Genomic DNA, 111,678 nt, shown 5'->3' on the forward strand with positions numbered 1-111,678 from the left:
CTGGAAGCAAGTGAGTTCTACCACAGGGAGTGAGACAGAACTTCCCGGCCATGGGCCCTGAAATGGTACTCATTTAAACGTCTGGTATGTTAGCCTAGCATTGGATTCACCAAGAAACTGTGAGACCACCGTATGTGAAACTCACAGGGAATATCTATAAGAAAGGTACTTAACATCCTTGGGACATATGGAAGCACCCCCTTTTATCAAAGATAGCACTTCTGACAATCTATCTAACAGACCACCTGGACAAATTGATTTTGGAAAGAAACAGCATTTGTCTCGAAAAGGTGTTTGGCTGCTTTTTGAGGTCAGGAGAAAAATACTTCAGAGAGCCAGAAGCCTTGCTGCTAGTAGTTCCCAGAGACTCTGCTCAGCTGGTAAGGACAGCTGTATGTGCGCTGGCTGTTTCTGACACACCCGATACAGACAGCACGATGTGTTCCCTGCCTGCAGAATCTTCTGGATTGGAGGATTAAAAGTTAAATAATCAAGAGAATCAGAGAATTAATCAAGACTGATGAATGACGTTTAAGGTGAAGTTTTAAATAAGGACAAAACTGGAAGACAGAGGTTAGCATACGAATCTATATCCTTTTAGGATTTGATTTTTCTTCTTTGGAGGTTTTAGAAGATTTTCCTTATACTTTTATTGGTTTCTAGAAGATGGAAAATTGGATCCAAACTTTCGGGGTTAAAATCGATAAACTATTGTGTGATTGTCTCAGTTTTAAAAAAATATGAAAAGAGTTATTTGGGGCAGTATTTCAGTAGAGAAATGGGCTTTATAACGGACTATAAGAAAGGGATGGGACAGGCCATTTTTATGTACTTTTGAATTATTTAATTCTTTAATAGATAATATTTTAATCAATTAAGAATAAGTATAAAAAGGTCTATGGTGAAAAAATCTTCCTCCCACCCTTGTCCTACTCCTCACAAGTAATAATTTCATGCATAAGAAAAATGTACACATAAAATCCCTTTACCCCTCTTTTTTCATGCAAATCACAACATCCTATACATCTTGTTATGTGATACTTTGCTTTTTTACTGATAAACTTTATTTTTTGGAGCACTTTTAGGTTCACAGCAAAGCTAAATGCAAAGTATTATACTTTATAATACTTTATAGTTCCCATTATACCTTGTGTTCCCACTTAAACATAGCCTCCCCCACTATCAGCTTCCCTCACCAGACTGGTACATTTGTTTTAGTTGACGAACCTACACTGATTGGCACATCGTTATCACCCAAAGTCCATAGATCACGTCAGGTTTCACTCTTGATGTTGTACATTCTGTGAGTTTTGACATGTATCATGACATATATTCACCATTATAATATCATGCAGAATAGTTTTATCATCCTAAAAATCTTTGTGTTCTGCCTATTCATTCCTCTTTCCCCCTAACCCTAGCAATTACTGATCTTTTTGCTGTCTCCATAGTTTGCCCTTTCCAGAATGTCATATAGTTGAAATCATCCAGTATGTACCCTTTTCAGATTGGCTTCTTTCATGTAGTAATATGAATTTAAGTTTCCTCCATGTCTTCTCGTGACTTGATAGCTCATTTCTTTTTAGTGCCGAATAATATTCTGTAGTCCAGATGTACCACAGTTGATATATCCATTCACCCATTCAGTTGGAAGGACATCTCAGTTACTTCCAAGTTTTGGCAATTATGAAAAAAGGCTGGTGATACGGTTTGGCTGTGTCCCCACCCAAATCTCATCTTGTATTCTCATGTGTTGTGGGAGGGACCTGGTGGGAGGTAATTGAGTCATGGGGACAGGTTTTTCCCATGCTGTTCTCATGATTGTGAATAAGTCTTACAAGATCTGATGGTTTTAAAAACTGGAGCTTCCCTACACAAACTCTCTTCTCGACTGCCACCATGTGAGATGTGCCTTTCACCTTTTGCCATCATTGTGAGGCCTGCCCAGCCATGTGGAAGTGTAAGTCCAATAAACCTCTTTCTTTTGTAAATTTCCCAGTCTCGGGTATGTCTTTATCAGCAGTGTGAAAATGGACTAATACAGCTGGTATAAACACTTATATGCAGGTTTTTGTACGGACATAAATTTTCAACTTCTTTGAGTAAATACCAAAGAGCATGACTGCTAGATCATATGTTAAGAGTAAGAAACTACCAAATTGTCTTCCAATGTGGCTATATCATTTTACATTTCCACCAGCAATAAAGGAGAGTCCCTATTTTTCCACATCCTCATCAGCATTTGGTGTTGTCAGTGCTCCAGATTTTAGCCATTCTAATAGGTATATAGTGGTATCTTGTTGTTGTTTTAATTTGCATTTGTCTGATGACATATGATGTAGAGCAACTTTTCATATGTTTATTTGCTATCTGTGTATCTTCTTTGGTGAGGCATCTGTTAAGATGTTTGGCCTATTTCTTCAATTAGGTTGCTTGTTTTCTCATTGTTGGGCTGTAAGAGTTCTTTGTACATTTTTCATACAGTCGTTTATTAGTTATGTCTCTCACAAATATTTCCCAGTCTGTGGTTTGTCTTTTCATTTTCCTGACAGCGTTCTCTGAAGACCAGAAAGTTTTTATTTTAATGGGGTCTAGCTTATCAATTCTTCCTTTCATGGATTGCGCCTTTGGTGTTGTATCCAAAAAGTTATCATCAAACCCAAGGTCATCTAGATTTTCTCCCATGTTATTTTTCTAGGAGTTCTATAGTTTTGCATTTTACATTTTTCATTTGTCTGTGATCCATTTTGAATTAATTTTTGGGAAGGGTGTAAGGTCTATGTCTGGATTCTTTTTCTTTTCATGTATGAATCTCCAGTTGTTCCAGCAGCATTTCCTGAAAACAGTATCTTTTCTCTATTGCCTTTGCCCCTTTGTCAAAGATCAGTTGACTATATTTACGTGGGTATATTTTTGAGCGCTCTATTCTGTTTCATTGATCTATGTGTCTGTTTTTGTTTGTTTGTTTTTTGCCAATACCACACTGTCTTGATTTAATAGTAAGTCTTGAAGTCAGTCCTCCAACTTTATTCTCCTTCATATTGAGTTGGCTATTTTGGGTCGTTTGCCTGTCTCTATAAACTTTAGAATCAGTTTGTTGATAGAAAATAACTTAGTGAGATTTTTATTGGGGTTCCATTGAATTTATACATCAAGTTGAGAAAAACTGACATCTTGATAATATTGAGTCTTCTTATCCTCTATAGTTGAATGTTTGTGTTGCCACAGAATTCAAGAGTTCAAATCTTAACCCCCAAAGTGATTGTATTAGGAGATGGGACCTTTTGGGAGGATATTAGGCCATGAGGGATTAGTGCCCTTTATTATAAGATAGTTCCTAGAGAGCTCATTCATCCCTTCCACCATGGAAGAAGACAGCAAGAAGGCAACATCTATGGACCAGGAGACAAGCCGTCACCAAACACTATCTCTGCTGATTCTTTAATCTTCAACTTCCCAGCCTCCAGAACTGTGAGAAATAAATTTCTGTTGTTTTTAAGCTACTCAGCTTATCATATTTTGTTATAGCAGCACAGACTGAGATACTATTCATGAACATGGACTATCTCTCCATTTATTTAATTATTCTTTGATATCTTTCATCAAGTTTTCCTCATATAGATCTTGTACATACTTTGTTAGATTTCAACCCAAGTATTTTATTTTTGAAGGTGTTAATGTAAATGGCATTATGTTTTTAATTTCAAATTCTACTTGTTCATTGCTGATATATAGGAAAGTGATTGATTTTTATATATTAGCCTTGTATCCTACAACCTTGCTATAATTGCTTATTAGTTCTAGGAGTCATTTTGTCTACTCTTTTGAATTTTCTGTATAATCATGTCATTTTTTAACAAAACCAGTTTAACTTATTCCTTCCCAATCTGCATACTTTTGATTTTATTTTCTCCTCTTGTTGCTAGGACTTTCAGCACAATGTTGAAAGGCAGCATTGAGAGAGAACAGCCTTGCCTTTTTCCTAATCATAGGAGCAAAGCTTCCAATTTGTCACCATTAAGTATGATGTTAGCTGTAGGTTTTTTGTAGATGTTTTTTATTGAGTTGAGGAAGTTCCCCTCTATTCCTAGTCTGTCGCAGGTACCTTATTTTTTTCTTTTACAATATAGTTTGGAGAACATTCTATCATAGACATTAAGAGCAGTCATTATTATTATTGCTTTCTACAGATGCGTAGCATAGTATTTTATTGCATGGATATATTATAGTTTATTTAACCTGACCCCTATTAACGGTTATTTAGGTTGTTTGCATATCTTATATTGGCACAAACAGTGCTGCAAATGTCCATCTTCTGGCAAGTGAATAAATACACTGTGATATATGCACACAAAATAATTCTGCTCAGCAATACAAAGGAATGAACCAATGATATGTTCAACAACATGAATAAATCTCAAAAGCATTACACTGAGAAAAAAAAACAGACACAAAAGACTACATACTCTTTTATTACATTTGTATTAAATTCTTGAAAAGGCAAATCTATATGGACAGAAATCAGAGCTACATTTGCCAGGGGACAGGGAATGGGATTAACCATAAAGGCAGAGAGGGAAGTTTTGTGAATGATTGTGGAGATGGTTATACCTGTGGTGATAGTTTATATCTATCACAGCTCATTGAATTTTTTACTTTTAAAAAGTGACTTTTATTGTATATAGATTTTATTTCAATAAAGTTGATTTTAAAGAAAAAGTAACTGCCAAATGATTTAACCCATGAACTAAAAGATCACAAATATGGTAACCAAAGTTTGAAAGGTGAAATATATTTGAAGGACTGAGAGTTAAAGATCCTGGACAATCTTATCCTTCTTTTTGACCACTATCATGTTGTTATTACATTACCGGCAGAACACGTAATAAAAGTAAGATGAAAAGATCAAGCATTCACTGTATTTTTCTTTTTATTTTTTTAGAGACAAGGTTTTTGCTCTGTTGCCCAAGCTGGAGGACAATGGCACTATCATCGCTCACTATAATCTCAAGCTCCTGGGCTCAAAAAAAATCTTCCCACCTAAACCTCTCCCTAGGAATTATAGGCACCCACCATCACACCCTATCACACCCAGCTAATTTTTTATTTTTTGTAGAGACTGGGTCTCGCAGTGTCACCCAGGCTGGTTTCAAGCAATCCTCCTGCCTCAGTCTCCCAAAGTGCTGGGATCACAGGCGTGGGCCCCTGGGCCTAGCCTAGGATTTTAACTAATTACAGAAAATTATTCCCGTGTCTGGATCAATAACTATGCCTCTTTAATTTATGAAATATTCATTTTACTAACAAATCACTAGAAAAACCTCCAAAGTCACCGAAATTGAGCTGAATTTCATCTTTCCGTTCTACTCCCACTAGAAACCCTCTTATCATTTAATTATTTACTAATTAACTCCCCATTCCCTCCTACTTCCAAAGGATCTCAAACAACTTCATAAATAAGTGAGGCAAGTATAATAATGGGAAAAAAGTTAAAGCATAGATAAATAAATGCAGGGTAGAGAGCCTAAATAATGACTAGAAGTGGCTACAAATTTTGCTCCAAGTTTCTAATTGGCCCCCCAAAAGAGGAAAACATGTATTCTATGTGTTTGATATATTTATAAACATCAAAGTTTCTATGAAATAAAGAAAAATCTAAGTGTTAAGGAAATGCAACATTTATTTTTGATATGATGACCAGTGTGACAATTTTCCCATGGATCTTTCAATAGAGGAAATTGCATAACATAGTGAATGTCTTCAATGGCACATTGGAAAAGCCATGATAGTGAGATTTCTGAGGCACCCTTAGAGCCACAGAGAAAGCCAAGAACAGAATGCCACTCTAGGAAAGAGAACCTGGTGGCTGGAGGACAAAGGTGGCAGATAAGAGTTACTTCATTGTACACATACCCTTTTGCAGCTTTTGAGCAGTGGACACCCCATACATATTACCAAACAGTGCTTAATTGTACAGACTGGGGAAGCAGGCTCCCTGGTTCAAATCACATCTGTACAAACTACCAGTTACAGTATAGTGGGCAAGCTCTGTGCCTTATCTCTGAAGTGGGGATTGCAGAATATCTGCCTCATTCGATCACTGGAAAGGTTAAATGTGTTAATATGTAAAAGAACCTTAGTATCGGGTTAAGTGGTAGTTATTACTAATGATAATGCCAAAGTACAGTTTTGTAAAAGTTGTCTTATGAAGGACCAAAGCAATGTTACTCCATGTATAAAGCTCCATGATAATCAGATTTTAGATACCAGCATAAATTTAGAATATCTGACATACATGAAAATCAGTTGTCATGCCGGTGGGGTTTATATAGCGAACAGACCCAATTTTGGGTTTTGTTACCTGTTTTAAAAGGCAATGCACAGGCTGGGCACAGTGGCTCACGCCTGTAATCCCAGCACTTTGGGAAGCCGGGGCGAGTGGATCACAAGGTCAGGAGATCGAGACCATCCTGGCTAACAGAGAAACCCCGTCTCTACTAAAAATATAAAAAATTAGCCGGGTGTGGTGGCACACGCCTGTGGTCTCAGCTACTCGGGAGTCTGTGGCAGGAAAATCACTTGAACCCAGGAGGCGGAGGTTGCAGTGAGCTGAGATCATGCCACTGCACTCCAGCCTGGCGACAGAGTGAGACTCCGTCTCAAAAAAAAAAGGCAATGCACTACAAAGCATTATTGGAAGAAACTGAAGACTATCTCGGTAAATAAAAAGACATCCCATGTTCATGGATTAGAAGGCATAAGCTGTAAGGCTGGGCACGGTGGCTCATGCCTGTAATCCCAGCACTTTGAGAGTTCAAGGCAGGTGGATCACCTGAGGTCAGGAGTTCAAGACCAGCCTGGCCAGCATGGTGAAACCCTGTCTCTACTAAAAATACAAAAATTAGCCGGGCATGGTGCCAGGTGCCTGTAATCCCAGCTACTTGGGAAGCTGAGGCAGGGAGAATTACCTGAACCTGGGAGGCAGAGGTTGCAGTGGGCCAAGATCGCGCCACTGCACTCTAGCCTGGGTGACAGAACAAGACTCTGTCTCAAAAAAAAAAAAAAAAAAAAAAGCAGGTTTAAGCTGTTAAGTTGGCAATACTCCCCAAACTGATCTACAAATTCAATGAAATCCTTATCAAAAGCCCAGCTTTCTTTGTTTCAGAAACCTATAAACTGACCCTAAAATTCATATGGAAATGCAAATTACCCAGAATAGCCAAAACAATCTTGAAAAAGAAGAAAAAATTTTTTAAGATTTTATTTTTATTTATTTAAAAAAATTTTTTTTGAAATGGGGTCTTGCTCTGTCACCCAGGCTGGAGTGCAGTGGCACGATCTCGGCTCACTGCAACCTCTGCCTCCTGGGTTCAGTGATTCTCTTCTTGCCTCAGCCTCCAGAGTAGCCACCACACCCGGCTAATTTTTATATTTTTAGTAGAGACAGTGTTTCGCCATTTTGGCAGGCTGGTCTCAAACTCCTGACCTCAGGTTATCCACCCATCTCAGCCTCCCAAAATGCTAGGATTACAGGTGTGAACCACGGTGCCCAGCCCTCAGAAGAACAAATTCGTTCACATTTCCAAATTTCAAAGTTACTAGAAAGCTACAGAAATCAAGATGGTGTAGAACTAACATTAGGATTGACATATAAATCAATGAAATAGAATTGATTCCAGAAATTGAATTTAGTCACATTTATGATCAATTGATTTTTCATAATCATGCCAAGACAATTCAGTGGGAAAAGAATAGTCTTTTCAACAGATGGTATTGGAACAACTCAATGTTCACACGCAAAAGAAAAAACCTGAACTCCTACTTCACAACATAAAAAACTTAACAAAAATTAACTCAAAATGGACTATGGACATAATTTTAAAAGCTAAAACTACAAAACTCCTGAAGAAAACATAGGAGTAAATCTTCATGACTTTTGGTTAGGCAATAGTTTCCTAGGTATGACACCAAAAACAGAAGCAACAGAAGAAAAATAAATTGGACTATATCAAAATTTAAAACTTCTATGCTACAAACAATACTACCAAGAATATGAAAAGTTAACTCGCAGAATGAGAGAATATATTTGCAAATCATATAGCTGATAAAAGATTTGCGTCTAGACAAAGAAATTTTACAACTCAATAACAAAGTAAACCCAATTAAAAAGTGAGCAAAGGGTTTGAATAGACATTTCTCCAAAGAAGTTGTACACATGGTTAGTAAGCACATGAAAAGATAATCAATATCAAAAGTCACTAGAGAAATGCAAATAAGAATCACAATGAGATATCACTTCAGACAACAACAAATGTTGGCTAAGAAACGAAGAAATTTGAACCATCATACATTGCTGGTGGAAATGAAAAATGATACAGATGTTCTGGAAAACAGTCTGGCAGTTCCTAAAATGTTAAACATAGAATTACCACATGATCTAGCAATTCTACTCTTTGTATATATTTAGGAAAAAAATATGTCAATGCAAAAATTTGAACACAAATGTTCACAGCAGCATTATTCATACCAGCCAGAGTGGAAACTACCCAAATGTCCACCAACATGTTCATCCATAATGAATGGATAAACAAAATGTGGTATACCCATAATGAAATATTATTTGGCAATAAAAAAGAAATGAATTTTTTTCTTTTTTTCTTTTTCTTTCACAACAAAGACCACGCCATTTATTTACAAAGGCCAGTGTGGGAGCTGGGGGAGGCAGGGAGGGAAAGCCACACAGACATCTTCTCTGGACTGCTTGGGACCCTTTCCCACTTGGAGCAAACTCTGTTCCTCTTGCCGTCATATTCTCAGCCATGGGGTCGGTCCTCCAAGCAGCTGGGCCAAGTAGGAGAGGGAAGAGGTGATATGAGCCTCCTCTGTGCTCTGACAGAGCAATGTCCAATTCCAGATCAAAGGCATCATTGCCACCCTCTCCTCTCCTTCCTCAAAGAAAACTTTCTGGCCTGGAGGGAAATAGTTAAGAACTGAAAGGCCAGGGGCTCTGGAGGAAAAAAACCCTCTACTATTCCCACAAGGCAGTGAGGGGTGATAAGGGTGCTAGTCACAGCCCTGACAGCTTCAGAAAGGGTACCCACATTACTTCTGGGTTACCCAGCATCCAGAGTTCCAAGGGACCTAGCTCTCCCAGATATATATTCCTGCAATGGACTGACCTTTTTACCCACTTGTCTCTGGTGGTGGGAGAGCACTCTGAACCAGAAACCAACAAGGAATCCACTTCCCACCCAACTTAAGAGTGTATGCACACATGTGGATACACATGCACCTCCCCACTACTCACACAGACCCCAACCCCCTTCATGTCTTTTGAGGGGGGCTCAAATTACTGGTGCCTGGGGACACAAGCAAGACCCGGGTCCATGGAAATGTGTGTGTGTGTGCATATAAGCACATGTGCTTGAGGAACTAAAGCCAATATGACCCCTTGTGGGGCATGGCGCTTAGCTTCATTGAGCTCCTTTCTCCAGTTTAAATTCCATTAGCATCTCTAAGTCTCTTCTGCCAGCTTGGGCCTGAATTCTTCTGCCTAAAAGAGCTATGAGTGCTTCTGCTCCCCACTGTTAATTCCAACTTCCAAGCCTTTTACTCAGGCTGTCTCCCCCATTCCCTTCCTCTGAATAATCTCATTCCCTCCTCTTTCACATCAATATCCTCTGGGCTGCTCCAGGGTTTGTTAATTCCTGTCCAGAGAGCTCTCTCATCTCCCTCTTCAGACAGGGAGAACAGGCGTCTTTCTCCTTACCCTGGAATTTCCAACAGTTCCCACCAAAAAGTGCTGAATGAACCAGAATAGGGGCCGAGGAGGAAAATTACCACCTGTTTCACCTGCTCCTCCTTCAGAGCGAGAAATTCTAGCACTGGTTGGGCTAGGGGTTGGGGGGTAGGGAGAAAAAGAAGGAAGAGAGTTACCAAAAGTAAACATAAGACAAAACCCTAGTGGTATAGATGGAAGACTATGTTCCAGTAAACCAGAGAGCTGGTTCCTCCCTCGACTCTGCACAGCCACTGAAAGTTTAAAGATTGCAAAGGTGGTGTGGGGCAAGGAGGTAGAGTCAATCAATGAAACTGTGAAAACTGTTTAAGTAGCACTGCTCAAGGAGACCAGGAGAGAAGATTCTGTTAGAGACGTAGCAGTAAAACCATAATTCTCAGACAGAGCTAAGGGGTTGGAGCCCATGCCCCTAAAGTCACCCTGCTGTTTGGAAAGGATGAGGGAGAAGACGGAAGGGATGACAAGCTGCAGAGGGTAAGGATTGACAGAAGAACCGAATGCTGACATCGAGGGAGGGGAGAGGCAGGAGGCATGGGACGAGGGATTAGGAGAGATAGGAGCCCAGCAGTCTCTCGATAGCTGCGTTGATGTCCCCTCCTGTGGCAATCAGGGCCTGCAGGTTGGCCTCACGATTGATGAAGCCCATGGAGTTGAGCTGCTCCAGCTGCTGCTGAAATCTCACTTCTGGCGTCTGCACCTGTGAGTTTCCACTTCCAGCCAAAAGCTGGATCATCTGCTGCATGAGTTGCTGCTGGGTGCTGGAAGCCCCTGTTGGAGAAGATGTGGCTGGCGTGGCTGGTGAGGAAGTGGGGGCCTCGGGCGTAGACCCTGCGTTGCTGCCTGCTGAGGGTGCTGGGGTCCAGGACATCCCAAAGGAGACAAGGCTGGGTACCAGCCCAGGGGCCTCGGTCTGCAAGGTCTGTAGTCCCTGCTGGATCTGCAGCAATGCCTGAATGGCTCGGGGATTGGTGAGGATGGAGAGTGACTCTGGGTTCTGCATCTGCTGCAGGAAGACTGGGAGCTGCAGGCGGAGCTGCTCCTGCAGTTGGGGGTTCCCCGCGAAGAGCGGCACATTCACCATCATCTGAGCAGCGAAGTCGGGGTTCTGGGCAAGCGTCTGCATCATGCTGCGCATGTAGGGTGCTGAGATCACATTCTGCATCAGCTGGGGGTTCTCAGAGATCTGCTGGAGGAGGCTTGCATTTCTGGGCTATTGAACATCCCTGACCTCAGGCTAGCCGCATTGATCCCAAAGGGGTTCGAGACTGTCGGGTGCACCTGGCTGGTCCCCGATCCTCCGGTGCCCTCCCCACCGGACCCGGGGGCCTGGGAGGTGGGGGGCGAGGGGCTCCAGGGGTTAGGGAGGGGCTCTCGATTCTCAGTCCGCAGAGGCTGGGAGGATGAGCTGTCGGAGTTCCCTGCCAGGGAAGAGAAGGGACTGTTGCCAAACTGTTCCCGGGCAGCACTGAACATGGGCTCCTGGATGTCCGTGTACATGTGGCGGAGGGCATTATACCCTCCAGGGATACTCTCAAGGTTGCTCAGGGCCCGGTCCTGGTTCTGCATCATCTCTTGCATCATGGCTGGATTCCGAGCAAGCTCCATTGTCTGCCTCATGAGTTCAGGGTTATTGAGCATGTGGCTGATCTCAGGGTTCCGCTCCATCAACTGCTGCATCTGGGGGTTGGCAATAATCATGTGACGCACCAGGTCAGGGTTAGACATCATATCCTGGACCAGGGGGTTCTCCATGATCTGCGACAGCATCTCAGGATTGGACATCAGCTGCCTCTGCATCTGCTGCTGCAGCTCCATGAAGTTGGCAGAGCCCAGGCCCAGGCTGCCCAGCCCCAGGATGCCCCCAAAGCCAGAGAGTATGGACGCAGTAGCACTGGGGGATCCCTCCCCAGCCCCTGGAGAGGGCCCCCCACCACTGCTCCTCCGGCTTCCACTGCCAGCATCCGAAGAGGCACTGTCAGAGGTGGAGGGCTGGGTAGGGGTGGCGGGTGAAGCAGGCGTGGTGGAGGGTGCTGAGGCAGGGTCAGGTGTGGAGGGGGAAGAAGCAGTGGCAGCAGCTGGATCTTGAGCCTTCCGAGGGGTCTTGATGACCAGATGGACAGTGAGCCCGTCCTTGATTCCGTGCTGGTTCAGTGTGTCCCCATCCTTGAGGATCTTGCCTGCGAAGATCAGGACCAGCTGATCCTGCTGAGCCTTAAACCTCCGGGAGATTTCCTCTTTGAACTCCTTGACCGAGGCTCGATCGCAGATCACAATTTCCTCCTTGTCCTTGGGGGTCTTGACGGTGACCCGAATGGGGGGCCTCGTCTCGGCCCCGCTCGGCTCCGCCATGCCGCCGCCGCCACCCGGCCGCCCGCCAGCCCGCCCGGCTCCTCCTCCTCCCCGCCCGCCCGGCCGGCCCGGCTCGGCTTCTGCCATTTTTTTTCTTTTTTTTGAGACAAAGTCTCACCCTGTCACCCAGGATGGAGTGCAGTGGCGCAATCTTGCCTCACTGCAACCCCTCCCGGGTTCAAGCGATTCTCCTGCTTCAGCCTCCTGAGTAACTGGGATTATAGGTGTGTGCCACTATGCCCGGCTAATTTTTGTATTTTTAGTAGAGATGGTGTTTCGCCATGTTAGCCAGGCTGGTCTTGAACTCCTGACCTCAGGTGATCTGCCTGCCTCAGCCTCCCAAAGTGCTGCAATAGAGACGTGAGCCACTGCACCTGGCCAAGAAATGAAATATTGATACGTTTCACAACATGGAAGAACTTTGGAAACATTATGCTAAATGAAAGAAACCAGTTACACAAGACAACATATAGGTAAATCTCAATAGACAAATGTTTAGACAGAAAGTAGATTAGTAGTTGCCCAGGACTGAGGGAAAGAAGAAGAGAGTAAGGAGTGACTGCTAATGGGTACAGATTTCTTTTGGGTTGATGAAATTGTTCTAAACTTAGATTGTAATAGTTGTACAACTCTGTGAATACACTAAAAACCATTTAGGTATACATTTTAATTCAGCACAAGTGGCTGAATTTTATAAAATGTGAGTTATGTAACAATAAGGATTAAAAAAAAAAAAAAGCTATGTAACCAGCCATCAGGCCACTGCAACTTTTGGAGTTTGGGACTCTAGCTTTCAAGTGAAGAACGGACTACTTTGGGCCTCCAAGGATATTATTTCTTGAAACCAAACTTTTGCTTGATATTGTGATTACCGACAACAATCCCAGGTACAGATTGTGTATGCTATCAATTAAGGGCAAAATTTTAAGTTAGTTGACTAGTTAGTTCCTGTGTCTGGCCAGATGTGGTATATGTATTTCACGAACTTTCCGTGGGAACCATTTGATTCTCAGGCGAGTAGGTTGCCCTCTGCTCCGGAATATATTTCCAGGTCAGTTGCCCCCACCATCAATTAGTGTGTGTGCTCAAAAGAATGCACTGATTTCAGCATTATCTTAAACAAAACTTAATTAGGAAGGTAAGTATCCTGCCAAAAAAATTACATAATGCATTACAAAGCCAATTTAAAATGAATTTTGGACCATTCCGAATATATGAATTCAGCATAGGTTTAAATGGTTAATAGTCATGCCTACTGATGTAGGGTATAACTTATCTTTTTTAACTTAAATCTTTCTTTTAGGATTCTGTAATTTTACCAGTTCAAGTTTCACAAGAAAAAAAATAACAAGCTAAAATCTGAAACATTTGCCTCACTATACCATGTTTATCCACTACCTCTAAGGCCTTACAATCCAAAATGTTTGAACACCTCACTATTCAAAGTGTGGGTCCATAGCCTGGGGATCACCTGGGAGACCCACCCCCAAACTACTGAGTCAGAATCCGCATTTTAATAAGATCCTTGGGCAATCTGTGTGCACATTAAAGTTTGAGAGGTCTTGCTCTCACACCAGACTGAAGCTCACTGCAGGGCAGCCTCAGGAAAAGTAGGCAGTGGGGTCATTATGATCTATACTAAGACAATGCAGAAGAACAGATTGTAGCAACCTCAAAATGTCCCTATTTGATTCAAAGTGGTAAAAGCTGTAAACTTTCTATTTGTGTAAATATACATGAAGCTCAGGAAGGGAAGCTGTGGTAACCGTTCCTTTTACTTAAACGTCCTGGGAGTTGCAGCAGAGAGGAGCTTGTTCTAAGGGAAGCTTTTCTGTTTTTCCCAGTTGTCCCCAGTTCTACCTCCTGGCTTTGCCCTTTCAGCCCCATCACCACATCCCTGGCTAAGTCCAGCCTGAGATAGTAGGCTGCAAGAAGTAGATGGTTAAGGGTCAGCTGATGGCAGGAGGGTTCTGGGTGAAAGATGGAAATCTCACTCTTCCAAGTTCACCTCTCAGTCTGCAAAAGAGCAATCAGACTGAGAAGTACCTCTTTTTGTTTTCCCTCTCCCCAATTAAGATACAAAAGTGTAGCCTTTGTGTTCCTTAAAGAGCTCCAACTCTTCTATGCCTATATCTTTTGAATAAGTGGAAACCCATCTATTGCCCTTTCCACTTTTCTGTTTCCTACAACGGAAGCACATAATGCCAAGTAACTGGGAGGGCCTCCCATGTGATCAGCGGTCTCTAGACCATGGTCAAGACTAGGAAGGACTCAAGAGAGGCTCCTGGAAGGTGATATTTAAAATACTGATTTTAAGGTTCTACCCTTAAGATTCTTTTTGTTTTGTAACCTGTTTTTCTTCAAATAATATATTTTGAACAGCTTTTTATATTAAAAATATATAATGATTATGCCTACAGAGTATTTCATTACCTCAAGAGTATATGACGCGACTTCAAAAAGTCCATAGAATATACATATTATAAAAAAAAAAGCATGGATTTCAAAATTATTTTGCACCAAAATAAACCTACCCTTAAGATTCTGATTCAGGAGGTCTGGGCTTAGGCCCAAAAATCTACGCTTTAACCAGTGCCCCCAAGTGATTCTGATGTAGGAGATCCACACCCACACACGAGGAAACAGTGATATAACTGGTTTGAGGACAGCAGTACCACCTTTGCAAATAAATCACTTATTCTTAAGCATCTGTTTTGCTTTTTGAACTGATGTCAACTTCCTGATTGGTTTCCAAATGGCTTTGCAGTACTCATTCAACATTTACCGAGCAATTTCAGTTTTCAGTTTGCAGAGAACTGAACTACCCGAGGCTTGTGCTGTGTTTGGACTGGGGATGGGGAGCAGAGAAGGATGTGATCACATTAAAGCTATTTCTCAACTTCCTAGAAAAATGACAAATTGACCATTTCAAGATTTGTGAAACAGGTTAGCCAAAACATTAGCTAACCACAGTTACAATAATTTACTAACCTTTTTGGAGCCCCTGTGTACAAGAGGCACCAAGACTTTCTGGGTGGGAAGGTTGATTCTGTAACCAAACTGCCAGGGTTTAAATCCTACTTTCTCCATTTATATTATATGACTATAGAAAAGTTAGCACTTTGGGAGGCTAAGGCTGGCAGATCACTTGAGGCCAGGAGTTCCAGACCAGGCTGGCCAACATGGTGAAACTCTGTCTCTACTAAAAATACAAGAAAAAAAAAAAAAAAAGAAAAGTAATTTAACTTTTCTGAGCTCAGTTTCCTCCTCGTCTGTAAAATGAATACGTAACACCTCACTGAGTTGGTACAAGGATTAAATGAAGCACTTAAATGCCTAATTGATGCAGATGGCTCCAAGAATTTAACATTTACCAAATATTCACTATATTTTTTAGGTTAAGGGTACAAAACCATTGTGAGTACACTAAGGAATGATTATAGAGGCTGATCGAAATTCTGCAAAAAAAGCGTAAATTTTACGTTTCATTCAAGCAGTTCAGACTCACGATTTTAACTAGAGTAATCTGGGGTTTGTTTGCTTGTTTTTTAAGGTTCCCTAACCCTTGGCTTCTTGGGGAGTTTGATGCCGCACTCAGCCCCAAAGTCCCCCTTAACTCCCAGGTTTAGCGGCGACAGGGGGCGCGCGGTTGACAAGGGCAGGCGCCCCGGGGAAGTAGGAGCAGGGGCGCCGGTGAGCCCAGCCGCAGCCGCAGCCTAGCCCCGAGGGAGGGAGGAGGAGCCGAGGGAGACGCGGGACCCGGAGCCCCGCGGGCCACCGCCCCTGCCGGCCGCGCAGCTGGGAGGATGCGGACGGCAGCGAGAGCGTGCGCGGCCACGTGACGGCCGCTATAAGAGCGCACGGGGCAGACGCTCGGCTCCCCGCCGTGCCTCCTCGCTGGCCGCGCTCCCTCCCGGTGCCGGCTTCTCTGAGCCACCAACCTGCGGCTGCCCCGGCCGCCTGCGCACCCGGCAGCACCATGACAGGTACCGCCGCGCAGCCCGCCGCCGCCAGCCCCGGGACCCCGGCTTCCTGCCCAGCCGCCGCCTCCCTTCTCCGCCCTCAGCCCCGGAGTGTTCCCGGCAGGATGAAACCGCCGCAAAGTTGCTGGCTGGCCGCAGCCGGGCGTGTTTCTGCCTGCGTCAGCTGCCGCCCCGCCGCCCCCCAGAGTGCAGGGATGGGGCAGCCGGGCAGAGCCCGGGCCCTCGGCCGGAGCCCTCGTTCCTGCTTCCGTCTCCTCGTCCTTCCTCTTGCTCTCACGGCGAAGGGCCGCGGGCGGAGCAGCTGCGGCGGGGCCGTGTGGGGGTGGGGAGCCGGTTCCCCTGGGGGTTCCAGGCGGGAGTCCGGGGCGCAGCGGCATCGTGGGGAGCTGCCCCGGCCTCTGGCGGCCCGGAACCCCAGGAAGCAGGGGCTCCGAGGCGGGGATACTGCGGCCTCCGCCCGGCTCCTCCGCCGCCCGCCCCGGCCCCGGCCGCCACGCTGAGCCTATTTTTAGGCCTTTGGGGCCGGGTTGCGGGAAGCCGGGAGTCGGACTAGCGTCCCCGGGCGCGAGCCCCGTCTGGTGGGAGGGCGCCGGCTTTGGCTTCACTTGTTGCGAGGCGTCCGGGCCACTCCACGAGTTAGCCCCAGCACTGGGAAGCTCCGAGTTAGCTTCCGTGTCATTGAGGCTAATAGCCAGGGTTATTACAGCAGTTGAACTGCCACAAAGATTGCAGGTGGAACCCAGAGTTCAGCCGTCTTTAGGAAGATTAAACTCCTACCCAGCTGTCATTGGTCTTTCTTGGTCATTTGTAATGTTGGCTAGTCTGGTGTTCTAACCTGTGTTCTATCCCTTATTTAATCTTGGAAATCATCCATCTCCTTGCTTCCAGAAATCCTTGAATCCTGCTCACCTTATTACATTTTTCTCCATGATCGCCTGGAACCTGGACTTCATTTGAGTTAGATGATCATTCATTTTGCCTAGCTTAAGTATTTTTGGTACAGATTGACAGCGATGTTACCCATGTTATAATGGGCTGAAGATAATAGAAGCAAGTACAGGCCGATGTTGATGGGCCTGTCAAGGGACAGGTGCCACTGTTCAGAGCTTTCCTAGAGTGTGAGTGACTGGGAAGCTGGTGGCCCTTCGGGGGTGGGGAACTGGTCTTCCTACAACTTAGTAGTTGGCCTGCCGTGGGAGAGGGCCTAATAAAATGTGTGAAGATGGCTCTCAGGTCAGCAGCCGAGGGATGCGCTGGCCCACTAGGCAACCCACAACTTCCTCTCATGTCTCGGTGGAATTTCTACTGCTTCCAGCCTCCACCTTGGAAAACGGGCAAGGGAGAATGAGGGAAAGCCAGGTCAGAAAGAGAAGGACTTCATGACAAAATGTCCCAACTCGCTGGTTAAGCAACTGACTCCTACCAGAACTTGATCCGAAGTGTCCTATGCATTTGGATGCCCACCAACTTGCTAATGTTTCTTGGAGATGGAACATGGCCCAGAATTGTCCCAGGGAATGACTGGAGAAATCTTGAAGCCTGTGCTAGGGGTCTTGGGAGGGTGGGGACTGTTCAGTAGGAGGAAAAATCCATGTATTTACCTTCTCTTCTGGCAACTAAGTGATTATTGGAGATTGGGGTGCGTGTCTGTTGGTTTGGGCGGGGGGAGGGGGAGGGTGCAGGATGGACCTGCACCTTCTTCTCCAAAGAAAAGCAGGCAGTTGTTTAGGGCTTCTTGGGTGATCTCCAAATCTATTTATCAGTGATTGATCACTATTTAGATAGAAGCATCAAGGAGGGAAAGCCTCTTTGAGGAGCTGATACTTGAGGAGAGACGCAATGTTATTTTTCAGGGATATTGGGGCAGGGGAGCTTTTGCTCCACGTTGAGGAAACAGTTATGTATAAGATGCCTGGAGTTCGAGGCTGCAGTGAGCTATGATCACACCACTCCACTCCAGCCTGGGTGGCCGAGTGAGACCCTGTCTTAAAAAATACATACATACATACATTCCTGAGGCATGGCATAAACGTAAGCACCAGAATGAAGAATATGGACTCTGCTTTCAGACTGACTGAATTGAGTTTGACGGTTGGTTTTGTGCTTGTCTGAAAACACTGTCTACAGTACCTTGTAGAAGAAACAGCAAATGTACTACTTCATCTCTTCATTACCATCTGTTAGTTGCCTGGAGTTCAAACTCTTGGTATTAAGCTATTGTTTTGTCTGAGAATTTAGCGTGTCGGATTTAATTTCTATAGCTTAATCAACCTGTTGAAGGTTGCCATATGTGCCTGCTATGATCTTGAACCATTCTTGAAGTGGGCACTTGGGGTTTTCTCCCCAAAGGGCTACAGCTTGATTCATAGAGAAAGTTGATGTTAGAGGAACTGGTTTTGCTGAATTACTGTTTGAATGGGTTCCTGGGGAAAAGGCTTTCTCCAGATAAGATACTGTAATGAGTGTTTTTTTTTTTTTCTTTGTATTAAGATCAGGCCTTTGTGACACTAACCACAAACGATGCCTATGCCAAAGGTGCCCTGGTCCTGGGATCATCTCTGAAACAGCACAGGACCACCAGGAGGCTGGTCGTGCTCGCCACCCCTCAGGTCTCAGACTCCATGAGGTGAGGACCTCGCTGCCACCCCAGCATCCAAGGGGCTCTGACATCCTTCTCCCTGTTTCTGACATCATTGGACATTGAGGCCATGCTCTTTTCAGGAATTGAGCACCGGGTAGAGAAAAATGAGAGATGCTGAGTGCAGGATTGCTGTATTTGAAACCTCCTCCTAGCTTTTGGGAGATATTCCAACTCAATTCTTTTCTGGAAGGTGTTATGCTGGCCCACACTTTCTGGTTCCAACTAGGAGGGGAAGAAGGAGTCGTCTTCCTTCACTCCATCCTCTCTGGGTGATCTGAAGGAGTGTGTCAGGCATTCCCTGCTTACATACACCTTTACACAGTCACAATTCATGGACATTCCTTTCCCAGGATGCAGCAGGGGCTACATTGTTTCATGTTGCAAACTAGGGAAACTCTCAAGTGACTTAGAAAAGTAGTTATTTTATCCATTGCCAGTTGATATTTGTAAGCTAAATATCTTCATTTACAATATAATACACTAGAATCTTTACCAAAGGGCTTTCCAAACTAGGTTTTACTAGGGGAAACACACTAAAGGGTATAAACTGCTTCGTGATTGGTTAGTTCACTTTGATCTGATGGAATTAAGTTTTGAAGTATTTGGGCCAGGTGTGATGGCTCATGCCTGTAATCTCAGCACTATGGGAGGCCAAGGCAGTTGGATCACCTGAGGTCAAGAGTTCCAGACCAGCCTGGCCAACATGGCGAAACCCCGTCTCTACTAAAAATACAAAACCTCATCTCTACTAAAAATACAAAAATTAGCTAGGCATGGTGGCGCGTGCCTGTGATCCCAGCTACTTGGGGTTGGGGGCTGAGGCAGGAGAATCGCTTGATCCCGGGAGGCAGAAGTTGCAGTAAGCCGAGATTGTGCCACTGCACTCCAGCCTGGGCAACAGAGTGAGACTCTGTCTTAAAAAACAACAACAACAGAAAATCGAAGTATCTGAATGAGCTACCTAGTCTCTAGTAGTAACTTAAAAAATATCCGGGCACACTAGTAACTTTGTGATGTGTTTATTTTTCTGGTCTCCTGGCCCTCTAAGAAATTGAAAATGCCCTTTTTGTGACTTTTTATTTTTTTCCCAAAAAGTATAAGCACAGGCCAAGGGTCTCTAAAAAGTAGGCGTTCTGTATACATACGTATATCTTTCACACTAATACCTTTGTTCCTAAATGGTAATTTAGGAAGATGCCAAAAAGGCTGTCTCCTAATGTGTGTGCCCTAATTTGTAGTCTATTAGGATATGTCTAAGAAACCAGATCTAGTCTTGCATTTCCTGTAACCACCATCAGTTGACTTTGGTCAGTGATTCTCCTAACCATTTCTCTTCAAAAACATCAAGTTTACTGTGTGAACTGTACCATATTTTTGTACAGCTTTGGAGACAGAATACAATACCAGTTTTGTTCTGCATCTCTGATGTTACAAACTTTCAGTATGATACGTTTTTACCTGTGCTCAATTTAGTGTCTTACCCAAGTCTACCCTACCGATCCACCATAAAGAGCTTTCTAAAATAAAGCCTTAGTTAATCTGGGGCATAGAGAAGTGTTGTACCTCACAAACCAAAGTGAATCTCATTATACTTAAACAGCGTGCTCAGCATGTAATAAATGCTGGTTATATTGGATTCTACAAAATGGCAACCTGATAAACGGAGCCCTTACACATTTTTGCAAGCTATTTCCACAACCTGCCTGCTATTCAGTGATACAATAAAATACAAAAACCCAGAAAATTTCTTCTATAATAATGTTTTAAGATGAGCATTTCATCCTCACCATAAGCAGTTCTTACTACTTTCGTGACGTTAGCTGGACATGCAAATAAACACAATTTGTCCTGGAGTAAAATTAGAACAGATTTAAGGGTACATATTCTACCAAAGCAATACATTGTTCTAGTAATTGATGGAGAAGGTAATAAAGCATCAGTCTTACAGCAGATGGGTCACTTGTTCTGAAAAGATGCTAAGTGTGGTATTCTGGATTTTGTTTTGACAGAAAAGTTTTAGAGACAGTCTTTGATGAAGTCATCATGGTAGATGTCTTGGACAGTGGCGATTCTGCTCATCTAACCTTAATGAAGAGGCCAGAGTTGGGTGTCACGCTGACAAAGCTCCACTGCTGGTCGCTTACACAGTATTCAAAATGTGTATTCATGGATGCAGATACTCTGGTGAGTGTGGCTTTGAGGGTAGAAAAGAAAGATATATATATATATATGGTAATGGAGACCTGTTAGGCATTTGAGGAATGCTGTCAAGACTTGACGGTAAAGTTCAGATAGAACCACTGTCATGAAATATGTCAGGGGATGAAGGAGAGGAGGCCCAGGCTGCCTTACAGCTGTCACCATCTTTTGTGTTGGATGACATAGGAAGAACTCAAGAAGGGTATTCTGCAGCAAAAACATTTCTGTAATGCTCTTTCTCCCCTTTGATCAGGTCCTAGCAAATATTGATGATCTTTTTGAGAGAGAAGAATTGTCAGCAGCACCAGACCCAGGGTGGCCTGACTGCTTCAATTCCGGAGTCTTCGTTTATCAGCCTTCAGTTGAAACATATAATCAGCTGTTGCATCTTGCTTCTGAGCAAGGTAGTTTTGATGGTATGTATCTGCTATCTTCATGTCTGATAAGCTGTTAATAGTTAGTAATTTCTAGGGGCTGCTCTTCTCAGGAATATAATTGCTGTGGTTTATTCTGCCTGGAAGATGTAAGAGATGGAGCAAGCATTTTAAGTTGTGCTCTTTTGGGAAATATTGTGTGTGTGTGTGTGTGTGTGTGTGTGTAAATGCATCTTTTTCTATAGATGCAAAAGATTAACCTAAACTATGATAGGCAATTTTATAGGATTGTCTTTAAGTTGTCTTCCTGTATCTAGAGTATGATAAATGTACTGTGATTATTCAAAAATTCAAAAGACTGAAAAACTTTAACATCTGTCTTTAAACCTAAGCAAACGTAAGCTCAAGAGAGTTTGACAGCCATTCCAGGAGGATCAAGCATTGTCACTATGGAAACTTGAGGAATAAGCCTGATAATTTGGGTCTCATTCTCTCAGGCGGCATAAAAAAGAAGATAGAAAGTTTGTGTGAATAATCTTTGCTTCCAAACTCTCATTCTCTATAAGGCTGTCAGAGTAGTATCTGCAGGGCCAAAAAGTAGAACATTGGCAAAGTCAGCATCCATTTTCTATAACATATAAATGTATTTATAGTTATATTTATATAACGGTTCTGTCTGTGATATAGGGCCTCACATCTTTTGGAGAAGTTGATCAAATGAATTAGTAAGTGTGCTTTCGTTTCAGGCCAATTTCTGAAATAACAAGCCATGTTTTTAAAAACAAAAACACACAGGACAAAACCAATAGTTAATATGCAGAAGGAGTTCTTTGAAAAATTATTTTTGATGGTTCTTTTGCATAAAGACCCAGAATAGAGAAGAAGGAGGACATTCTCTTAGCAGCCCTCCCAGCAGTGCCTCACTATCAGATATGTGACATTGTAGCAGGGCACAGTGCTGTGTGCTGTTCACATGGGGTTGGGCCAGAGGCCCAAGCTCTGCTGGAGACACAGCGGGGGCTTCTTTCCTCCTCTCCCCTTTCCAAGAGTAGATCTGAGATTTGAAGTAAGTAGATCTTTTGGAAATAGCAGAAACAGCCTTTCTCATTTGACAAAAGATTCAGTCCTGGGTGCAGATATGAGAATTCATTTTTATTAATTGGTTAGAAAGTTAAAAATCAAAATATTAAACTTTAAAAATGAAAACATTAGACCTATAAGTTTGTTAGATTGCTGAGGTGAAGATACTGGAAGTTAAAACATTTCAAATTATACATAAAGCTGAGATTGGGTTTTCATTGTTGCTATTCACAGAAATTGAATTATTTTTAGTTATTTGGCTGAGGATTTGGGAATTGTGGCTATATATGAAATGTAATTGAAAATAATAGGGAAGTTTAAGTCTCAATTTTATTTCACTATTTAGCTTGTTTATGCTGTAAGCTAATAGTTCTCAAACAAGGGTGATTATGTCCCCCAAAGGACATTCGGCAATGTCTGGAGACATTTTTGGTTGTTACAGCTGAAGGGGGAGGGTGCAAAGGGCATCTGATGAGTGGAGGTCCAGGATGCTAAACATCCTACAATGCACAAGACGATTTCTTCCAACAAAGAATTACCTAGCCCAGCATGTCAGTAGTGCTGAGGTTGCGAAACTCTGCTCTCTACATGCTCTAAAACAGAGCGGGAGTATCTGAACCATAATGTATGGCAGCATCTAACAAGAGGTGAAGTCTTGTTTTAAGCAACCTTAAAATAAGAAAATAATAATGTGTTAAATGTTCACCGTGGTCAAGGCCGAATGAAACTTCTTCGCTTTACTGACATGTTTTTAGCTCCTGCTATTTTCCTTTCATAGAAGGAATGAAAGCTGTATTAGTCTTTAAGTTCAAAAGATGTATTCCTTATTTCTACTGCTTATACTGAAAGTTACCTTTGCATAAAAGGAAGAGGAGAGTGTTTTTAGCAGAAGTCCACTGTTTGTCTTAACCTTCCCGTCAGAGTGTAGCTTTCTTCACCTCCTCTCCTAATTTGAAGGAAGTAAGTGTAATCCTGCCAGAAATTCGGTGTAACTCTTTTCAGCTTTAGTAAGTGAATCACATTCTAAAGTATATCTTGTGGCCTGCCAACTGCCTGAAATCCACATGATTTTAATCATGTAAAGAGAATCCAATTTCTAACCTAGAAAACCATTAGATGTTATTGAGAGGTAAGACTTTGATTACCAAACAGTAGTGTGCCGTGGTAAATTATCTAGGTTATAATTTGAGAATATGAAACTAATTAACCTATTCTTTGGTAAGAAGCTTGGATGCGTGCAGAGTGCTCGACTAGGAAGCACTTCCTGCTTTTTCAGCCAGAATCTGAAACCACCGTGAGATTCTGTCTGTGCCTCTAGCACATTTCATTATTCAGCAGCAGGTTTCCAGGTGCTGGCCGTCCTCTGAGGTATTCCATTTACTGGCTCATTGGCGGTGAAGGACTGAATCTTCTCTGTTAATAGAAATTGAAAGAGGTAAAAAGTCATCTATGCAGCTGAGAACTTATGGTTCTCAATATGTTGTTTAAATTCAGCAGAAGAATAAATTAGCAGTTCTCGAATCAAAGGTTGTGTTCACTTGAAATATGTGTTAAGCTTTACTTAGCAAAGAAAGCTCACTCTATACCTTGGGAGGCTGCTTCTCTCTGGAGGGGTTTACTATCCACTTGAATCAATGTGTGAACTGTGTGACATAAAGATGTGTTGGACTTATGCTTGATAGCAATAAAATATTTCTTTATGGACAATGACTTTGTCTAATGGCAGTAACCTTTGCCTCTGGTTTTCAATATGTTATTATATAAAAATTATAAATATAGTAAAAGTAAATAGTCTTAAATATAAAAATTAAGAATTATATAAAAATAATTTTGGTTAGGTGTTGTGCTGTAGGCACTGATGAACATTTTCAGATGTTCCTTTCACAGTTACCCACATTTTCTCACAACCATAGTTTCTTCCTCCACCACCCCCATAGTCAGTTTTAAGTCCCGGAATTTTCAGTTCAGACCAGTTTTACAGATGACTGTATCTCAGTGTGAATATCTCGCAGGTCATGTTTTTAACCTCTTTCCTGTGTCCACTGACAAGCCACACAGGCTGTTGATGGCTGAGCATTTGCAGCTGCTTTTGCAACCCTTCTCATGCAAAAGAATGTGGCTGTCATTCTTCTAATCACCAGCCCTCTATTCACAGCCTCTCCACCTCTCTATTCTGTGACTCTGGCCAAGAGAATAATCCTAATATGGCAAACCATACGAGGTACCTGGACTTCTCTTTCTTCCTAAAATTCTATAATGTTAGATTTTAGAACTGGTGACTACATAACCGAATTCATGGCTGGTGTCTAATTTTCCATAATGAAGAGTCAAACTTCTATACTGTTGTATTTTCAAACTGTCTTGGCACTTACTTCATCACTGTAATTACATATTTCCCGAAAAGTTGAACAATAGCTGTTGTGAAATAGTTCTACACTAGTATTGTATAGGATGTGACAAGATAAGGTTAGCTTCTGGGCATGTTAGCACTAAGAGGGGAAGAGAGAGCTCATTATATTGTAGGTTCTAATCAGCAGTTTTGCTTCTGCCACATCGGTGAAATGAGGCTGATGAACTTGACTCTGAAGAAATCAACCTGAATGCAAGTTGAGGTTTATTTTCTTTTCCCCTGTGACTAATATATCTTAAGAGTGCTTGTATAGTTGAAGAGTTAAGTGCTTAAAAATTGTTGTCTATTTTGTCTGTATGTGTTAGTTTCAAAAACCTAAGTCAGAGGATTTCATATTTTGTAATTTGGAATATCCTTAAAAAACATCTTATACTCATTTTGATTACTGCAATGTAAATATCCTAAGCTTTTGATTGGTGTACTGGAATTTTGGTCTGTAGTTGAATTTCTAGAAAGAAGAAAACATAGGAGAGAATAAATTAGTAGCAGAATATTAGGTATGATTTATTTAAGTAGAGTCCAGGATCCGCTTTGAGGTCATTATATTTGTGTGTTCCAAATTCTAAGTGGTCATTGAGTCCCATAAGCAGAGTACAGTAATGTTTTAAAATAATGTTTAACAGAAATGATTTGGTGCTACATTGTATTAAAGTGTAAAATTGACCCCAGAGCTAGGTTTTAAAATCTTTGTAGTTAATTAGGCTTCATGTTGGACCTGCCCAAAAAAAGAATGAAGGACTGAGATATTTCAAGATAGTACTGGTCCAAACCAAATGAGCTGAGAGATTTTGGTGTGCTTCACTTGGTTCCCTGACTTGATAGATCAGCCCGGACAGTTATCTTCCCATGGTGACTTCCCCCAGCCACCCAAGCACTAGGCTGCCTGTTCTAGTAATTTATCAGTTGTTTTGGAAATGACTGTGTTCTCTTGCATTTATGTCATTTTATTGATAGTTTGGATAATAAGTATCTTGAGGAAAAGCAAAAGCCATATCATGTAATGGCAAAATTAATGAGCACACGTAAGTTTTTTTAAGAGCTATTGTTATGTCACTGTACCCGTGAATATACTTTTTTAACTTAGCCACCTGTCTCCAGCTTTGTAACTGTCAGAGATCATGAACCCTGTGAGAAATAGAGGAGGAGGGAGGGACTAATATGTTATATGTGTGCAGGCTCATATGCTGGTCATTTTACCTACTTTTTCACTTATTTCTCAACAGTCCTGTGAGGTAGGCATTCATACATCCATTCATATAACAAATATTAATTGAGAGCCTGCTATCTAGCTAGCACTGGGGACCTGCCATTGGTACAGTTCAGGGCAGCAGCTTGCCTGATGTCTCTGAGCTGAGGCAAAGTCAGGTCTGAACCAGGGTCCTTCTCAACTCTGGTTGGGTTATGTGTTGTGGTGGGGTGGGTGGTGGTGGTGGGTGGTTTTTCCATTCCCAATTCTCTCATATGGCAGCATTCTTGAGTATGTATCCTGAGAATAATACGGGATGGAGGAAGATCCCTATTACCTTGGCTTTATGACAGATGAATTAAGTAATTTCTCTGAGTAGACAGAGCAGCTGGTATATTCCTCATTTTACAAATGAAGGAATGGAGGCTCAAGTCTTCTATCTCTATTGCTACTGTTCCTCCCCTCTGATCCAAAATACCTAAAAATACTTTGTCGTTTAAAATCAGCAGCACAGTTCATCGTCTTGCAGTGTTTTATGGAGTCTAGATGTATTCTTGGAAGGGTTCCTCTCACCTATATTTCTGTAGTAGGTCCATTCATTATTTCAAACATAATTTTAATTTCTAATCTGGGCAAAATCCTAAATTGAAGGGGCAAAAATAGACTGGTAAATAATACAGATTTTATTCCTGCCTCTATAAAGTTTATATTCTGAGACCTTACAGACATTTAACAACTAATACACAGTTATGTAATCATGATTCTAGTAAGTTCAGAGTACTAAGAGTCCAGACTAGGAGGACCTGCCTTAGACTGAGAAACTGACATTTAAGCCAAGAATAAATGTTTCCTTGCAAGTATGTAATAATTAATAGCTTGATACTTAATAATCTTTTAACAAAGTAGTGAAAAACAAAAGCTATAACATGAAGTAGTAAAATAAATCAGTTATTCTTGGCTTAAATGGGTTGAGGCCAGTGAGATGCCGTGATGCTGGGGCCCAAGCTCCAAGTGCCTGGATTTCCATAAGCCACCTCGGGTTAATCTAATGATCCTCAGTAAATCTCATAAAAATATCCCCAAGAGCTGGGCTTTCATAAGCTGTAATTTATTAATCCTTAGCATGCTCACTATAGGCAGTAATGATTATATCCACCAAGCATTTTGTAGGAAGTTAGTTTTAAAAAGAAGTGTCCAGGCGCAGTGGCTCACGCCTGTAATTCCAACACTTTGGAAGGCCAAGGCAGATGGATCACTGAGGTCAGGAGTTCCAGACCAGCCTGGCCAAAATGGTTAAACCCCATCTCTACTAAAAATGCAAAAATTAGCTGGGTGTGGTGGCACATGCCTGTAGTCCCAGCTTCTTGGGAGGCTGAGGTGGGAGAATCACTTGAACCCTGGAAGCAGAGGCAATGAGCTGAGGTCATGCCACTGCACTCCAGCCTGGGTGACAGAGCAAGACTCTGTCTCTGTAAATAAATAATAGATAGATAGATAGAAGTGAGTCACATGTTCATGTCAGTCCTTGTCTCTAGCTCAATTACAATATAAAGCATATTTTACTATAATTTTTTTTTTTTTTTTTTGAGATGGAGTTTCACTGTTGTTGCCCAGGCTGGAGTGCAATGGTGCAATCTCGGCTCACTGCAACCTCTGCCTCCTGGGTTCAAGTGATTCTCCTGCCTCAGCCTCCTGAGTAGCTGGGATTACAGGTGCCTGCCACCATGCCCAGCTAATTTTTGTGTTTTTAGTAGAAATGGGGTTTCACCATGTTGGCCAGGCTGGTCTTGAACTCCTGAGCTCAGGTGATCCACCCACCTCGGCCTCCCAAAGTGCTGGGATTACAGGCGTGAGTCACCGTGCCTGGACTTTTACTTTATTTACTTTGTCCATCTGTCCCTTTTTGGATTTTGAAGTATCTGAGAGTTGGAACCTATCTGAATCTTCCTATTATGTGAATACCAAATTTATAAAATGTTAGACATTTTTTATAGAAATGACATTTTTAAAAGTTGTTATTATCCTTTGTTATAATAAAGAAGTCGTTCTTCAAAAGACTCTAGTACTTCTCAAATTTAATATGCAGACAAATTCCCTAGGGATTAAGATGTGGCTTCTGATTCTGTAGGTCTGGGGTGGGGCTCAACAGTTTGCATTTCTGTCAAGCTCCCAGGTGATGCCCATGCTGCTGGAACCCGGGCCACAGTTTGAGGAGCACTATTATAGGGGGAACATTCCTTTGGCTGAGATGCTGGGGCTCATGTCTAAACCAGAATTAACTCACTGCCCTGTTATCCACAGTAGACAAGCCAGCTGCCAGCAAACTGTGGAAGAGCACGCAAAGTACACAAGCATCGAACAAATGCACAGATTTAAAAAGACACCACTTAACTCTTGTTTCTGTCTTAGGAAACAAATAGGCCCAGTTTCTGATAAATGCATCCATGGTTACCAGGTATGTGACCCTGCTCAAAAGACCTAGAAAGTACCAAGTCTGTAGTTGCAAGGTGATTACACAGCATTTGGGCAGCCGGGTGGAAGGATGATTCAGAATGAGATACTTGCTTTTGTTCGCAAAACAGATGCGATGTGCCCCTTGTTCCATTTCCTTTCTCCCTGTCTCTCACCTGTGTTACCACACCCTGGCGTACCGGATCACAGCTGCTAGTGATGCCTGCTAATCATGTTTGTTGGCTCTGAGATGAGTGAGATTAAAATTATCTTAACCTGTCAGATTAGATAAAGCTGCCTCTAGAAGTCTGACTAAAATGTATCGGACAAAAGTTGTAGGGTTTTTGTTATGGAAAATCAGCAGTCTTTAGGGCATCCTTGTATGTTTTCTAATACAGATGTGCCTAGATTTGCATTCTGCTTTGAACTGTCCTATCATTTAAAGATTTTTCTAAAGAGAGGATATTGGTAACACCATACATAGATTTTTCTGATGACGTTAAAACATTTGCCTGACCTTAAAATGTTGAACTGTGCATTTGGGAAAAGATGGTTAAGATTTCTAGACCGCTGAATTTAAGAATTCAGCTACGGACTTCTACATGGCATTTAATTTATTTTTAATCCACAACTTTGGACTAAATGATAAACCTTTGTAGTCACATAATGAGGTCAGTGGCCCTGGAAGTTTTATGACCTGTGTTGTCCCCTCTGGAGCCAAGGTTCTTGTTGAGTGTTTCAGGATTTGCCAATTTAACAGGCACCGTTGATTGACCAGTTCTGCTTCAGTGCCTTTTCTCTTCCTTGCTTGTTTTCTGTACACCCCGTGCTTCCCAGCCTCCCTGTGGCACACAGCTGATGGGCTGATGATGTTTGTAGGGTACCTGAGGGTAAACAGAAACGGCCTTTTGTGGCCAAAGGCAGCCAGCCAGGGACTTTGAGGGATCAGCAGCTCTGACTCCTGTTTCCCAGGCTCACGCAGGTCGGATTTGGAAGTTCTACTTTACAACTACGATTTAGGCCTCTGTGGAATTAGATTTCTTTACTGCATTATGGGTAGCTGTTAGTCATTTTAAGTGGAATTGCTTCAGTTAAAGAAGGTGTTATAATGTCCAGGTTCTCAAATTGGATAAATGTGTAGAGTTTTATTATTAATATCCTTTATAACCTACACATATATTTTTTTTGGTAGTATACTTCATAATAAAAATTAAAAGTAAAGAGTATTTAGAAAGAAAAGATCTAAGCATAGTTCTCATTCTTGCCCCCAGTTGTATTACTAATATTTTAGCATTAAAAGAATAATATAATAGGAAAAAGAGGGGGGAAGGAACATCTATTACACCAATCCTCTAATGCAATTACTATTATTTTATTTACTTTCTTGTAATATAAATGTTAATTAATGTTTATGTTCTTAGTTATAATCACAATGTATGTAGCTGTATATCTTTATATTACACAGTGTACTGATGTTGTCTTTATAGACATTAGTTTTAATTGCTGAATCATATTCCATGAGTAGTTAGTATTAATATACTAACCATTCCTGTATGGTAGAATATAAGTCGTTTAAATTTTTCTGCTGTTACAGAATATCTTCAAGATTCTTGCATTCATTCCATAAATAATTTGCCTATGTGTAAGGCATTCTGCTACATGTTAGCATTACAATGGTAAGCAAAAGGCCATAATCTCTGTTCTTGTGGAATTTAGCATCTAATTCCTGATTGTATTTTGCACATTAATTGTAAGAGTTTTTTAAAAACCTGTTCATTTTGAGAGAACTGTAGATTTCCATGCAGTTGTAAGAAATAATACAGACAGATCCCACATATGCTTCATCTGTTTTCCCCTAATGGTAGTACCTTATATAACTAAAATGTATTGCCCCAACCAGGAGATTGACATTGGACCAATCCACCAACCTTACTCAGATTTCACCAGTTTTATATGTATTCCCTTTTCTGTGTGTATGTGTATATGTATATGCACTTTTGGTTTTTATGCAACTTTATCACATGGGTAGATTGGTGTGACTACCACCATAGTCAAGATGCAGAGTAGTTCCATCCCAAGGACCCTTCATCATATTCTTTTTTTTTTTTTTTTTTTTGAGACCGAGTCTCACTCTGTCACCCTGCCTTGAGTGCGGTGGCATGATCTCAGCTCACTGCAACCTCTGCCTCCCGGGTTCCAGCTGTTCTTCTGCCTCAGCCTCCCAAGTAGCTGGAACTATAGGCGTGTGCCACCATGCCCGGCTAATTTTTGTATTTTTAGTAGAGACGGGGTTTCACCATATTGGTCAGGCTGGTCTTGAACTCCTGACCTTGTGATCCACCCACCTCAGCCTCCCAAAGTGCTGGGATTACAGGCGTGAGCCACTGCGCCTGGCCCATCATATTCTTTTACAGCCACAACTGCATCTGTCATTCTTTCCCTCTCCCCTGGCAACCATTAATTTGCTTCCTATCTCTATACTATTATTATTTGATGTTATATAAATGAAATTACATAGTATGTAACTTTGTGAGATTGGAGTTTTTCACTGAGTGTAATTAATTTAAGATTCATCCAGGTTATTGTATCTCTAGTTTGTTCCGTCTTATAGCTGAGAAATATCCCACATGGATGTACGATATCCATATACCTGCTGAGTGACATTTGAGCTGTTTTCAGTTTGTGCTATTATGAACAAAGCTGCTGTGAACATTTCCTTAGCCTTTTTTTCTGTTCCCATGGAACCGATTGGCAGTATTTTGATGATTATGTGTAAAAGGAAATTAGTTAAGACTTCAGGCCTCTGTACCTCAGCCATTAGTGTCTAGTCCCACATTTGGGTATCTTTGTAGAATCCAAAATAAGCCTTTAATGAATGGCATGATGTTTTGGCTTTGATAGTTTGTGCCTCAGAATACATTAATTTGCCTATTAGCTAAAATTGTCTTTGGTTCTCATATCTGTCCTTTGTCTTAGCCTATTCAGGCTGCTATAATGAAATATCATAGATTAAATGGCTTATAAACAACAGAAATATATTTCTCACAGTTCTAGAGGCTGGGAATTCCAAGATTAAGGTGCCAGCAGATTCAGTGGCTGGAGAGGGCCCACTCCCTGGGTCATAGACAGCTTTTTTATTTTTGTTTTTTTGTTATAACTGCTGCATGTGGCAGAAGAGGTGAGGGACCTCACTTGGGCCTCTTTTATAAGAGCACAAATCCTATGCATGAGGGCAGAGCCCTCATGACCTAATCACCTTTCAAAGACCCCACTCCAGATACCATCAACTTTGGGGTTAGGATTTCAATGTAGGAATTTTGGGGTATCTAAACATTGAGTCCATTGCATTTTTATAACAGTGAAGCATATTCTGTTGCCATCTTTATTGTCCTTTAGAACTTATAAGAGTGAAACTGATTTTCTGTTGTTCGTCCCTTGAGGAACAGAGACCTGTCAGGGGTGCTGTTTAAGGAGGGGTTTCCTCAAGACAATAAGTGAACGCCTTTGATTCTTAGAGTTGATTGAAGGTATTTGGAAAGGATAGAATACGCAGAGGGTGGATAAGGTACACTTGGACTTTAAACCTAAAGTCCTGATCTTACTACTTAACTCAAAAAATTAAATAGATCTCTAGATTTTTAAAGTCTCCTTGAAAACTAAGGAAAATTGAATAGTAACGACAGCCGACTGGACTTGTTGTATGTTGAGAAACGACCTGGATTTTTTGGCCAAGGGGACTGAGGAGAGGAGTGACTATGCAGTATTCCTGCCTGATGCTTAGAGCAGGTGTCTCCCTGCCTGCCATCCCCATACACACTCGCACATATGCACTCATGCACATGCACACATATCATGAACTGTTCTGCTGCTTGGGAGACTCTGGTTCTGAGTGTGTTTTCTGAAATCTCATGAGTCTAAAATAGAAAGCACATGAAATATATGGAAGAATGTGTCTTGTATTGTTTTTATTTCTTTTGAATGAATGGCCATGATCCCCGCTTTCTGAGGAAGATATGAAGTCCAGGAGCCCCAAGGGCTGAGCAGACACTTTGCTGTATCATTGTAGCTGACGCTGGCCACAGTGGTGACTGAGCAGGATCTGCCCAGAGACTTTTGGTCAGTGGTGGGAGAGTGCACCATAGGGGTAATGTGGCCTTCTGGGCCCTCTGTTGATAAGCCAACAGTTGTGGGCCCTGGAAAACAATTCCATTGTTCCAGTTTGCTCTCTTTTACTTTTTGATTCTTTTTGTCCTGTTATACTCAGGGGAAAGTCTGAAATCTTTAACTGGAAATAAAGTGTAAAACCTGATCCCTATGTGGTCTGGTCCCTGCCGCCTTCTCTGAGACTCACCTGGTGCCATGCAACTCATTCCCGCCGAGTCCACTTACTCAGGCCACCTTCCAGGCCTTCTGTCCATAGCCTCATGCTCCTGCCCGCCACAGGTCTATGGTGTGCACTATTTTTGTTCTGCCTGGGACACGGTCCCCCGTCTTTCCCCCATCGGCATCTTTCAGGTATGCATGTGCACCCCTCAGATATTGGTTTAAACACAACTTCCTTGTGGAAGCCTTCCTTCGCCCATCAGATGTAGCTCAAGCCACTTCCACGTGTGCCTGTAGTGCCACGTACATTCCTTCACTGCATTCATCTCCATCTGTGTGATGTTTGTTGATTTGATTTGCTGCTGTTGGTGTCTCCCACCTGACCCTTGTGAAGACAGTGACCATATCTCTTTGTGCACTGTTGACTCTGCAATGCCTAGTACAGTATCTGGTACATAGTAGCTGCTCAACAGATATTTGTCGAATTAATGAGTTAAATCAGGGAAATGGCCACTCCTTAAAATGTTTTTAATTGGTGTGTCAAGGAACTTAACTCAAAAATGAGGGCCAGGCGTGATGGCTCACGTTGGTAGTCCTTGCACTTTGGGAGGCCAAGGCAGGTGTATCACTTGAGATCAGGGGTTCGAGTCCAGCCTGGCCAACACGGTGAAACCCCATCTCTGCTAAAAATAACAAAAAATTGCCTGGCGTGGTGGCATGCACCTGTAGTCCCAGCTACTCGGGAGGCTTAGACAGGAGAATTGCTTGAACCCGGGAGGCAGAGGTTGCAGTGAGCTGAGATCGTGCCACTGCACTCCAGCTTGGGTGACAGAGCGAGACTCCATCTCAAAAAAAAAAAAAATGGAATTAGTGTCTATTTTTAAAGGTCCAGTTATGTGCTCCTATAAAATTATTAAACTGTCTAGAGATCTGTTAACTAATTTATATATTTTTTTCTTTTAGGTGGGGACCAAGGCATACTGAACACATTTTTTAGCAGCTGGGCAACAACAGATATCAGAAAACACCTGCCGTTTATTTATAACCTAAGCAGCATCTCTATATACTCCTACCTCCCGGCATTTAAAGTGTAAGTGCAGATGGTTTAACTATTGTTGGAGATGTTGAGGGCAGAGAATTGGGGTGTACAATTTTGGGGCTGCTTCATTGTCATTCCGAGGGAAATAACAGATAGACACTTTGAGGAAAGTTTCTCTTGTAAGAACCGTGGCTGCAATGGGGAGAGGCCTTGATGTTATCGGTTGCCTCATGCTTGACCCTAGGGTCCTTAGTTGCCTTTGGGACAAGGTTCCCATCAGTTTCTGGGGTTCATGGCCCTCTGGTAAGTTATTAATATGTCATGGTCAAAAACACAGACTCTTAAGCTCTGCAGACTTACAACTTGGAGGAGCTGAGTTTGTGCCCTAACTCAATGTCTTCCCCATACTGGCTGCTGAGCTTTGGTTTCCTTCACCTGCAAAAAGGTGTTAAAAGCTCCCTCATAGTTGTTGTGGGGATTAAGCCAGATGCAGGCAGCAGTGTGCTGCTGTGGCTAAGAATAAGGGCTCTGGAGCTGGATGACCTCACTTCACATCCTGCAGTGACCACTTCCTGGCCTACTTACTGAACTTCTTTCTGCCTCCATGTCTTCATAGGGTTATTGTGGGTATTAAGGGAGGTAATCATGTAGCATGGTTAGAAGAGGGCCTGGTCTACCCAGCTGCTCAGTACACGTTAGATTGTTAGTCATTTTTATTTGAGAGAGGCAATATAGTGTTCAGAGTAATTCGTAAACCAGAAAGGCAGGGCATATGTCCTCACTCTGTCATTTATCTGCTACATGACTTAAGACTTGGTGCCTCAGCTCCTCCATATGTAAAACGAGGAGGAAAATAGTACCTACCTCATAGGGTTGTCAGGAGGATGAAACAAATTAATACATATAAAGTGCTCAGTGGACATTTGTTGTTTTTGGTAATGTGCTTGTTTAGCACGCACAGTCCCTGGTGCAGTTCTTTTTTTTTTTTTTTTTTTTTGAGACGAAGTCTCACTTTGTTGCCCAGGCTGGAGTGCAGTGGCATGATCTTGGCTCACTGCAACCTCCACCTCCTGGTTCAAGTGATTCTCCTGCCTCAGCCTCCCTAGTAGCTGGGATTACAGGCACGTGCCACTACACACGGCTAATTTTTGTATTTTTAGTGGAGATGGGGTTTCACCGCATTGTCCAGGCTGGCCTTGAACTCCTGACCTCAGGTGATCTGCCCACCTTGCCTTCCCAAAGTGCTAGGATTACAGGCATAAGCCACTGCTCCCGGCCCCTGGTGCAGTTCTGATACACCTTACAACTAATACAGCCTTGCTGCACTGTTTATCTCACTGTTAGGGACAGGATCCTATTATTTAGCCTCTGACTCATTTGTGTTTAACTAAGAAGACGATTTAGATTTCTTGAACAGGGGACTAGCTGTCAGGTCGATCCTGAGACAGTTGTGAGCAGCACAGCCCTTCACTGAGTTGGGCCAATCTCTGTCCCATATGGACATTCCTGAGTTAGCGGAAAACAAAGGGCCTTTCACTCCTCATATTTCATTATCCAAAGTCCTCTCCATAAGTCTTACACCACAGTAATGAGCATGTCTGGCTTTTTGTAGCAGCAGTGTTTCCTTTTCTGTTCTTTTCTGGGAAGACTCTGTCAACATCCTCCAGATAAGGATTAGAAGCATCTCATGTTCTTTCCTCCCTAACTGTTCCCTTGGTATATGTCTCCAACATATTACATTCTCTTCCCTTTGTACAATGGGAACAAGCAGACTCTTAAACACACCAACTGTGTTCTGAGTAAAGCAGACAACAGGATTCACTGTCAAGGGAGGAACAGGAGAAGCATTATTTTCACCTCTCAGTCCTTGGCCTTGTAAAATACAAACGTGTCTCACATGGAAATGTGAACCTGATCCATTTTAATCCTTACTTATAACCCTGCTAGTTTGAATAGTGTTCTTGCAAACCATGACAGTGTGACCCCTAGAGCCGAATTTGTCTATAATAGGACATTTGCTTATAGTTTAATTGACTGAATTCAGTTTAGCAAGCAAAAAGTTGACAGTGCAGAGGAGAAAGACTTTTGAATAGTGTGACCATTCCACTCAGTCCTGCACAGTGAGCATGTGGTTCTGTTTGACTCCATCTGATTTCCACCTTAGCACCATTGAGCACGTTGTACCTTTCGGGGATAGCCTGGTTTATGCAGACACTGCTTGCAGTACTTTTATGTTAACACACAAGAAGCAGGTGGAGCAGAGTTAAGTTTTGAGGGGTAAGACAGACTTAATTTGCTAGAACCTTGGCCCTTTCTCTCAAGAACCCAGTTGATTTTATATCCTCCAAATGAATTGCCCCCAAAAAACCAGTTTGAGATCTAAATTACTGAAACAGGATGGTTTTCTTCTTCCTGGCTCAATGAATGAGTGCTAATTTTGGAAATCCCCCGGGTTTATTGTAACCATAGAGAATATGACACACTGGGAAAGTTGGGAACAACTCCGTCCATTAGCCGGATTTCAGCTGGCCCAGGGCCGGCTGGAGATGCTGCTGCTTCTGTGCAGCTTGTGGGGGTCAGCTCTACGTTTCTGTGATAAGGCTGCTCAGAGCCATGTTTTGTCTTGCCCATTGCTGCCTATTGAGGAATATTGAAACCAGATCACAGAACTCATTTTCCCTTCCCTCTGCCAGAAAATATATTTGCTTTTCTTGTGGAGACCCATCCAGAGACATTTTTCCTTATATTCTTTTATATTTGGGAAAGGCTGAAAAGGTACAGGTAGTTACATTTCTTTTTTATTATAAGGTAATATAAAATTGTAGTCCAAATGTTTTTTAAATGAAAGTAACCCATTACAAGCATTTTGGTCATCATTGCTACTCTCCAAAGATCCCTGTGAATTTGAAGGCCCACTCTTGGGTTCAGAATAACCTTGGTGGTCTCCAGGACTAAGTAGCCCTATAGTATGCTGGCCTTCCCTAGGACAGCATGGGTGGTGGCAGGTGGAATTAGAGACCATGGAGTGGTCTGGAGCAACTTCGGCTTCATGGAAGGAAGAACGGAGTGTTTGTCTTGCCAACTCCAAATAACCATGCACTAGGATGTCCCCAAAGCAGTATTTAGACACCCCAGAATCTTAAGAGTTTTGGATATCTAGAACATTGTGGCCTTTGGTCTTACATGAAGCTTCAGCTAAAGGATGCCCTGGTATAAAGCAAACTTAGTATGAATTTAAGCCACAAAATAGCACATCTAGTGCCTTTCTCTCTGTATCATTTGGTTAGAACAAAAGATAAAGGAAACAAACTAACAGTTTTATCACTTCGAATGACTACTCAAATATAAAAAAACAGAATTAGTATTTTTTTTTTTTGTAAGGGAAGATCCTCTTTAACACGGCATAATTTGAAAATTAAAATGCTTGGTTTAGTAATTTTTAAGTTAGTTTGTAGTATTGCATCAGAAAACAAGTCATAAATGCATTTTATTTTTTTGAGACGGAATCTTGCTCTGTTGCCTAGGCTAGAGTGCAGTGGTAGAATCACGACTCACTATAGCCTCGACCTCCTGAGGCTCAAGCGATCCTCCTGCCTCAGCCTCCTGATGAGTAGCTGGGACTACAGGCATGTGCCACTATGCTCAGTTAATTTGTGTGTGTGTGTGTGTGTGTGTGTGTGTGTGTGTGTGTGTTTTATAGAGACAGGGTTTTGCCATGTTGCCCAGACTGGTCTTACTCCTAGGTTCAAGTGATCCTCCCACTTCAGCCTCCCAAAGTGCTGGGATTACAGGCGTGAGCCACTGTGCCCAGCCCATAAATGCATTTATTAATAATATTTTTGAAAGTGCTTAGCATAATGTTTGGGATATATAGTTAGGTTTCTTAGGCTTTTAATAAATACGTTTTTTTAAGTTTTCTCTAACTGAAGGTTTTGTTTCATCCAGATAGCATATAGTGTGGTTTGTGCATAGCACTGCAAAAAAAATCTTATTAGTCTTTTAAAAATCGTTTAGTTTCATTTTTGCTTTCTATTATATCCACTGACTAAACGCTCTCTAGGAATCTCATGCTATATAAAACACACCTTAAAGCAGAGAGACAGAATTCTCTGGTATTTCTTCAAACCACTACATAAATTAATTGGTCAAATTGAGTACAAAGCCTCATTCACCCAATACTTTCCATATAAATATTTTGTTTTACCCTTTGCTTGAGTTTAGATATGACTAGAGACCTGGCCTAGTAAAATTAAACATTTTTTCATTTATTCTACTCTTTTAAACAGTTCTGAGGATATTAATATTTCTTTCTTTTTTAAGAATCAGACTCATTCACTAAGACCTTATCAAACCTATTTATCAATATTTTCCCCAAAGAAATTAAACCTTTAGTGTTGTGAATTCTATCGTCCCTGTGTAGTTCTGATTTGGTTATTTTTCTTCGCTCCCTGAGACACCTCCTTGGCTCCAACTCTCCACGTAACTATTGTTATTGGAAGCCGTAGTCTTTTCATTTCTTTTCACAGTCATACATATTCACTCAACCCTGAGGCTGACTCAGAAAGAGTTTGGGTCACTCTTTTTTTCCAGCCATTTGTTGGCCTGCTGATCGTTCATTCGGTTGGCAGACCTGGAGCATGTACCTTGTGCCACACTTTCCGCTCACTCAAGGCCTCAGAGATGAATAAGGGAGCTTGGAGTCTAATCCACTTAGCCACTCCTTAGGTGTACAGTTTCTTGTATGGCACATGGCACAGTCTGTCATGGTTTGAGTGTTAAGAAGAAGAATCAAGCAGTGGTCGCACAGATGTCTTGTTCCCTCTTTCTCGGTGATAGTGATGCCTCTTGGGGCCCCATTTCACAGAGTGGCTATCTGGTCATTCTGACCTCATCCGAAGTGTTTATCTCTATCAGATGATCTGTCCTCAGATCTCACTGCTGCATATTCTGGTGCCTTACCTAAGTCTTTATCACCAAGAGAAAAGCTTCCATATCGGACCCAACCCAGCCTTTAGATGCTGCTCTGACAATAGCAAAAAGGGCACAAGGAGTGAGATCGCATGGGCAGAAGTCTGGGTGAGGAATGCCATCTCAGTCGAAGAGGGAGCTCATGGGAGGTTAAAGGCATGAGGATTGAGTGGAAGAAGACATAACTTCTTTGGAAGGCCAAGGAGGGTGGATCTCTTGAGCCCAAGAAGACATAACTTCTTTGGGAGGCCAAGGAGGGTGGATCTCTTGAGCCCAAGAAGACATAACTTCTTTGGGAGGCCAAGGAGGGAGGATCTCTTGAGCCCAGGAGTTTGAGACCAGCCTGGCCAACATGCTGAAACCCTGACACTACTAAAAAAAAAATACATATATATAAATACATAAAAATTAGCTGGGCGTAGTGGTGCATGCCTGTAATCCCAGCTACTCAGAAGGCTGAGGCACAAGAATGGCTTGAACCAGGGAGGCAGAGGTTGGAGTGAGCTGAGATTGCACCACTGCACTCCAGCCTGGGTGACAGAGCAAGACACTGTCTCAAAAAAAAAAAAAAAAAAAAAAAAGGCATAACTTCCTCAGAAGTCTCAAATCTGTGGGCCACAGACTGTATTTATCACACAAGTATGTTTTGTTTGTGCTACACAGAAGTTTTTTTAACTTAATTGTCAATGCTTTAAAAATTAGGGAATTTCACATAAAACCCAGGTTTCCAATTTCTTTGGAAAAATCAGGTATTTGGTAGGATATGTCAAATGTGACTGTTACAGGTTTGTGGTCTAAGTGACTGGAATGATAGAGTTGCCATTTCCTGAAATAGGAAAGAACATGGGGGAAGCAAGTTCGTAGGGGTAGGGATTGGTCAGAAATGAACGGAATGTATTAGGTTTTAGATGTATGAAGTCTGAGGTGCATATTAGCATCCTAGTGAAAGTATGAAATAGCTAAGTAGAGATAAAAGTCAGGCGCTCCAGAGAGAAGTCTGGAACATATGAGAGTTGTCAGCATATAAATGATACTTACAGTCACGAGACAAGATGATGTAGCCAAGGGAGTGATTATCAGTAGAAGAGTCCTGAGGATTGACCCAATGGCAGGAAGATAATAGGGACAAGAGAATAGAAGAATAGGAACAAGAGACAGCAAGGCAAGTGGGAACTCAGGGAAGTGTGGTATTGCAGAAGCTGAGCAAGGAAAATGTTTCAAGGAGGAAGGAGTGATCTGTGTCTGTGTCAGATGCTCACAGATATGAGGTCAGATACAAGACAACTGAGAATTGGCACTGGATGTGGAATGTGGAGGTTCCTGGTGACTTTGGCAAGAGGACGTCTGGTGGAGTGGTGGGGGAGAAAGCCTGACAAGTGGGTCCAGGAGACTGAAGGAGGAGAATTGGAGGCAGTGAATGTAGACAGCTCTTCTGAGGCATCTGCTCTAATGGGGTGGCAGCTGGATGGGAATGTAGGTTCGAGAGAGGGTGGTGGTGATTGTTGTGTAAAGATAGATGTCACCACAGCATGTTTTTGTATTGATAGGAATGATGTTGGGGGTGGGGACAATGCAGAAAACTGTGGGGAGATGCTGGAGTGATGTCCTTGGATAGGTGAAAGGGGATGGCACCTAGAACACAAGTGGAGAGACTGGCTTCAGATAAAAGCCAGGACAGGCCGGGCGTGGTGGCTCACGCCTGTAATCCCAGCACTTTGAGAGGCCGTGGCAGGCAGATCACGAGGTCAGGAGATCGAGACCATCCTGGCTAACAGTGAAACCCCGTCTCTACTAAAAATACAAAAAAATTAGCTGGGCGTGGTGGCGGGCGCCTGTTGTCCCAGCTACTCAGGAGGCTGAGGCAGGAGAATGGCGTGAACCCAGGAGGTGGAGCTTGCAGTGAGCCGAGGTCGCGCCACTGCTCTCCAGCCTGGGTGACAGAGCAAGACTCTGTCTCAAAAAAAAAAAAACAAACAAAAAAGAAAAAAAAAAGAGCCAGGACAGTTTATCCTTGGTAACATGAAGGAAGGCAAAGTGTATGGGCACAGATGCTTGTAGGCAGGTGTTATGTTTTGGCTGAATGAATGAATGAGCAATCAGCCAGTAGAGGCTAAGAATGACATGCTGCCTCCAGGAGAGTCTCCCTAGTGGCCTGGTGTTGTAAGTCCTTCCCTGACCTGGTCTGTGAAGAGAGGCCAGCCTGGAAGATAATGTTGTTGACTAGGTCCTAGTGTAGGTTATTAAAGTCTGGGTTCGAGTGCTGACATTGTTCTGATTTCCAGGGTATTATTGGGAGGATTAGTTTGCAAGGCAAAGAAATTGGGTGGGTGTCTGGTCAGTTGTTTGCTGGGGGTAGCAGCTATCTTCTAGTGATGGGATATGCACCCTTTGTGTTCCTCAGGCCCCACCTCAGCAAGTCCATTCCTCCTCTCCATGATCAGGCCCACTCCTTGGTTACTTGGGTTTGTGACTCCTAACTTAGATTGTGAGTGCGTGAGAGAGGAGAGGTGTGCAGTTGGTTGTGGGAGAAGGGCTTGTGTGTGGCTCTGCCCATGTGGGCAAGTGAGTCTGAGAAGGTGCATGAGTGAGTCGCAATATAATAGAGAACATGAGCCACAGAAGTGGGCAAGAGGATGCTTGACATTGCTGCCACGATTCCCAGAGAAGTGTCGCACAAGCAGTGCCGTCTTTCTCGGTATCTGACTGAACAATGCACGTAAAGAGCTTAGTGAGGACTAAAATTGCTCCTGTGTGTGCTATCATAAACCAGTTCCTTTTCTGTTCTAAACAGTTCTGTAGTCTCATCCACATGTTACTGGCTGTTTCTCAACTACTAAACTAGTCATGAAAATTCTATCTGATCTTTTGGTAACATCAGGTCACAGGGATAATTTTAACGGCTCACATAAGCAGTATTATTGCTGGCTTGTGTTCAAACTATGTCTTGTGATCTGGACGACCCTTTTGAGATTCTATCAAGTTAAAATTAGAACATTTATTTTAAGAGATGTATGCAAGCTGAGACAAATCCCCATTACTGGGTCAGAATGAATGGCTCTCAGTAATGTAGAGACAATTGTGACATGTACCCAACCTTTTTTTTATTTAATTCCTGGCTAGTAGTTTAGTGGTAAGTCAGGGAGTGAGTCAGTGAATCTTATGGTTATCCTTACTCTGGGTTGAGGTCAGTTCAACGCTATCTTCTGACATCAACATTTCCCCTTCTTTTTCATTGGTGAGGTATTTTGCTTTTATTTATTTATTTATTTTATTTAGGTTTTTTTTTTTTTTTTTTTTTTTTGGGAGACACAGTCTCGCTCTGTCGCCCATGCTGGAGTGCAGTGGTGTGATCTTGGCTCACTGCAACCTCCGCCTCCTCCCAGGTTCAAGTAATTCTCCTGCATCAGCCTCCCAAGTAGCTGGGACTACAGGCACACACCGCCATGCCCAGCTAGTTTTTTTTTTTTTGTATTTTGGTAGAGACAGGGTTTCACTGTGTTGCCCACGCTGGTCTCGCACTCCTGAACTCAGGCAATTCTCCCGCCTCGGCCTCCCAAAGTGCTAGGATTACAGGTGTGAGCCACCACGCCCAGCCTCTATTTTGTTTTTAGCCATGCAATGTAAATTCTGACTAATAACTGCTGGTTGCATTTGGTGGGAGAGAGAAAACACTAGAAAAATATTCTGGGTTAGCCTTTTAAGTGTTCCCCTAAATTTGCATTTAGGTTAACTTAAGAAGTAGTTTCTCCTTTTACTTATGACGTTTGCCCTTACTTCATTTTGGTATGGTAATTCTCGATTTTCATAAATGACTAAAGGGTAAATTGATTATGATAGAAAATGATCTTTTAAAGACATTTCTCAGAGAACGTAAGTGAGACATAAAAATAATTACTTGAAATTAATATCTAGATTGAAACTCTAGATATGAAAACAGACTAGTGTTCAAGACCTGTTGCTCATTCTTTTTGTGTATGATGTGTCTTATGAAAGCTTATAGAGCAAGCCCTTCAGGTTCCTTTGCTGTGTAAATAACTGCTTAGTTGTACAGTTAGAGCATAATGGGAGTTAAAAGGACTCCTGAACCTTCATATAAGGTGGCCATTGTTGGGTCCAGGCAGAGATCCCTCATATCAAGCCAAGTGCTGCCCTAGATGAGTTCTAGGAACATTCTTGTGATATGACTGCCTTACACAAAGTTGCAAAATCTGGCTTCACTTCTCTCTCACCCTCCTATCCAAGCCCCATTTTCCCCCCACTTAACAGCTGCCTTATTTCTCACTTTTCTGCCCTCTTCCCACCCCCAAAGGGCTCTTGGGCTGGTCTAAACCTTCCGTGTTCAGTGACTTATCCAGGCCTGCTCTTCTCATAAAAAGCTGGTCCTCTAAAACCTCTGACCATTCACTACCACTATCCATTTCCCTAGATAGTAGGTGTGTAACAGTTTGATTAAAGTAGTGTCAGGCCGGGCACGTAATGTCAGGCCCACACCTGTAATCCCAGCACTTTGGGAGGCAGAGGCAGGTGGATCGCTTGAATAGCCTGGGCAACATGGTGAAACCTCGTCTCTACAAAAAATAAAAATAAAATAAAAATACGAAAACTAGCCAGTCATAGTGGCCTGTGCCTGTAGTCCCAGCTACTTGGGAGGCTGAGGTGGGAGAATTGCTTGCACTTCAGAGGTTGAAGTGCAGTGAGCTGAGATTGTACCACTAGACTCCAGCCTGAGTGAGAGAGTGAGACACTGTCTTAAAAAAAAAAAAAAAAAAGAGAAAGTAATGTCAATACCTAATGCATCTAAAAGCATTTCCATTCCTTACTGGACAGAAACAGGGCTGAGCATACCTATGATATCTGAATCCTTTGCGTGATTTCTGTATGCCCCAGAATCTTTCTTACCTCCTCGCTCATGCTTCTCTGTGCCTTCACACTTCTGAGTCTGTTTCAAGTGTGCCACTCAGTAAACTGGCCCCAACTAATTTGTAAAGAAACCTACTTACATCCTAACACTTTGTGATTTGTTTCATTGCAATGTGGGTAGCTGTTGGGAGGCTACATCACTGTGCAGTACTGCCCTCCACAGTCCTGCTCACCTCTCCTGTCTCTCCCCACTCACCCCCTGTCTTGCTGGCACCCAAGGGATTTCTTGCCTTAGGGCAGAAAAAGCAGTCTCACCCACATTTAGGACCCCTTAATATCCCAGTTTCTACTTTAAACAGTCTTACCAAGGGATTTCTTAAAATGAAAACTGCCCTGTCTATGAAAAGACTATCCAGTGGATACAGTTTTTTCACTTTGTTAGGGTAGAATGGGTAAAGAAGGTAATTTGAGGAAGGAGGATCCTTCCCCTGACTACAGGGAGTAACAGATTTAGAATTAAAGAGATACTCAGGGATTCATGAAGGTAGAGATCAGTGCCTGAGTCACAGTGAAATGCAGGGTGTGGATTGTTTCCAAATGGTGTTCTTGTTGACATTCAAGAGGAAGGCCACAGGCCATATGGAGAGGTATTTAACCAGCATGGAGCTGGTATCCAGGAGGGCTGCAGAATCCTCGTGAACCAGTCGTGTGGCGGTCCAGAGCCATGCTGGGATACGGACAGAGCGAGAGGCTCAGGTGTATATTCTTGCCTGCAGCAGAGGGCAGTCTGTGTGCAGGTGGATTGGACCATTGTGCCCTTCCTCTGCATGAGCTCTGACACCCAAATCCAGAGACAGGAGCTGGGGAGGCCCTTAGACAATGTCCAGCACAGTCTACTTGTGGGTCACCTGCTGATCTTAAGCACCACCCATTTCTTATTGTTATTCCGTTTTTTTCCTTAACCTCTGTTGCAAACTGCATCCTTCTGAAAAGTCTTTCTTCAGTCTTCTTGAATGCTAAGTTGCTTACTTCATAATATGCTTTCCTATTGGTTACTTTCTGTTGCTGGGACCTTAACTATACTTGGGGGATTGCCAGGATTCTTAGGCATACCTTTTTCACTTTCAAATTAATTGTCCATAGGCAGGAGTTAATCCATAAATTAACAAACGTCACTCTCAGACAATACCCTTATAATTCTGGGAATGTCTTACAATAGCAGCCTAGTCATGGCTAAGAGCCTTGGCTCTGCAGCCAGACTGCCTGGATGGAATCCCAGCCTTGTCACTCACCAGCCATGGGATCCTGGAGAAGTTATTTAACTTCTTCATGCCTTGGTTTCCTCACATTGTCATTTTGGAGATTAACTGAGTAAACCAAGCAAACACTAACCAATGCCTGCGACATATGAATACTTTATATTCTTATTATGAGCTCTTATTACTACTACTGCTCAGTCATTAGTAAACTGTCAAGAGAGCAGGTTAGAAAAGAATAGTTTACACTATATTCATGTTTTAACTTATTTTAATTAGTATTACTATCATGTTATGACTATGTATGACATTTATATTAAGTCTAGGCAAATCATGGGTGGAAGCTTAGCAGTTAAAACAAGAGGATCAAACAGTTTAATACAAGAGGATCTAAGTAGGTGCTGTGGCTCCAGGCTGGGAAGTTGAGTCAGGAGGGGTGGGTGTCCGAGGAGGTGGAAGGAATATCTCATTCTTATGTGCTCTGTTTCGGTTTTAGGCTTATGGGTTTGTATTGCTAGGATGGGGCAGTGCCTTCCCTCCACTCTGCAACACAGGTGTCAGATCTCTGTGGTGGGTTCCCCCATCCTCATTAGAACATTTGTTGAAGGCAGTCATCTGACTCTTTCCCATGCATTGTCCCTGCCCCCACTTCCTGCACAAAACCACCTCTGAAAATCCCACCTGCATTCATTACTTTGGAATTTCAGTAGCCCTTAATGTCAGTACTGCCCTGATAGCCCCAACTTGTCACCTTGCTTATTTTTATGCAGATGACCCATCTTCCTGTTTGAACAAAAGCCTTTTGGGGCCACACACTGAGCATAGTGTCATATGCATAACAGTTGTTATTTAATCGATAGCTTTATCTGTGCACAAATTTGGGCATTATGATTTTTATCCTTTTAAGGATTAAATAGAACAAGAGTGTTGTGTGTGTTACATATACTTACATGTATAAAATAAAGAGTAAGCTTGGGGATATCAAATATCCTCTTCATTTATCAGAAGAAACAAACCATGGAATGATCAATTAACCTTAAGAGGAAAGAGCTTTACAAATAGGCTGTATTTTTCTTGCATGCTTTTTGGAGCAGCAGCAGCATGGTAGGATGGTAAGTGCTCATGCCTTAGAGGTAAAACCATGTCAAACCCCATCTCTGCCACTTAGTTGTGTGACCTTGGGCATCTCACTTCAGTCTCTCACAGCCTCAGTTAACACATTAGTAAAATTTACCTTGTAGAAATATTATTATTCCCCATCATGTCCTTAAAGAATTTGGTCTCCAAATATAGTGAACTCTGATGATAGCTTTTTAACCGGTTCCTAACTTTTTTTTTTTTTAATAAACTTTAGGGGATAGGAAAGGTTACACGAGTTTGTATTATTTTGAACGGTATATCATGCTCAAATATCTTGGTTGCCTGTAATATAAATCTACTGAAATCTAACACTTGAGCCCAGTACCTGAGGTTCTGTCCCATTTTACTTTCCTTTCCCTACTCAAAGCCTCCTCTCTGGCTCTAACAGAGGATACCTGGTCTAGCACACAGGTGCTCACCTGATACCTGCCATTGCCTGTCTGGAATTCCCTACATTATCATCAGCTACCCAGATCACATCTGCTGTATAAGCTTGAAGTCACATCCCACTATCTTAGCACCTCTGCTCCCATTGAAGCTGGATAGTGCCCTTCCTGCTGTGAATTCCTGAGCACCCACTGTTCCTATTTTTGCTTTGACACTTGTTACATTCACGTTTGGTTTTTGTTTTTATATACATAGATTTCCTGCCAGCTAGAACAGGACTACGCTTTACTCCTACCTTTTTAAAGATATTCTTTATTGTGAAATGGAGCATATGTACAAAAGAATACATATTTTAAAATGTGCATTGTTTAAAAATACCACCCAAGTTAAGACATAGAACACAACCAGTGCCTTAGAACCTCTTTTTGTCCCTTCCCAATCATAGCTTCACCTTTCCCCCAGAGGTAACCAGCATCATGAAATTTATATTGATTAGTTTTCTGATCTTTAAACAGTACCTTTTTTCTTGTTTTGCCTTTTTTTTTTTTTTTTTTTTTTGAGATGGAGTCTCACTGTCACCAGGCTGGAGTGCAGTGTCGCAATCTCGGCTCACTGCAACCTCCGACTCCCGGGTTCAAGGGATTCTCCTGCCTCAGCCTCCTGAGTAGCTGTGATTACAGGCACGTGCTACCATACCCAGCTAATTTTTGTATTATTAGTAGAGACAGGGTTTCACCATGTTGGCCAGGATGGTCTCCATCTCCTGACTTCGTGATTTGCCTGCCTCAGCCTCGCAAAGTGCTGGGATGACAGGTGTGAGCCACCGTACCTGGCCTGTTTTGACTTTACGTAAGTGGGATCATATATATGTAATTGTTTGACCCGTTGCCTTTTTCAACAGAAATGTTTTAAAAATTCATCTTTTTGCTGCATGATGTGTATAGCTATAGTTCATTCATTTTAGATTGTATTCCATGCTGTGAATATAGCAGAACTTTTCCTTTAAAAAAGATGGCTATATAACTATAAAATCTCAGTCATATTCAACAATAAGCAAATATTTCTTACATATATGTTGGTGGGTTGGCTAGGACAGCTCTGATGATCTCAGCAGGGTTTGGAGCTAGGCTACAGGTTTGATCCAGATCTGTTCCATGTTTCTTTTTTCTGGAAACAGCAAGCACCCAGGGCATATTCTGCTGGCAGAAGTTGTAACTTCTCAGAGGGTGAACAGAAATAAGCAATGCTTCTGTAAGGCACAATGTCACTTCTGCTCATATTGCATTAGTCAAGTCAAGCCAAGCCATAGGACATGTCCAACATCAGGTGGGAAAGTGTCCTCCCCCTGAGGAGGCTGGGAGTAATGTATACTTGCTGAGCAGAAATCTAATACAGACATTTGGGTTGTTTCCAGTTTTTGACTATTTCAAATAGTGCTGGTGCTGCTGTGAACATTTTGATTATATCTCTTGTTGCACATACACAAGCATTTCTTTAGGGTATATGCTTAGGAGCTGAGCTGCTGGATTGTACAGCATGAGCATTTTTAACTTTACTAGGTAATACCAAATACTTTCCAAGTGGTGTGCCTGTTCTGTCCACAATGGATTGGTGCTTCAGTGTTGCACTGAACCGATGCTACATTTACATTTTTTGTATGTATTTAACACACAACGGAATAAGTACTTTTAAAAGTATCTGTCTCACAATGTCACAGTGAACTCAGTTTGATTTTGAACCCTTACTGCAGGATGGAAAGTACACTGTTAAAGCCACAGAATAGGGAGGCCAAGGCAGGAGAAATCACTTCAGGGCCAGGAGTTCAAGACCAGGCTGGACAACATAGCAAGACCCTGGCTCTACAAAAAAATATTAAACATTAGCTAGGCATGGTGGCCTGTGCTACTCAGGAGGCTAAGGGTGGGAAGTTAGAGGCTGTAGTGAACTGTCATGCTACTGCACTCCAGCCTGGGTGACAGAGTGAGACACTGTCTCTTAAAAAAAGAAAGAAAGCTATAGAAAAGTGCTGCTAAGTGCTGCTTATCTTTTTGTCAGTACTCAGAATCCACTAACTGTTTCAACTTGCGTTCACTTGGCAGGTTTGGTGCAAGTGCCAAAGTTGTGCATTTCCTGGGACGAGTCAAACCATGGAATTATACTTATGATCCCAAAACAAAAAGTGTCAAAAGTGAGGCCCATGATCCCAACATGACTCATCCAGAGTTTCTCATCCTGTGGTGGAACATCTTTACCACCAACGTTTTACCTCTGCTTCAACAATTTGGCCTTGTCAAAGACACCTGCTCATATGTAAATGTGGTAGGTTCTGTTTCTTTTCTTCAGATCATTTAATGCTGCTTTTTAAAAAAATTGTTGTATCAATAGAGATGTGGAATATTTAGCAGCATTTTAAACAAAGAGATAAATAAAATTTTGTGGAAAGAAAACAATAACCATCTTAGGAGAAACATTACCAGCAAGAAGTAGCAGAAATAAACTGTGTGGCAGATTTCTTTGGATCTGAGAACACAGTTATTTAGAATTTTCTGTATATACCCATATATTTTAACTTTAGAATTCTTAGCCCATTCTCCTCTGAAAAGATTTTGAGATTATTCCTAAAGTAGTGGTCTATAAAAACAACACCCCATTGAATGTTTTAGGAACTGCAAACATTTAGATGTATCTACTTTATATTTGCCATCTGCTTAGAAGAATGTGTTTTCAGTGAAAATGACAATATGAACATACAGTAAATACTTCTATAGGATTGTTTTTATTTCCTATGTTTGTACTCCTATGATTACTATAGGATCTTGAAAAAGAAATATCTTTGTAGGAGGGAGATGACATGTTAACATTTATAACAACCCTCTTTAGCATCTTTTCTGACTTTAAAGGTCTTCTCTGAGGTTTGTTCTTATGAAAGAATTGGAAGAGGATGAGGAATGAAACTGTTACATATTCAGATATAAATAAGAGAACAGAATGGTGGTGAATTATAATCAGATAATCAGCTAATCACCTGGCTGTGAGATTGTAATAAGAGATTATTCTCTTTTCTGTGGTATAGATTTTAGCCATTTCACTTACTAGCATTTACTAAGATATAGAAAGGAGAAAGGGAGAAAAACTAACACTTGCATTCTTACTCCGAGTTCTTTATATGGATCATGACATAATATTTGTACAGCAGTGGTCCCCAACCTTTTTGGCACTAGACACTGGTTTTGTGGAAGACAGTTTTTCCATGGACCAGTATGGGGGATGGTTTCAGGATAAAACTGTTCCACCTCAGATCATCAGGCATTAGATTTTCATAAGGAGCACACAACCTAGATCCTTTGCATGCACAGTTTACAATAGAGTTCACACTTCTATGAGAATCTAACCACCTCTGATCTGACAAGAGGCAGAGCTCAGGTGGTAATTCTTACTCACCTGCCACTCACCTTGTGCTGTGCGGCCTGGTTCCTAACAGGCCATGGACCACTGCTGGTCCGTGGCCTGGGGGTTGGGGACCCCTGTCATACAGTACTTGAAACCACCTGGCACATAGTAAATGCTTAATGAAAGTTAGCTATTCTTATTTAACCCTTAAAACCACTATATTAAGTACTATTAGTAAGTATTGTTAAGTATATTAAGTATTATATCTCCTTTTATAGGTAAATTAACCGAGGCTTAAAGAAGTTATATAACTTGTCTTAGTTATGTAATAGACTAGTCAAGCAGCAGAATGGGCCTCAAACGCAGGTCTGAAGAGACTTATCCTTATGAAAATTTGAGATGGACTATGCTTAAAAGTAGCCATCTACAGCCCAGAATTAAGATAGTACCTTTTATGGCAGGTGAAGGGAGAGTTACACTTTAAATGCTAAACTATTTTAAGTTATGTCCAGTATACTTGGCTTGACCTCAGGGGCCTCTCTTTTAGGGTATAAATTCACAGCCCCCATATTGTGAACAGAGAGGACTCTGGAAATGCCTCTGTATCATTACTGTTGCCAAGTGCAAGGCAAAGGCAGGACTAATCCAATGGAAGGACTTCCTTATGTTGCCTCAGCTATAATGCAGTCCTATACCCAAACATCTTAAAGTTCCACTGTATTTAAATACATACCTATATGCTTACGTATATATGTAATTATGAACCAAGGAAAGGTGAAGATGGGAATTGAAAGTTGTTCAAAACTAAGCAAATTAACAGAAGCTACAAGAACAGATGCTACTTGGTAATCCAAATGAAAGCTTGAACAAGCAGAGAAGTTTGGTACCTAGTCTCAAACCAGTTTAACTTTCCTTCTTATAATGTGATAACTGAGTATGTGTTGTGGCTCTCTAGTTAGATTCTTTCTGAAATGTAGCCTGTTGGGTATCATTTTGTTTAAGTTCTCAACCTTTCAGAGCCCACACAGATTGAGAATTTATCTTGAGACTTGTGTTCCCTTGCCCATCCATCTTACACTTTCTAATGAACTGTTTGCAGCTTTCAGACTTGGTCTATACACTGGCTTTCTCTTGTGGCTTCTGTAGAAAGGTATGCAGAACTTAAAGATTAACCCTAATTACTTTGTTCTCCCAATGTTTTCACTGAGTCAAGAAGTCTTCATTTCGTTAGGAAAAAATCATATAATCTATATTTTTGTGTCTTTTTTGTTTGTTTCATGTAATACTTTTCAGTTTTTGCTACTTTGCATGATGATTCATCCTGGCTTTTCTGTCTTCAATTTATTGCATTCTTTAAAACAGTTTGATTTTCAGCTCTCATAGAGTCAATTATGCTTTCCTTTCTAGGAAGATGTCTCAGGAGCCATATCACATCTGTCCCTTGGGGAGATCCCAGCTATGGCACAGCCGTTTGTATCCTCGGAAGAACGGAAGGAACGATGGGAACAGGGCCAGGCTGATTATATGGGAGCAGATTCCTTTGACAACATCAAGAGGAAACTTGACACTTACCTCCAGTAGAAACACTGCATTTTTCTGTGAACACATCCACTTCACAAGCCTTGTTTCTGATACTTAGTATCTAGAGCTGGGTTGAGAAAAGTCTGTTACAGTTGCTAGAGGTTTTCATTAAAACTTATCAGATGAGAGGCTTTTTTAGGATAAGAGGTGAGAACTGGGCAAAAGTTGTGAAGCAGCAATTCTGTTATATGGACAGTGTTCTGCTTTTTAATCCTATTTAGCTTGTTTCAGAAATTCTCACTTTTGTTGACTGCCAACATATAAAGTAAGGGAAACTCAAGATATTAAGATGGCTGTATCAGTTCTTAAAATCTGCAGAGCCTGGTTCAAAATCAGTCACTCCCTTCAGAAGCAGACATGGCATCTGTTCCTTGCTTGCTTGTTGGTTGTGTACCTTTCACGAGACCTGAATTTTAGAATTGCCCAGTGCTGCCAGAGTGAGTGATTGTAATTCTCCTTTCAGGTAAAGATAGGCTATCTCAACACTGCTGAGTGATTCATAAACATATCAACCAATAGCATTAACCCATTTTATTTCCTGTTCTTAGTGTCTGAAGATGCTCACCAGTTTTCTGTGTACAGTAAGGCAGCATGCTAAAATGCTTTTGTTCAGTTCTGTATATTTGAAAATAGCAGTGTGTTCTCTGATGGTAACCTGCAGTGGCACCCTGTACAAAAAATAAAAGACTTATTGCTGTATCTTGGTTGTTTAATTAAATTAAGGAATTTCACCATACACCCTTGAACAAATCTATTAGGGAATTTTTCATAATTTTTGGAATTTGTCATAGTTTTAAAAAAGTGTAAAGCTTGACATTGGGATATATGCTTTAAAAACTGGTATCTATGATTTCAATCTAATTGTTTTTCTGTGATGGTGATGGATCTGACAGATCAGAACAAACCGAGATCAAACTTACATAGTGTCATCCACACTGCACCTCTCTATTAAGTGGGTATTTAGCTATTTAGAATATTTTAACCTTAAAGTCATTCCTGTCAGAATCAATACTGGGTCCAGTCCCTACTAGTATTTTATCTATTATTTAAAATGATAGAATGGAAAAGCGTATTTATTAAATTTATAGATCATTCTAGGTTGTAAGAGATGGCAAGCTAAAGAAGGGTAGGATCCAAGATGACCTTTTAAAACTAAAATGAGTGGTCAGAAATGATTCTATGGAAGAAAACAGGACAGTTAACCATGACAGGAAGAAACTTTAGAGGTTTGGGCAAAAGCTGCAAAGCTTTTGTGACTTAGCCTTCAAAGTCACCCTCCTTATTCATATTGATGTGAATTAATATACAAGCATATAGACAGCTTAAGTCAAGAATGGTTGGGGCCACCTTGAAGGCTGTTACCATAGGAGCTCAATAAGAACCTGAGGATTTACCTAGAATTATAAAATATTAAATGATAAATGACTTCTGAAACTAGCTATTTGGACTGGTGAAGAATGAGTCGCTATTGATCTTCAAGTACAATGAAGCATTTACCAAAGATTTATTTAAGTGCCTCCATGTGTCAGATGCTGTGGTACAAAGAAAGACTTCTCAAAATTTTAGCTAGTCAGAGGTCTTTCTGGCTTCCGAGTCCCTGGTTAAGATGAACAGAAACAGAGTCTTCAGATATAAAATGTCTTATTTTTGTGGCCATTCAGTTGCATTCAACGTTAATTTTTTCTATTTATTACCGTTCATTCTCTATTTTTTACACAGTAGCATAACAAAGCTCTAAGGTGGAAAAACTGACATAGTTTTAAATTTTTTTTTTTTTCTTTCTTGAGGCAGAGTCTTGCTCTGTCACCAGGCTGGAGTGCAGTGGTGCAGTCTCGGCTCACTGCAACCTCTGCCTCCTGGATTCAAGAGATTCTCCTACCTCAGCCTCCTGAGTAGCTGGGACTACAGGCACGCAACACCACGCCCAGCTAAATTTTGTATTTTTAGTAGAGACAGGGTTTCACCATGTTGCCAGGATGGTCTCAATCTCTTGACCTCGTGATCCACCAGCCTTGGCCTCCCAAAGTGCTGGGATTACAGGCGTGAGCCACTGCACCCAGCAAATTTTTAAATTTGAAATAAGTAGTGAAGGCTATTAACTTCTGGAATCAGAAAGAATGACAAGCTTACCATAAGACATAGCATATAATGCTGTCAAGTTATTTGGCTAGAAAATCACTGAACTAAACATTCTTTTCCTTCTATGATCTACGCCTTAAGGTGAAGTATTAACTTTTCCATGTAAAGCTATACAAATATTGGAAAATCTTTTCTAGGGAGTCCAGAATACTAAGGGTTACTTAGTAAAATGTATAAAAAGGCAACAGTAATTCAAATTACAAGATTTATATTTGCAGAGGTGATCCATATATACTTAACCCCTTGCAGTGGCAGGTATGACCTTTGGTTGTAAGACAAACTTGCCCACAACAGAGGTCAAATCCATGCCTTTGGAGATTAGCTCCATGGTGGATGGAGCTATGGTTTATGCATAAAGTAAATGTTTACCTTAATTCTCCTTATACCCATATTGTCCTGCTGTATAACACATTTTGCAGATATTTTGAAGTTAATGTGTTAAAAACTTGAGGTTAAACAAACATTTGAGTTCTTGTTAAGAGCCAAACATCAAATGTGCCCTTATATTTTTAATGAATCTCATCCAAATGCTAATGCATAAACCTTGACAAGTAGTATAAATAAAACAAGAAAAAAATACAGCAATGTCTTTGCCATTCCCCAAAACAAAGCACACACTGCCGAAGATCATCATCAGTACTCACTGGTAACAAACTACATAGGGTTAGTTTGTATTTCCAATTCTAGAGCTGTAATTTTAAGGACAAAATGTACAATGATTAAGAGTGCTATCTGTGTATATATAGGTATTATCACAACTCCTTTTTTTCTTCCAGATGAAGAAATTAATTGGGACCAATGTTTTTAGATCAAGGCATTTTAAATAAGCACTCTTGATTTCTGAACAAGAATTTCAACCAGTTAAATTGAGCAAAATAAAGTTAGGATATGAGGACATTATTCTGTTACAGTAATCTTCATGTACTCTCAAAAAAATGTAACACTTGCATAGAAATGTCACAATTAATGAAGGATTTTATTTGAAGATAAAGTCAAAATTATGGCACCGAGGAAGGTAATAAACATTTGAAATTTTTATTGATTTTTAAATTTAAAATCCAGTTTTAACCACAAAATTGTTTGAATCACAAGTGGTAATACAATGTCTTCAATATTTTTCTAAAGTTATTTTTCTATATAATAATAAGACAACAGCATAGCATATAGGAAGTTTTCATTCCAGTGGCTTTTCTATATATTTATCCTTCTTAGGAAGGACAAATTAAATTTTTTAAATTAAACTTTTAAAATATAACAACAACATCTAACAGAACTGTACAAAACAAAGAGACATTTTTTAAACAACTTGCCAAACTTACTTATGAGTGTGTTTTAAAAACAACTTTGTAAATGTCTGGGCAAAGAAGCAAGCTGTCCTCCCTTTACCTTCATAGTGAGTTCGTAAGGCTTTGTCTTTGTAAGCAGAAAGAGTAGACTGTGTTGTTTTTTGCCAAAAACTGTTTATACTTAATCTCACTGAAGTATTGCTATATGGAGAACCCATACTCTGATCAACTTGATTTTTTGTGTGTAATGCTTGATCTACCAGGTAACTTCCCTACTGCTCCTAATGCTAGCGGGCTAATCCCACATTATTATTCCACTATCATCCCTGCAGAAAGGTCTTGGTTTTGATGAAAATCAGCCCTTTCCTTACCTGCTACTGCCTCAAAAATGGACCAGGAAGATTCTAGCTGGCTAATTCACTGTTCCCTTTGACCAAGAAAACAGGGCACAGGGAGAAAAGGACTTAGCTGGTGAGAGATTTGGCATATACCTTCAATGTGTGCCCTATAACACAACATTGTCTCCGATCTCATCTTTCTATCAAATGACTTCCAACACTCTTAAGTCTCAGGTATTCTTAAATCTGTATCATCAAACATGAAGCTTCTCTTGTTAGAGTAATTAATCTTTCTTTGGATTAAAGTTTCCCTTTGAAATAAAACCACCTACCTAATCTGACTGCTAAATTTCTAGCTTCTTTGTTTTAAATATGCTCAGGAGTCAACCCAAATTCTGCAGCAAGTAAGTTTGCTTATTAACAAAAAAGTAAAAAAAGAAAAAGAAAAAAGATGACTAATTCTACAGATAGCTGTAAGGATGAATTACTCAAGTTCAAAATCAAATTCTGATTCTAAACACATAACAATTGTTTACATTCAGGATTAAGATGTCTTTAAGAGTTGAAACGACTTTGGAGATCATCCAGCCCAACTTCCATCCAGATATCACGCCTCTCACATATAGTAGTCTTCTGAATTATAAAAATTTATAAAGTTACTTCCAAAAAAAGCTACATAAATAAAAATTATCTATTTATAGAAATATCTATTTAGCAGTTCCATAATTTAAAATATTCAAATCAAATTGGGTAGGACTGGTTTGCCTCTCACTCCCACAGACTATATTTATACCTCAGACACAGCAAGTTACATTTAAACAATGAGTGTACTACTACTTAACTAAAATGGAAAAAATAGTACTCTTAACATAATCCCTAATTTTTTCATGAACATAAAACTCCAAGTCATTTATGTGAACTATATCTCAATGTAGCTGTAGGAAAAATAAAAACCTGTGCTAACCTGGACTTTGGTCTCATTTAAGATTTGGTTCTGGAATGCAAATATGGTTTTTGAAAGCCCAATAAAATTAATTCTTGTATAGTCTGTATATATTGTTTACAAGGACTACAAACACTGCATCACAAATCGGAGGCTTTGGTAAATAACTAAGTGTCCAACATAGAAAATAACTATTTGGTCAAAAGTATAAAAGGTCTGACCTTATTTGAAATACGAAAAAGCTGAGTACTTGGAAGATATGTGAAAATACTCAGCATAGATATTATGAAAAGCTGAATAACAAAGTAACCTTTTTTCTCAAATTATTTCAGGCCACAGTATATAACGGAACTTATTGCTATTTGAAGTTTCATTAAAAATAGGTTCATATATAGAAGAAATTGTGTCAGTAATACCTCTTCACTAATATAAAATATGCCCCTTTTAGAAGACGTGTTCTCCAGATCTCATTTCTAAAACTCTGTATTTTTCTCATTTCTAAAACTTAAGTATCCAATCAAACTGACCTTACTAAAATCCCACAAATTATAAATCAATTAATGTTCTGATTTCATTAATTTTGGCTTGTTTCATTTCGTCAGCATTTGGTTTTTTAGTTCCAAAGGCTCCTGCTGCAAGTTCTCTCTTTTTGTTTTGTATTTTCAGCATATTTTCTTCAACAGAGTCCTTTACAATGAACTTTAAAAAGAAAAAAAAGTTAAGTAGTTTTTAAGGCATAGTATTTAAAATCTTTATTAAAAAAACTAAATGAAAGATTTGCCTAATGGCAAAAACCGCAATTACTTTTGCACCAAACTATAATAACTATTTAATAGAACTGAACTTTGCTTTCCTTACCCAATATGGTTTTCTTATATAAAGAATATGGCTGTACGAATAGAAGTTACAGATCACAAGATAAGCAAAGCAATAAAGAAAAAAAAAGCAAACTATATAGGCAACTCTGGCAAAATGACTTCAGCATTGTATTAAAAAGGCCATTCCGGCCGGGCACGGTGGCTCACGCCTGTAATCCCAGCACTTTGGGAGGCCGAGGCGGGCAGATCACGAGGTCAGGAGATCGAGACCATCCTGGCTAACACGGTGAAACGCCATCTCTACTAAAAAATAGAAAAAGTTAGCCGGGCATGGTGGTGGGCGCCTGTAGTCCCAGCTACTCGGGAGGCTGAGGCAGGAGAATGGTGTGAACCCGGGAGGCGGAGCTTGCAGTAAGCTGACATTGCGCCACTGCACTCCAGCCTGGGTGACAGAGGGACGTCTCACACCATGGAATACTATGCAGCCATAAAAAATGATGAGTTCATATCCTTTGTAGGGACATGGATGAAATTGGAAACCATCATTCTCAGTAAACTATCGCAAGAACAAAAAACCAAACACCGCATATTCTCACTCATAGGTGGGAATTGAACAATGAGATCACATGGACACAGGAAGGGGAATATCATACTCTGGGGACTGTGGTGGGGAGGGGGGAGGGATAGCATTGGGAGATATACCTAATGCTAGATGACGAGTTAGTGGGTGTAGCGCACCAGCACGGCACATGTATACATATGTAACTAACCTGCACAATGTGCACATGTACCCTAAAACTTAAAGTATAATAAAAAAAAAAAAAAAGCTATTCCCAGAAATTCAAGAATGAATCTTTAGTATAATTCACAACACTAACAAAGAGAAAAATAAAACGTGATCATCTCATTCCTGATAAAAACTTGATTTTAAAATACCCTAACTAGGAATGAATGTCTCAACCTTACATATTTAATGTGAAACAATAAAAGTATTCTACAACAAAACAGAAACAAGTCAAGAATGGTCACTATCTGCTACTATTTAACATTGTTTAAGAAGACCCAATTACTGCAATAACTAAAGCTATATAATAAAATTTTACTGAAATACATATAAGATCTACATAAATGGAGAAAGGATACTATGTTCCTGTATGGAAATATTCGTTATTTATAAAGAAAGATAGTTCTCGAAAGTAATAATAAATTCAATAAATCTCAAACAAGATATCTTAAATGGGATTTTATAACTAAAATCTAAAGTTCAATTCAAGAGTAATAATAATAACCACCAATACAATTTTCAAAAAGGGTAATCAGAACATTTTACCCTATCAGGTATCAAAACTTACTTTAGGAAACCATAGTTGTTATAAGAGTAATACTGCCCTAAGAAAAGGAAAAGAGATCAATGGAACAGAATAGTCTAGAAAAAGACCCAAGTAATATATATAAATTAGTTTATGATGAAAGTGACATTTCATACTAGTAGGGAAAAAGTTGGAATTTTCAAAGAAAAAAAATGATGTGACAGAACAAATCGTTCTTCATCTGATAAAATAATAAGCTTAGACTCATGTCACAAATCATAAAACAAAAAATAAAATCTTCCAAAAGAACCAGAAGTAAATACAGAATAGTTGAAAAAATGTGAAAATAAAGCCTTCTGTCCTAGGTAAGACCTTAAAACCTAGAACGTATAAAAAAGGCTGATGTTTTAAATCATAAAAATTTTAAAGCTTTTTCATGACCAAAAAAATGCAGTTTAAAGACAAGGAAGAGTATGGGATAAACCATTTTCAACATACATAAACAAAAGATTTCAAGTCAGACTGTATCAGGGAGTCCTTTATACTATAAAACTGTTTGTACCATAACTATGAGAACTGGACAGAAGATATAAATAATTCACAGAAAAAATGTTAATAAACAAGATATGTGAAATATACTCAAGGTTTTAGGTAAATGCAAATTAGAACAGCACTTTTTTGGCCACAGAAGCATAAATTAACAATTTTCATATAAATCCTATTTTGAAACCAACTCGATAGTTGATAAAAATTCTAAATCCAGAATTCTAGTTTTCTTAACTTATCCCAAAGAATTACTTGCATCGATGTGAAAAGATTTATATATAATAATGCTCATTATGGCACTGTTTTTATTAGCAAAAAACTTAATGGGTTAAATACATTATGATATATCTATATGGTTTTGTAGAGTAGTCAAATTCAGAGAAAGAAAGTAGAATGGTAGTTGCCAGAGGCTGGGGGGAGAGGAATGGGAAGTTATTATTTAATGGATACACAGTTTCAGTTTAAGATGATGAAAAAGTTCTGGAGATGGATGATTGTGATGGCTGTTGCACAACAACATGAATGTACTTAATGCATCTAAACTGTATACTTCAAAATGGTAAATTTCGTATTTTACCACTATTTAAAAAAAGTGTTCATCTAAATGTACTTATGAGGTAGTCTCCAATGTATAGTTTTAAGGGAAACAAATATGTTGTAGAATAAAGTATAATTCCATTTATCTTTAAAAGAATGTTTTTAAGGAGATGTACACATAACTATAAATGTAGGTGCAGAGAAAGGCCCCTTAAACAGCATATATTAAATTATTGATGGAGGAAAAAGGTGACTTATATTTTGCTCTGCATAATTACACTCAATCATTATAATAATATATTCATGCATTACTTGCTTAATTGTTAAAATCGTATCAACCTAGTCTTAAAATAGTTTGTTTAAAAACTCACTTTTGTGATGATAACTTCTTGCTTCTGACCAAGTCTATGGCATCTGTCAAAGCACTGATCTTCAGCAGCAGGATTCCAGGCCTAACAAGAACATGGATGAGTTACTTTACTACTGCCCTGATCTTTCAGTGTTTTGCATTTGTCCTTTCATTTCACTAGTATTCATTCATCTTTTTCTAACTGAAAGTTTTCTGCCTGAAGTCAGATACTAACATCACAAATACTCTGGGGAAAAATCCACCCTCCCAATCACTATGATGATAGGCATCCTCCCCCTACTACTACTTCTAATACCTAATACAGGCCCCGACATACGTATCAGCACCCAAAATAAGTATTTGTTGATTAATCAATTTGGTTTTTTTTTTCATTTTTAAAAGAATCTCTGTGTGCTTAACAGCAGAAAAAGGTTATACATCCTCTTAAATGACTTAATTTATATGAGAAAAGACACAATTCTTGGGCCTATTTAGTTTTCTCCCCCTTTTCTGGTTTTCTTTCACTTTCCTCTGTTCATGAAATAAAAGTATAAAAAAAGGGTTTCTCCTGGCTAACACAGTGAAACCCCGTCTCTACTAAAAATAGAAAAAATTAGCCGGGAGAGGTAGCGGGCGCCTGTAGTCCCAGCTACTCAGGAGGCTGAGGTAGGAGAATGGCCTGAACCCCGGGAGGCGGAGCCTGCAGTGAGCCGAGATCGCGCCACTGCACTCCAGCCTGGGCGACAGCGAGACTCCGTCTCAAAAAAAAAAAAAGGGGGGGGGGTTTTAAGAGTCAGTAAGTCCTAAAAATTATTTTTTTGTTGATGCTATTTTCTGTATCAGTATTTGACGTTAGTTTGACTTTAAAGCTGAGCTAAAAAAAGTACCATTAGCTAATTAACACAGACATGATCATGAGAACTGTTTTAAGCTAAAAAATAAAATGATGGGTCCGGCACGGTGGCTCACGCCTGTAATCCCAGCACTTTGGGAGGCCGAGGCAGGCAGATCACGAGTTCAGGAGATCGAGACCATCCTGGCTAACACGGTGAAACCCCATCTCTACTAAAAATACAAAAAATTAGCCAGGCGTGGTGGCAGGCGCCTGTAGTCCCAGCTACTCGGGAGGCTGAGGCAGGAGAATGGCGTGAACCCAGGAGGCGGAGCTGGCAGTGAGCCGAGATCGCGCCACTGCACTCCAGCCTGGGCGACAGAGCGAGACTCCATCTCAAAAAAAAACAAAAAACAAAAAACACAACAACAACAATAAAATGGTGCAACAATGAAAAGGGAAGAATAACCAAAAAGATATAGATCTCTGGTAAGTGGTTTTTAAATAGTATCATGAATTGTTTGGATAAGGATCATTAAATTTTAAATTAAAACTATGAGGGGTTTTTTTTGTTTTTGTTTTTTTTTTGAGATGGAGTCTCGCTCTGTCACCAGGCTGGAGTACAGTGGCACGATCTCAGCTCAGTGCAACCTCCACCTCCTGGGTTCAAGCGATTCTCCTGCCTCAGCCTCCCAAGTAGCTGGGATTACAGGCGCTTGCCACCATGCCCCGCTAATTTTTGTATTTTTAGTAGAGACGGGGTTTCACCATGTTGGCCAAGATGGTCTCAATCTCTTGACCTCATGATCCGCCCGCCTCGGCCTCCCACAAAGTGCTGGGATTACAGGCATGAGCCTCCGCGCCAGGCCATATTACCCCAATACTTATACAATGTTCAATGAAAAGGTAAAAGAAAGCTGGGCACAGTGCCATATGCCTGTAATCCCAGCTACTCAAGAGGCTGAGGGAGGATTGCTTGAGCTCAGGAGTTTGAGACCAGCCTGGGCAAAAGAGGAAGACCCTGTCTCTTAAAAAAAGAAAAAAAAATTTAATGGTAAAAGACTTTCATGAGCAAATTTTTATTTTTTTATTGAATCATTATGTTTCTCGGACCTGACTTTTAAGTTAGAAACAACATTGGAAAGCTTGATATGTTCAATGAAGAACACTCAACTTACTATAAAACTGCTAAAACGTTCTGTAAATTTTTAAAAACTGTTAACACGTTTAGTCTCTGATCAACTTTTTAATACTAATTATTTTGGTATTAACCTCTTTGGTACTAAGATTATAAGCAAGAAAAATAAAATTTGGGATTTGTTCTAAAAATCAGCTTCTAGAATTATCACTGGATTAATTAATATTCAACAATCTATAGTTACAAATATTTTTTATAGTAGCCATAAAATACTGCGAACAAAGATTTCAAACTTCATCCACAGTACAAAGGCAAGAAAATACAACAGACCGGCTGGGCGCGGTGGCTCATGCCTGTAATCCCAGCACTTTGGGAGGCTGAGGCAGGTGGATCACGAGGTCAGGAGTTCAAGACCAGCCTGGCCAACATGATAAAACTCCGTCTCTACTAAAAATGCAAAAATTAGCCACGCGTGGTGGCAGGTGCCTGTAATCCCAGCTATTCAGGAGGCTGAGGCAGTGAACCGCTTGAACCCAGGAGGTGGAGGTTGCAGTGAGCCAAGATTGTGCCACCACACTCCAGCATGGGCGACAGAGCAAGACTCTGTCTCAAAAAAAAAAAAAGAAAATACAACAGACCATACCATATCCATGATATTCACCCATGAAGGCCTAAGTATGATGACCCTAGTTATAATCTTACTGAGAATGATACCGTCAGTTGAGGGAGGAAAAAGGAAGCCTGAGTAAACATATATGCATCAACAAGGTAGCCTCACCCAAGTAACTAAAATTTATATCTCAGTAGTATTCCTACATGTATCTCAGTAGAATTCCTACATGTTAAAAATCTTCTGAGTTTCAGGTAACAAGTTACAACCACAAATCTTAAGTCTGAATGCACAGAAACAGCAGAGGGTTGCCTTTAGCCCACATAGTACCCAGTGCAAATTAGAAACTGAATTAGTCCAAGGTCCTCTCAGGCCAAACAGCCCCTTTGTACACGTAGAAAAACATGCTCCTATGTGAATGCACGTCCAGGTCACACAGCTTGGTGAGTAAAGTTCGAAGTGAATTTTAGCCTCTGTTCTACCTTCATGCCTGTACTACACAACCAACAACCACAACTGACTGCACTATATTAAGCATTAAAACGTACTCAGAACATTCCATTAATGATAATTTGTTTCTCAAATTGTGATCCTAGACCACCTGTACCTCAATCACCTATGATATATGCTAAAAATGCAGCTTCCTGGGTCTAATCCTAGAACTCCTAAGTCTCTAAGTTAAATGCAAAGGAAATTGCATTTTACCTAATTCTTATGCACATTAAAGCTTAAGACTACTAGAATCGTGATGGTAATCATTTTGTCTATCTTGTTTATAGTTAGATTCCCAGTGCCTATAACAACTGACGCAAAGCAGGATCTCATTATTTGCTGGCTGAATGAACCACTACCCTAAAAAGCATTACAGTTAATATTTACTATAGAAGAAAAGTAGAATAGCATAGCATAATAGTACTTAAATATTTACATGGACTATGATTCTGGTTTTGCCTATTACTAACTGTATGATACTGGGCACATTATTTACTTTTCTGTGCTTCAGTTGCCTCTTCAGTAAAACAGAGCATTTTTTTTCTTTTTTTCCTTTCAGAGACGGGTTCTTGCTCTGTCACCCAGGCTGGAGTGCAGAGACAGGAGCATGGCTCACTGAAACTTCAACCTCCTGGGCCCAAGCAATCAATCTTTCCGACTTAGCCCTGCAAGTAGCTGGGACTACAAGCACAAACCACTACACCAGAGTAACTTTTCTGGTACTTTTTTTTGTAGAGATGGGGTTTTGCCATGTTGCCTAGGCTGCTCTCAAACTCCTGAGCTCAGGCAATCCATTCACCTTGGCCTCCCAAAGTGCTGGGATTACAGGCATGTGCCACAGCACCTGGCCAAAATAATGGTATCTACCTCATAAGGATGTTGTGAGGATTTCAGTAAAGTGCTTAAGAGAAAGCTCTTAATCCACATTTACTAAGTTTTTGTTATTTATTTCTAAAGTTTGCCTAAGAATTTTCACAGTTAATTATAACTATGAAGGTATTTACCAAATAGTTTTTTGTCCTATTTTTTTGAAAGAAGTACTAAGATTCTGAAAAAATTTACAAAACTACTTACTGGATCCATTAAAAACACTCGAGAAGCTGCAGACAGATTCAAACCAACTCCACCTGCTTTTAAGGACAGAAGCATTATAGTTGGAGATCCTGCTTCAGTGTTTTGAAAACACTGAATTGATTCAACTCTTTTCTTTTGGGCCATGGAACCATCCAAACGAGTAAACACAAATCCAGAGGCTCTAAAGGGGGGAAGAAAAGAGACAAGTAACAAACACTATTATTATAAAAATAAAACAAAGTTAAGTAACTACAAATCTCTTCAATAAATTCTTTCACTCATTTAACAAATGTTTATTGAACACTTATTAATATGCTAGGCACTGAGTCAGTCATTTTCTGATAAATTCAGGACTTAATCTTTAAATTCTTGTGCTGCCAGGAAGTATTCTCTATTGTGACTCTGAGTATCTTTCAGATAAAATGACTAAAACTGGCAAAACAAAATTTTTTTTTTGCTATCCAAATCAATATAATTATATAAAATCCTTTTACTGAAAGTGAAAAACACTGTGGAACTTACTTAAGTGGTATTTCTACTAAAGACAGGAATGTTGTAAACTGAGAAACAACCAAACTTTTTATGTTGGGATTCTTCTTTCTTAAGTCAGTCAATGCGTGCATTAGCGCATTAATCTGCAAAAAATATTAAGATGTCCATTAGATTCCATTTTAAATCAGTAAAATTAGTCTAAAAGTTTTTATCATAAAGAAAAGGTCCTGAAATGTTATTTCCCTAAAATGCAAAAGACTACTCATTTAAAATAAAAAATTAAGACTGAAAGAACACTCTAATAATCTGAACCCATTCCATTTCCCCTCAAATTCACCACTAAAAATAAAAAGCCAGTGGTCAACAACAGAACACTAAAATGACAGGAATGAAAGCAGAATTACGATTTTGATATACTGTGTATATTTCCTTATATAAAGGTAAAACAAATACTCAAATATTTGCACATGAGTACTTTACCTTTGAACTGGATGTCCATTCCATATCAGACTTTTTCTCACTGTCACGTGCTAATTCTTCTGGAGGACATTCTAATAAATTATCTTCATGTATATCATTTCTGCATAAAGGGCATTTAGCATGTGGCTATATAAGAAAGAACGAAGTATGAGCAACACTTAACAGAAGAACAAATATAAATATGCCTAAAAATTTTTAAATGTATGCTAAAATCTGTATCTCTCATAGCTAACATTTTATTAAACCTTTTAATAGATTTCATCCATTTAAGAGACATCTGAACATGCTGAACTCCAGACATAATGTGGTAAGTAGAATGGATAAAGGAGGGAGCAAAAGTATATGATCTGGACTAGCTAGAAGCAAGAGCAAGAAACCAAAAATTATAACATTGTAAGCAAGTTTAAAAAAAAAATCCATGAATAACAATTTATTGAACCTAAATACAATACAGCTACACTATTTAGTACTATTCTTTAAAAAAAAATCCATCTTAATGGCTTATAAAGCTATTAAGGTTATAAAGCTTATAATAGCTTATAAAGCTACTAGGATCTGTTAAATCCTATCAAGTTCATTCCAAAGCAACATCTGTTGTACCCATTTGAACCTGTTAATAAAATAAGATTATATCTTAAATAACTATATATAAAACACCATTACAATTAAATAATTCTGAAGCTAAAATTATTTAAAAGTCAATACAATGGGGTTACTTTTGGGGAAGAGGGAGAGGGTAAATGGTTGGGAGGGGCCACAAGGGGACCTAGGCAGCAGATACAGGAATATGTTTACCTCATAATTGACTGAGCTATTTAATTATGAATTTATACATTTTTTCTACATATGTTATATATCAATTTAAAATGTTTAAAAAAATTCTACCCCAGCTGAATGACTGCTTAACAGACTAGTCAACTTCAGAAAAATTCTACCACACAAAAGAATCTAGACCTACCTTATCCAACACAATAGCCAATAATCACATGGGGCAATTACGTCCTTGAAATGTGGCTAAGCCAAATTGAGGTGTGCTGTAAGTATACACCACCACCAAATTCTGAATATTTAGTTTTTTGTAAAAAGCACATTAATACTTTTTATATTTTAGATATATTGGGTTAAATACAAATGTATTAAAATTAGCTTAATGTTTCTTTTTACTTAAGAGTATGACTACTAGAAAACTGAAAATTATCTTTGTGTCTCACATTATCAATCCATTTATTGAACAGCAATGATATAAACAGCGGAATTAAGATATTGACTGTGAACATCTTTTTATGTTGCAAGTGTTGCATTAGAAGAAATATATCACCTATTAAAATACTGGAATAATTAACTATCAAAGGTATATTATTAAATCCAAGTGCAAAACTCCATATACTATCTTTTATTATATTAAAGACAGGTACACTACTCTATCAAACACTGAACCTCTACTGAGCAAAAAACTAACCTGCTCATTCTGAATGACTTGGCAAATACAGGGTTTACAAAATACATGTGCACAATGTGTTATCACAGGAACTGTTAAAGAATCCAGGCAAATTGCACATTCCTCATCTGAACCTGAGCTCAGAATTAACTTCATCTTCCTTATTAACTTCTTTCTCAGTTCTTCAGGTGTATCATTTCCTAGAGAAAAGGCTGAAAAATTAATTTCAGAGCAAGGTTTGTAATATGACAAGTTAATCTATCTTATAAGGAAAAGTTTCGCTTGCCAGTAGGGAAAGTCTCTCATCATTTTCTGCCATAGGCAAAAAGCATAATTTAAATTTGAAATTTAAGAAACATTCAGAAGCCAAAATAGTAGCCAACTCACATAATATACCTCATAGAGAAGCCACATTATAACATGACAATAACATACCACCACACAATAAAAGGCAGATCCAATATGAATCTTTCATCAAAGGGTATCTATCACCGGAATTCCTGGAAAGACCTCATTATAATTCCATTTCATTGGTAAAAAAATTATTGGATGTATTCCTAGCTGAGTCTCACACTAAAAGCAATCTCCATTTGACAGAACAAAATAAACTAAATGTATGCCACATAAAAAAAAATTTATCACTCTTATTTAAGTATCTCTGACAAATACAATGATATGAAGCAATCAAATTTACCTACCTGAGGGGCCATTGGAAGACACTGCATTTGTAAGAAGGTAAGTATGGCAACAAATTTGCCGCAGTCTAAGCAAAAGACCCAGGACATCTGCATAATGTGCCAGGACAGTCCCTTCATTAAAATACCTAGAGATTAAAATGTCAAATATTATTAAGTCCACTAAACAATAATAACTTCCTATTCTAAAACAGCAGAGTAAAATGGCATTTTTCTTTTCTTCTCTAGAAATTACTCCAAAACAAGAATGAAAAGCAGAAAAGCAAACTCTAATAAAACCAAGAGAGATCTATAACAATAAGGCACAATATATGAGAAATGGCTGCCAATTGCAGTGTAAGTCAGATAGGAAGATGCTGAGAGGGATGACTGCAGATCTCAAACAGAGCTGCCAAAACACAATTCTTTAAAATGGATGGCATGCCCTGAGGGGAAAATCAATACCTCTCATGTGCAGAAACAGGAACAGGGTGCATGCTTGGTGACTTGAGCTTCCATGGAGAAATTTATATCAAAAAAAGAGGGAAGGTAAACTGAATACAGAAACATACAGGTGCACTGTATTTTCAAAAAAAGACTATGGGCACAGCACTCTACACTCCAAGCACCCCTAAAGTTTCTGATCTCTGTTTATGTGTACTAATAAAACCTAAAGTAACTCAACATGTAACCCTGAGTCTTAAGTAAATTGGGTTATTTCCTGCTGGTCTGGGACATGATTGTGACCTTTCCCTTTTGTACATCTGGACTAGCAAATAGCTAGTCCAAGAAGAACTCAAGATATTCAAATATAAGTAATAATCAGCAGAGAGCAAAGGTAGGGGGACACATGGCAGTGAAGGAAAACTCAGCAGAAAAATGTTGCCACAGAGCAAATAAAAATTATGACCAAGGATACTGTCACAATTTAACACCACTCAATAAAACAATTCCTCCAAAAAAAAAAATCTTAAAGCAAAGACAAAGAGCTTTGAAAAAATATGGCAAGAAAACATGAAGAGATGAAAGATGAGCTGGTATGGCTCAAGAAAGTGAAAGAAAACAGTGAATCATCAGAGAAATGAAAGTCACACTGAAACCAATATAAGCCAATGTAAAAAAAGACTAGTCACTGATAAAAACATAGAAAAGGATGTAGGAAACAGGATTGAGAAAATCAAAATTAAACAAAAAAATGTAAAAGATCAGAAATAAAATGATACCTATGGAACACAGATAAAAGACATCTAACATACACAGAGAGAAATAAAATAATGGAACAGAAAACAATATTTAAAGAAAGCTTTCCAGGAAAGAGAAGGGGGGAAAAGCCTGGAATCTAAAGATTTAAATAATATCACATGTCCCAGGGGAAAGTCAACAGAGAAGTTGCTGAACTTCAGAGGGAAAAAAAACAAAAAAAAACAAAAAAAAAAACCAGGCTTCCCCACAGAAACATTCTATACAAAATACAGTGGTACAATGACAACATAGATTCTTAAGGAAATGGGTGATCCAAAAATTATATAACCAGGCCATCTGATATTTAAGTATTTTAAGGCAACAGAAGAAATATAGCCTAACGGCTAAGAGTACAAATTTTTAGAGCTAGCTGGTCATGAATTCAAAACCTGGCTGTGCCAATTTAATTATGTAACCTTGGACAGGTTGCTTAACCTATGTCTTGAGCTTCCTCAGTTCTAACAGTGGCATTGTAAAAGTACCTACCTCATACAACTACTGTTATTTAATTTAATACATGTAAAGTATTTAAAATAGTGCCTGGACTATATTAAGGGCTATACATGAATCTGTTGCTAGTATTAGTACTGGTAGTATTATGGCAACAAACATTTCTGAATATTCAAGAATGCAAGGAATAGGCAAAATAATACAAAGATTAAACTTACAAGCTCTAAACCAAACTGCCAGAGTTAATCCGTCCTGTCACTCACTAGCTGTGTGACAACAGTGTAAGTCACCTAAACTGCTCTGTGCCTCAGTTTCCTCACTTATAAGATGTGGATAATTATACTGACCTAATAGGATTGCTGTGAATACATTTAAAGCACTAAGATCAATGTATAACACCTAGTGAGTGCTAAATAAATGTTAGTAAATATATAGCCTATTAAAAAGAATACTTTAAAAATAACTTATTTTCTGAGAACAGTTTCAATAAAGTTAATCTTTTTCAACTTTTTCAAATAGAATAACCTTTACTAACACTAATTATTCCCTGGCATGGTCATATCTTACTGATACTCAGCATTTCAATTTAAGAGATCTCTTTTGAGTGCCTACCATGTGCTAAATATTAGAAGCTTCCTCCTATTTCACCAGCCATTGCTATCTTCACAGTTAGATCTCTTTCACTTTACTCACTCCCTTGGTGATCTCATGGCTTTAATTACCATCCACACATAGGTGACTTTGAACTCGGCTCTCCTATCCAACTAATTATTTGATATCTCTACTTGGAAAATTCACGGGCATCCTATGATCAATGTGTCCAAAACTGAGCTTCTGATCTTAGCTTAAAAAAACTCTGCTCTTCCCATAGACCTGTCTTGGTAAACGGCAATTCCAACCTTCCACTTATGCAGGTAAAAAGGCTTGAAGTTATCTTTGATTCCTCTTTCACATGCCATAACATATCAACCAGCAAGTTCTGTTGGTTCTACGTTCACAGTTTAATAGAATCTAATCATTTCTCACTCCCTTTATCACTACTATGGTAAAAACCACCATCATCTCTTGCTTTGACTGCCACTGGTCTCCCTACTTCTGACCTTATTCCTATTCAAATAACCTAAATCTGAGCACAGCAGCCAGAGTGATCTTTTAAAAATATAAATCAGATTACGTCCCTCTCCTGGCTCAAAACCCTTTAAGGTTTCCTGTCATAAAAAGTAAAAGCCAAAGTCCTTGACATATGCGTTACATACCCCCATTCCAATAAATCTCTGATATCATGACTATTTTCTCTCGTTCATACTATCCAGCCACACTTGCTTCTCTGTTATTCTTCAAGCTCACCAGGCATGTTCCCAACTGGGAGCATCTACACTTGCTCTTCCTTCTGGCTGAAACACCCCTTAATCCCAATCTCCTTTAGATCTTTACCTATATATCATCTTCTCAGTGAGGTCTTCCTTAATACCCTACTGAAACAGCTTTGGCATTCCCCATCCCCTTTCGTTGCTTTATTCCTTAAAACTTAATCATGTTTTTAATATCTGTTTCTTCCCATTAAAATATAAATTCCTTGAGTGCAGGCATTTTTGTCTGTTTTATTCTGCTGTATCCCAATGGGTATAAGTGCCTGGCACACAGTGGGCACTTAATAAATTTTTGTTGAAAGAATATGAAAAGAAAGAAGATTTTGAACTCAGAAATCTGCTGCTTAGAACAATCTTTCCCACTCTCTCTAATTCCTATCAAACCTGCTTTGTACCTACCTCACTGAAGTTTTTATGTTTTGAAGATTCCCCTTTCACAGTCCTATTCTGCTTTCACTTGTCTCTTATTCATTCTGTTCCCTGTGGGCTCACATTAAACCTGATCTTGCTTGGACCAGAATTTCATACCTTCTACCAATCCTTAATCTTCTTGTTAAACCTATTTCATCAGTTCCTATTCCCAGATTTCCATACGATTTTGGAAATAGAAGCAAGCAAAATCTTCTGGCTAGCAATTGAGAACTTGTCATTTAAAGTACGGTTTAAATTGTTTCCTAACTTAAAAAAATTACTTACCTCGTGAATTATACTATTATTTCATTCACTTTATTGATTTGTAAAAAACACTGTAATTCATAGAAGCAAATTATCTTTCAGTATACTTCAAACTATTGCTAACACATCTAAATAATGTCATTCAGTGAATGGGAAACAAAGTAAACAAAAACTAATTTTTAACATGGTTTTCTTTCTCCATACCTTCCAATAGTGGCTCTGCCTTCATTTTTCACAGACTGATAAATCTTTCTCTCTTCATCTGAAAGTGTAATGTGCTGAATAAATACTTTACGTTCTGGTAACTCCAAAACAGGTTTTCCTTTAATTTTGCTTGTCTTTGTTCTTCTAAGTGTAATATTTTTAATTAGGGACTGTAAACGCCTAATCAGAATAAAACAAATAATTATGTAACTTTTAATTTCTATATAAATTGATCCAAGAAGAACGAAACAGAACATTTTAATTTGTTACTGTTTTATAGCTTCTGTAAAAGTGTTTTTAAAATCCCTTATTTGGGGTTTTAACCAATCTGATAATCACAGAAGTATTCTACAAAAATAAAATTATTAAAACAAATGTATGGAAATTTCCCCTCAATACCTAACATAGTTTAATCTTTTTATATCCTGTCCTTATTTTCGTAAGTTCTGTTCCCCATTTTTGTTCCAATCACTAACTCTTTTACTTCTCAACTGTCCTGTCAACTCCATCACCGAATAGTCAACACTCAAATTCTAAGTATCTATTAAGTGCCAGGCACTGAATTAAATGTTGTAAGAATACAAATATGGGTAAGATACTACATTCTGTAATATGAAAATCAAAAGTATATAAATAAGTAATTGTATAAAGTAATGAGTGCCCCCAAAATAAAAAGATAATATGGTAATTCAGAACACAGAAAAATGCTTTACAGGTTCCACAATCTTTACATTTCTTTCTCAGTACTGGAAAAAAAGAGATGTATAAATTCTTGTTTTTTCCCAACATTGAAATATAAATACAATTTCCTGGAGTTTAAATAGTGGTTTTGAGGAATCAAGTGGATAGTACTGCCAACTAGATTAGTGGCTCTTGAAGCTTTTTCACTATAACTCACAGTAAGAAACACATTCTATCCAGCAAAAATATACAAACACATACAAAAGAAACAAATATTTCACAAAATAATACTTACTATGTATCATGCACTCCGATATTTACTAATCTCTTCTCTATTTCATTGTCTTTTTAAATGCTGGCTACCACCTTTATAATGATTTTATATCCCACTAATACATCTCAAATCTTCAGTCGATAAACCGGTGCTTTAGCCAAAAAGTTGAACCACATTAGTCTACATCTTGCAAAATGGCTATCACTGAGTTTTAATTTATGTTCTCAACTTTTATCTATCTCCACCAGAAACAACCACATAAAACTTTCCTATACAACTTTTGCTAAGGTCATGGTACCTCACATCATTCACTATATAAAGCTATGTAAGGCCCGGTGTGGTAGTTCATGCCTGTAATCCCAGCACTTTGGGAGGTCGAGGCAAGAGGATAACCTGAGGTCAGAAGTTTGAGACTAGCCTGGCCAACATGGCGAAACCCCATCTCTACTAAAAATACAAAAATTAGCGGGGCATGCTGGCGCAGACCTGTAATCTCAGCTACTTGGGAGGCTGAGACAGGAGAATCGCTTGAACCCAGGAGGCGGAGGTTGCAGTGAGCCAAGATCGCGCCACTGCCCTCCAGCATGGATGACAGAGCAAGACTCCATCTCAAATAAATAAATACATAAATAAATAAATAAAGCTATATAAGATATGAAAACTTAATGCATATTAGATCCTCAAAGGATATACGATGTTTCCTGCTAAATCTGTTAATGCTGGTTTTGGGGCTTTGGGGCTTAGCAACACACAAAAAACACAGTTATGTCTTTCCTTTCAGTTTAGCCACAACAGGGGAAGGGTAGTTATCGACAATTAGAAATCTTTGTCTTTCCAAACAAGCATCACTAGGTTCTGCAAGACAAAGGCACTGAGCCATAAACACTTTTTAGAAGGAAAAGTTAAGAGTCAAGTTAAAATAGTAAAGAAAGTGCCAACTGGTTCAAGCTACTAACAGTTATTTGTAACTAATATTAATCACTGTCTGAAATTACTTACCTAAGTCCTCCTTCATCTCCCATTGTGACAGGACGCTGTATTGTTCTATGCCACCATTCTCTATCAATAAATGGTTTAAGTTTTAAAAAGGAAAGAAGAGACCACAAGTCCTTTAAAGAATTCTGGATTGGAGTACCTAGAAATAACAGGAAAGTGTTATAACTCTTTAACCAGAGTATCCAGTAAGAGTATCTATTTGGCCCAATCAGAGAAGACAACAATTGAAAATGGGCACTCTGTACCAGGCCCATCATTATCAATTAAATTAAACTATCAAGTGTTGACTATAATCATTTATTAAAAATATACACATCTCAAGATACAGTTTTGCTCTAATTTTTAGCTCTCACATGCCACACTAGCCAAGAAAAAGACTGGAAAATTCAACTTTCTCCTTATCAAGTACATCTGCTTATTTAGTTTTTAAAGCAGCAGCACTAGCAGAAGGAAAAAGCAACTAGTTTAAGTTTACATTCTTTTCCTTACCTTCTAGTAAAGGTATTGTGAATGGCAAACAGGTTTGAGGATGGGAAACAGAAATCAAGATTATGACTGGATGACTAGAGTGTCTACTCCATTTCCACTAGAGTGTCTACTCCATTTCCAAGGTTCAAGAATAAGTCTAGTGACTGTTCCATAAATTATCAATAAGTCAAATGTTGTTATATCACGGGCAATTATGAAGAACAACTCAAAACATTTGATTAAATTATTTATATGATTAATTTTGGGGCAGAATTTACACCCACTTGAAGTTTACAAAGTTACTTTACTAACTTAGATAATGATATATTTTAGAGATTTAAGGTTTTAATAAGTTTAATGCTATGATTACCTGTCAAAACCCATCTTCTTTCTGATTCTAAGTCAAGTACAGCTTTTGTCTGCTGAGCATTTGGATTTCGTATGGCATGTCCTTCATCCAGGATCACTCTTAGCCACCTTATGCTATGTAATGGACTATCTCCTTTAGTCTGAAATAAATGTTTTATATGAATTAAAAAACACAGGAAAGTAAAATAGTACTTAATATGATTTGCTAACTAGTTGTTATCATTATTTAATATCAAATTTACTATGTGCTAGGTACTGCTTTAAGCACTACATTAATTATTGAATACTCACAAGTTTATAAAATAAGTACTTATTAGCACACCTAATTTTACAGATAAGAAAACTGAAGCACAAACTGCTAAGTAAGTATGTTACCCAAAGCACCACAGGTGGCAGAACTAGCATTCAAACCCAAGCAGCAGTCTAGCTCTCTGTTGAGTCACTGGTCAATACACTGAACTGTTCTACCTCGGATTAAAACATAGCAATGATATAGAAAATGGCAGTTGTAAGAATTACTTGAATTCAACATTACTTTCTTTTATATAAAAGGTAATATTTTTACTAGAAGACTGAAATTTTGATAGCAAGGTATTTTTCAAAAAGTTTTAACTTTTGAACAATTGGAATTATAAAGGTAAAAAACAATTAGACTAACTGGAAAACTTATGAACTGTAACTACAAAAAAAGCATACCTTCAAACTGAGATATTAATCAAATCATTGTGATAGAAAACAATTTTCCAGAATATTAAAAAAGAAAATAAAATTCATTTACAAATTGCTTCATATACTTACAATCCAAATTTAAAATCTTAACTTAAAATGTTCTAAATGAAAAATATTCCTGTCTGGGTGTGGTGGCACACGCCTGTAATCCCAGCACTTTGGGAGGCCAAGGTGGGTGGATCACCTGAGGTCAGGAGTTTAAGACCAGCCTGACCAAGATGGTGAAACCTCATCTCTGCTGAATAACAAAAATTAGCTGAGTGTGGTGATGCATGCCTGTAATCCCAGCTACTTGGGAGGCTGAGGCAGGAGAATCATCTGAAACCAGGAGGCAGAGGTTGCAGTGAGCTGAGATCACACCATTATATTCCAGCCTGGGCAACAAGAGCAAAACTCCATCGAGAGGGATGGGGAGGGGAGGAGAGGAGAAAAGAAAAATACTCCTAAATTAGCATCTAAATAAAATGCAACCCTTTCATGCAAAAAGTCAAAAAAAAAAAACCATTTATTTTTCTATATATCGTTAAGTATCTAAAGAGAAAAAAAAAGTATAAAGCCTGAATTTTGGAACACTCTAGAAACCTGTGGCATATTTCTTACATTCAATCTTTAAAAGATCTGTTAAGTATCAACAATACTTACTCCATAGTCATGAGTTAAAATATTATACGTAGTCAAAACAATATCCTGTTTTGAAAGTAAGGCCGGTTCTCTAATACGATCAGGACCATAATAAACATAAAAATTCAAGTGTACATCTGATTTTATATGTTGTCCAAACTGGTCCTAAAGAAAAATTAGGAATATTTTTAACAATGAGCAGATTTGTGTCAGACTTAATAGATGTATAAAAAAGTAACTGCCCTGGCAGTAGTGTGACAAATCCAACTACTAAAATTGTATGAAATCAAGTTTCCTTCAGTCTAGACCAAAATAATAACAATAAGAAAAATGACACATACACAGTAATAATAAATTATTTAAAATTTACTTGGCCCTACCAATCAGCAACTGCTTCATTTTTAGGAGGAAAAAACCAAAGTTATTGAAAACAATAATGAGTTTTATAAAAATATTTTAATTAGAAGGCCCTTTAATGCTGCATTAGTTAGCAGACTTAATAATATAAAAATTAAACAGTAAAAGAACAACAACCAATATTTCCAAGGATGTGGGCAGAGATTCAAGCACTGTAGCCACTTTCTTTCACTCATTTATTATTGGCCTACTATTTGCCAGGTATCAACCACAATAGTGATGTAACTAAAAATGAAGAACAAATAATCATCCCTGACTTTCTTGAGGACATGATCAGTTTTAAAAACTTATTATTATTTTTTTAATCATGAAAAAAAACAGACCTAGAAGATTTTCAGCAGAAAAAAATAGTCTGATTAAACTGAAAAGAGAAGATACCAGGGAGACACAGCTGGGAAGCTATGAGGAGAGAGATGATGAAGCCCTAAACCAGCAAGGTAGAAGTAGGAACAGGGTGGAAAGGACAGGTGTGAAAAACAGAAACTAAGACAAGACTGATAGGACTTGGGGACTAATGAAATATGAAATATGAATAATAATAATAAGACTAAGATGCTCTGATACTTGAATGACTACCTAGAATTGTGTGATAAAAATATAAGGAAGTTTAAAAAAAAAAAAAAGAAGGGAAAAGTGGGCATCCAAGTAAGAAAGAGATGAATATTTTAGACCTTTATCATTTTTGGTCACTATAGAATACCTAACTGAAGACGTATACTAGGAAAATGTAAATAATTACCTATAGATAAAAGTGAGAGGTGTAGATATGAATTTTAAAGTTAACAACAGACAGTATTTACAGCTGTAAGAATGAATGAAATTTCCTAAAGAGAGCACGTACAGTGAGCAAACGTTAGGGACAGAGTCTACAGAATACCAGTATGTAAGGAGAAGACTTGTTTTTATTGGGAGAAAATACATGATGTCTGGGGTATAATTAAAAATATTCCAGGCCAGGTGCAGTAGCTCATGCCTGTAATCCCGGCACTTTGGGAGGCCAAGGCGGGTGGATCACTTGAGGTCAGGAGTTCGAGACCAGCCTGGCCAACATGGCGAAACCCTGCCTCTACTAAAAATACAAAAATTAGCTGGGCATGGTGGTGATGGTGATGCGCACCTATAATTCCAGCTACTCGGGAGGCTAAGGCATGAGAATCACTTGAACCCAGGAGACAGAGGTTGCAGTGAGCTGAGACTGTGCCACTGCACTCCAGCCTGGGTGATGGAATGAGATTCTTTCTTTAAAAAAGGCCGGGTGCAGTGGCTCACACCTGTTAATTCCAACAATGGGAGGCCGAGGTGGGCGGAACGAGGTCAGGAGTTTGAGACCAGCCTGATCAACATGGTGAAACCCCATCTCTACTAAAAAAACAAAAATTAGCCGGGCATGGTGGCATGTGCCTGTAATTCCACCTACTCAAGAGGCTGAGGCAGCAGGATCACTTGAACCTGGGAGGTGGAGGTTGCAGTGAGCTGAGATTGTGCCATTGCACTCCAGCCTGGGCGACAGAGCAAGACTGTAAAAAAAAAAAAAAAAAAAAAAATCAATCCAGCAAAGAAAAAAAGGAAAGCACATGTGTCAGACTTTTGGTAATTTTTGAATCTTGATGAGTAGATGGAGATCTCATTAAAATTTTTTAAAATACTCTTTTTAAAAAATTCTATGTTGTATGGAAATACAGAAAAGGCAGATTTAATAGGAACCAGAACAAAGACAGAGAAAAAGTTAGGACAACAAATATAAAGGGTAAAGGCCTGGGATCCAAAGAATATAAAAGTTTCAAGAAAAAAAACCAAGGTAGACTTTTAATTTGTCATCTATCTTCATTCCAGTTCTTTACAAGAAGGTTTAGAGATGACTTACAAAATAAGATGTAACAAATAATAAATGAATAACATATTCAAGGCAGAGGAAAAGGAGAGCTCATTGTACATGGCAATATTGAAGTCTGAAGATCTCTGCAAAGGGAGTTTCTGTAGTGAGTGGAAGCAAAAACCAGACTACCAAGGACTGAAGAAAGTATTAAACATGAAATAAAGGTAAAAATGCAGAGAGGATAAAACATGAAAAAGTAAGGCTGAAAATGCAAAGAATTTCTTATAGAAATTTGGTAAAGAAGAAAAGGAAATTAGAATCCAGCATGACAAAGAATCCAATATGAGAAAACTGAATCAATGGGTGGCCTTGAAATGGGACAGTGCATTATTTGTAAAGGGATTACACTTGGAACAGAAGAAAATCAGCTTTTCTGGAGAATAAAGGGAGAGAACTATAGTTACTCCATCTCTAGACAGTGTTAGGCTCTACTGTATATGTATGTATGTATCATCCTCTCAATAGAAAACGAAATAGGTGTTATTTCATGAGATTACTTGTCTAAATATCCAGAACAAATATGTGGTAGAAGTAGGATTGGTACCCAGGTTCTATTCCTTTACCTGGATTATTTGAAGACAAAAAAGGGAATATAAGTCAGTTCTAGCCTGCTCTGTAGAATGCTAGATCCTTTATTTGAGAGCCAGGAAGACAGTATCTTATTGAGATTGTGAAATTTTAATTCTTGATCATTGAAATCGTTTGGATGTTCATCTCCTCCAAATCTCATGTTGAAATGTAATCTCCAGAGTTGGATGAGGGGCCTGGAGGTGGAAGGTGTATGGCTCATAGCGGTGGATCCCTCCTGAGTGGCTTAGTGCTATCCCCTTGGTGATGAGTGAGTTCTCACTCTAAGTCCACACGAGATCTGGTTGTTTCTAAGTTTGTAGCACCTCTCCACTCTCTCTCTTACTCCCACTCTGGCAATGTGATGCTGGGTCCCCATCACCTTCTGCCAAGAGTGTAAGCTTCCTGAGGCTGTGTAAGCTTCCTGTGGCCTCACCAGAAGCAGATGCCAGCACGATACTTCCTGTAAAGCCTGCAGTATCATGAGCCAATTAAAACTCTTAAATTATCCAGCCTCAGTTATTTCTTTATAGGAATGCAAGAATGGACTAACACAACCATGAATCCCTAAATGCCAAACCACCTCTCATTCCTTTAAATTCACAGTGTGCATGATCTCACTTGGCAAGATTTTGCCACACTTTCCTTTCTGAACTTTACATTACCTGAACTTTCCTAAATATAAAATTATAATTAAATACTGATTAACCATTTTAAAAATACATCTCTATACCCCAAGCCCTCAAATAATCACAGTTAGATAGTTTATACCTCCATTAATACTCTAAACCTCATCCCAAAACTGCCATTCAAGTACCCATGTACTATCCTTCCCATAACAAACAACAAATTAAAGAAAGAACAGTTTCGTTGGAATAAAAAAATAGCAACAGACCATTAACATTCATTCTTCTGGTCCTAAGAGGAAAAATGATACACTTATCAGGACAAGGTGTAATTTAAAAAATAAATAAATAAACCAAAAACTTATATAAAAAAAGATAATTCATGTCACGGAAAAAAAGACTATAAAGCCAAGAAGAGGCCACTAAATTTGACAATTAGACTATCACAAGTAGTCTTTTCCAATGCAATTTAGAGAACTAATGGTACAAGCCAGATTACAATGAATTAAGGAATTAGTAAATAAAAGCACAAAGTAGAAATTAACCTCCAAGAGTATGACAGTGAAGGAAAGCAGAAGAGTAGCAACTTAAAGATGCATATCAAGAGAATGTATTTTAAAATGAAAAAACCTGAGTATGTATCAGGAAAGAGCCAGTGGGAAGAGACTAAATAAACAAGGGAAAAAAGAACAGATGAGCAATGTGGGAAAAGACAGAATCCAATGTAGAGACTAAATACTGGTCTTAAAAAGAGTAGGATCTCTTCCTCCTCTGAGATAAGAAGAATGGCGATGAGAGATAAACAGATAACTTGGAAGTGGCAAGAACGGTGAGTGGTCCTTATATTCACAGGGATTCCAAGAGAGTCATTATTTCATCATAACAAGAAGTTTGAAGCTCAAACTAGGAAGAAAACATATCCAGGCTGCAAATAAACAATTAATCAAGAGGTTCCATTCCAATGTCAATGTTTCAGAACAGAAAAGCAATCTGGAAAAAAAAAATTTCTGATGGGTAGTCTTAAAAGGACAGGCTCTAGATTCAAAATGTTGGAGACTATATACAAGATCCATCATTTATTAGCTGGATGACCTTAGGCAACTTAACCTCTCTGTGTTTCAATGTGGGCACCTGGAAAATCAGGGCAACAGTTATGAGAATTAAATGAGAAAAATCCTTAAAAGAGGTTAAGGACAAACCAAATAAACAGGAGTTCACTAACTGTTGTTATTGTTATAAAAATAAGTTATTGTTGGTATAGCTCTTAGAAAAGACAGTTCCAACAGTCAATCTGTAAATGTAGAGGAGTCAAACTATACATCTTTCCCACTTTGGGGGACAAAAATAGCAAAGGCAGAAATACAAACCAAATCTTATGTTAGCAATTGATTATGTTCCTTTACCTTCTTCTCTACTACACATCTTCAAAGAAAAATTTCTTCAATTCAGCAAACATAATCCAATTCACCTGATGATTATTTGAACTTAGATACGAACTGATGACCAAGTATATTTACCCCAATGAATGACTCTTTAACAGAATACTTTTTACCTTGTAGATAAAATATAAATTATGTTACATCTTTAAAGGGCTTAAAGACTTACAATCCAGTTGCTTAACACAGAAAGCGGACAGATGATCAGTGTTGTTCTTGGTCTCTCCTCAACATCAGTTTTCTTTGACCCCTCCACTGCACAAGCTCCTAAAAAAATGAACCACTGATAGAACCTTTAGCTGTTTTTCTGAAATATATATGTCAATAAGGAGATGGCAATAATGTGCCTCCATGAAAAGATAAATTAGGAACAATTAAAATGAAGCAGATGGACTTTTAACAGGGAATAAATTTTACCTCATCACTTAAAAAAACTAAAAATCCACATAGTGATTATGAGAAGAACCAAAGGACTATGACAGAGAGTAGGTCACAAGGAGGAAGTCTCTAATATTTTCTGATAGTCATAGTCATTCATTAAGACGAACATTTGTTTTATGCAGTTTTCTGAATTTGTGTTATATTTAATTTGGTAGCCAGCCAAGATGGCCCTCAATGATCTCTACTTCCTGATATTCACAATCTTGTGTAATCTCCTCCCATACTCCACCAGGACTGGTCTGTGTGACCAACAGAATATAGCAGAGAAGATAGTATGTCACTTCTGAGATAGATTACAAAAGAAGTTTCCGTATTGGGTGTGCGAGCTCACTCTCATACTCATTCTCTCTCTCCAATCTTTCACTCTGGTGGAGCCAGCTGCCACGATGTGAGGCCACTCAGGCAACTTATGGAAGGATGCACGTAGTGAGGATCTGAAGACTACAGTTAGCCAGCAAGTAATGAGGTCTGCTGACAACTATGTGAGTGAACTTGGAAATGGATCCTCCCTAAGTCCAATGTTCAGATGACGGCGGCCCCTGAAGAAGAGTTTGACTGCAACCTCGTGAGAGACCATAAGCCATTAAACCATCCAGCTAAGCCACTCCAACTTCCAGCCCTGTCAAAATGTGTGAGATAATAAATGTCTGATTTTAAATGGCTAAGTTTTAGGATAATTTGTTACACAGTAATAGGTAACTAATATATTACAACAAAAATTCTTAATACTTTTCTGTGGAGCATGTTTAAAAATAGTGATAATAAAGTGTTTTTACAAATTCTTGAAATAAATTCTAGAGCTGGTATCCCTTACCAATGGAGTATCTTCCAGTAAACTTAAAATGCAAATTTCTGAGTTTTTAAAAAATTGTATTTTCGGCCGGGCGCGGTGGCTCACGCCTGTAATCCCAGCACTTTGGGAGGCCGAGGCGGGCGGATCACGAGGTCAGGAGATCGAGACCATCCTGGCTAACACGGTGAAACCCCGTCTCTACTAAAAATACAAAAAATTAGCCGGGCGTGGTAGCGGGCGCCTGTAGTCCCAGCTACTCGGGAGGCTGAGGCAGGAGAATGGCGTGAACCCAGGAGGCGGAGCTTGCAGTGAGCCGAGATCGCGCCACTGCACTCCAGCCTGGGCGACAGAGTGAGACTCCGTCTCAAAAAAAAAAAAAAAAAAATTGTATTTTCACACTAATTTCAAAATTAAACTGGAAGGTGAGCAAAGTATCATACTGTATCTATGTATCATTCACAACTTGCTTTTTTCTCTCAGTGCTATCTACAGTAGTCCCTCCTTATCCACTGGGGGTATGTTCCAAGACCCTCAATAGATACTTAAAACCATAAATAGTACCAAACCCTATATATAATGTTTTTTCCCTATATATACCTACAATAAAGTTTAATTTATAAAGTAGGTGCAGTAAGAGATTCGTAACAACAAAGAATAAAACAGAACAATTATAACAATATACAGTTGACCCTTAAACAATATGTTTGAACTATGTGATGCACTTACATGCAAATTTTTGTTAACCAAACGTGGATTAAAAATACAGAATGGGCCAGGCATGGTGGCTCATGCCTGCAATCCCAGCACTTTGGGAGACTGAGGCGGGTGGATCATGAGGTCAGGAGATCAAGATCATCTTGGCTAACATGGTGAAACCCGTCTCTATTAAAAATACAAAAAATTAGCCGGGCATGGTGGCAGGCGCCTGTAGTCTCAGCTACTTGGGAGGCTGAGACAGGAGAATTGCTTGAACCCATGAGGTGGAGGTTGCAGTGCGCCGTGATCGCGCCACTGCACTCTAGCCTGGGCGACAGAGTGAGACTCCGTCTCAAAACAAACAAACAAAAAAACAGTATCTGCTGATTGCAAAACTCATGTATATGGAAGGCCAACTTTTCATATATACTCGTCCTGCAGGGCAGACTGTGGGACTTGAGTATGCGCACATTTTGGTATACACAGGGGGCCCTGGAACCAAATCCCTGACAAATACTGAGGGATGACTGTACTGTAATAAAACTTATGTGAATGTGGTCATTCTCTGTCTCTCAAAATATCTTATTGTATATAATATTTTAGAACTGAAACTGTAGAACGTGAAACTGCAGATAAAGAACAACTGTGTTTGGGATTTACACTTATTAGTATTTGTAGCTCTAGTGTATTCATTTTAACCAATTCATAGCATCATACTGCAAAGTAGATTACAATTTATTTACCATTCCCCTACTGGACAACATGTACATTATTTCTAATATTCCATTAAAATAATGCTGCAATGAAAACCATTTTTTCATGTCTCCTTATTTATATTTACAGAGTTACAGATGGTCTATATTCAGCTTCATTATATTTTTGTCCAGTTGCTCTCCTTGGTAATTGGCGCTCCCATCAACAATGCACGAATTCCTATTGCTGCACAACTTTGTCAATACTTGGCATTGTGAGATTTTTTAATGTCTGAAAATATGAAGGGTAAGAGCATCCCCCTATTCCTTTATTTTATGTTTTTGAGACACGGTCTCGCTCTGTCACCCAGGCTGGAATGCAGTGGCGCTATTATGGCTCACTGCAGCCTTGACCTCCCAGGCTCAAGTAGCTGGGACTACAGGCATGTGCTACCATGCCTGGCTAATTTTGTGTATTTTTTTTGTAGAAACAGGATTTTGCCATGTTGCCCACCCCGATCTTGAACTCATGGGCCTCGGCCTCCCAAAGTGCTGCAATTTCAGGCATGTGCCACCATGCCTGCCGCCACTATTCCTTTAATTTGCATCTCCCCAATAATTCTGAATCAGCATATTTTTTCCAGTGTTAACTGGTTATTTGGGTTTTCTTTCTATGGACTCCACATGTACATCCTTTGACTATTCTCCTATTGGGTGGTCTTTTTCCAATTGTTTGGAAAGTTCTTACATAGTCTAGAATTGAATCTTTTGTCAGTTACACTTAATACACATTATCTTCTTCAGTTTTATCATTTTTTACTTTGTTTATGGCACCTTTTGATGCATGGAAATTTAAAATGTAGTGGCATTTAATCAATCTTTTCCTTATGACCTTTTGTGTCTTATTAAAGAGATCACTATCTACCACAAGGACAATCAGGATTATGGCTTCTGTCTCCATTCACAGAGTTTTGTTTCTATTCTGCTTCTCTTTCAAAGATATACTTAGTTTGGTTAAAACCAAAATGACACACAGCTGTGACTTTGAAAATTTTCTCTCTTGTATCACAGCTATGCATCTGCAACTGAAAGCGGTTTCTAATGTGTAATTTAATTCTATCTCAACTGAAATTTCCACCTTTCTTTAAATTTCTAAAATTAGGGTAAAGAATAATCCACCCAACATGCCTATATTTTCTATTCCTAATTATCTGATTCTTGGACCAAAAGTCGGCTCTTTCTCATGAGTCTATGTTAGCTTCATAAACAAGCCCCTTCAGGTCAATCTTTACTTCATTATCCTCCTTTTTCTTCACACTACTTCTCATTATTTAAAATTATATTGACTTGCTTATTGTATATTTCTCTCATCATTACATCATATGCTATATGAAAACAGATAGCCTGCTATATCCCCAACATGTAAAATAATGGAGACCAAGGGGCAGAGATATAATTTGTCTCAGATCTTCTCAACCTTAGTTCAATCTCTTCCCATCTCAAATATTTAGTCTCTTAAGCAGTGTTGTTTTCCTATGAATTACAAAATATAAAATCATAACAAAGATCACTAACATTTTAAAATGAAAAGCAAATTCTAATACCAAAAAATTAAACCTTTAACTTAAATTAACCCAAATTAAATTAAGCTTTAAAGCAGCCACAAATTGCTTTGTGCCATTACTAGAAGAAATATCTCTGCTATTCAGAGGAGTAAGGGCCCCCATCACATTTTGGCCCTAACTAAAACAAATACAGTAGGAAAATGCACCAAAAGGAAAACAAATTATGAGGTAGCTTTGTTCTTTTAATGGGTTATATACTTTAAAAAATAGTCTCTATTTTCTAAACTTCTTGTAATATGGTTTTATAACTTAAAATTTTAAATTTTTTAATTCAAAAACAGAAAAAAAACCAAAAACTAGAAAACAAGGATATTTACTGACCCTTTTTCAACATTTTCTTTTTTGTTGTAGGAACGGATGAAGTTAATGCACATGCAAATGCCACATCTTCTATAACCTTAGAAGATCCTGCTGATAAAACAACAAAGAATTTTAAATTTTTTTCAAATTATCTCCTGTGCTAGAGTACAGGTACTTTCTAAGGGTAAGAAATAGAATACCATTTTCACCCTCTATTGTAAGAGCTTATATTATTAAGTTAAAATATTTGGTAACCAAAATTACTACCTCTGACACTAAGCATATCTTTTCAACTCAGAGAAACGATGTAGTCATTCATGGTAAGACTTGAGGAGAAGAAATGAAAGTAGGAGCAGTCATATGCAAAGTGATTCAGCTCTCAGGTGGAAGGAGAATTTTTCAAGGAAACAAACGGTTTGATTCCTAATGATAAGGCTGCCAAATTTTCAGATCAGTCAAGATGATCAGTTATTTTCCAAATGCAATACAATTTCTCAACGAATGAGAAATATAGTATGATGTGAATTACAGGAAAATAAAACATATTTTAAAGAAAAAATTTGATTATTTTCACATCTGTATAATAATGTAAACAATAATAGTATTGCCAGGAAGACATTCTCAACCTAATTTTGTAATTACTATTCATACTACACACATAGGTTTTATTGAAGTCATTTTATAGGTAGTAGAAAATTGTTTTAAGTATAGTTTAAATATTATTATCCCTTAGATTTTAATTTGCAACTATTTATTCACTTTTCCTCCTTTACAAAATTAATTTAACACCCATGGTTAGCTCCATGAAGAGTTCAAATGTAAACATCAGCCAAGTTTAAGAGCTATTACTAAAACATTCCAACCTAGCGAGATACAAATCAATGGAGCTGTACTTTAATAATCTTGAAGTCTAGATTATGGGTATATAGTATACACATACCTTTCGCCCTGCCTTTAGTTTCAGACTGTACATTTTTCAGTTTGCCTAAAAATAAAACAAAAATAAACATAAAAATGGGCAAAACAGGACATTAGAATATAGGACACATTATCAAATCACATCTATTACATGTTACCTTTCATTTTCTGCGGCAATTCACTTGTTTCAATTTCCTCTGAATCACTGCTTTCTATGTACTGGACAGCAGTTTTTCTTCTAAAATTAAGTATACACAAAGAAATTTTTGGACCAACCCAAAGCAAAATAAGATATACAAACATGTTTAATAAATGCAATAAAAAACTTTTGTCCTACTCATTTATTTTTTGAAAAATTTTTTAAAGATTTTGACAAATGAAAGTCAGATCTGCTAAAAGCATTCTGCTTTCATAACCAGATAGATGCATTAACTATACAAAATGGAGTACCACTGGTATTGTTTTTTGAGACAGGGTCTCACTCTTTTGCCCAGGATGGAGTACAGTGACACAATCAGAAGTCACTGCAACCTCATACTCCTGGGCTCAAGTGATCATCCCGCCTTAGCCTCGGGAGTACCTAGGACTACAAGTGCGTGCCACTACACCCAGCGAATTTCACTATTATTAAAATAAATTTGATAGCCGGGCATGGTGGCGGGTGCCTGTAGTCCCAGCTACTCGGGAGGCTGAGGCAGGAGAATGACGTGAAGCCAGGAGACGGAGTTTCCAGTGAGCGGAGATTGCGCCACTGCACACCAGCCCACCTGACAGAGCGACACTCCATCTCAAAAAAATAAAATAAAATAAAATAAATTTGAAAAACTAAGTCATTCTAAAAAATTAAAAATTTCAATACCAGGTTTAATATTTGGTAGTTCAATTAAAGCATATAAAACTGGAACAAAAAAGAATTGGCTCGTGGCCAGGCATGGTGGCTCATGTCTGCAATCCCAGCACTTTGGGAGGTGGAGGTGGGCAGATCACCTGAGGTAGGAGTTTGAGACCAGACTGGCTAACATGGTGAAACCCCGTTTCTACTAAAAATACAAAAACTAGGCAGGTGTGGTGGTGCGTGCCTGTAGTTCTAGCTGCTCAGGAGGCTGAGGCAGGAGAATTGCTTGAACCCGGGAGGCAGAGGTTGCAGTGAGCCGAGATCATGCCATTGCACTCCAGCCTGGGCGACAGGAGCAAAACTCTGTCTCAAAAAAAAAAAAAGAAAAGAAAAGAAAAGAAAAAAGAATTGGCTCTTATCAAAGAAAATACTTCTAACACAATGAAATAAGCAGCCAAAAGGCAAAAATGTAATTCTTTCACAATAGAAAATTTCATAAATTTTGTGTAGAAAGTTTAACAGTGATTAAGTGCCTAAGAGCAATAAATTCTGAAGTCAGACTGCCTAGCTTTAAATCCTCATTCCACCAGTAATTTGTTATGTGATTTTAAGTAAATTACCTAATATTCTTCAATGCCTGTTTCCTCATAAGAAAAATAGAAATAAAAATATAATCCTCATAGAATAAAATGTTACTACATGCAAAAGCCCCTAAAAGAGTGCCTGTTACACAATAACATAACTATTAGCTATAACATGTGTGTCAGCTGTTGTTAAGTTTTTCTCATGTCCTCACCATTATTATTTCTATGTCCTTTAATCTGATCTTGTCCAATTAACAGTGTTGTGTTACCCAGGTTTATGATAAGTTCAAAGTTGTAACATTTGTCATTTATCTAAATCTGAAGCAATTAGATTTAGATAACACTGATGAGTGCTGGCTTTGTGCTTAGTTCAGACAGCTATTAATGACAGAACAATTAACATAGCCAGTTTCAAAACCTTTGTTGATGAAATAGCTAGCAGAGACAAATTTGCGATGACTTGTGTAGATACTGATGGTAGACAATACAACAAAAGCCCAATTTTTAGACCTACTTCAGAAGATAAATGAAGTTTGTAAAGTTAACAGATTCAAGACAAGATCAGAGGGGAATTACATCTTTTATTCAAATTCTCCCTCTAGTCTATGTTAATATAATACTGTCCACAAATAACTTTATCATGTCTTATTTCCACTCACTACATGTGAAGAACTGAAACGATCAAGAATGCTTTTGTCAAGTTATCTAATAAAATATTCTTCAGTTTTCATCCCCTTAAATCCATAAAGAAAACTTCTAAAATCTCAAAAAAAAGCAAAAATCCCAAGATCTAGATCTTAGTTCCTTGACAAAATAGAAAAAAAGTAGTAGAAAGATGAGTGATTATTAAAATTTACCAATTCATTTCTTTTATAGGTCAGTATCATTCTTCTTCATCTGTAAAATGAGAATACTCTATCTGCCTAAGTCATAGTGATCTTGGTAGTTTCAAATAAAAGAATGTATTTGAAAGAACTACTTAACAAATATAAGGGTCATGGTCATCTCTATCTCTCTCTTTTTCTTTTTTTTTTTGAGACGGAGTCTCACTCTGTCACCCAGGCTGCAGTGCAGTGGTGCGATCTTAACTCACTGCAAGCTCTGCCTCCCGGGTTCACGCCATTCTCCTGCCTCAGCCTCCTGGGTAACTGGGACTACAGGCGCCCACCACCACGCCTGGCTAATTTTTGTCTATTTTTAGTAGAGACGGGGTTTCACTGTGTTAGCCAGGATGGTCTCAATCTTCTGACCTCATGATCCACCCGCCTCGGCCTCCCAAAGTGCTGGGATTACAGGTGTGAGCCACCTTGCCCAGCCTCTATCTCTTTTACACATAAGAAAACAGAGTCTAAATAAACATATGACATAATCAAACCATAATAGTTTACCTTTTGGGGCGGGAGCTAGACAATTCTGACATGCGAAACTTACTCTTCTCCTTGATATCTGAAATACTGGGTTGTTCACTACATCTAGATGCTTCTATTTCAAAGAAAAATGCAAATATAAAGTATTAGTAAGGTGTCTTAGAAACTAGTATTATCCCTCTTAAAACCTTGGTTTTCTAATTACTGATTTTCAGTTTTCTTAACATCTTCATTCCTTTCATTACCATTACTCTATTTTCTCTACTTTTTTCCTAATCTAGTATTTCCTCATTTCTAATTAGAAAGTACCTTCAAATTTTTATGACCCAGTCTTTTCTTTGTACTCATCCAGCCCATCCCCACACTAGCTGAATGTCTTGCTGTACCAAGGCAGCTAAGAGCTATTGGAAAAAAAAATCAACAGAACCACAAATAGGTGCTGTTATAAATTTACATGTTCAAATCTCAGATGTCACCTTGTGTCACTTGGTAACTCTTTTTACTAAACACTGTTCAGCTCCCCTACCCATTTATCAGCATGATCCATACCAGAATGATCCATACTACATTGACCCCTTTGCCTAGATTATAACTCCTTTTATTCCAAGATGACCTATTTCACTTTACAAAGAAAATGAGAAGGTATCTTCCATAAAAATCTCAATTTTCCTATCTTTTAATCCACTCATTTATCTATACTTTCCTTCAACCTTACTTCTTTCCTTCTACTGCTAACTCATCTACCTAACTCATCTAGGTAGATGAGTTAGACCACAGAACAAAATCAAAAACAAAAAAAAACCTCATCTTACCCTAACTCAGCCACCTTTCTATTTCTTTCCTATCCCAAACTTAAGTAATAGCACCAATTGTTATTTACAATTTTTCACCTACTACTCTTAAAATATTTTCAGTCTGCTCTAATCTATCTTCAGAAATTAGCTTTATGAGGGTCATTTAACTGTAAAATCCACAGATCTCTTTCCATTTCTCCTATGACTTCAGAATTTGGCTCTAAAGCTAGCTTTCTAGCATTATCTGCTGTTATCCATGCATATTACATTTTAAATACAATAAAATTCACTGAGGTCCCAGAATAAAACATGCTCTTTTTAAAGTACCCTTTCATGAGATTTTTTTTCACAACCCAAAATGCTCTTCCCCAGTTCTCTAAATGTTATACTACCCAATTCAATCATCTCCTTCATGAAACCTTTCCTATCAGTACTCAGGGAAGACCTTTTAAAAAAGAGATCCTAAATTTTTGTACAGTACAAAGCCAAAACTAGAATTACAATATTAGGCTGAAAAAACGCAAATCAAATATTGGGTCATATTCAAATTAAAGTTTACCAGATCAAATATTGGATCATTTCAAAATGAGCATTTACCTTTGCTTAGTCCATCTGCCTTTTCACTGGTATTGTTTCCTCCAAGTTTCATAGAGTCATCGTTAACATTACATTCCTGGGTAAATAGGCATATTTCTTAAACAGTACTGCTATCAGTTTTAAATAACTTTAAATGCATCCTGTTTTATATTGCTTTACTTTGCATAATAAAAACGACTTAAATTGCTACCCAATTCTGGAGCAACTGAAGGGGAGGGTGAATAAGTGAAGAGGAAAATATACAAATTGATTTAAAATTTTTTCACGGGTTATCTCAAAAATAAATAAATAAATAAAACTACTTGGCCTTCACCTTTTCGAAAGGAATACCGAAAGCAAATCTCAATTATAAATGACACATTATTGTGAGAAAAATTCAAGAACTGGGATTTACTTTATAATTAAGAATTCTCAGACTTCAAACTTTTCAAACCAATGTTCCATGTTCAGATCTTTAATGAGGCTGCCATTGTCATCCTCTTTTTCTCTAGAATTTGCAGGGCAAATAACTCTAATATATAATAGTACAGGTCCCAGAGTGTCCTCTCTTCTTACTCCATGGGGTATTTTCCTGCTAGCCCATTTTCTTTTTCTTTTCCAATGTACCTTTGTTTCCAAAGGCACCAATGTACATGAATTGAAAACAATTTTATAAAATTTGAATTGTAAGCACTTAAAAAATCCCCCCTTAGAGTTGAGTCTTACTAAAAATGTGGTTGAAAAGGTTCATCCTCTTTAAAGGTACCAATAAAAAAAAATTAAAAATCTGCCGGGCGCAGTGGCTCATGCCAGCACTTTGGGAGACCGAGGCGGCGGATCACCTAAGATCAGGAGCTCGAGACTAGCCTGGCCAACACGGCAAAACCCTGTCTCTACTAAATAGACACAGATTAGCCAGGCATGGTGGCGGGCACCTGTAATCCCAGCTACTTGGGAGGCTGAGGCAGGAGAATTGCTTGAACTGAGGAGGTGGAGGTTGTAGTGAGCCAAGATTGCGCCACTGCACTCCCTCTGTCTCAAAAAATAAAATTAAATTAATTTAAAATCCCAAATACAATATTTTTAGAGATATGTAACTAGAAGAGTTACTTTAGACAGTTAATGTCTAAGCATTAGCTCCAAGAAAGAGATGGTAAAAATGCTTTTCATCAAACATCCTATCAAGTCTTCAATAATTACTATAACCATTTATATTAAACAGTATGCAAAAAAACTAAATGTTTACTCAAACATAAAGGATGTCCTTTGCATTCATCTTGTTTTTTTTTTCTCTGAGACAGAGTTTCACTCTTGTTGCCCAGGCTGGAGTGCAACGGCACAATCTCGGCTCATTGAAACCTCTACCTCCTGAGTTCAAGTGATTCTCCTGCCTCAGCCTCCCAAGTAACTGAGATTACAGGTATGCGCCACCACGCCCAGCTAATTTTGTATTTTCAGTAGAGACAGGGCTTCACCATGTTGGTCAGACTGGTCTTGAACTCCTAACCTCAGGTGATCTGCCCGCCTCAGCCTCCAAAAGTGCTGGGATTACAGGAATGAGTCACTATGCCCAGCTTTGCATTATTCTTTATATTAAAATATTTTGCTCAGCAAACTTTTTCTCTATAAAGTTCAAAGATAAACTTTTTATCAAGTCCAAGCTGGATGAAATAATAGTATGTTAGAATCTAGGGGAATTTAAATCAATATTTCAGTCTACTTATGTTTGGAATATCTAAACATACTTGAAAGAGTGACAATTTTTTTTTTTTTTTAAATAAATCCCTGGCTGGAAATCACATCTTCAGCTGCCATTTCAATTAATGTAGCAACCCAAATATTCTAAAACCTTTCTACTATAAAACACACTTTAAATATATAACTTATCTTGGGGAAAAATAAGAGAAATCCTTATTGTTAATTGATAATTTCTCAATTAATAATTGAGACTAAAGCTGTAAGTAGTCTTATGTGCTTCTATCAAATCTGGTAACCTAAAACTTCAGTTTCAATAACCAAATGTAGGAAGAACAAGACAAAAAACATTAGGTTGCTCAGGGTGAGGAATTGAACCTGAGACTTCAACAGGTTTAACTCTCAATAAAAGTAGAAAGTAGGAAGTAAAACTAAGTGCAGACATTAATAAAATAAAATCTCAATAGCACTGACAGGAAACTGATGTACTGCCTTCTCTGAAAACTAAAAACTAGGAAGAATGGTAATTCAGAAGAGTTCAGAAAAGAAGTATATTGCATACATCTTTTTGCTATTTCCTTCTATTTAAGTTACTTGAATTTTCAGGTAAGAAAAGAAGTAACTGTTCCTCTCTAGTAACATTTATTTTTCTCACTAAACTAATTTTTAATTCTTAGAAACCAAATATAAATGTATGTTTATATTATATACATATATATATGTATATATATATACACACACACACAAATTTTCAAGAAAAGTCACCCTTATTCTCATCACTAGGACATAAGTTATTATTAACATTTTGGTACAGATAGTGTAGTGAATGGACTTAAAACACACATGAATATATTATTTACAAAGTGAGGAACCAAACTCCACACAAAGATTTGTACCTGTCATTTTTTAACTAAAAAGAATCATGAAAGTGATTATTCATCAAAAATAATACTTAATGGTTACATAATAGTAAGTTTTATGGCTATATCGTTTAACTGTCCCCTTGTCAAAAGATGTTTCAAATTGTCCACCTTTATTTTATTTTTATTTGTTTTAGAGACAGGGTCTCACAATGTCACTGAGGGTGGAGTGCAATAGTGCAATCATAGCTGACCATAGGCTCAAACTCCTGGGCTCCAGCAATCCTCCTGCTTCAGCCTCCCAAGTAGGTGGAACTACAGGTGCCAGTCACTATGCCCAGCCTTTAAAACAATGTTGAGGGGAAAAAAAAAAAAAAAAAAAGCTGTATTTTCTTTGGAAAAAATGAATTTCTGGTAACTCCTTTCAGATAGTTTCTTAGAAATGGCATTATTGACTGGCAAAATTGTTCAAAGATTATAAACAATTTTAAGACTCCTGATACAAATTATCAATTGTTCTCAAGAATGTGATACCTGCTGGTGGCTCACACCTATAGCCCCAGCACTTTGGGAGGCTGAGGCAGGTAGATGGCTTGAGCTCATGAGTTCGAGACCAGCCTGGACAACATGGCGAAATCCCATGACTTGAGCCCGGGAAGCAGAGGTTACAGTGAGCTGAGATTGCGCCACTGCACTCCAGCCTGGGCAACAGAGCCACACCTTGTCTGAAAACGTAAAAAGAATGTGACATGAACTTTCATTCTTATCAGCAACACATAAAAGACAGAGAGACCATTCATCGCATTTCTGAAAACACAATTTCTTGGTAGTTTTTTTTAATGATGAAATTTAAAGATTTCACAATAAACTGGAGGTTTCACATAAAGCGCACTTACTACTACTTTACCTTCTTCAGTAGATTCTTTTTAACTCTTTCAATAGGAAGAGGTCTGCCATCATGGAAGTTGGTAAGGATTACTGCAATGGCTGTAAGAGTTTTACCCTTAAAAATGTTTTAAAAAGATAAATGGTCAGATTGTGAAACCCAGTTCACCAGAAAAACATTCCCATTTTAAAATCAAGTAATCGAATATCAAATATCATTCAAGATCACAAAAGTGTACTGTATATTAATGAAAAATGAGTATTTCATTTAGTTAGAAAATGCTTTCCCCCACTGCATTATTAGGGAATTATTAAATGATTTGCACTATAAAATACTACAAGTATCTCTGAGAAGTGTCATTTTATTGAATGACTGCTATTCTACAATTCTACATTTAATCCTGAACTCTTGATTTTTATCATGCAACTATTTATAACTACTCATTTGCCATGAAGTTCAGAGCTAAAGTGATTAGTAATTCCAGTATGCATATAATCATTTTATTAAAATTTGACTTAAAGATAATACCAAGCTTAAAAGTCATAACTTCTCCATAAAGCATAAAAGATATATTTCTTATGCATTTTTCTTAAGTGGAAGCATGTGATTTTTCAATATTTACTGCAGCTTAATTCATAGTTGGCAATACATTAGTAAATCTCTGGCAATTTTAAAGCAGTGTAAATAACAGCAGTTTTCAAAGTGTGGTCCACAGGCCACTGGGGATGGGGAGGGTTTCCCAGGAGCCCTTCATGAAAATGCGAAGTCAAAACTGTTTTTATAATACTACTAAGACAGACCTTACTCTGTTAACATCTGCACTAATCCTACAAAAAGCCCAAATAACAATGGTCAAAAAAGTGCCCCAGCATAAAACAAAGCAGTTGGCACTAAGGTATATTAGTACTAGTCATCATATTCTTAACTGCCACATACAGTTAAAAAAAAAAGTTTTCCTTAAGAATGTTCTTGGCTGGGCACAGTGGCTCAGGCCTGTAATCCCAGCACTTTGGGAGGCCGAAGCGGGTGGATCACCTGAGGTAGGAGTTCAAGACCAGCCTGACCAACACGGTGAAACCCCGTCTCTACTAAATACAAAAAATTAGCTAGGTGTGGTGGCGCATGCCTGTAATCCCAGCGACTTGGGAGGCTGAGGAAGGAGAATCACTTGAACCTGGGAGGCGGAGGGTGCAGTGAGCCAAGACTGAACCATTACTCCGGCCTGGGCAACAAGAGTGAAACTCCATCTCAAGAAAAAAAAAAAAAAAAAAAAGAAGAATGTTCTTGACGAAGCAGTACACATTAATTTTATGAAGTCTCATTACTTCAGTACAAATCTTTTTAATATTCTGTGTAGTGAAATGGAAACTACATATGAACTACTTCTGTTGCATATCAAACTATGAGGGTTAGCTAGAGAAAAATCACTCAAGATGGGAGTTATAAGCTCAACTAGTCACTTTTTTCATGCGACACCATTTTTACTTGAATGACAACTATCAATCACGACTGAGTGTCTGAAAGATACTTTCTAGAAAATGAACAAAGTGAGGCTGTCATCTACAAAGGAAACAACTGAGCTTGTCAATGATAAAATGTGAGTTTTCAACAGAAAATTAGAATGTTGGAAAAGTTGTGTGTGACACTATGAACATAGTGCCTTCCCAAAATGTAAATGATTTTCTAATAACATCAGTGGTAATATTAATGAATGTAAGTTTTGGATATTGCATATGAAATACATCAACATTTAGTAGGTCTGCCCAACTCAATGAACCAACATTTTCTAAATGAGCAATGCCTGGTGTTATAAAATCATACATGGGTAAAATATCCATTCAATGAGCAAGATACACAAATAGATTTCAATGAAACGGTATAAAAAGCTCACTGATACGATTTAGCGTTCCATATTACAACAATTAACCTTTAATAAACTAATATTTATTGAATTTTGATGCAGTATATCAAAGAAATCTGCAATTATCTAAAAAGCTATTACAATACTCCTCTCTTTACAGCAACATACCGTCGTAAGGACAAATTTTCTTCATATACTTCAACCAAAACAACCTAACAGAACAGACTGAATGAAGAAGCAGGTGAGAATTCAGCTGCCATCTATTCGGCCAAACACAGAGATGTGCAAAAATGTGAAACAATGCCAGTTGTTGCAACAAAATTGTTAATGTTTTGGCATAGTTATTTTTCTTTTAAAAATATGCTATTTATGTTAACAAGCAATGAGTTTGTACTGCTATCTTTAGCTACCACTGCCTAATACTATAACTACTGATAACAGCACACAAAAGCAAAAGCTCTTTGAGATCAGTAATTTTTATGAGTAGAAAGGGTTACTGAGACTGAAAAATATAAAAACTGCTAGTGTAAGGACACATAAGTATCTATTTAATACTCTGCATACCACAATATTTGTGATGGAATACAATTTCACATAACATTGTTTTGTCTTTACTTTTTAAAAGAAAACCTATGAAAGACAGGTCACCCTGAATTTCAAAGAGCAAAGAAAATTGAGAAACATGGCCAGGCAGGGTGGCTCACATCTGTAACCCCAGCACTTTGGGAGGCCAAGGCGGGCGGATCACTTGAAGTCAGGAGTTCAAAACCAGCCTGGCCAACGTGGTAAAACCCTGTCTCTACTAAAAATACAAAAATTAGCTGGGCATGGTGGCACATGCCTGTAATCCCAGCTATTTGGAAGGCTGAGACAGGAGAACTGCTTGAACCTGGGAGGCAGAGGCTGCAGTGAGCCAAGATCGCGTCACTGCACTCCAGCCTGGGTGACAGAGCAAGACTCCATCTCAAAAAAAAAAAAAGAAAACTGAGGAACACATCTTTATACCACTATTTTAAGTAAAAACTATAGGAAAAACTGTGTTCTACAAAGATAGTAAAATCTAGTCCCAAACTGGTACCAACATATTCCTATCTCTTTTTACTTCAAAATTACTTTCTAGAAAATCATAATCACAAAATTAGATTTTATTAACTAAAGAAAAAAATAATTACCAAACCCATATCATCAGCTAAAATTCCTCCATGGACATTTTCTGGTCGGTCCTTCTCAGAAAAATTTGTTATTGTGTTATAGTATAAGTCATTTCGCTGTTCCCAGAATGGTGGAAGTTCTTTGCTGTTTTCCCGTGACACCATCCAAGCTAGAGCTTGTTTTTGATGTGGAAGCAGTGGTGTTTCAATAGCCTATAAATAAAAAGTCATAAAGGGAAATACATTAAGCCATTCCTTTTTTCACATGCAGATCCTGTGATTAAACAAAAAGTAGATTCTAAGTATATTTAAACATTCTGAGTAGTCTTAAATAAAAAATATTGGTTCAATACCTCAGCTGGTTCCATTTCATGGGTTTTATCATCTTCTTTTAAATCTTCAAACAATTTGTCAAATTCTGTTTTAAGCTACAATAAACAGCAACAAGAAACAATGTAAAACAAACTAATTAAAATAATACTTGCATTTAAGTCAGATTTGAAATCATTTAGTTAATTAACTGGCGTTAATGTCAAACGGGCCAGGAGTGGTGGCTCATGCCAATAATCTCAGCACTTTGGGAGACCAAGGTGGGAGGATCACTTGAGCTCAGGAGTTTGAGACCAGCCTGGATAACATAGTGAGAGATCCCATCTCTACAAAAAAATTTGTAAAAAATTAGCCAGGCATGGGGGTGAATGCCTGTAGCTCTGGCTCCTAGGGATGCTGAGATGGGAGGATCACTTCAGCCTAGTAGGTAGAGGATAGAGTGAACCATGATTATGCCACTGCACTCCAGCCTGGGCAAGAAAGTGAGACCCTGTCTCAAAAAATTAAGAAATTGAAATTAAATTAAATTTAAAAACCACAAACTAGTCAAACGCCAAAAAGGCACATAAATCAACTCTAAGATTACACTACTCACTGAAGAGCGAATGAACAGGTGCTTTAGTTGTTAGGAGGTAAAAGAATATAAAAGAATTTTAAGTCCCGAGTTTCAGTCACAGTTTTATCACAAATAAGCTTATATGTAAGTTTCAGCAAGACTTGACCTTTATGGCCCCATGTCTTATTCCTATAAAATGAAAGGGATGAACTAAATTTAGATTGTCTCTAAGGTTCCTTCTGCCATTAAAATTCTGTGATGCTATCAGTTGTATTCAAAGTATTTTCTCAGTCCTACCAGGTCAATGACATTCCATTTATTATTACTGCAATAAGGAACTTGCCATGCACTATAGGATAGTTTTATTATTATGCTAACTTAATTGACTATTTAAACTAGGTTAGTCCAATTTTATATCAACATATATGTGATACAGATATTTGTGAAAATTAACACATGAACACAGCAGCAGCTCAGAAGAAATCAGGCCAGGTCTAAAAAATCAGAAGTAACCTGGGGCTTATCTACCAGAAACAAGCTCAAGTCCTTCTAACAATAAGCAGGGTAAATATGGTAACTACAATTAGTAGATAAAAGGACTAACACTGGTAGATACAAACATCAAAAAAGTTTTAATGTTATTTTTAAATTGATCTGCATTAATTTACTTTATATACTTTTTTTTCAAAGAAATTCAGCATAACTCATCCTAAATTACAAATTAGACAATGTGAAGAATTTGGAGTTAAATCTTTAGCACTGCATTTGCAAAATTACTGAAAGGAGTTAAGTCTCAGCTTCAATTTTTTTCTTAAAATTACTACTTAAACATTTAAAACATTTCAAATACAAAAATATGCCATGCATAAACAGGAACGTGTGTGTTTTGTATGTTAGGTACAAATGTTCACGTATGGATTTATTCCTTATCAGTACTTTTTATATAAAATGTTAACATATATATATTCTATTTATTCTATAACATGTTTCATTATAACTTAATATATTTGAAGACCACAAATACCCACACGTACATATTCATCCTGTTCTTTTAAATACAAACCTGCAACATTTAAAATTCACTTTTAGATTATAAAATAAAAGAGAAGCACACCTGTTCAGTTGTCATCTGTACTGCAGCATGCGCTGGCATACTATAGCTTGGTCCAGCTCTTCCAGAGCCCCAACCACTTTCCAAATTGAATCCTAAAGCTATAATTTACAAAATAAAAAGAATAAAGCCATCAAATAAAGTAGGTTTTTATCTTTTATTAAGTAGCTTTTAAAATGTGCATTAACAGGGCTGGGTGCTGTGGCTCATGCCTGTAACCCAAGCACTTTGGGAGGCCAAGGCAGGTGGTTTGCCTGAGTCCAGTAGTTTGAGACTAGCCTGGGCAACATGGTGAGATTCTGTCTCTACAAAAAATACAAAAATTAGCAGAGCGTGATGGTGTGCGCCTGTAGTCCCAGCTACTCAGGAGGCTCAGGTGGAAGGACTGCTGGAGCCCAGGAGGTCAAGGTTGCACTCAGCCACTGATCGTGGCCACTGTACTCTAGCCTGGGTGACAGAGCAAGACTCTGTCTCAAAATATATACACAAATAAATAAATAAAACATGCATAACAAACTGCATTAAAAGCCTTGTATTTTAGAGGTATTTTAAAAGCTAAATACTAAATCACTAAAAAAAACAAGTAATTCCACATTATTTGAACAAACTCTTGCCAAGCAATCCTTTTCATTCGCTATCAGATTATTTTTGCCTAAAATTTATCAAAAAGAATGTTTAAAGTCAGGGGTTTCCAGATGTTACCATTAGGGAAAATTAGGGGAGGGTATATATGAGACTTCATTGCATATATACTTTTTCTTTAATTTTTTTAATATCCCCTCACTCGTACTGTGTATATTTTTATGTGTGAATCTATTTCAATAGAGGCAAAAGGAAAAATCAGAGATTTCCTCAAAAAGACTCCTGAAAAAAAGTTGTACCTTGGAGCCTTGAGCACAAATTAGCCAACAAACTCCAAGAGAGAATAAATGTTTCATAATCCCTGCATCTTACAATATCAGAATAATATTAAGTGAAACCCTAAACTTACTTTTTGGTGCAGGACCCAATTTAAATCCATGTTTCTTCAACTGATCTGAAACCGCTTTTCTATTTTCTTCTTTTCCCCAAAAAGTCATATGCAGAGGCATGGTAAAAGCATTGTTTGCACCAAAAGGAACTACCCTATTATATTTGGGAGAAAAAGAAAGGGAAATCAGAAGCATTACTTTTTATCCCCATTAAGAATTAGTTCAATATTTTAAGTGTATCATTTACATTTTACATTGAAGTAAAGTAATAAGGAACTAGTTGGGCAGACATGAAAGAAAAAAAGGAAAAGAAATAGAACCATAAACAATCAGAAGAGTGATTTTTAGAAACAGAGTGCCAGAAAAAATTGAGAAAATGGAATAAAGCAGTTTTAAAAATGCAAGGATGGCCTGTAAACAAGATTGTAATATAAGTAAAATAAGTTAAATCAAAGGGTAGAGTTTGGCTAACAGAACCACTGAGGGTAGTAACTCATTCTGCTTGGAAAATGGGAAATGCAAGAACTTGTGATTCACTAAGTTATTCTCAATAACTGAAAAACCTGATAAACTGAAAAAGGAGAAAACAAAGTGAGACATTATGAGCATTTATTTTCTCTTCCAAACTCACCTAGGATTATATGAATATCCTAAAAATTAGAATTAGAATATCAAGATCCTAAATATTCCAGATACTTAAATTGAGATCACAAGTACAAATGCCTAAAAGAGAAAAGGTAACTGAAAGACTGAAAGAGTTTAGAAAAAGAAAAAAGAAACAGGTGATAAAACTGGGAGAGCATATGCCCTAGCTAAAGGGAGAGTTCCAGTCAACTATTGTCATATGGAAGTGACAACTCATCCTGCATTGCCAGATTTCCCACTTGTCAAGAGAAAAATAAGTTTTTTGTATTTAAGAAAATAAATTAATATGTATAAAATGCAGACTTAGCTATTTCAATAATTAGTACTGAACGAAAAAATGTCTAAAACACTGCAGGGCAAAATGAAATTCACCTACATCATATCACAGAATACCAGTTTATAACCTCTGATATAAACAAACACTTCCAGGCTGGGCACGGTGGCTCACGCCTGTAATCCCAGCATTTTGGGAGGCCGAGGCGGGCAGATCACCTGAGGTCAGGAGTTCGAGACAGCCTGGCCAACATGGCAAATCTCTGTCTCTACTAAAAAATACAAAAATTAATTGGGCATGGTGGCAGGCACCTGTAGCTACTCAGGAGGCTAAGGCAGGGAGAGTTGCTTGAACCCTGGAGGCGGAGGTTGCAGTCAGCCGAGATCACACAACTGCACTGCAGCCTAGGCAACAGAGTGAGACTTCATCTCAAAATAAATAAATAAATAAATAAACAAACAAACAAACACTTCCAAATTCCTAAACCTAGGTACCAAAAGGTTTGGAGAAATGGAATGTACTTCCTAATATTTGAACCAAGGTCTATTTTCTCCATGGTAATAATTCCATAGGAAAATGAGAGGACAATTGTTTGATGGCTGGGGTAGTAGAAGTATGTAAAAGGAGAAATAAAACATTTATTTAACACGTACCAAAAGTACAGTGATAGAAATTGTTAGCATACCTTTATAGGCTCTAACAAGAAGCCCTAACAAGTTCAAAGATGACTATAATTCACAATTATTAAAACTAAATTCTGAAAGTACATTACCCTTCAATTTGTGCCAATTTGTTGTCCATGATATAGGCCAAAGCACCTGCAAGCTCTTTCTTTAAATGGCCAACTTGATTTCCATTCACATTGTTTACTTTAATTGCATTCTTATCATAAGGGTTATTAGGATCTCGTTGTAATGCAACCATTTCATTATTATTAACCTAATAAAAATGATAAACAGATAATATTACATTATAAATAATAGACAATAACTTTGTTATACTTTATCCGGGATTTCCATTCATTTTTTAATGCTACTGCTAAACACTGCACTAAGAAAAATATATTTTCTAGACATAAACTACAGAAATATTAATATATATTATTATGACTCCTTAATATTATTTTTCTAATCTATATTCATTAGGAAGTTAACAAATCCTTAATGTCTTAAAAAATAGTCAAATGTAAACTAGCAAATTCAAATTATCTAAAATTTTCAACATCATAACTTCTGAAAAATAGCCAACCCTTATTGAGCGCTTACTATGTGCCAAGCATTGGTCTAAGTACATTGCACAGACTGACTTTTTAAATCCTCACAGCTCTATTGGGAGGTACTATCATTATTCCCATTTTACAAATGAAGAAACTGAAGCACAGAAAAGTAACTTGCCCAAGGTCACAAAGCTAAAAGGTAGCAGAGCTAGAATCTGAACCCACACCGGGTGGTTCCTGAACCTCAATTCTCCAGAATATAAAAGTCAGGGAATAAGGCATTTATAAGTCAGGATGGAACTAGGTAAGAAAAATATATCCAGCCTTCTTCAACTCATGCCATTCTGATTCTACTTTATTAAAAACTGTATGATGTAACTTAAATATTATGATGTATATTTTTAAAAACTGAAGGAGGGTAACACAATAAAGAATGGTAGAATGAGGACTTTCAAAAATTCCTCAATAAAGGCAACAAAAAAACTAGATAAATTATTTGTCAGAATCAAATGTTTCAGAACACTGAGAACTAAATCAAAGGCTTGCAGAAATCTGGGTAACATTTATTCAAGAATAAAAAGAATAAACAGCTGAATATCAGTACTTCAGTCCCATCCCCAGCAATCCTGTAGCCTTTAAAAATAGCTCACGGCCAGGCACAGTAGCTCACGCCCCCAGCACTTTGGGAGGCCGAGGTGGGAAGATCACGAGGTCAAGAGATCAAGACCATCCTAGCCAACATGGTGAGACCCCCGTCTCTACTAAAAATACAAAAATTAGCTGGGTGTGGTGGCACGCGCCTGTAGTCCTAGCTACTCGGGAGGCTGAGGCAGGAGAATCACTTGAACCCGGGAGGCAGAGGTTGCAGTAAGCCAAGATAGCGCCCCCGCACTCCAGCCTGGTGACAGAGCGAGACTTCATCTCAAAATAAATAAATAAATAAATAAATAAATAAATAAATAAATAAATAAATAAAAATAATAGCTTGTTGGGATCCTAGGTAAAGCTTGGCAGTCACCAGAAAAAAAGAGAATGGAGTTACAGTTCTTTCAGAGATTCATTCCCAAAGAACTGTTATTCTCCTGAAGTTCCCCGGAAGACCCCACTTGCAAGGCTGACTGTATTTAACCTCTGAGCTCACCAAGTACAAAAAAACCTCCCTTGGGCGGATGTTTGTCAAAACAATTTTACAGGAAAGTGTTTTAACTTCATGGCTACCTGAGGCAGTGGATAACAGCTGAAGCAAAAAAACAAAAAGGCTTATAAAGAAGAGCTAGGGAATGAGATGTCTGTGAGGGCTTTGAAAAGCTCCAATGTATTTCTGGAAATCTAGAAGGCCGTAAGCAAGCACAGGGCTGGTATGCATGACCAGGGCTGTGCACATTCTCAAGAAAGACCTGAGAAGGCCCTAAACGCTCACCTTTGCCTGAACTTGAGCATTTAAACAAGCCAGAAGTGAAAGCTAAAGCAGAGTTGTCAGGGGCCTTAGAGTGTTGAAGGAATGCCCTAACATACAGAAGTTCTCAGCAAAGAATGTACGATTTATTTGTTCCAGCACAATCATCAGCTGACCGCTAAGCTAACCAAGTACAGACTTCAGTGACCACACACGATAAAGGATAGACATCACAGAATTAATTTAGGAAAGTCACTAACAAACACACACTAATTACAAAACTCAGCAACAAACCACCCTGGAAGCCTAACAAACACACACTAATTACAAAACTCAGCAACAACAAACCACCCTGATTTCCAGAGCTGCCACATTATTTAAAATGTCAATTTTTCAAGAAAAAAAGTACAAGACATGCAAAAAAAATAAGAAAGTATGGTCTATACACAGGGAAAAAAAAGCAATCAATGAAAGTATGGTCTATACACAGGGAAAAAAAAGCAATCAATGTCAACTGTCCCCAAGAAAGTATAGATGTTTGACATAGTAGAAAAAGAATTTAAGTCAGTTATTTTAAATATGTTCAAAGGGGCTGGGCATGGTGGCTCACACTTGTAATCCCAGCACTTTAGGAGGCTGAAGTGTGAGGATCTCTTGAGGCCAGGAATTTGAGACCAGCCTGGGAAACATAGCAAGACCCCATTTCTACAAAATAAAAATAGAAAAATTAGCCAGGTATGGTGGTACATGCCTGTAGTCCCAGCTATTCAGGAGTCTGAGGTGGGAGGACTGCTTGAATGCAGGAGTTCAAGGTTACAGTGAGCTATGATCACGCCACTGCACTCCAGCCTGGGTAATAGAGCAAGAACCTATCTCTAAAAAATTAAAAAGTTCAAGGACGTGGCCGGGCACAGTGGCTCACGCCTGTAATCCCAGCACTTTGGGAGGCCGAGGTGGGCGGATCACGAGGTCAGGAGATCGAGACCATCCTGGCTAACACAGTGAAACCCCGTCTCTACTAAAAATACAAAAAATTAGCCGGGCGAGGTGGCGGGTGCCTGTAGTCCCAGTTACTCGGGAAGCTGACACAGGAGAATGATGTGAACCTGGGAGGCGGAGCTTGCAGTGAGCCGAGATCGTGCCACTGCACTCCAGCCTGGGCGACAAAGCAAGACTCCGTCTCAAAAAAAAAAAAAATAAGTTCAAAGACCTAAAGCAAATCATTTCTTTCGACAAGAAAACGCATGTCTAAAAGCATGGAAACGATGTCTCACCAAACAGCAATTCTAGAGTCAAAAGTTACAATAACTGAAGAAAAAATTCACCAGAGAGACTCAACAGCAAATTTGAGCAGGCATAAGAAAAATCAGCGAAGCTGAAGATAGGTCAATTGAGATTATACAATCTAAGGAACAAAAAAATGACACATAACAGAGCCTCAGAAACTTGTAATATCAAGCATACCAACACACATACATAAGAGTACCATAAGGAGAAAAGAGAAAGGGGCAGAAAAAATATTTAAAGAAATAACAGCCAAAACCTTCCCAATTCGATGGAAACCACTACTCTACACATATAAGAAGCTCAACAACTCCAACTAAAATAAACTCAAAGAGATCCACACCTGGTCACATCATAATCAAACTGTCAAAAGAAGTTTGAGACCAGCCTGGGCAAAAGGGTAATGACAGTTTCTAAAAAAAAAAAAAAAAAAAATTATTTAAAAAAATAAAAATTTTTAAGTATAATTTTTTGTGATTTTTGTCCTATCTCATTAAAAAGTATATAAAATAATTATAAATCTTTGTTGATAGGTATACTACATATATAAAGATATAACTTGGATAACAGCACAAAGGAAGGCAATAGGATGGAGCTGTGAGCAAAGGTTTTTTTGGGGTTTTCTTTGTTGTTTTTTTTTTGAGACAGAGTCTTGCTGTCACCAGGCTGGAGTACAGTCGCACAATCTCGGCTCACTGCAACCTCTGACTCCCTAGTTCATGCGATTCTCCTGCCTCAGCCTCCCAAGTAGCTGGGACTACAGGCAGGTGCCACCATGCCCAGCTAATTTTTGTATTTTTAGTAGAGATTGGGTTTCACCATGTTGGCCAGGATGGTCTCAATCTCCTAACCTCGTGATCCACCCACCTTGGCCTCCCAAAGCGCTGGGATTACAGGCGTGAGCCACCATGCCCAGCCACAAAGTTTTTTATATACTGTTAAGTTGGCACTAATCCAAACTAGGTTCTTATAAATTAAGTTGTTAATTGTAATCCCTAAAGCAATCATAAGTAACTCAAAATATATAGTAAAAAAAACAAGGGAATTAAAATAGTACACTAAAAAAAAAATCTATTTAACATAAAAATGAGTATTGGAGGCCAGACCCAAATGCCACATATTGTATCATTTCATTTACATGAAATGTCAAGAGGAGGTAAATCCATATACACAGGAAGAAGACTGATTCATGGTTGCCAGGGACTGAGGGGTAGAGATAATGGGAGTGACTACAAATGGGAATGAGGTTTCTTTTTGGAGTAATGAAAATGTTTTGGAACTAGATTGTAGGGATGGTTGCACAACCTTGTGAGTATTCTAAAAACTACTCAACTGTACACTTTAAAATGGTAAATTTTATAATAAATGTATCTCAATTTTTAAAAATTCCTTGAAAATATACAAGAAAGCTGCTTCAAACCTCTCCCAGCATCTGTCTACTGACTCAAGAGATTACAGCCAGAACCAAACAGAGTATTAGACAGATATTCATCTCTAGACTTTTAGAGATATTATCTATGAGGCAGAGCTATGTTCTCTCCCAGTCGCCACCCCTCTGCCACTGCCTACAGGATGATCTTTTTTAAACCGGATTATGCAAATCCTAGAAAATACATAACCAAAAAAAAAAGCAGGGCACAAAACTAACAATTTTTGAGCATTTCATCTCAAGGTATTACATAATTGTAATTTATCATAATAAGCTATCATTAATTACAATTAGTTAACTGTCGTTACAAATAAGTAATTACTAGAATTTTAAATAAAATATATATGAGCCAAAATATTGGAGACTATAAAAACAAAAACATGGTCCCAGCAGCAAGAAAAAACAGGACATATAAAAAAACAAAAAGACAAAGACAAGAATAACAAAAGGAATGAGAATTAATCATAACAGTATAGTCATACCCCGCATAACAACATTTCAGCAATGACAGACCACATATATTATGCAACAGTTGTTCCATAAGATTATAATGGGGCTGCCCTATAGAAGTGTACCATTTTTCATATTTTATACAATATTTTTACTGTACTTTTTTCATGTTATATATGCTTAAATACACAAATGTGTTACAATTGCCCACAGTATTCAGTAAAGTAACATCTTGTTCACTGTTTCCACAAAGAAATCACCTAACACTTTTCTCAGAAAGTATCTTCATTGTTAAGCAACACATAACTGTATTTTAAAATAGAAAAAGAAATAAACCACATTATAAAATAAAGCCTTTGATGGGTCAAAAAATAAACTTAACCATATGCTTATTGAAAACACACTTTAAAAAAAAAAAAACAAAGAAAAAATAAAAATGAAATAAGAATAAGAAAACACCAGAGTTAAAAATAAAGAATGCTACTACATAACAAAATGTGGTGGCTAAAGGCAATACAATACTTAACACGTTTAAAGATTAAAAGATTAAATGACTCAAATTAAGTGCTCAAATCGCAAGTCCAACAGAAATAAAAAGAAAATAAATCTAAGTAGAAAAACCGAATGTAAGAGTAATTATTAAGCCAAGAAACACAATCATTAAGAAAAATTCAAGAGAGCCTGCCTTGAAAAGAAATAATGTCATAGCTAATCAATAAAAAAGACACGAATGTGTAACACAAAGAATAAAAACAGGAATATAATCACCTTTTTAAAAAAGTTTTTAAAAAGTTTAACGGAGCCAATAAGGCATATAAAATTGTGTTCTGGCAGACATTAAAAAAATGGCACATTTTATCAAAATTTGACAATTCAGAGTAAAGGGTACTGAAATTTAAGGTTCAGAGCACCAACTTAAAACAACCAAAAAAATGGTTCTTCAACTTGGAAAGAGTAACTAGAACCAAGGCATAAAAGGGAGTTTAAGTATGTGTTCCTCCAACTCAAAATCCTTCAGGAATAGGAGTTCTGGCCACTTGTGAGCAACACATCATACCACCAAACCCCAATTCCAGAAAATTACAGTTACAATTTTATAAGGATAAATGATTACTATGCACAATTCTATGGGAATAAGTTTGAATATCTAAATAAAATGGATGCTTTTCTTCAAAAATGTAACTAACCAAAATAGACCAAAGAAGTACCTAAATTATGCTGAGTGAAAAACGCCAGACTTAAAATAGTACATACTGTAGAATTCAATGTATATGAAGTTCTAGAATAGGCAAAACTTATTTATAGTGATAGAAGACTTGTGTGGCCGGGCGCAGTGGCTCACACCTGTAATCCCAGCACTTTGGGAGGCCAAGGCGGGCGGATCACGAGGTCAGGAGATACAGACCATCCTGGCTAACACGGTGAAACCCCGTCTCTACCAAAAATACAAAAAAATTAGCCGGGCATGGTGGCAGGTGCCTGTAGTCCCAGCTACTTGGGAAGCTGAGGCAGGAGAATGGCATGAACTTGGGAGGCGGAGCTTGCAATGAGCCGAGATCGCACCACTGCGCTCCAGCCTGAGAAACAGAGCGAGACTCCGTCTCAAAAAAAACAAAAAAAAAAAGAAAAGAAATGAGACTCGTGGCTGCCTAGGGCAGGAGCAGGGAAAAACGAATGCAATAGGATACAAGATACTTTGAGGGAGACGGATACAATCTGTATCTTGATTGGGGTAGTAGTTATCAGGTATACATCTTTGTCAAAACACTAGGATCATACATTTAAAATATGTACATTTTATCATACGTAAACCACATCTCAATAAAGTAGAAAAAAGTTAAAATAACAAGTATGCAAAGATAGTATCTCAATTTTTATTATTTTTATAATCGTGATTAACTCAAAAATGTCCATCAACAAGGAAATTATAAGTCCAATATAGATGATATTCCTAATCACATTAGGCATAATATGATCTCATTTTTATTAATACATAATATGATTCCAATTTACATGCACATGCTCACAGAAACAAGTGTAGAAGATAAGTTATGGTTCTGGATGATAGACTTCAGAAGATTTAATGCCTTTTTAGCCATTTAAAAATAACGAACGTGGCTGGGCGTGGTGGCTCATGCCTGTAATCCCAGCACTTTGGGAGGCCGAGGTGAGTGGATCACCTGAGGTCAGGGGTTCAAGACCAGCCTGACCAACATGGCAAAACCTCATCTCTCCTAAATACAAAAAATTAGCTGGGCATGATGGCGCATGCCTATAATCCCAGCTACTTAGGAGGCTGTTGCAGGAGAACCGCTTGAACCTGGGAGGTGGAGGTTGCAGTGAGCCAAGATTGCACCATTGCACTCCAGCCTGGGCAATGCAAGCAAGACTCCGTTTCAAAAAAAAACAAATAAAAGAACATGCGTTAATTATAAAATAAATGATATCTCAACATAGTGTTCCTGGAAAAAAATAAAATTTAAAGTATATATATTTGGCAAAATAAGAAAACTGATGATTACTTTTTATCAACACACACTAGAGTTTACCGAGGTCATAGAGATTATTCTCAGATCAAAAATACTGATTGTTCTAAGATCAATTACTACCATAATCTAGTATTTCATGGTGGTATAAAATAATTATCGAAAGCAATGTAAGTTTTGAAAAATTAGCACAAATCTGAAACAGAAAAGCTCAGAAATGCATATGAGAGCCAGAGAATATATAGATGTGAAATAAGAAGTGATAGAGTTCAAGAATCTATTAGAAAAAATTAGAGGCCGGGTGCAGCATCCCAGCACTTGGAGAGGCCAAGGCGGACGGATCACTTGAGCACAGGAGTTCCAGATCAGCCTGGACAACATGCCAAAACCTACAAAAAAATACAAAAAAAAAAAAAATACAAAAATTAGCTGGGTATGGTGGTGAACGCCAGCAGTCCCAGCTACTCAGGAGGCTGAATTGGGAGAATTGCTTGAGTCTGGGAGGCAGAGATTGCAGTGAGGCCAGATCAGGCCACTGCACTCCAGCCTGGGCAACAAAACGAAACTTGGTCTCAAAAAAAAAGAAAAAAAAAAAAAATCCAATTCACTTAAGTGAAAGAGAAAATCACACTGGCCTGAGAATTCTATGCAACATTAGGATATGGAGAGAAACTATATATTACAAAGATTTTAAATTCAGCCCAACTGTCATTAAGTCCTTCATAACTTTCATTTTATGAAACTGTCATTCATAAAATGCCACAATTATGAAGATATAAAAACTTAGGAAATATTGTCTCTTCCTAAGGAATCTCCTAGACAACACATTTCAGACAATCAAAAAACAATTTGAAACGTTCCAATGTAAAGGAAATACGGGAGAAAAACAAATCCAGAACATGAAACTCCTAAGGAATCTCCTGTTGAACATGCTTCAGACACCCTATTGAGAAGCTTAAACGTAAGAAACATACGGAGAAATGAAAGAATAAAATCCAGAAGATTCCACAAAACGACCTCCTTTTTGCAACAAATCGATGACATGAACAAGGCGCTGGGGTGTGGGGGTGGGGTGCTACCCATAATAACCAAACATAACGCACTGAGGCCAAGCATAGTGGCTCATTCCTGTAATCCCAACACTCTGGGAGGCTGAGGTGGGAGGCTCACTTAAGGTATTTGTTATTTTTTGCGTACAAATATTTAACTAACTTAAAGTAAAATAAAGATTAACCGCACACATCACCTGCTAATTCTCTTATTTTCTAGGTTAACGCCAGAAATATAAACAAAATTTAATTTAGTTATCTACTATTATACTCACTACTCCCGTGTAATAGCGTAGTCCAACCACATGACCTCTCAAACTTCCAAATAAAACGGAATCTACTTCTTCATCACTAGTTAGAAAGTCATCTGGAGGGATAACATCTTGGAATTCAAAACGTGGAAAGAAAGTTGGATATGAGAGGCGTGGAAAATTTCCATGAACTCCATACTGGACAGTCTGCAAGTACTTCCAAACTGGATCCCTATTTGTTTTTAAAGGCAAAGAAAAACAATATAATATTTAAGTATTTCCAAAGACCATATGAGTAGTTTTCTCATGCTTTACTTCAGCAAATGAAATCTTACATGGGAATCACGGTAAAGATTAATAGTTACTCTCGTTAAAGCAGGAATTGCAGTGAGTGGAGAAGGCTTCTAGGAACTCTACCTGTTTTCAGTATTGGCTCTTCTACCTGCCCCCTAGGTATTCAAAATGAAAAGCCTAGTCAGAGTTCACTAACCTCTTTCCCAGTGAAAATCATCTAAATTGATATGTATATGATGTCTGTAACTACAATTATGGGCCGGATGCGGTGGCTCACGCCTGGAATCCCAGCACTTTGGTAGGCAGAGGCAGGTGGATCACCTGAGGTCAGGAATTTGAGACCAACCTGGCCAACATTGTGAAACCCTGTCTACTACAAATACAAAAATTAGCCGGGCGTGGTGGCGCCCATATGTCATCCCAGCTACTCGGGAGGCTGAGGCAGGAGAATCACTTGAACCCGGGAGGCCTAGGTTGCAGCGAGCCGAGATTGTGCCACTGCACTCCAGCCTGGACGACAGAGCGAGACTCCATCTCAAAAAAATAATTTAAAAAATGAAATCATATGCCAAAATTTCAATAGGGATTGAGCTATATAAAAGACTTATAAAAATACAACTATTAATGCACCAGAAGTTGTTTATAATTTTCCAGAAAATACATCCAGCATCCATCACTGTAACTCCCTGCGAGCAGAACACCTATTCTGGTATCCAAACCACGCCACCGTGGGAAATTGGCCCCAAGCCACCCGTACCCGCCTTCCGTCGCCGGTTTAAGCATAACCCCAAACCCATTAGGTGTAACTGTTTCGGGAATGACCATATATACCAATTTGGACAATGAAAAGTGAAGGGGAGTCTACTGGAGCATTGCAAAAAGTTTCCATTCTCCTAAGAACAGTCGCTTATTTGCGATGCGTTTTCCTTGCAAGTGGCGCATATCTCTACTAGCTCCTCTGCAAATACTTATCTGCACGTCTGTGCATACAGATAAGCTGTGAGCCACTTGGGGACAAGGGCTGTCTTACTCGGCCCTCCACCGAGCACAATGCCTGGCGCACAGTGGGTATCTAATAGATGTTTTGTTAAATAAAGCACGGGCCGAGATGCTTTAAGCCCCAGGCCCCCCACAGTCGGTGACAGAGATTTCCCAAGTCCCTAACACGGGACTCGCCCTAGGAGCCCCTACTCGCCAGCGAAGACAATGCATTTATTTCTCCCGCGGCCACATATGCGACCAACAGAACGAATACAGCTGCACAAATCGCCCAGGGAACGCAGAGGAACGCAGGGAAGGTCAGGTTCATTTGGGGACGCCTCCAGGCCTTTAGCCCGAGCGCCCCACCCCCTCCGCCCCCTTCACCTCTTGAACATCCAGGACATGGCGCTGAGTGGGATGACAAGAGGAGCGCCTCGGCTCCCCTGGATCGTTTTCGAGCCGCCTCGATACGCCTCCTTTCAGGCCCCGCAGCCCTGAAGCCGGGGACAAATTCCGAGCGCCGGATCAGGAGCGCACGACTGAAAGGTAAGTCGCCGCGAGTCCAGTCAGACGTCGACGCCGTCTCCTTCTAGCAACAATCTGGGAGACCAGCGTCGCTCTGTGACTGGCACTAGGAAAGCCCAATCACGAAGAGGAGAGTGCGGAGCCAAACCAGTCAGAGCACAGAAGGGAGGGCAACTCCGCCCCGCTGCCATTCAAAGACGGCGGGGGGTCCGGGCTGCAAGGGTGGTTCCATCCGGGTTCTTCCCCGCCCCCAAGGCGGGCGCGCGGGAAAGCCACGAGGCCCCAGGAGTGCGACTGCGGTGCCTGCGGTGCCGGTGTTTTGTTTGATTCCCTGCCTCAAACGGAGGGAAACGACCTTCCTTTATCCTACGAGTCCTAAGACTGAACCCCATTCTAAAGGCTCTACCGTATCCTTCCTCTTATTTTCTTCTCATCTAATGTGG

The 111,678-nt window shown here is 38.9% G+C and overlaps 3 protein-coding genes across 12 annotated transcripts; 1 reads left to right on the forward strand and 2 right to left on the reverse strand.

The window, feature by feature from the left end:
• Positions 1 to 8,671: 8,671 nt before the first annotated feature.
• Positions 8,672 to 12,373, reverse strand: LOC117979792 (ubiquilin-4-like). The gene is given in 2 exon segments (XM_034957573.3): positions 8,672 to 10,996; positions 10,999 to 12,373. Coding segments are annotated over 2 exon segments (1,890 nt in total). The 5' UTR covers positions 12,236 to 12,373; the 3' UTR covers positions 8,672 to 10,343.
• Positions 12,374 to 15,802: 3,429 nt separating this feature from the next.
• GYG1 (glycogenin 1) lies at positions 15,803 to 52,115 on the forward strand. 3 transcript variants are annotated; one of them, XM_034957575.4, is made up of 8 exons: positions 15,856 to 16,134; positions 18,622 to 18,757; positions 20,782 to 20,956; positions 21,225 to 21,387; positions 33,759 to 33,885; positions 48,545 to 48,764; positions 50,935 to 50,985; positions 51,243 to 52,115. In XM_034957575.4, exons 1-8 carry the CDS (start codon positions 16,128 to 16,130, stop codon positions 51,414 to 51,416), a joined length of 1,053 nt encoding a protein of 350 aa, XP_034813466.1. In that variant the 5' UTR covers positions 15,856 to 16,127; the 3' UTR covers positions 51,417 to 52,115. The 3 variants fall into 3 exon arrangements, with proteins under 3 accessions (XP_034813467.1, XP_034813468.1, XP_034813466.1); XM_034957576.3 differs by lacking the exon at positions 50,935 to 50,985 and having other exon boundaries at positions 15,803 to 16,134; XM_034957577.3 differs by lacking the exons at positions 48,545 to 48,764; positions 50,935 to 50,985 and having other exon boundaries at positions 15,852 to 16,134.
• A 2,461-nt stretch (positions 52,116 to 54,576) lies between these two features.
• On the reverse strand, positions 54,577 to 111,423 carry HLTF (helicase like transcription factor). 8 transcript variants are annotated; one of them, XM_008951884.4, is made up of 26 exons: positions 111,095 to 111,423; positions 109,460 to 109,667; positions 100,647 to 100,813; positions 98,976 to 99,109; positions 97,988 to 98,085; positions 96,341 to 96,415; positions 96,009 to 96,200; positions 92,997 to 93,092; positions 89,556 to 89,631; positions 88,186 to 88,279; positions 85,537 to 85,616; positions 85,401 to 85,445; positions 84,482 to 84,571; positions 80,083 to 80,180; positions 75,013 to 75,156; positions 73,643 to 73,781; positions 72,808 to 72,943; positions 70,854 to 71,033; positions 66,937 to 67,061; positions 66,260 to 66,438; positions 64,801 to 64,926; positions 64,351 to 64,463; positions 63,829 to 64,009; positions 59,705 to 59,785; positions 56,650 to 56,821; positions 54,577 to 55,812 (listed from the first exon to the last, which is right to left on the reverse strand). In XM_008951884.4, exons 1-25 carry the CDS (start codon positions 111,112 to 111,114, stop codon positions 56,669 to 56,671), a joined length of 3,030 nt encoding a protein of 1,009 aa, XP_008950132.1. In that variant the 5' UTR covers positions 111,115 to 111,423; the 3' UTR covers positions 54,577 to 55,812; positions 56,650 to 56,668. The 8 variants fall into 8 exon arrangements, with proteins under 8 accessions (XP_008950132.1, XP_008950130.1, XP_054966572.1 ...); XM_008951882.4 differs by having other exon boundaries at positions 66,260 to 66,450; XM_055110597.2 differs by having other exon boundaries at positions 84,482 to 84,568; positions 111,095 to 111,362.
• Positions 111,424 to 111,678: the final 255 nt, after the last annotated feature.

The sequence above is a fragment of the Pan paniscus genome, chromosome 2, assembly GCF_029289425.2.
Source record: "Pan paniscus chromosome 2, NHGRI_mPanPan1-v2.0_pri, whole genome shotgun sequence".
NCBI classification, from domain to species: domain Eukaryota; kingdom Metazoa; phylum Chordata; class Mammalia; order Primates; family Hominidae; genus Pan; species Pan paniscus.

Coding starts and splice junctions, on each gene's coding strand:
- GYG1 (XM_034957575.4), top strand. Junction 48,765..50,934: donor CCTGCTCATATGTAAATGTG/GTAGGTTCTGTT, acceptor AACTGTTTGCAG/CTTTCAGACTTGGTCTATAC. Junction 50,986..51,242: donor CTTGTGGCTTCTGTAGAAAG/GTATGCAGAACT, acceptor TTTCCTTTCTAG/GAAGATGTCTCAGGAGCCAT.
- HLTF (XM_008951882.4), bottom strand. CDS start 111,114: ATGTCCTGGATGTTCAAGAG. Junction 84,572..85,400: donor AACTAAAGGCAGGGCGAAAG/GTATGTGTATAC, acceptor TTGTTTTATCAG/CAGGATCTTCTAAGGTTATA. Junction 64,927..66,259: donor AAGTCATTCAGAATGAGCAG/GTTAGTTTTTTG, acceptor TTTCTTATATAG/CCACATGCTAAATGCCCTTT.